The following is a 144,179-nucleotide window of genomic DNA, read 5'->3' on the forward strand; positions in this document are numbered from 1 at the left end:
TTGGCAGGGAACCGGAGGGAGGGGGGGTGGCAGAGGGAAGTATCTCAACTGCATGTTTGAATGCACAGCCAGCAAAAAGCTATTCCCAAGACCTCACCCCTTTTCCCAACTACACGGAAACACGGCAATGGAGAGGAGGAGAGACCTATTTGGCCATCTAATGTGTTTTTCCTCCCCAGGGGGCTTTAACTAAGGGCCTGAGAAGCCACTGCTGTTTACACTGAGCTTGCAGCCTCCAGCTCTTTATTTTGCTCTGTTTTAAATAACAAAAATGTTGGGTTCCAAGAGTTCCTTTGGGAGATTTCTTCTTTTAAAGGCAGAGTCCAGGAGACTGTGCTGCCAGAATACTTTTTTTCCAAGCATCAAGTCCCCTGTCCTTCCCTGCGGGGCTGTGGTGCGGCCAGGCTTTGCTTATATCTCTCCAGTGTGTTTTGGGCACTGGAGATGCTGCCAGCGGAGCAAAGATGGGTTATTACAACATTTGTTCCTTGCAAAGAAACACCTCTCCCTCCTTTTCCATCTCCCAAGTGATGACACATTGGATGGTGACAGCGTCCAGCCAGGAAAAACCAGCGATAGCAGCACTGGAAAGAATAAGGAAAAAAAAAAAACCCACAGCAAAACACCCCAAATTTCTGTCAAATCGCATGGAAATTCAGGCACCATCTTGCAGAAGTCACTCCTGAATTACAAAGGAGAGGTTACCAAGGCCATGTGGGTAACCAGCATGTGGAGGGTTGGTTATAAATGGCATGTCCTACCTTGGAAGGGACCTTGGTGTGAGGATGGATCCTGCGTCCAACGGAACAAGCCCCTTCTTGTGAGAGCCTGAGCCCTGGGAGCAGGGCTGGCATCTCAGGTGGCTTTGGCACATGACACCACGATTGCCACCTTCTGTAGCCAAACAGCTTTGGTTATGGCACATTATCTCAGTGTGACATCCCAAGTGGCACAGGGAAGAACAGCTCTCAGGCTCTGAGGAGGGCAGGCAGGATCTGAGTCCCCATTCCTTGTCCCTGGGAAAGGTTGCAGGACCAGGTAGGGCCACCCTGCGGTGACGACTCACGGTGCCCTTATGTGTCTTCTGCCATCGACCCACCACCCAGGGACGCATGGCTGGGGAGTCACTCAGCTGGAATAATTTTGTAGCATCGTGCCAGCAGAGCGACTGCGGGGAAAACTCCCAGTGTGGGTAAGCCCAGAGTTAACTTTCCAGGCAAAGTTGTAGGAAATGGGAAGTGCTACAAGAGAGGGCACAAAGGCTGCTGAAATTCTGCTCTCCTGCATCCCAGAAGATCAAACAGACAGGGACTGTCCTGCGATGCAGAGCAGTTTGGTGTGGGGGTGGGGGGTGGGAGATGCTTGTTTGCAGGATAGCTGCTCCAGCAGGGCAAGGCATGCTACACGGTCATGTCCCAGCTAATACAAGAAAGATATGGGCTCATTTCCAAGCGCTCTGGCTTTGGGCCAGTCGCTTAACTCTCAGCATCTCAGTTCCTTTAGCTGAAAAAGAGGTGAGCTGTTCTTCTTGGCCTCTCTGGCATCTCCTGGACTGTTAAGACTTTGGGAGGTGAGGATGGGGTGTACTCCTACAGCCCTACCACAGCAAGGGTCACTAGGAGGGTGCAACCGACACTGGTTTTCAGGAACCCAGTCCCATGCTCGCAGGTGCAAGCCTGTTTTCTGCAAGGTCAGGTTCAGGAAGCATCATGTGAATGATTCACATTCTGTTTTTTGGAGGAACCGTTCCCTTCTGCTGGCCAAGTGCTGGAAGCTACTCACTGCTAAAGACAGGATGCTGGGAGCACTGGGTTGACTTTGACAAAAGCCCTGTGCTCTCAACTCACCCTCTGCAAGGAAATCTGGCATCAGCAGTGAAGGTCACTGCACTGAGATGCTCTGGGAGTCAGCAAAAGGAGGCCTCAATGCAATGCCTTAAAAGAATTCAGGAAGGGACATGTCCCTCCAAGCTATTTTGCGGCCAGCACCTCCCTTTCTTAACTTACAGAGATTCTGAAAGTCTCAAGTTGAGAACAGCTAAAATGCCACGTTCACCTAAACCAGAGGGAGATCTCTTTGAAACGCCCTCGGGCATTTCCTAAACTGCCCAGGCACAACAACCCACATTCAGGATGCAAAGGGCACCGGCAGGCATCTGAGCAGGACTGCCCGGCTTCTGGAAAACGATTCCTGGGGCAGAAGAGGTATCAAGCACACAAAGTCCCCAGGAACCAGGTCAGCATCTTGCTGCTCCATGTGTTCTTCAGGACACCCATCCGCTCCTCCCAGGAGCTGGGATGTTTTAGCGCTCGCAGAGGTGATTCACAAAGCCAACTGCAAACTAGAAAACCTTATGTCAGGAAGAAATCACAAGGCATCCTAACCAGAAACATATTTGGGGAATGAGTCAGTGAAGGGGGAAGCAAGAAGAAAGTTGCACCCTTTTACTTGATGAAAAAAGCATATGGCAACAGCCAATATTGTGAACAACATTCCCCACTCCAGCAACAGAGCCAAAAAGAAAATTCATGACTCAACCATTGCATTTCATCCAAATCTGAAGAAAAAACCTCGTTCAGGAGGAATATCTTCAAGGAGAGTCAGCAAGAACTGATTTAGCTGGTTAATTAACTAAATTGTTTGGAGAGTGTAAAATTATTTTGCAGAAGCTTTTAGGCTCATTTGAAAGCCCTGATTTAAACACAGCTTAGACTGGAGAAGCAAGTGCACTCTGCAGACATAGATAATGCACAAAATATATTCATCTGTGCTCGCAGACACACACAGTTCCTCCTGATACCACTGAACACACTCGGGAGGACCTTAATGCTTACCCAGAAACAGCTTGCATCCAGAGCTCCTGCTTCCCCCAGCGGGCTGTGAATATGTCACCATAAATCATAAATCCAAGGAGGCCAGGAATGCCATCGCGATTATGAAATAGAACTAAGAAATTGGCAAAACATTTACTGCAAAATCCATACAACTCTGATTTTCTTTGGTAGCTGGAATAAAAGAGTAGGATGCACTGCAGAATGCAGGACTGACATGGGCTGCAGATATTTCAGGCACTGTCACTTGCTAAGGCTACTCAGAATCCAAATTTGCTGCGGAGAGAGGCAGTCTGAAGCAGCGAGTCCTAGAGATTTTTTTCCCAAGACTTTGTGGTTGCAGATGTCAAAGCTGTAACCCTCGGTCAGCCCTGTGACTTGGGAAAGAAAATTAATAATCCCTAGAAAGCTGCTTGGCAATAATGGGTGGGAACCTATTGCCTGCAGGAGGTCGGGCAAGACACATAGGTCCCTCCTCACTTAAGCCACCCATCAGATGCGAAGGCTCGTGCTGCCCTGGCATGGAACTGCAGCCCAGCTGCTCTGTAGAGGCTGCCCACGAAAAATGGGCTGGAGAGTATGCACCAGATGATCCCCAGGACCAGGACAGGCTCAGAAAATTGTTTCAGTTCCCTGGAGACACATGTGTACGCCATGGGCTCGGCTCCTGGGAGGTGCCACCCCAGCAGGCAGGACACAGGGTGCCTTGCAGGACTGTCCACAGGCTGAGCGTGGTCACTGGGGCTGTTCAACACCACCAGGACAAGCCTTGCGATAGCAGTGCTTTGGGTGAGCAGCAGCACCTAAGCTCATGTGTGCTCATGGTGAGTATACGGGGATCATTCATCAGAATAAGAGGATGCTGAGGGCAGGCACAGGACAGAGCTCCTGGTGGGAGGAAGGATCCGTAGTTCTCGTCCCACTCACTGCCATCCGCCTTGCGCCCACGTCTCCTGGTGGGAGCATCAAGCTACAACATGTGTTGAACATGTGCTGGCTGATATGCATCAGGCTGTTTGTTCCACAGGCTGCCAAGCTTTGCCTTGATTTCATCAGTACTTCTCCTGCCTGGTTTTTTCTTCCCCCTCCTTCCCGCCCCCCCCAGATGCAGATGTGGTCTCTCCAACATGAAGGAGATCGCAGGTTTCTTTCGTGACAGCAGGGCATGCATCGCTGGAAGGAATGTTTCTATCCTCTTCCCTTTTCTGCAACCACCACAAAGCAGCCTCACCTCCCTCCCTTTCCCCTGCTGGTTTTTAATACTCTAGCTTTACAGGAAAAATAAAAAAAACCCCTACACTCAATTGCATGCAAGGGGCAGTCTGGTAAGCATAAAGGAGAAACGCTGAGGAGTGTGCCAAGAGACACAACTGTCCCATCTTAGCATCGTGCTTTGTAAACACAGAATATTCAGCTGTCATTTCAGTGGAAGCCTCTCCTGCAAAGCACACAAAGCTGAACACCAGTGCCACGGCCCAGCTGTTTAAAGATTCCCTTTCCAACTATCTTACCGTACACAAAGCGCGGAGATTAATGGAGGGCCCTTCACAGTCCAGTAGCTGTAAAACTGATGGGGGAAATATTGGTGAGACGTAGCGGTGGCATCGGGGGGTGCACGTGGGTAAGCCACCAGCTGGGGGATAAATGGTGTTTGTTTTGGAAGTGGTCTGTCCTCCTTTGCAAATAAGTCTAACCATTTCCTTACTGAAAGTGCACCTAGCAATGCTGAAAGTACATGAAGTTATTTTTAAAGTATTGGTGACTTCAAAGGAATTATGAATGTGAAAATTTCTGACAATTCCTGCGGTATTAAACATGATGGAAAGTTACCAGAGTGGGACACTGATGTTTTTAGACTGAAAAAATGCATGCTCCTCATTTGGCCCTTCAGCTCAACAGCATGGGAGCGGGGTGAACAGGTGGGAAGATAAAACATCTCTGCACATTCTGCAGGGCTCTTCTCATTTTGCAGAGCTTTTTGCCATTTTGCATTTTCACGCTGACTTACAAGGAGAAGCACCTACCCGGCAGCTGGCGGCGCAGCCTGCCTCTGCCCAGCGGGACTCGCAGTGCCAAACCCCGTGGAGGGGGAAGCCCGCTCCCCCCTCACCCGCTGCCTTGCCCAGCACCGGTCAGCCTGGCACCCAGGTTTCCCAAGCACCACCGCCCTGAGACCATAGCCACTTATACCAGCTCAGCTCATCTGCCTTTTGCTCTTTTCTTTTTCTTTTTTCTGCTCATCAACCATTCACCATTGCCTTTTCCACTGTTGAGGATCATGGAAATTGTCTTCATGCCCAGCCTGCTGGGTCCTTATCCTACAAAACCTGAATATTTGAAGCCCAAAACCCCCAGTGCATGTTAGTGACTCAGTTCTGAAAACACAAGCTGTGAAAATATGCCATGTGGTCCATCAACCTCTCTCTGGTAGCAGCACAAACTCATTTTCAGTTTTGGGTAGGTGTGAGAGACAGCAGTAGGTGGAAAGATACCACAATTTCAAAACCAGCAGAGCTGCTCTCCTTTCCCCCTTCCTGTGGCTTCGGCTTCCAACTGTTCTGGGCTTTGCAGGCAGAGGAATATGAACAGAAAACCAGAATTCAACCCTCTGCTTGCTGAGAGGCTGTTGGGCATCATCTGGAGCACAGGGCAGCACATGGAGGCCAACACGGATCACAGCATGATCTCTCTGCTTGAGAGATCCAAGGGTTCAGTGCTGGCCATCTCAGTGCCAAAGCCTTTTATTCCCCCACCTAATCCATGCTGCTCACTTAATCCATGTTATAGATATTCACCTAAGAAAAGGCAGGAAGAGCAACAAGCACTAAAGGCACTCAGAACATGATCCAGCACCATCGAAGTCAAGGGAAGACCTCTGTTTCACCCAGGGTGGGATTTGGCTGTCAGGGAAGTAGCATAGGCAGGACCACGCAGGTAGCTGGAGGTGGTTCGCCACGTTACCAGGGGTATCATACCAGCGAGAAAAAAATCTGGATTCATAAGGCACTGGGTAATGTTAATTTCTAATTGAAACAGCTGTGAGTTCAAAACCCCGGCTTAAAGGAGTCTTCTTATAAACTGAACAAAGTAGTGAAACCCAAAAGCCTGAAATACTTCAGCACAAACATGCTTGAAAATCCTGTTTTAAAAAGGAAATCAAGGATCTCCTGTATCGAGGGGTATGATGAAATGGTGAGACCCTTTAACTAGCTGCTCTTTAAGTACAAAGTATGGGACCACTCCGAGATAGGATGCTGGCATTCAAGAAGATACTGAAAGAGCCATAAAACCAGCAAGAACAACAAATTGGATGGGGGGTCCTTGGAGCTTGAGCATCTGGTCAGGGCTGAGGTCTGTAGAGGAGTTTGCGCTTCCCCTCTCCCATGTCCATGCTTACAGTCAACGAGGCACCAGGGAATGGGCAGAGTAGCTGGAAGAAATGGTATTTTATTTAAGAAACAAAGAGAGAATTTAATCCATGGCAGCTGCCCACAGAATCGTCAAATGAAAACCCTCTCTTTGGATAAAGCATTGAGGATTTCAAAACCACAAGAAATCGCTCCTGGGACATCTCATGTTTGCGGGGAACTCACTGACTTTTCACTCTCAAAGGGACAGGGTTGGCCAAGGTCTGCTAGTCCAGGGCTGCTGCAACTGCAGCTGGGGAGACCGGGCATTTTCAGGGAAAAGGCTGATGTTGGAATTTGCTTTCCAACGGGACCAGAGAGCACTGACCTCCAGGGTGTCCTGAAACTTTGATAGGCAGGCGTTTCCCTCCACGGATTAGGGCTTCTCCTCTTATTCCTTGGATGTCAACACACCGTGAGCTGTGCGTGCAGTTTTAAGTGCTTCTGCGACGACATGCAGAGAAACACAAAACATTGTGTTTCTATAGCAAAGCCTGGCTCAAACAGGCCTCCAGGGATGCAGGAGAAACCCAAAGAGCAAGGAACCGGCCTTGGGAGATGCCAGCTCGCCAACATGCCAAAATTCATTGACAATGACAGAAAATGCTTTGTCAGTCCCAGAGTTAAGCTGACTGATGGCAGCAACCACAGAAGACACCAACGCAGTGAGACAGAACGTGCAAACCCATCCTGAAAGCTAAACACATCCAGCTGGGCTTTGCTAACACTAAGCTTTGCTGAGAAGTCTTGGGGATCACAATGGTAATAGGTGTCTCCTGGGTCTCAAAGTTTCCCTTAAAGTCTCGAGGATGCACAGGCACGAAGCAAGCTTCAGTTCCAGTGAACAGAAAACAAAGCAGGAATGAAAACCTAACACCTCAGAAGGGGCTTGAGTACAAGGGGCAAGAGATAAGCTGCACTAAGAAGTACCTACGGAAGAGGGAGGGAAAAACTAAACAAAGAAAAAGTTTTTTTTTTGGTGGAAAATCATTACTATATGCAGATCAAACATGGAATGCAAGAAAAAGGTTAGGCTGAAGTCCATCCAATAAACCAGAAAATGGGATTGTCACATGGGTGACATTTAAAAAAAAAAAAAAAAGAAAAAGAAAAAGGATTTTAAAGCTTTTCACAAGATAGGCAAAGACAATAGGCACAGACTCTGGGGAAGCAATGAAAAGGGGTCACTACAATTGCAGATGGAGCGCAGCCAGGATGATAATGCTTGGAAAACTGAAAATAACAGTACATGTGGCAGTCTGTTACTGGGTCTTGGTGCATAAAAGCTTACTGATGGTCACTGAAGACGTACAGCAGAGACTGGGGAGATGACCTTGTAGAACACCATAGGTCAATCGCCTGCAGTCCGAATTCCATAGCAAAATGATGTGTGGAGGCAGAAACCTAATCTCCAAGCTAGTAACAGAAAAACGGGGAACAATGAATTTCAAATAAACTTGCTGGGCAGAGGGCACACAAATATACATTAACTATCTAACTGCAAACAGTTGACACAGTGATTCATGAACTCACCTTGAAAAAAAAATCAATCCCTACCAGTTTAGCTACAGGCAGAGGCAGCTCGACTGACAAGCGGCACGGGAAACAAGCACCAGGACCGCAGAAAACCATAAAGGAAGATGTGGCAACCAGGCGTAATGCATGTACGAGAACGTGAAACACGTTCCAGTTCAGCCTAACAATACTAATTAGGAAAGGAGATAAGATAATTGAAGTTGGCCAGCTAGACTACCACGGTGAAATAAAGCAAAGGGCCTCTGACTCCAGAAACACTGGCAATAAAAGCAGAGAGAGCGCATGTACAGGAGAAAGGGAGGCTGCATTAGAACCGTGACATTATAATTAGGAGCAAAGGGATGGAATTTGGGGGGGAGGAGAAATAAAAAAAATAATGAAGCTGATTATCTGCAAAAATGGCCTCATAGCAAAAAAACTGTGTCAAATTTTGACTAAAGTACTCAAGGACAAGTTTCAGAAAACAGCTCACAGCTCAGTATCAGTCAGAAGACTGACAGCAGCGCAGTGCATTTCCCTTATCTTGGTTTCTGAAGAAAAAACACCAGTCAACACAGCTTACAAAACTAAACATCATTCTTGAAGAAGAAAACAAGTCAGTAATTGGAAGCCAGGACATTCCAGCTCTATTTTATGCCACAGACCATCTGACCAGAAAGTTTTAAGCATGAAATTTCAACTCTAGCATGCAGAGACGTGACCCTACTTGAATCTGTGTTATCCTGCAGAATAAAAATGCAGCAACTCTTTTTCTAACTTGAAAAATTAACTTTCAAATAGTATTTCATCTTTTTGGGAGGATAAGAGCTCTTCTTTTGAGGATTAAAAAGATGAAAGTCTGCCCACAGCATGCTTACCATCTCTGTGTACACTTCAGAATAAATCTCCACTTATTCTTTTGAGGTGTTTTATGTTTGCAATTAAGCTTGGAGATTAGTAGATGCTCCATGAAGTTACAAATTAGAACATCATCATAAACAAACACGTCTGTTAACTCAGGGGAAAATGCAATGCAATGAACAGACATCAGTCCTTATTATCCCTTCTCCTACCAGCAATACGGTTGACGTCTCAGCTCTACCCTCTCCTCGATTTACCAAGGGGCATGTACAGAAAAGTAGGATCTCACCCCTTATAAGGAGAGCAGTCAGCAAGTACCAGCACGTTCTGATGCAAGGGGAACAGCTATTCCATCAATCTGCAACATGTTCTGGACAACAGAAGTTTACACAGACCACAAGAATTATAGGAATTAACTCCATTTTGTTTACAGTAAAAAGAGATCTAGTGGAGATCCAGTAGTGTAAGGGGGTAACGCAGCAGGGACAGGTCCAACTCAATGGACTGATATGCAAACCATGCACATTTGGAAATGTTTTGCACGTTCTAAATATAAAAGGAGATTCTCCTTTTATGTTTGAGTTCTTCTAATTAGGAAGAGCTGATTAAACAACTTATCTGAGAAGGCACTAATGTAAACAAAAGCCTGTTTTCTGGAGCAGAGGTGTCAAGCTTCCTTCTCTTAGAGGGTTATTTTAATTTTTTATGCTTGTTCATCAACTAAGGTAAACATGTCAGGCAGGCGAGTTCCAATTCACCGAAGCCAGATGGATTTTTTCAGATCCACACTAAAGCAATGTCCTTTACACATCTCAACATCTGTGCTGGGTACGGGCTCACTGCATTTACAGGAGGGCTGCTTCTGTCATCTTCTTCCCTTCCCATTCCCCTCCACTCCTCCCTTACCTTTTTCTTTGCCTCCCCCCCCCCCCCTTCATTATTATTCCTAAATCCATAACCCATAACCCCAACATACAAACATACAGGCCTAGCTCCCAATTCCTTCCCCACTGCACCACGGACCAGGGAAATGAGCAACAGCCCAAGCAATATTATTCCAGAGAGGAGCCACTCTCTTCCCCCAGAATTTCAGAAAACGACACCTGGGTGGTTTCCACATCTCAGAGCCACGGGCTGAGGCTCTCTGCTGGTGTGGGCTGATGTTGCCACATCTGTTTACACCGAGAACACCGCTATTCACCAACACCGCAGCCCGGTATCTTTTTTTTTTTTTTTTTAAACAAAAGTTTAGATTCTACAGCTTCTGCATACGTCACACATATCATAAATACCTCAGCCAGAGGCAGCTCAGAGGCCATATATCTGACGCTGCTACTCCAGAGCCTTCCACATTGTTTTAAAATCTCAGCAATGACCTTTTAGTGTTTCATTTGGAGATTATTTCCTTTCATCACAACACTTCTCCCTTGACTTCTCCTGAAATACTTTCAGATACAAACCTATTCTAAGCTGTCAGGCCTCATCAAGTTTACTTTACACTGCTCTCTCTCCTCTTGATAAGATCCCTGCGCATAAATATACATATACACATGTTTTCATACAAACATGCACGCACACATTATACATTTAATAATGGTATGCAAAAGACAGCTGGATTCTCTGCAAACCAAGTCTAACGTGAGGTCAAAACTTTCATGTGCCTGAGAAACACTTGGGACCTAGAAAGCAAAGGCAGTTACTTATCTTTGAGAAGAATGTGACTGATGTCATTTGTGTGAAACCACAAATATTTATTTTTAATGAAAAAATACTTAAAGTGTGCCACAGTGTCATATATTCATTTGAATAGTAGTACAAAGATATGTATTTCTGAGAAAAAGTCTTAACACTGTAGAAAATAAATGTGGTTCTTAAATTATGTCAAAAGAAACCAGTAAAAAAACTAATGTTTTAAACACTGGAATAAAACGAAACAATTAAGAGATAACAATAAATTATAATTACAGTATTTCAAATATTTGCTTCATGCTTTTTTCAGCATTAGTTTCTAAATGTGTCACATACAATACGCCCTCAGAAGCCAACAGTCAGAATGGTCTTTCAATGGTACTGCGGATAATAGGATGTGGAGCTGAATAAACTCCTAGAAAAATGACACCACCGTTTGTTATTTACTGATACATAAATCATCAGAACATGGCAGTTTTAGGTTTGTACCTAACATATATTTTTGTTAATGAAAATTTAGTTGTTTTTTTTTTTAATCAACTAACCTTTTATACTTCAATGAACTAAACAGCAATTGTGGTCATTAACAAGTATGTCACCCAAGCACACTGCACAATCGTGCTTACGGGATGCTACACGTTGTATTGGCTTTTTATACAGTCAAAGTTAACATGAATTTGGAATAATTTCAAGTCTAATTAAGCACTGCAAAATGTTTAAAACCGTAAATGTTTTTAAATACAAACCATTTTTGCTTTTTAGAAATAGGAAAAAATCCAAACATGCATTTAAACCTGAAACCTCCATGCCACATATACTGTAGATGAACAGTAAAACATCAGTTTTGTGCCATTTATTTTAAAATTTCTTTTCCCGTCCCCAGTCAAAATTCAAATAGCATCTAAATTTGATTTGTCTGTATTTTATTGGTCGTCTTTGTACATGAAGGTTAGAAGGAAAAGAGCAATATCCAGAGATGACCAATAAGCAGTGTGCGATGTGACTGCAGACCAGTATCTGCTCTCCACGAGACCTTCCCTGAGCTCGAAATCGATCCTGTGCTCCAGTTCCACTAGAAATTGAACAAGAAACAAAAACGGTGTTAGAACTGTCTGTCAGCAAAAGGGAAACACTAGTACGTTTTTCCATCAACTTTGGGTTCTAATTCCACTTGTATACAAAATGCACATAATATCTCCATCTTTAACAGTGCACTCATCTAAATCAACTGTCATTTTTAATAATAACATACAAACATTTTGATGCACGTGCATTTAGCACAAACCTGACCTAAGAATGGTTCTTAGTTCAGGAAAAAAACCCCAAACAACTAAACCTAAAGCTTGGAAAAAGCCATTATTTTTTAAAGCAGCTGTTTTCTTTAGAGTAACTACATAAATACATTTATTTATACTCCTAATGATGACTACACAGAAGTATCCAGCAAATGCTGAGGCCTCATTAGGAAACACTGATGTTCAGAAGGTGGATACTCAGAACCTTCTGAAATAAAAGGACTGCTCGCATTTTCAGTGGCTATACAAGGGGACTACACCCAGTATTACAAGGGCTTTCGTCCCTACACAGCACTAGCCCTTTTAATTTCCAGATTATTCCAAATATATTTCAGCAGTTATCCTTTCATTTCAATGGCTGCTTTGATTAATACCACATTCAAAGCAATTTTCACTGCATGTTTAACTGGGCCAATGGCTAACCTACTGTTACGGCACTTTAGCGGTTAGAAAATCTCTACAAGGAGCAATAGAATGAAAAGGACAAAACTAAAAGCCTGCTTAGCTCCAAAAGCCAAAACCCCATATTGAGTAAAAAATGCAGTCATTTATCAAAGCCAATTGCAAGGAATTTTAATTCTTGGCCCAAAGAGCACATAAAGGGAGCATCGCACCAGCGCTGCTGCAGCAGTCGTGACACAGCGGCGCGCAGGGAGTGACATGCCCTTCTCTTTTCACTGCAGCATCACACCGCTTTGGGAATGCAGCGAGGAGAGGGAGTCAGAGACTTCAGATACCAGGAGACAACTGCAGCCATTTCCACTAAGACGCCTATATTAAAAAAAAACAGTCACTCCGCAGGAAGGACGCCCTGAATGACTCTGTCTCCCTCTGACAAGAGGCCGTTACAGGAGCCTGGGAGGCAGCCAAACCCCACCACAAGCCGAGCGGCCGCCCTCTCAGAAGCAAATACTTTGGCCACGGATTGCATCATTCAGTTTGCAGCCTCGCTGGCCTCTGCTCCACGTTCTCCTTCTATGGATCAGGGATGGGCTTTCAGGAAAGAGGGACACAGGAACTGTGCAGAAGGCCCTTGACATGCCAGCCCCTCTCAAAAGGACCTCATCGGCAGCTCCACAACATTCACTGTCATGCCACTCTCATTCTCCTCCAGTTTAAAACAGAGTCTCTGTCCTCAAATACTGACTCAGACAGGTTATCTGTTGAAATTAGCAGTGATGAATGGACAGCAGTCTATCATGTGAATGCTATCACAAGATACTTGTGACTCCTTAGATTGCAAAAAACCCTGCCTTGCAACAGTGCCGATGAGATGTTTAGAAAGAAAGTAAAGTATGAATTTCTGTAAAGGAAGTACCTACGCTTTCTCAAAAAAACAGCTGCTAAAATTGCACTTTCTGTTCTGGGTGGTTCAGATCAGGACAAGGCAGCTCCTGTTTCCAGTTATATGTGCCTTTAAATCCAGATTGCTTCAGAACTGCCAGTGTACAGGGAAATTTAAATAAAACCTTTTATGATAAATGGTGAGTGGGATTCTTTGCAGCAATTATATTGCTTTTCCTAGTGGGAGTCTAGAAACTACTGATATGCAAATTTCATTAGCCAAAACTCATACATGAATATATATATGGTGTACAAGTATGTACAAACACATATACAGATAAACCTTCCTTAAGAGGAAAAAAAAAAGATTAAAGGGAGAACTAAGAGTCGGTCCTTGGACGGTCTTAAGAGATTCAAAAAACAGGAACAGATTCAATATTTATCATTTTAGAGCAAAAGAACAGAACTAAATAGCGGCATATGTTGGTATGGTATTTCCAGCCTCCTACAACATACAGATGCAGCCCACTAAAGGTCCCGTTTCCACGGGTTTGTAAGGTGGACTCATCACTAACCTATGGGTTCGAGAAAGCCCGAGCTGCTGTGCGGGAAAGGTGGCGCCCCAACAGTTGTGGTCTTCTTGTCGTCCCCCTCGGTTCCTTCTTTTCCTGGCTCGAGTGTCTGTGTGGTGGCTGTACCAGATCGACCAAGTCTTGAGAAAAGCATCCCGCCGAGGCCCTTCCCGATACTTGCTGCTCCTGCATTCAGTACAGAAGAAAAAAAACCACAAAACCCAAGCACAAGGGCAGCTAAATTAAACTGCAAATTAAAGTCACTATAGCACCCATAAATTAGAGTTGAGTGACAAACGGAAGAAAAGACTATTCATGTTTTTCAAGGGTAGGAACAGCTTATCTGACTTAAGTGTACGCTGTTTATCTTCAGATTAATCTAGTGTACAAGCAAAAACTGTGATTTGGAAACTAGTTAGGAGAAAAAAAATACAGAACGCTTCTGCAGCAAGAAAACTGGTACTTTTAAGGATATGTTGTAATTCTTCTTTCATAAAAGAATCTAAGACTAAGACAAAACCATTTTATAACAACATTAGTATCTCCTGCACATACGAATCCCATCAGAAGATGCAAGACATTCCTCTCATTAAGGGTCCTTATATTGACATCACCCGTACAGACATTTAGAAATGCTGTATCGTCCTTTAAAAGGACTCTTTTGGTTGCTCAGGAGGAGGGCAAAAGTTAAGAACAGATGTGATGTTTTCTCCTGACTTTGCTGCCACCTTATGGACGAGACATTAAAGTTACCATAGTAACAGCAAAAAGCAACCCTGCTTTGAAATACCACATGCTTCTACTTAAGGACTAAACTGGTTTTATATACTTTACTTGTTTGATTGGGAAGATTCCTGGCACTAGCCTTCTTCCAAATCCCACATAGAGAGCTAAAGAAAAGCCTTGAGTCAACAAAAACTGCAAGCGCATGCTCAAATATAAGCTCTAGTGAAAGTGAATTTAAGCTCACTTAAACCAGGGCTTATTTTGAATCAGAAAGCCAGAAGAGGACAGACTTCGTATTAAAACAGCCTGAATTTCCTATTGTAAAATCATGAGTTAAATGTAACTAATCACTTAATTTTTCTATTTGCCAATACCAGAAAATGTAGTCACAAAACAAGCTTTAATTTTTTTCCCCCCCATGAAGCAGAGTGGAAACTATTAAACCACCAGGATGTTACTTCAGTAAGGCAGACAACAACAAGGCAGCAACAGCATCAACTCCCTGACTGCATCCCCTCCCCACAAGCCTGGACTCCAGTGTACGTAAACTGTCTTTTCTTCAAAGTAAAGGTCAGTTGGGATCAATACAAGCCATGCAACTATACAGCACAACCTGAAACAGCCAGGAATAGCTTGTTTATGGTTACACCTCCAACACCACACCATGGAGCAGTGAAGCTCTACAAGAAGATCCTATATAAAAGAAAGGACATAAAGAACAATTACCTAATATACTTGCTTTGCCTAGGCTTGTTATAGACTCCCCGTAGTGGGGTCGAGCCATGACTGGTGAAGCACTTGGGCTTGGTACAGTTGAAACACTTTCGCCATCAGTAACTGAGGTAGGTTCTTTTGTTGGGTTGAGAAAACATGGCTTCATATGCTCATAAGGTAGAGGGTTTGCAGTGTTGTACCAGTGGATCTGGACAGGTGAAATGTTGCTGTAGTGTTTCAGAATCAAAGGTTCTAACCTATAGGCCTGCAAGAGAAAAAAAATAAATCCTGTGTTGAGACCAAAAAATTATATTGCCTTCGCATAGAGAGTCCTCTCCAACCTCAAATCCAAAATATCTGTAATGAGTGAACCCTAAAAAGTGACAGAATGGTGGTGTTATGATCTTGTTCACTTTTATTTTCACAGCCTGGAAGATCTATTAACTGCCCGGTTGCGTGTGCATTCACTTTTGCACAGTTCTCGGGAGCACTTCTACTACACGTTGTTATGAACACACAAGTTACTGTTAACAGATGTTTATTATGCATTGACAGAGCAAGTTTTATATACAGTTAAGCCGATTCAACACAACAGAGGGAGGAACTGGCTATGTAAACATTGTTTAATTACTCTTCTTTGATCCCTGTGCAAATAGCAAACTGGTGTATTTATTAAAAAAAATCATTTTCTATTAATTATTTATTTTTGTTTTCTTTGATGTAGAAAAGTATCTGCACTTCTTTATCTTAAAACTAAGTAAAGTTACTATTTGTGGGGTGGGACCACAGATGGTAGTCTGAGCAATCGTCCTAGACACTGCAGGAAAATTCTGGTTTTGGAGTAGCTGGACCTGAACAAGATCTCGAGATGAGTAGAACCAGTGTGTTTGGACTGAAGTCTGAATAATGCTTGGATTCAGGCAGAGTTTAAACACAAAAGTATCCCCAAATTACTGTTCTACATAGGCATGAAATTCCAAATCAAGCTTGCCATCAAAGAAGTTGCCAATGTGAGGCAGATCAAAGTCCCAACACCCTGCCTCTGATCACAGTGAACACTGGCTGCCTATGGAAGCGTGCAAGGACAGGGTGAAGCCGTACCAACATTGCCCTCCAAAGCATTACCCCCCACCCTCTAACAACCTGTGGCCCAGGACCCGTTAAGAAAAAAACATTGCTTTTCTACAGTATCCTGTAAACTGCTTCTAAAGCCTTTTTTAACAGCAGTAGGATCTTTGGACAGATGACGTTTAATGGAATTCACTAAGTTAAACACAAGCTGGAGCTTGACTGAGAAGGACTTTTTCTTATGTCTTTGCAAAAAATGAAAAAGCAGAGTCATCTCAAATCTTATGCTTACTAATATGAAAAGAGAATCAAAGTATATGGTATTTAAGGCAATTATTTATGGGAACTATTATTCTACAGTTACAAACCCCAAGACATTTTATGATAATCATTAACAAATAGTCCTGTGCTGGAACATACTTGTGTTGATTCACACACTTTGAAGATCACACATTATCACACAGCTGATGCTTAAAAACAGTCAAGGTAAAAGCTTGCAACTGCAATTAAAACTCACCACTGGATCTGTTGGATGAAAAATATTCAGTAAGCGGTTACAAATTGTTCTGGGCAGAATATGGTCTTGACTACCACTGTTTCCTGGACGGATGCCACGCAATGCCAAAAACACTGCTAATGGAGATCCCATACAGAAGAAATTCTCAACCTAAGGAGAGATTTCATCCACATTAATAAGGATGGAAATAATGCTTTCTAACATGGCTGGATTTAACTTCTTTCAACTGATTTCCCACTTTCAACTGACAGCCTTGTACAGTATTAGTATGTCAAAAAGCGGAAGACCACTATAACAGACGTACTGTAATATGAAGGTTAAGTTTCCCCTTTCCCTTTGCTGTGACATGAGAGTTGCATGTTGCGGTGCTACGTAGTTGTAGAACTGAAAACCAAGTAAGAAATCTGAAGTGAACGAGGTCTACCAAAACTGGAAAGGCTGGAGCAAGAAGAATTTGGAAGATACTAATGAAATGTGATGAGTTTCGCAAGACTGAAGTCTGATTTCTCATGAAACTTCCCAAAGCTTACCACACCTCCTTAATCTTACCCTCAACAAACAGTCCATGATTTGTTTTGCTATACACACCCATCAAGAAAGCAGAAATGCAAGCTATACTTGGTATTTAAAGTCTTATCTGATCTTAAATGTCTTTTCCAGCCTCAGCGATTCTAGGATTCTATTAGAGACATGATTTAGTGGTGGGCTTGGCAGTGCTGGGTTAATGGTTGGACTCGACGAACCTAAAGGTCTTTTCCAACCTAAATGATCCTATGAGTCTATGACTAAAGACAACCTAGAGAATGCTTACAGCAGTCACACACACATACAAGCCGGTGTTACATACAACCTCTTAAAAACACCTAGTGTTAAAATGAACAGAATGGTGCTTGTCAGAGGTGCCACCACTCACACGCTAGGAACCACTACCCAGGAACAGCACACTGAGAGACTCTGCAGGCTGGCTTACATTACCCAAAGCTACTGCGACTTTGGTCTAAAAGGACTGCCTCCAACAGTGACAGGCGACTGAGTACACCTGAACTGCGACCGCTAACCCATCCAACAAAGGTTACAGAACATGTATCGGTGGTAACAACTTTTGGTCACTGTCAACCTGCGGACAGGATTCAACACTGACCTAGAGGTGAATGGCTTCATATCACAGCATCACAGTATGGTCAGGGCTGGAAGGGACCTCTGGAGCTCACCCAGCCCACCCCCTGCTCAAGCAGGGTCTCCTAGAGCGGGCTGCACAGCCCAGGCGGGTTTGGATGTCTCCAGAGAAGGAGACCCCACCGCCTCTCTGGGCGGCCCGGCCCAGCGCTCCGGCACCCTCACGGTAAAGACGTTTTTCCTCACATTCAGGTGGAACTCCCCGTGTTGCAGCGTGTGCCCGTTGCCCCTTGTCCTGGCGCTGGGCACCACTGGAAAGAGCCTGGCCCCGTCCTCTTGGCGCTCGCCCCTAAGATATTTGTAGGCATTGATGAGATCCCCTCTCAGTCTTCTCTCCAGGCTCAACAGCCCCAGCTCTCGCCTGTCCTCACCAGGGAGATGCTCCCGTCCCCTCATCATCTTTGTAGCCTCCGCTGGCCCCTCTCCAGCAGTTCTCTGTCTCTCTAGAATTGGTTTTCCATTACCCATCCTCAGACATTATCTCCTAGAAACATCAAACGTAAAACTCTGTAGTCAAAAATATTTTCATGTCAGAATTAATTTTTAACCTATGAAAAACTAACTTTACCATTATCAGACCTTCACTGCAACTTTCCCCATAGCAGTGCCCACTTTACAGGGCACTACAACTGAGCAACTCCTAGGCTGCTGCTACTTAACCAGCAAGAGAAATTGCTGCATTCTTGCTAAGTGCGTGTGGAGGATACTTGGGATTCCCATGTGCCTTCCCTATATGTCAGCACATGGAGCGCGGGTGTAGAAATAATGGTCCGTTTCATCTATCAGATTCCAGCACTGCACAAAACATTCCTCCTCCTCTGACTTGGCACTGGTACCCCCACCTCTTCCTTCCAAAAGAATGCATAAGCCCCAATTTTGTGGAAAAAAAATAATCTAGGTCTTCAGCAAAAGCTATTCAATGTCTTATGCTGCAAAGCACTGCTCTGTCATGTAGACTGTCACTCTAGCGCAAAGCTGCTTTGTTATCATCAAGCTCTGCACAGAGCCTTACATTTTTGCAGGCTGGACAAAAAGCTTTCTCTTCTTCAAATACAATAGAAACAGATATGCACAATGCAATCCTTTACACTGAGTAAGTGACCTCTAACCCAGTCCACCTGATACTCCTGTACCGAGCATGTGAAATACAATTACAGTTTTTCTGCTTCAGAAAGAAACCAGAAAGCGACTGCCAGCTTACGCTTGCTACCAGATGCTTAAAAGATGTTTTCATGAATTCATCTTAGGCAAGCACAGACTAAAAAGGCAGGCAAAAATCTCAAAAGGCAAACCGTTTCTGTGGTTACATGGTGCATGACTTTTGCTCCAGCATTTCTACTGAGGAACACTAGATTGAGTGTCCACAGACAGATGCTTTATTTTTGGAGGACACTGTAAGCGTTTGAAGAGCTGGAAGACCATGTTGAAAGGCTTGAAAATACATAGTAAGGAACAAAGTACTGACTGGTGGGTACCTTAACAGGTAGCACCAGACCAATACCAAAGCAGTGAACACTAAGAACTCAAAATTTTAAGTCTTCCAAATTCAAGTCCTTTACATTGCAGCCATTATACTCTCTGCGCTGTTGCAAAGTGTCAGAAGACTGCCGTCTGACGAAACCTACTGGGAATAGAGGACTAAAATCCTTCTAGAAAACATTTATTAATTTTGGTGGTTTTCCTTGAAGCAGGAGTGGGACACTTCACATATACACCTGCAAACATTTAACAACAAAGACGACATGTTTCAGAACATGACCTTTCAGGATAGCATTATTTTTCCTAGTTATGATTCAGAAATAGAAGACTTATGAATTTACTTGTATTTTAAGCAGAAAGAGTCATCCATTCAACTTAAGACTGCAGTATTTTCAGAATTTTAAAAAAATAAATAAAGCTGAATGAGACAACAGAAGTGAGACAGCACAGCTCTTCTGTGCGTAGGTTGTGTGTGGGACAAACGAACAAGGTTTAGTGGTGATGTTGAAATAGAAGACACAGAAGGTGATTACAATTTACATTTCCGTGCTGCCTTTCAGCCTGGAAGATCCCAAATATTCTCTCAGAGCAAGGAAATACAGACCTCTGCAGCAGCCACTACCTGCCCCAGCACTCGGGAATGCTCTGCAGCCTGAGCAGACAAAGGGAACAGAGACTTACACCAGTATTACACGGGGACTTTAACTGGACAGTTGTGTGTTGAACTACTACGGCACATTTCTGCATTCAGTTTAAAGGCTTCCTCCTCTCAGGTAAGGCTGCATGTCAGCATCCCATTAAGCTCTCATAATTCTTGTACATGTGGTAAATCACTAGTGTCTTACAAATAATTTGTGATAGTTGTTATCAACATTGACATCACTGTCAGCTGATGCTACATAGAAACCACAAGGTTGTTTCTGTAACCCTGGGTGAATGAGAAGGGCTAAGAAATCCTGAAGCACTTTGGGCCAGCACCTTGCCAAGTCCAGATTTAAATGAATCTCCATCTCAGTACTAGGGAGCAACTGAAGTATGTCCTGCTCTCCTCCTCCCTACTGGGATTGAAAGGCATCCTACAACACTCTTATTTTCATGCACCACAGAGTCCTAAAGAGGCAGGTATCATGCCATTCCCCATGTTCTCATGTCGTTCAGCCCCTTTATCCTTTAACTCCGATCCCTCTTACACAACTGGTAGGAAGAAGGCTGTGCTTGTAAGCTTTACAATTACAATGGGGTGTAGGCTTTGCTTTTAACCCATGCAGCTCCTATTGATTCAGCAGTTTATTCAATCATGCTGTCTGAGGAGCAGTAGAGGACGAGAGACAAAAGGTACCTCAGTCCTCAAGTTCCCATTCTGGTGGCTTGTCCAATATATTATCAAACTACAAGACACACCGTATCTTCAGGTTTGGATATTTTTTTTCCTCCCAGAAGGGTCAGTCTATCACACAGATCACTTCCTCCAATATTAAATACCAGCCAAGTTTGCTGCTGTATTTATTCTTCCACTTGTCTTGCCAAAAGCTGCCTTTGTGCTCGCTCAACATCAAGCCAGCTTAACTCTGCTTAATGTAGGACTACTGACTCTGTCTCATCCTGGGAAGCTGAATTTGTTTCAGTCCATAAAAGAGGCAACACATCGACAGTGGGTAGCCTTTTTCATTACAGCTGTACATGCCCAGTTTGTTGTGTAATACAGCCTAAGGAGATCAGTGACCAAAAACTCCAGTCTCCTGCACCGCACAGACCAAAGAAATTTGTGGATCAAGCATTTATGGTAAATAAAAACTCAGGATCAAACCAGAGCTCTGGTCTGCCACGAAGAGCCAAGGTACCCCTAGTTGGTACCTATAAAAGCAGTTCTCCTTCAACAAGCTAGTCACAGTAAGCTGGACTGGCTTGCTGATGAGCAATCGTCCTTCAGCAATCCTCTTGAAATCCTCCCTTGGCAGAAGCACTTTGCCATCATGTTCATGGAAAGACTCTCTCTTCCTGGAGCTCTGCCTCAGGCATGGTACTCAAGCAATGGGAGTCCCTAGTGTGAAGTTTCACAGAAACAAAACATCTTCCTTTCAGTAAGGGTAAGGAAAAGGATGTACTGCAATGGGAAATCACCTAGCAGTAATTTACATACAGTCCTCTCCTCTTCCCTTTCTTTCCCCCTTCTTTCCTGCTCCCTCTAAAAAGCAACTGTTAAAAAAAATCTTCAGTTTAAACACAAATGAGTGAAGAATAATCTTTCACAGAGCTGGAGGAGTATCAGTCTGACTCCAACTTCCTTGATGGCAGAGATAATAGCGTGATACAGGCTTTTAAGCTGTGATGAAAGGAGAAGGCGGTGACAAATTGAATTATAGTTAGTTTCCTCTTTTTTACGGCTCAAGATTGACCTTGGCTTCTGGGAGTCCTTCTGAACTCAGAAGGAAAGAAAAATGGCAACTTAAGAAACAATAATCTATTTTGTTCTCATCTATCATGTCACATTTATATGGTTTAATAATTCAGGATACAGTTGAGCAACTAGAAAGTGTTGCACATCCCATCAAGAAGCTAGAAAATGCCTTTTCCCAACGATAAGAAATTCTAGCAATTTATACAGAAATTCTAGCAATTTGTACAGCTGATTAGCAAGTGATCTGTTTCATGAGACTAAAAGTAACTTGTGCTAACTGTCAAATCAGAGTAATTTGGAAGGAAAATCCCCTGCTGGAGAAAATTCAATCAGATTTGCTCAGAGATGAGACATGTTAGAAGTAGTCCCCAAGGAAAATGGATTAATCAACAATGTAGAAGTGAAATTGTTTAAAGTAAGTGTAAATGTAATTTGCCAAACTGCTTTTATCTTCCCACAGTTGTACGTGTTCGTGTATATTAACAACCTATACAGGTTTATATATTTACATATAAACATATATTTGTAATAAATAGTAACATATGAATCCAGTAACACGTTTACACACACGTACACACACTTGAAGCAATACATTAACACTATTCTACCAATATCATGTCTAGGGACACGGAAAAAACCCCTGAGCACAATAACTCATATTATGGGTGGATTTTTAAAGCAAGTAGAAACATTCAGTAAAAACCTCTCCAACATACATACCTTAAATCTTAAGACAGGTGGTTTTGATTTGGTGGATGCCTTTAACTCACGTAACCTCTCTTCTATCTCTCTCTTCCTAGAAAACAGAGATCTTTCTGAGATTCAATAAAAAATGTAGCCTTAACCTCTCCGACTCAAACGGCCATTCCTGTGGGGTCCAACAGTTTTGTCTGCTGGAAAGAGAAACTGATGGCATCAGTATTTCTTGGAGGCAGTCCACTGGATTTAGAAACAATGTGCGTGAAATCCCGTTTCTCTGACCACATAAGGAATCAGTCAAGACATGCCAGTTTCCTTGTCCCCCCCCCCCCAGCATCTGCCCACCCTCCTGACTCAGGAGTGACTCACCTCCTGTTTCCTTGGTGTTTCTGCAGCCAAATCACCTGTTTTGTGGGCTTTTTAAAAAAAAACAAGCTACAAGAATCTCCACGGCCCAAGCATTATTAAGTTTTTCTATATTGTGTTGGACTGGAGGACAGTGTCCCACCCTTTCAACTATCATTAAAAAAGGTTGTTCACCTGTTCTTCTAGTCAGCCTGAATTAAAGAAGCAGCTGCAATATAAAGCACTCGTATGGATTGGTAAAACTGCCCTCATTCCCAGCAGCAGGACATTATGCCCTCTTCAGAGCAGGAAACCACCACCTCCTCAAGTTCCACAGAAGTATTATGTAAACAGGTATGTTAAGCTTAACCTCTGCCATCCTGATTAGAAAGAAGCAAGCCTGAACCTGAAACTTCCCAAAGACTGTTTCTTCCAAAATGTTTGTTTGCTTTAATGAATGTGATTCAGTCTTAAAAAAGGAGGCGTGCAGAAATCTTGACCCTTGTGAACTGCTATGGAAGGTTTCCAATATACAACCTCACATGCTGTGTGTATGTTATTTTACAATGTAGAGTATTTATACATGCTACAACACACCCCACTCAGGCATAAGCATTTCCAGAAATCCACTGTGTGTTTACCAACCTTACAACACTAGAAATCCAGAAGTTACAAGATGTCAGCAGTACATTTCATATCATCTCAGACTGAATTACACTGAGATGGCTCACAAAATGGAGAGCCACTCTTTCTATACAGAAGTGCCAGTGTCAAATGGTATTTGGATTACTATGGATACAACCCGAAGCAACTTCAGACGATGCCTAAAGAGCTGGAGCATGAGTGTGAAAACAGCAATTTTTCCCTGATCATATGCTAGTGATATGCCTGAAAGGTCATCTTACCACTGGACAACTTCATTACATTTCTTACTTGCCTTCTTTCAGGAAGACTGCACTTTATCCAGACATGCCACTGACAGAGATGTCCTGTACCAATCCCTAATCACACACATGCTGATTTCAAGCACAGCAGATCTGATACTACATTAATGCTTCCCAAATACCCCCCAATAAGATACATTTCAAGAAGGAACCAAAAAAAACTGGTATCATGATTTATCCTCACCTCCCACTAGAAAGATTAAGCTACTGTTTTTAGATTATCTACAGGTGTCTCACAGCACCTCAAAACCCAGGTTAGGACAGGAAAATCACCTTAACACTGTGGAGCCATCACGATGATCTGCAAGGTCCCCTAATAAGAATCCCTACCAAGACTTACAGGTTGCTGAAACCGAGATCCTGTTTGTCACAGCAGGCAGTGCTGCCTTGCACTCCAAACAGCACAAGTGTTTCTAGATGGCAGGAGGAAGAAGCTAGTAAATGCTCCTCAGCACAGTAGCAATCCCATAAGCCAAATCACAGCAACTGCAACATCTGTGTCCAGCTGGCGGAACACAATTTCCAAGCTGAGCCTAGGAGAAAACCTCTTAGTCTCCTCTAGAAACTTAGGAATTTCACTGCTCAGGTTCTGCTCGGTATTACAGCTCACTGCCCACCTGCAAGCTCTGTTGTGTTTCCCCTCAAGTATCTGGAGGGCTAATGGTCTGCCCTTCTCCTTTCTTCCTGGCTATCACCTGCCTCCAGTGCATCTGGTCAGTGAGCAGGAGCTAGTTGCTTGGTTCTGGTACAGCCCTTAGGATGTGGATTCAGAGCTCCTATTAGCAGTACCAGCTCCCTGTGCCTGCTCAGTCCTGTATTTAGCATATATCACTGCTGTTCAGCACCAGCAGCAGAACATCAGCCACAGAAAGAGAACAGCTATGGTAGGTTCTTGGAAACACTCAAAGGGCATCATCTAGGGATGCAGTTTTCTCCTTTTATAATCAGAAGTGGATGCATTACCGTTGTTTAGTTATGCGAAGTTCTTCAAGTAAATGTTGCTCCTCATAGCTCATCCAACGGTCTTCAAGCTCCTCCTCTTCTTTCGGCAGCAGCTGTTCATAAAGGCTGACCGGATTCCAGCCAGTCATGATGTCGTAGGTGATGACACAGCCGAGCGAGTGGGATACAATTGAGACTTTCCCTCCTTTTTCCTCAAACTCTGGATTCCGGGAGCAGAAGAGCGTGTATAGCCGGTTCAGCTCCTGCTGCAGCCCTTTCACCAGCTATTTCAAGAGGGTAAGGAAAGAAAGTTTAATAGCAACATCTCATTACTCCTGTTCATGTATGTTCACATACTACACTGACCAGCTTCTCAAGCATGCATCTAAGGACGAGCATGATGATCATCCTTCAGTTAGGATGGTTCACTTAGGCTGGGAAGATAAGTGCTTGGTTGAGTGTCACTGACTCAGTGGTTCATCTCTCCCCTCCAGACCCAGCAGCAACCATCACACAGCACACATGGTGACCCTAGAACTGCCACACTACAGCCCAAGGCATTGCATTGAAATCAACCCTCAAAGAAACGACAGCTGTGCTGAAGGTACTTAATAGCATCCTCTGAGGGGAGCAATTGCAAGGTACTTGGTTTTCACCAGCATTCAGTTAGCACAACAGTGACTATTAATAGAGCTGTATTTCCCTTCTCGCTTGTTTCTCCCCCAGTTCCTCTGCCCTTTCACAGCACTGAATGATTTTCCTGTGTCAGAGGTTCAGCTTGTTTTTTTTAACCTAAGGAGGCTGGAGGCAGCCTGAGCCACACATGATCTGGAATCAACTCACACCTCTGCCAGGAGCTTGGCACATCACCCTAGACAAGTCATACTCTCTCTTCTCCATTTATCAAAATGGGCAACAGCGTTCCTACCTCATTGCAGGGGACTGGGAAGATAAATCCACTAAAATGGATATGCTCAGATACTGCAGTGATGGCCTAAATGAGTTCTGGGAAAATATCCTCAAATTGCTTTTGGATCTTTGCGAAGCATATTTGAACTCATCAAGTCTTTCATTATTCTGCCTGCTGAGTGGCTCCAAGGAGATGCCGCTTTCTGTCCTACTTCCCCTCCTACCGTACCACACCTATTGTAATTTCTTCCAATGGAATCAGAACAAAATGATGCTGTTAAAGAATAACAAAACCTCACCTCAGGCAAAAGGAAGATATGGTAGGAGAAAAAGCACAAATGAGACAGGCAGAGCCATTTGAACATTTGATATAAACAATGCTAAGAAAAACAGTTTTCTGGTTACAGGTTTCTAGGAGGCTTTTGGGGAAAAGCAGTAATGTAACGTGGATCTCAAATATCAATCCTATAGTACTACTGCAATAAATACATATTGGTCCTATGTTAACTGAGTCTTCGAGAAGCTTATCTCCTTCAACTCCTACACATGCATAATAATGTTCAGATTCACAGCATTTTTTAGGGGGAAACATTGAAAGATGTGAGATTTAGGAACTAGACAATACAAAAAAGGCAGCTTTGCTTGGGAAACTCAGCATGGTAACTGAGCAATGTTTCCAGACTATGGCATAGAGGAGGACAAACAAGAAACTGTAAATCACTCCCTTGTTAGCAACAGGAAATTAAAGCTATAGAACATGTAATTTGAACATGATTTTTCAAGAGCCTGAGTCATTACTCAATATAAATATGAATGGCACTACAACTGCCAGTGTTTGATACACATTTTACTGAGCAAGTATCCACACATCAAACCCCATGCCTGAAGTGCTATGAAATTATTAACAAAGCCTTGCAACAGCTTGAAGAAATAAGTATGATAATACCCATTTTCAAGTATTTTTGACTGTGACACTGCCTATTGTGTTTGGCTCTATACAGACTTTGGCACTGCTTTCCCACACGAACAAACAAGCAGAGGTTTTAGCAAGACTTAGAGCTGAAAACAGAAATCAGGACTAGCTTTGGCTGGCTGGCATTTTCTCCATTTAAAAAGGTTTTCATTTAAACCCTGAACAAAATAGCATAGATCTGTTGAAATCAAAGTGTTTTGGGATTCCTGCCAGGAGCTCAGTGAAATGAGGGAACACTGGTATCCAGCAGTGTGCATGGCTGGCTGCCGTGGTACCCTCCAAAGGAGCCAATATACACCGTCCTGCCGTCGGGGACCTCAGCAGGGAGCCAGGGACCCCCACCCATACAGTAGACAGTCTGGATGGAGCACTGGTTTCAGAGTCAGTGGTGTTAAAAATACCAAGCAAACTAATGCTGGACTTATCACGGCTTCCAGCATCCCTGTCAGTACATCAGGGAGATGAGCAACGCCATCTTGTTTTAATAAAATCCTAAACAAGCTGTGTTAATATATCTCAGCATCCCCAGATTTCTTCTCTGGTGGGAAAAGCAAGATGCACAACAACTCATGTACTTCCCTTGGTTTCTTGCTGCATAAAAGCTATTGCTGGCAATGGCCTGCCCAACTTGCCCAACAGCCCTGTACCCTACTCTCTTTGTCGCCTATTCCTACACAGCTTATTTCCCTGGAAAAGCAGGTATTTTCCAGGAAGAATGATATTATGTCCATCTCCCCCCCAGCCTGTGGCATTTCATTACAAAGGTCTTGTTCTCTTGCTATCTGGGGACGTAAGACAGAATATTCTTGGTGAGCCCTGGTTGGACACTGAGTCCAACCCTGTTTTTAACTGTCCTGCTCCTTAAAAACACACTGTTACTGAGACCTTAGGCAAAAACGTGGACAGCAACGAAGAAACTGGGCGTGGATTTCCACACAGATGCAGATTTGGAAGTTTTCAGGCCAGAGTCTAAGCATTTAATTCAACTAAATCATCTGACTGAGATTGTTTCTAAACTCCAAATCACTGGTTACCTAACTTAATTGTAGAGTAGAAGGTCTGCTGTAGTAAAGCCTCCAGATTTTCAGGCACTATGAACAGTCTGGTTTGCTGCTATAACAAACCCAGAAGCCCTCCACCTGCCATAAGCGCTTATGGATATCTGTATCTTGCCAACAGTTCTGTATCAGTACTAAGATTAGAAACTCAACCTTTTGGTATATAGTAAGGAAAAAAAAAGAAAAAAGCATATTCATTTTAAGTCCTAGCTAAAAAATTAATTCGTTAAGCAGTATAGGAAGTTAAGGTAGTATTTAACCCTGATTTACTTTCTTAAGTCTTAAAAAACATACAATATTCTAACTTGTAAAAGTAAAGCTTGGTTTGGAAAGGGCTTTAGTCCAGCAACATGAAGTGCTTTCATATTGCTTTTGTAGTTACAGCTTGATATATATCCTAACACTCCATATAAAAATACCTTCTGTAAACATCAATTGGCTTTATATTTGTTAAAATCAGTGACTTTTTTCATTGAAACTAAACATGAAAAATACAACTACCTATCAAATTTTCTTGCCTAGATGGCATCACAGTAACATTTTAAAAGCAGCTTTTTTTTTAATCCACAGCTTGTCTTTCTGTTCCCTCTAAAGGGTCCATGACAGTCTGTTTAATTAAAAAAGAAAATCCAACAAAATAACTCGCTTCTCAGCCTCCCAAAACCACAACACCCGAACGGCTGCTCCACATCTATATCTCTGTGTCAGGCTGCAAGTAAAGGGTGCCTCATCCTGAGCTTGCTGACAGCTCCTCCTGCTCTCCTCCATCTACATCAAATGATTTCCTGACTAAGGGAGCCCCTTTTCCACTGGTTTTCCCAGTGCTTCTGCCAGCCCCAAGCCTCACTGACTGCCAGTCCATGGGATCTATTACGTGCTTAGGAAGCACCTGCTGTTTCTGCCTGAAAACAGGAAAGCAGAAATCATCCAGGAAAAAAAAAAAGGGGGGGGGGGGGGGGGGCGCGGAGAAAAAAAAAAGGGGGGAAGGAAAAAAAAAGTGGAATGCAACATGGCCTCCCCCCTCTCTCTCTTTCCATCTCCCCTCTTGCCTCCTCCCTCCCAGTTTCCCAGTTCCCACCTTATTTTGGGGACCAGCGGCACTGAATGTTCAAAGATCTGCTCCTCCAGCCCCCACAGCAGTGATGCTCTCCAACAGCTCCCTCAGCAGGGCTTTCACTAGGCTTTCCCCACAAAAAGGCTAGAATTTGAGTTTCTGTCCAACCCATATTACTATCTCCTAAGGCTTCTCCCACAGACTAAATAAGCTCAAATATCTCACAGAAGAATAAATGCAGCAGCAACGTGAGTTCATTTTTTCCCCCCTGTGCAGCTGCTCCCACAAACGCCGCTCAGTGCTCTGACTGCTAATCTGCTAGCTGCTCTGCTCTGCTTCCTTACCCTCAGCTCTTCCAGAAGGACCAGTGAAAGGCAGCATGCTTCTATGTCTGTTACCAACGGATCAAACCACCGTAACAAAGGGAACACTTCCTATTTCTTTAAAAAATAGCCGTATCAAATCCCTTCCTCCCAGCTGACCTTTCCACCACAGTGTTAGTTTAGCGTCAGCCTGAAGACACTGCAATATTTCAGAGAAAGGTACAGAAAATCTTTCAGTGTCCCTATTTTCTTCCTTAGAAAAGTCCTCTCTCCCTGTTCTGATTTTTAGGGAAAAATTTCCTAAGCACCTTCTGCAGACCACTTGTTTCAGTAGAAAAGTTTAGTGCAGGGTTAAAATGCTACAAGACTTGTAGCTGTACCACTGCAAATACTTATAGATACCCAGAGAAAATTAAATACAAATAAAGCAGGACTTTGCAATGCCAGAAGCCTTTAATGCAATCCGATTTCCAAGACTGATTCTATGGCGGGTCATAATCGGGCACATAAGGCACCCTGCAATTCTCAGGCTGGGGAGAAAGCCCTTACACACTATTCAATTTTTAGACCTGCTCAAAAGTGGCAGAAGCACAGACACAGCCTTTGATACAGTCTGCTAGAGCAGCATCCAAGAAACTGATGTGTTCCCTACATGTTCTAGTCTGGTCCCAAAGGGCAAAGGAGAGACTTGATCTCCAGCAGTCAAAGATCTCAGCAAAACAAGAGTGAATGGAGAAAAAATGCCACCAGACAACTCAACAGATGTGGTATGATGCTGTTCCTCTCTGAAGCTCTTCTGGGAATGTGTTTCATTTTTGCTTCATGAAAAGGAGATTGATTACTAGTTGCCTGAAGCTCCCTTTATCAGCTGAAGTTTTGCCAATAAATCTTACATGCAGGAAACTCAAGCCTGCAGGATCAAATTACTCTGAATTCATCAGCTTATACTCTGACAAACTGAGGTTAAATACTCTATGCCCTCCACAAAACCAAATTAAAGGCAGAGCAAGGAATGGCCTTTCTGCACATCCACGGAGAGCCAGCGTGACAGCCATGCAATTCAAGGAGAAGCCAAAAACCTGACTGTTGCTGACTAAGGCACAGCTTGCCGGACTTGATCAGGCCAAAAATCCCCTCTGCTTTCCAGCTACATGCCTGCTTGGCAGATGGCTTCCAAGAAGTCAAAAAAATAACAGCCCGTTCCACCCATTCAGGAATGCTGGCGACAAGGGCATGTGTTTTATAAAGACAAGATGGGAGTCTAAGTCATATGAGACACGCCACTGTCATCTCAGGCAGAAGAAGGAGCTGTGGCAAGCCTGGTAAGGGCAGAAGGATCATGTCTCTAACCACCTCTTGGGTACTGGTAAGCCTGAACTGCTGGATCATGATGGGGAGCAAGTAACCATGTAAGCAGTGAAACATCCAGAGCTGCTGTCTGCCTCAGCCAAAGCCCTTTTACGCAGAAAATTAACAGCATCCTGTGCTGAGCTGGAAAAAAACAAACCTCTAAATCCCCAGCACCAGCATCCAAAACAGCTGTTCATTCCTCCTCTGATGCAAAAGCAGCTTTGTGAGACACCAATGTAAATAAGCACGCCTGTTCTATGCAGAGCAGAAGGAAGACGGCTGCGTGCATGGTAGACAAACGCCTTCTGGACCCACACCAAGGACAGCCAGGCAGGAACAACTTCATCTCCTACCCATTCTAATGGGCAGATCACTGTGGTTTCAGTGTATGCCAAAAGTACCAGGGTAGAAAATGACATTTCCCCCTCAATAACCAGGAAATGAGGTTTTTTCCCAAGAAAACCAGGAGTACAAAACCCCTGCTGGCACCCTGAGCACAGAAGCAACGAAGAACTCATGCTGCTCTTGCTCAAATCCTCAATGATCTGCCTACTGCCAAAACTTGGATACAGCACACAGTCAGAGTCAGTCCCAATCTCTTTGGTCGGTCAAAGCCAAAAAAAACACTTACTCTCCCATTGGGCTATGCTAACTGTCCTCTTCTGAGATTGCTCTCAGCTCTGACCACCCCCTTGCTGTAACCTTCAGAGGTTCTTTCTCTCTGCAATCTCCACAGGACCCTCACCCACTGGACAATCTTCTCACATGAACAGCTTGAAACCCAAGGGGAAAAAAAAACCCCAACAGCTACATATGAAAAGGGAGTGCAGGAAACCTGACCTCTGCACCCCCTCCAGCTTGAATAGCATGACTGTTTTTGTAGGCTTCGTGGGAAAGGAATTTTAAGGAGATCTGAGGAACAGGGAGTTTTGCAAGCAGCTCCCTCCAAATGTCAAGAGAACTTCAGGAGAAAGTGCACACTTGTTTGAAATTCCGCAAGCAGGCAATAAGAAGATAAATGAGCCAACTGGAGGCAGAAGGTCCTTAGAAGCCAATAAAAGAGCTGCAGCTCAAGGACGGATTGTGAAGGACCACAAAAGCAAAGATAAGGAGTGTTTGCTTCAGGTGAACCAGGAGAACATGCCAGTATGCAACGCAGAGATGGCGAGACTGTTGACCCTCCAGAATACAACAGCTGTCATGCTCCCTGACAGCATCACTGATGGATGCCAGAAGAGTGTCACAACAACAGATGAGAGACCAGAATGAGACTTAGCTGTGTGAACAGACAGCAACGGCTGCGTGTCTCAGTGATGTTACAGAAAAAGGATCGGTGGACCTGCCCAGACCTGAGTCTCTTCTCTCAGTACCCCTCTTGCTGTTGGAAAGTTGAATCTAACCCGTTTCTAACCAAGTTACTCTGTTCAAGACTAAGTTTAGGTTCAGGCAGACCCAGTAACCTATCACTTTATAAAATTGAGAATACATTCAAGGACAATCAAATGAATTAAGCAAGCCATGAAAGTGCTGCCAAGCAGCTCCTTGACTATTAGATTCAACAGAATAAGCAAAACCAGTGTTGAAATAGCCTCAGTTAAAAATTTCCTGCTACACATCTCTCTTGTTTTCAAACACACATAAAACAATTGCCTTTTATTGCTGAAAGCAGCGTGTGAGAGGACATTTCCATTGCAAAAGCTCGTATCAGAGGGGTGAAAGCTCCAGTAAACGTTTATACTTAACCCCAATTTCAAGAGTATAGTTGTCAATTCTCCTTTTCAATATGTGTATAAATAGCAAACCATCAAGCCGTTTTAAGGTGGGCAGTGAAGTCTGCCCAAGGGAGCAATGCTAGGCTGGCTGCATTACGCTGCATTCCCCCCGGCCTCCCAAAGCCTGTAAGGTACCTCCAGCACCAAGCCCACAGCGCTCGTGTCCCAGACCTCAGCTTCTTCATTTCCTCTCCTCAGCTGGTGAGAAACGTTCAATGCCCACCACGTTCCCCTGCTCTTCAGCTGTGGCAGAAGTAATCCACAAACATTTCCTACTAATCTTCTGAGGCTACTGCAATATTTGCACTAAATCTTTAGCGATCTTGGGATGACAGATGTAAATAATATTTATATCCTGTACTAAAGGCATTTTCTGCCAAGACATAGATCAATAATTTACAGAATTACAATTAGCCTGCAAGTAAGTACAGTGAGGATCATTAAAATAAGCACTTAACAATATAATGAAGGTGAGAACACTAAATTTACTATGCATCAATTAGTCTCTTTAATCTCTGTTACAGCCATTTATTATTTAAGAAATATGAAGCTACAGTGACACAGATGTGAAATGAAGTCACCCACTGAAGACACTAAACTCCAAGATTACGTCACCATAGACGGCACTAGCAAGGTCAGAATTAAAATGTGAAACAACTGTTCATTTAGGAATAGGCATGTGTGCATCAAAATATCAATTTACTGCTTTTCCTTATTATCTGTGCAGTGTTAAAAAGGGATTATCTTTTACTCATCATGGACCACTATATAGATAAGGACGTGTGTAGCACAATTCGCTTGCAGCCACCCACAAACGCCACAGCCGAATCTGTTGGCTGCAGACACCCTCCAAAGTGAACTCTGAGACCAGACTGAGATGTTCATACGGCTGTACTGAATTATTAATACCTGTCTGGAATCACATTACATGTCAGAAGTCAGAGACACCTTTTGGGTATTCTCTTACCACACCATAGAAGAAACAATACTTGAAATCAGAGAGGGGGTCACATCCACCATGCTCCTGTAACGCTTAGCAGCGCAATCCAGCTGCACCTGAAACAGCTCCCTGCTATCTAATGTAAAAGCTGATACCGCAAGGTTTCTTCCCTCTGAAAGAAGATAGTGGCTACCCACTTGCAAATCCCTCAATGAGTTGTTAAAGAGTGGTTAAAAGCTTTAAAGTAGCCGTTCCGTTACTTCTAGATGTGGGGGGAAATCCTTGGAAGTAGAAAGAATTTCACATCAAAGCACTGCTGAGTGCTGTCAGGTGAACGGCGACTTTACCCTTCCCGAGGCTGAACTCACTGCACTGCTCAATTTATTTCACAGAGGCACAGCAAAGTTTAATGTGATCCTTTTCAGATACTTTCAGAATGTAATAGAAAGCATTAGAAGTGCCTACAGTATACAAAAGAATCATGTTGGTGTGACGAAGTGCGAGCAGGAACACTACATCTGAGCAACGCGTGACCATGTGGATACTTGAAGACAAGGCTCATTTCTGAGCTGGAATGAGCACTCAAAGTGCCCTAAAATGGCTCCACATTGAACCTGGTAAAAACCCCCGACCTCTTCCAGAAGAACGTTCAACTTGATACTATTGTGTTTGAACTCTGTAAAGTTAGGTCACAGAAAATAAAATGGGATGAGTAACAAAAAAAACCCCCAACCCCAAACCAAAACAAGTCTCCTTTCTGCACGTAAAGGCAAAATAAAAGGTAAAAAAATACACAAAAACTATTTAATGACCATGAGCTTTACAGAACTCCTAACCAAACAAGTAAAGTCAAAGTAGTCACATCCCTGACAACTCAAAGGCAGAACACAAACTCTGTAGCTGAATGAACACAAGAAAACCTGCATCCCAAACCTTTTGACTGCAACACTGAAGATGCATTTCAGAAACCTGTTCTTCAAGGTTTTAATGTTTCATTTGTAACAGCACTTTTTTTTTTTGACAAATACCTGCAATTCAAATTGTACACCTTTGCTTTGAGAAAGTTGTAAGATTATGAATGCAGTCTGAATATGGCAAGGCATGATCGACTTGTGCATATTGTTGCAAACACTCCAAGAAAATTCACTTGATTAGGTGAAAAAAACAACTTACGTCTTCTGTAATCAGATCTAAGCACAGCCACAGCACACTCATTTTATTTGTCAATTCTCAAACCTGAGAGATGGTGATATACCTGAAAAACTACAGTTCTCCTGAGCAATGAATTAAATTTTTCATGCATTGTTGGCCAGCATACCTGAACTTTACTCACTAATCCATTTCCCATAAAATGCCCACAGACATGCCAAGCCCCTAATGCAGTTTTTTTTTTTAAAAAAAATAATCTATTTTAAAGTTGCCAGAGAAGTTTTCATCACTTGCCACAACAGTTCATGCTGGTCTCAGCTCCACAACAGACAGAGAAATCTGACACACAGCAGCGCACCCAGGAGCCTTGAACAATGAACTCTGCGTCACTGAGCAACAGGAGAGCTACTGCTTTTGGTACACCTATTGCCAGTGTTGGAAGCTTAAAAGGCTCGTAGCAATCTCACCACCACTGCTGCTACCACGACAAGAGGTATTATTAGGTAGCTTAGGTTTAAAAATTATGTTGCCAGTTTAAAGGACTTAAACACACCTAATTTTAATGAAAAGGAGCATCAAATCCCCACGTAAGCTTTGGAAGTGTCTCTAGCTTTCCACCCCACCGCAGTGCACCAAGGCTGCAAAAAGATTACCATTACTTCATACATAAAGTAGTCAACACAGAAAAAACCCTACAATTCCTATAGAAACTAATCCTAAAACATCCCCACAGGGGTTTTCCCATAAGCGTGATACACAACGGATGCTGCTGGGGTGATGTATTATACATATATTGTGGGCTTTTTATCATTTATTCAAGGCTTTTCCTCTCGGGTTAATGGGGTCACCTATAGCTACAGAGCCTAAAGCAATACACGTGTGCCTACACAGAAATGGCAAGGTAAAATGGGAGCGTCCAGTACAGGAACAGTCCCCTAACAAACATGTCCACGGATTTTGCAAGAGGTAAGAAGAAACTCAGCTCTATGGACTCCCACTGCTCTGAATATGCAGATGCATGAAAATGCTGTAAAAAACATTCCCATTTCTAAGCTGCTGATACAGATCCATTTTGGACATTTCTGCTCTGAACAAATTACATCGATTGTACTTTTCCTGTTTTGCTACTCCTCTCACTCCTACATCTCTGTGTTTTGATTGCTACGGATGTCCATTACATACTTGCAAAGTGTTAGTTTCTTTATAGCAGGGTCTCCCAGAAGGAAACTTTGCTTACATTCCTAAGCCCAGTTGTTTCAGCCTCTATGTCCCTTGCTCTAGTAACACTTACATAAAATCACACTTACTTCATCTCTGTAAAGAGGACTTGTATAATACATGATATCCATTGCGCTGCTGTTCAGCATATCCCTTAAACCTCGTACTTTATCTGGAGTAATGGAGTCCACTGTGTCTGAGGGGGGTGGCGGGGGGAGGTGGGGGGGTGGGTGGAGAAAAAAGAAAAAAGGCTTGAGTTACACGTCTGAGAATGATAAAATCCCAACAAGGCACGTGCAGAGAACACGGCATGGAACTTCTGGGGACAATTTTGCAGACTGCAGCTACTGGAACAGCAAAAGAACTAAGTAATGTACCTCCATCAAGGGTAAGTTTTGATCTCCATTCAACCGGAAGAAATTCGACATGCGTTGCAAGATTGGAAAAATACTTTTCTTCTATTTTTCTTGCAGTATCTCGCATGCTATAACAAAGAAAAAAAAAAAAAGAACATGTTCCTGTAAAGACTACTGTTGGTGGTCTTATCAAATAAAGCTAATGCATCCAGCAACAACACATTTATTGCATTACTACTATTCAAGTATGCAATACCTGCTTACTAACATAGGTAATTACCTCAACCTCCTGTTTCTGTTATAAAGTACTTAAACTGTCATATAATGGAAAATTCTGTGTATTACATGCTCTAAACAGTTTAAAAACCTTTAAATATATTGCACTATGGGCTTAACATAAACCACTTAAATTCAGTTGAAAGGTATCTGTTAAGTCTGGGGGGTTTGGGGTAGGATGTCACTGAAAATTAAGAATTTTACCACTGCCTTGAAATCCTGAATCCACTGAAATCAACCATTTGGACTATGTAAGGAAGACAATTCAGTGCTTTTAAACAGAAATAAAATATAAAAAATATTGCTTGAAAGGTCAGAATTTTATTTTAATTTCACATAGCAACTGAGAAGGCTTGAGAGCTCTGAAGTGAGAAACAGGATCACTTACTGGTGTTTCAACTTGGAGAGGCTAACAGTCCTTTTAAAAGACTTCGTATTTTTAAAGCATATCTGAACATGAACATTGATGCACCTCTCTCAAGGGATGTGAAAAAAACCCAAAAGTACCTCAACCCCAAAGTACATCTGACCTTCTCTGTTGCTGGAGGGCAAGGGGAATAACAGTATGTTAACACTCTTTTAAAAATGCTATTTTACTTGTGTTGTATAAAAGACCCATCCGTAAAAAATGAAACCCAGCATGAAATGATACAAGATAGTATAATACCCATTCATTCTATCAAAATCAGCAACCACACTGAGAAAGCATTATATTTTCCTTTTGTTCCTTTACATTAATCTTGGCTCCCAATAGTATTAGCATTTTTAAAGATGAGCACGACAAACTAGCTCCAGCCAAGGGTCAGCACTGCTGGGTTTCCAGCAGCTGGTTCCCAGTTGCAAGCATCAGAGGGTTTTTTATTTCTGAGGCAAACCCCAGAGTTCCAACTTTTTTTTTTTCTTCTATTTTCAAAGCAAATCCCTTTTAATGATTGCTACAACCAAAGGCATGATGACATTAATCCCCCATCTGCACTTCTACCAGTCCATATACGGTTTTGTAAGTTTAACCCCCTAGCTGAGCCACTTTCCTTGAATATATTAATGCTCCTCTGTTCTTCAATAGAAATGAGACAGTTTAGCCTAAATCACTGCTAGCACCTGAGACAGTAATCACTTAAGCTGCTCCATTTGATGAGCAGTGTCTGCACCAACACAGCATTAGCACTACACAGACAACTCTGCCAAACTCCTGTCTTAGTTTCAGCCCCCTTTAAAACAAAGCCAGCAGCACACAGCAGGCAGCTGCAAGATGAAGCCAGGAGCTGCCCAAAGCTCCTCCGTGATGTTTGCTCTCTTGTTCTCCTGCACAAAATTTGCTCTTAATCTCTCTGTGTAGCTGTTGCCCCATTCAGCCGCAGCTCACTAGCGGGATTTAGGCTGTGCAGAAGAGCTGGAAGCCAGTGTCTGGTGGAACAAACACAGAGATGAATTTCAGGCACCACCAGCAGCTCCTGAGGGCTGCAGAGGTATGTCATGGTGGCTTTGGGCAAAATACCTTCCATCTTTTTACTTCAGCCTTACCGGCTGCACAGCAAGAGAAAAACACACTTCTGTGAAGAAGGGGTACAAAAGCCAACACCTTGCAAAAACATTATGTTTTTTTCTCCAGGGAAATGAAAAGCCCATTTTGCTACTCAAAAAGCAGATCAAGGATGTACCAAATTTCAGAAGCAGGCGGTCAAAACACTTCTCTATAACTGACACCTGCTTTCTGGGGAAGAGGAAGCCTCCTTTACACCCTTTCTTCCAAAGCAGTTACCGATGGCCTGACCAAACAGCCAAGAAATGCAACAAATCAGCACCTCTGCTTTTAAAGCCTGGTTTGATTGCACTCCTAATCTCCTAGTCTCTAGTCCAACAAGATGTCAAAGGTTTAAGTAAAGCAGAAATCAGCAAGAGGATCTGTTGAAATCAGGGTTGATGTACGGCCTGATCTGACCCAGCTTTGCAAAGCACAGAACAACCCTCCCCATCACGACCCTGCACAAACATGCCTCTAGGGACACTTATCTGAGAGCCCAACTTCAACCACATGGAATTTCTAGATTCTCAAGAAGATAAAAATTCAGTAAAGACACCAACATTCCTGGAGTCCCTAAGTAATCAAAACAAAAGAGGAACGCACCTGTCTGAACAAATCAGAGGGTTACTAGTACAAGGAAATGCAGGGACCTAAAATGTAAATGAATATTCTTTGGAAATGCTAACAATTCCTTGGTATTGCCAAATGAGCTTAACCTTCTCTGCATGAAGGACGGTGGCCAACTAAGATGATTCAGAAACAAGTTTAGCAGGAGACCAACCAAGCAGCAATCTAAAGCTGCTAAGCTTAAAAGCATAGAAACGCTAGATGAATAAAGCACAAAATTCTACAAGGCAACAACTACTTTAAGTGAAGGAACCGGTAAATAACCTGGTTCTAACAGTTCAGGGAAAACTACCCAAACTATTTACACATCAGTAGCAGCTGTAAACATTATGAAGAGAGCTACTGACATCCTCATCTTCAAACATGACAGCTACAGGGCTTCTTCCTGTTCAGAAGGGTCCAGATCTTACTAAAGCTACTTACAGGCAAACTGACACAGAGGACTTTTTTTTAACTGTAAGTCTCCTTTCTGAAGCTAGATATCTGAGTTGGGAAAAAACAGCGTAGTCTAGCAATTCTGCCAAAGCTTTTGGCAAAAGCTTCCAGTCTCCCCTCCTCAAAGCTGTGCCAGCTTTGTGTCCTTATCCAAATTTTGTGAAATGCAAAACCTGATTTTACTCCGATCTAGAGGGTTCCCCCTGACGTCAGCTGAGGTTGTCCAGACATGGCCCCGCCTCTGGCAGAATAGTCCGAAGCTTCTGCTAGAATGATTATGGATAAACATTCAAAAGCACTCAGTTACATTAGAAAACCAAAACCCAACTCTGCATGCACCTTCCTTACGCCTTGCAAAATACATTCTGGTAGAAGCGCACAAAAGGTCTGTTTCAATGAATTTTAATTACCACCTCACTGATGTAAAATCAAATATGCTGCAGTTGCATTTCTTGGTGTTTCGGGTGTGCCCCTCCACTACGACTCACTGCACTGCGCACTGACCTTATGAAGCTGGTTAATAACTGCTGACTGAAGTTTTGCAGATTACAAACCATGTAGTTACCAAAACATTTAATTTTTATGCCTTCCACTAAACTTTTGGAGGCAATCCAGTTCAGTGTTACTAGCCAAATACTGTCAGAGGTGCAATTTTTTCCTCTTTCATTATTTTACAGCAGCAATGTCACACCACTTTCCTGATCACAAGAATCATGGAGGCACTGAAAACACACCAGCAGAACAACTCCCAGTGCAACACATCTCATTTACAGCGAATGGCACCATACAACATCTCCTACTGATTCTGAGCAACACTTTGACACTATAAATTCTAAATACAATTGTGGTATAATTGCCAAGCAATGTGGCTACGCTCACATGCTAAACCTCAGCATATATACCTGCTATACACACACTTACCTGTTCTGCTATAAAGGTGCTTTCTTCTTTTCCTTCTTCTGGCTTTTTAAAAATAAGTATTATGAGCTATTTTATTAGATAGCAAGTCTCTCTACTCACTTGCTAAAATAAGACCAACTGAAGTAATAAATTCCCATCTAAACAGGCAGAGAATTCTTCTCCTTTCCAATACAAACGAATGGTGAAATACTGACCCCAGAGCAACAATTACTTCAATCTATATATTGAAAGACATGGTAACAACTACAACTCATGATTTTCCTAAGGGGAAAAAAAAAAAATCATCTAGGTGCAGATGCAGCACATCTCTTAGAAAGCATTTTGACATATTGCTATTTTCCATGCAAGAAGTAATGGCCTGAAAATAGGTACTTTGAGACTCACCATAAATAAAATGTGCTTGGCTGCCTTTCTCTGATTAAACCAATAAATAATAAACCTGTATTTTCACAGGTATACATCCTTGCTTAAGCACGTATATTCCACAAATACGTTAACATATTTAGGATTATTGCTGTAGTTTTTTTAATCTTAGGCTACTAATTTTACTCTTTTGTAGTAGTCACAAACACTACATTAAAAACTGGTGAGCTGCAAACCAAGTTAGCTTCAGCTAGTTCACAAATTTTATAAAATGTCCTTGAGAGCTAGTAACAGAGCAAAATGCCTGAAGGCTTGAAGATGTTACTCATTTTATTCCCAAGTCATCTTTGCAGACTCTCTTCTGCCAGATGATCCATAGCCAAGAAAAAGGGAATGGTCTTTAATTTGAAAACCATTACACTAGCCAACTTCTTACTCTGAACTCTTGATTTAAGAGCCAGGGCAATGGGATGTCCCCACAAAAAACCCCTACACTCTTGTTTACTGCCTGCAAAGCTGTGTGGATCCATTCCTGGATTTTGGTCACACAACTGGTCAATTATGCTCTAAAGCATTCCTCAACTGCTTTCACCACCCTGAGTGCCCTCAAACGGAGGGCAGCACTCACTGACTCTTTGAGGAAACAATACCATGAGATATTGAGGAAACTCAGGGCTGGCTAGAGCTAAATTTGGTAAGTTGAAGTGAGAGTAGCAGGCACGAGTGATAAAAACTGAGATCTGTTCAAGCCAGAGGAAATGAAAAGGAGGCTGTTTTCAACAGCTTAGCTGCACCGCAGAAACAGCAACTCAGGTCTTGCTCAAGGAGGATTTCAAAGAGCAACTGCAAGACACAAGTATCTTCTGCCACTGTTCTTCAGGGATTTATCTGCTCTCAGACCAGACACATTAAGACTGCTGCTCTGTAACATATGCAGACTCAATTTTACTTCAGAAGAAAGATGGACATTCTAGGATGCAAAGTAAGCATGATCATGATTCACACTCCATCCTTCTGGAGAATAATGGGATGCTGCATGATCAAAGGAACTCAAGCTTCTGGTTAGTTGGTTACAGGATCCCCGAGACAAGCCTGTGGAGATCCAAGTGCTTCAAGTGTGAGTGCCTCCCTCTCCAATACTGCTTCCCAAATGGCAGGCAAGCTTGCCCTTCACAGTGAGATGTTGCCTTTGGCATAAAGCAGATCAGGCATTCCCCATTCCCGTTGACATCCCCCTGCCTCCTTGCCACTCACTCCTATCTTCCAGACAGGGTTCCAGTTTTTCAGACCAGCTGTAGTGATCCAGTTTACAATGGGACCATACAGATAGTCCTGCTGGTGCGGGCAAGGAAAGGGCAGAAATGAGGGCTGGGGGGAGGATGGGCGTGAGAACAGATCCAGAGATACATCTAAGTGCTAAACAAGCTGTTACAGCTCCTGTCCAATATGCAGTCATGTGTTAGATAACTATAAACGTACGCAAAACAAGCTCTTATGAAAGTATTTAATGTCCTAACTATCACCTTTTACCTCTTGGGCTGAACTTCTCATTAAGCTTGCAAGACAAACTCAAGTTGAAACCTGGAACACAATTTTTACCATTTGGATACTTAATTTCAGAAATATTACCAGCACTGAAGAATGAAAAACAAGCATGTAGTATGTATTTAATGCAATGCAAGCGTTTACATGGAAAATAAGCAAAACTACCACATATCTGAAAAACTAAAAACTATAGGAAAAATTTTACAGGAAATCTTGATTTAGGATTGCAGCAGCACATATTTAATACACTGAAAGGTCTCCGAGAGGCTCTGCACTCTGTAAGGGCTTGCATACATACCACTGGAAATTTACCAAAACGGCTATTCTGAAGTAGTTGTTATAATGATAATCCGCAATTAAAATGCTTTCTAATGGGACTGGCAATAAAACTGTAATTGGTGATTACGGAACACCAAGATGCTGCTGCTTGTGCAGACAGCAATTTTTTGACTATGAGCAGCAGCACAGACAAATACAATTTTCGAATCAAAACAGAAGATTCAGACAGAGGCAGACAGATACCACCTTTAGGGCAACAGCAGCCAAGAAGCATCACAACATTACAGCTATTATGAAAATACACAGAACAGTTACTTCATTCAATTTTCAAGCACAGGAGCTGATGAAATTTAGGTGGTCAGCCTAAAGGTCTGACCTTTACCCAAGTTAGGTAAAACAATAGGATTTTTTTGTAGAGCATGTTGGAAACATGGACAGTAACATTCCTAAATTCTATTTCATATGTATAAGGACACCCCTCCCCACCCCCAATCTAGATGCACAAATTCAACAAAATCAGAGGTTAGGCTCCAGTGAAAAAATGTTCCAAATAACAATAGAAAAGTGTGCACAGTAAAACAAAAGGATATCCCCAAATGATATTTTTTTAGGTTAACATTGTGCCTTATCAGAAACCTAATAATGTCAGAATACTGCACCTGATGGCAAATAAAAAAACCCTCCAATGAAGTACAGTATGCCACAATATCTTAAGTTTCTATTACACCAAAATACTGAATATACCATCTTCTTCCTTAAATATTCATCCCTGTGCTACCGAAGTGGCTCACAGTACATTATTCTATTCACGTTAGGTCAGCTGAATCACTGTTCCAGCCTGGAGGAGGTACTGTCTCTTCCCAGATGAGTTCTGCAGTTAATATCAGCACTGACAGGAGCAGCTTGTTGTACCAGCTGCCGTGCTACATTTAGCTAATAAATGTGTTTAACTACGCCGTGAAGAAATAAAATTATGTCACATCTACCAAAGACCTGTTCATTCAAGCATCGATAAAAGCACCTTTTCCATCCACCTACTTACAGGACATCCTGTGACCACAGCATCCAACGACATTAATGATTAGATTGAACTCCATTCCTTAATGAAATTAGCTCATATAATTTTAAATTACCCTGGAAGAAGAGTTCTGTTTTCACCTCTGTAACCAACAGGATCTACCTAATGATGCTGATACATCACATGAGCTGCACCAATTTCCTCTCAAGGCAGTAACGTGAGGACAGAGCATATCGGATGAGCTCTGGTAGGGTCTCTCACTGGCCTGGGTTACAGACAGAGTATTCCATATCTGGGTTATAAGCTGTATTTCTGCACTTTTTATTTCTTTCAGGACCACTTGTTCAAATGAGGCTACATTTTTGTGCTATGAACTGAAGCGTTGCACTCACACAGGATGAAATAAATACAAGCATTATCCCAGGGCAGAATGAACCCCAAAAGAAGCAACAATAAATATATGTGGCAAAGAAAAAATGCACAAGAGGGTTTTTTTTTGTGGATGCAGAAAAGGAAGGCACTTGAACAACTGTTCTCCTCTGCAGATTCCAGAGTCCCCTCCAAATACCATACAAAAAATGCAAGGAGTTTGGCTTACCCAACCTGCCTCATCTCTGTTCTCTCCCCATCGGTGTCCCACAGTCCACAGAGAGGACTGGTGGCACTGGAGGAACATACCCTGAACACACAGATGTGCTGTGGCCTAAACCGAAGGCAACTTTCTATTTCTAAGGAACGCCTACCCCAAGGTTCCCACTCCAGCATATGTATATCACAAGTGACATCCAAGTCCTTCAAAGCTACATGCACCCCAAGACAACTCTGAGGGCCAATGGTGACTTCTACATCTGCTGGTGGTACCAGATATGAGGAGGAAAGAAAAGAGTGGTGACACAGATGGGGCAGACCTATGGCTTAAGTTACAGATTGAGCATGACTGCAACTACAGGTTTCCTATGAGGAATGTGCATTTAAAAGCAAGAAAACACTGAAGTCTTTCTCCTTAGCGTCTACTTTAGAATGGGAATGGTCAGAAAACATTTATCCTAACCCATCTTACCATCTTTAAAAAGGCAACACTTCAACATTTGACTCTCTGTGTTCCTAATGCAAAAGAATGTAAAAAAACCCAACACCCCACCCCCCCCCAATATCGTGGATGAAGGTGCTAACAGAAAGTGCTAGGATGACTTATGAGAGCTGCCATTATGCTGGTCTGGCAGACATTTCTTCTAAAATCTCCTCCTAGAACATATGGGATGTTCCTCACTGGTAAGTTTTTTAAGCTATTTAAAAAGAAAAAAAAAGAAAAAAAAGAGACACACACTTCAATCTAAAATGATGCTTTCATTTGCAGATCCTGTACAGAATACATCATGATGCCAATAGTTAGCATCTTAAAAGGCTAGCAATATTGCCTGCTATTTCTTGAGGATATGAGCAAGACTTACTGAAGCACAAAAAGCCTTGCTTCCCATTTAGATAAAAGTTTTCACGTAACAGGCTGCCAATTAAAGCAGGACTTTTTACAGAATGAACACCTATGCACTGTGTCCTCAGTCAAAGTTAATCCACCCATACAACCCCTGTATGCATGTTCAAGGGAAAATGGGGTAGGGAAAAAGAAAAACCAGAAAATTCCAAGGTTGAAGTGTGTATTTCTTGCTGCTGTTAGTGTAGTGCCAGAACAAGGGGAGGAGTAGCAGGTTGCTGCTTGGAGATGCAAATGCCACAACAATGAAATCAAGAGGTCTAACTCTACCACACCTGTGGACACTGAAGTGGAACAATGAGCTGAACACAAGAGCCTGCTGACATGATGGTACACACCAGAGCTCCAGCATGTCAGCACCAACCTGCACTGCTATTCGGGATTTAAAGGGATGTTCACAAAGCTCTTACCACGAAATCCGCAATCCCAGCTCCCCGCATACTTTCACAGGAGCCACTGGGTATGCCACTATTTCTGTCAACTTTGATGGAACGTGGAACTATTTGGGACACATATACTAAACCATCTGTGCAATACAGACCTGCAATTCACACTTTTTTAGGCTCTTCTTTTAGCTAATGAAGCATTCCTCTACACCACCTCGTCCCTCACAATACTGTCACCACAACTTTACAATTTCTTTTAATATTAAAAAAAAATATCTTTTCAGGTACAGCATTCTCAATAGCTCAGGAGTTTCTCTTCCTGTTCACCAGCACCCTAGCTGGCCTTCTGAGTTAGCTCAGGTGTCAAATCAAAAGCCATTTGCAAACCAGTCTTCACAAAAGACTCAAGGAAAAGATCCAGTAAGCTTTCACTCATGTTTTACTTTTCAACTGGCATCTATGCAGAGAACTCCATGAGCAGTCTCACAGCAATAGCTTCCAACTGCATGAAGTAACCTTGTCCTGTTAGGAAAGCCAACATTCCCACTAGCTCCCCATTTCCCCTCTCTTACCAGTATGCACTTCACTTGCCCACTATTCTCACAACCACCAGGAACAATGGAGATTCCCCTCAATTTTGACCAAATGAAAAATCTCTTCCCGCTCAGCAAAGTCATCGACCACAGGTACTAGAAATTCAGAGGCCAGTCCCCCGAAAGTCGCAAGTGCTGGTAACGAAAACAGAACATATCTTGACTCTTCTGCTTGCAGCAGCTCTCACTAAGTCCATACGTCCAATTTAACATAGAAAGCAGTGTACCCACAATATAAAGACTAATGACTTGGGAAGAGGAGGAGAAGGGAACAGGAAAAGACACAGCTTAAAGCAAAGGGTCTGCTGTCATTTATAACGGCAGCCTTATATTCAGGCCAGACTTTGTACTGCAAACATTACAAAGCACTCACATAGCTGTATTTTTGATGATCCTTCCTTGGTCCATTTTCTGCCCAATACCATGCACAACAAACACAATGTGACTAGTTTGTGGTGGCTTGTCTTCTAATGTAGCTTCTTCTACATAGCCTCTGTGTAGCCTTGTCCCACTACTTGAAGCTGTAGAAAAAACATTATCCTAGATCAGTTACATTCTGTAACGTGCAACAGCCTTATGTGTTGACAGAAGTTTGACTTTTCTCAGACCAATACATTAAAGTATTTGGAAAATAAGATTATACATAAAGAAATAGCACTTATTTTTTAATATCTGCAATTTTAAACTCCTGAGAGATTTGAGCAACTAGGTGACAGTAGTTTTATCAGTCAACATATTAGTAGGCTATTTCCGCTGTAAAGATAACTAATTTCAGAAATGTCTTGAAAAATAACTTTTTAGAAAACAGTTGTGTAATTGCCCATCCACTTTTACAACACAATACCCTTCTTCCATGTGTCTCAATCATTAAACTTCCTTATATCTCCATCTTATTCCCACAGCATGAAAGCATCACGGAGATGATCTTGCCACAAAACTGGTAAGCAGTGTCACTCTCTGACCCAATTAAGAGAGCTGGTTGAAAAGCTTTACAGTTTTTCATTTTGACAAGCAAAGCCTGTGTTTTGTTTCAAGCTGATCCAATCTCAAATATTGCCACTCATTCTCCAGTTCAGTGGCCAAACCAAAATCAATTACCCAGGGCAAATATGGGTATTCTCCCACTGCAGTGCTGATGGCTCGAGAAACCCACTGGCACAGTGTGTCTCCATCCCCCTCTAGTGACAGACCCACAGAGAGGACCACAGCCTTGCATGAGCACTAGCTCTTTGTCAGCCCAGCAACCCCTTCAGATGGGCAAGCAGGCGAAGGCAGCAATATTCCCCACCACAAAACCTGGAACAAACTGCTCGTTTTAAAGGAGGGGGAAAACACTCCAAAACCACTAAGGGCTGTAAAACACAGGGCAGGCTTTGTTTTCCAAGTGGGCTTCTATTTGATATTTCTTCCACCAAATTGTTTGGGACAGTTCTTACTATTTATTACACGCTATCCAAATCATGTTCTGGATACAGAATAATTCATTTCCTCTGGAACCGAAGCACTGAATTATACTAGATTTTGGCAAACATTAAATAAGTATCCACCCAAGAGCCCTGTGGGGCAAGAGGGCATTAATTACAGGACAGAGGTATGGAGATTAAAGCCAAACCTCTTAGCTGATCTTGTCTCTTTAGAGACTAAGGAACAAAACAGATGCGTATGTTCTTGTGTTTGTAGTTGTCCAGCAGTGATTAGGAGCACCATGACAGGGAGGACAAGTTCCAGTTTTCTAGGTTGGCAATAACCTGCCTTTTGCTTGAGAGACCATCCCCTCTTCCAACTATCTCAGCCTTGGTGGCTTTATGACTGGTTGTTTTAAGATTAAATGAGCCTGGATTCCTACTGCAAACAATTTCTGTCTAAACGCTTCATCCCTCCTCTCAGTTCATATGTCTGTTTAATGCATGGAAAAACAGGCAAGAGGTGGGGAGAGGGGAAGGTATGATCATGTACTTCAGGAATGCATCACAGTCTGCAAGTATGCAGTGGTAAAGGTTGCAAAGGGAACTGTAATTCTTATATTGTAGCTGCTGGACTCAGCCACTATAGTATTTTCATACACTTATTACATAATGGTAACTGCTACATCAAAAAAAAAAAAAAAAGTCATAGAAGTCAGTCATAGCCTATGTACATCTAGTTACAATTATGTGCAACGATCTAAGGACCCTCATATACTGTTCCGTAAAAACTGCAATGGCCGAAGTGGCCTAGTTACATTAAAACTTCAAACTTGAAATATCCCTCTAGCATTAAAGTAACAAACTTAAAATACCAGTATTTACAATATTCTTTACAAACTCTGAGAAATATTACCTTTGGAAAACCCCAACTTTTGTGTAACAGTTCTTGCAATTTTAGATGTTGTTGCATCACTGTAAAGATACACTTCATCCACACTGTGCCAGTCCACATGCTTGCGACTCAACTTTAGACTATGAAAAGCTGCAGCAAAAAGGAACAACATTTAATTTAGATGGGTAAGAGGGGAAAAAAAAAAGCCTCTTCAAACAGAGAGAGAGAGAAAGAGAGAGAGAAAGAAGGGTAATTTACATACAGGTTAAAATCTAGAGCTCCATTATACCTCAATCTGTATTACTTCTTACCTTAAGAAGTTTTTACATTTAGGATTAATCTGACCAGGACAAGCAGCAGTTGGCAGACCGCCTCTAAGGACATTTCACATCATTCTCCTCCCACTCTCATTTTGGGATGGTAGGTTTCTAAAACATTGCCTTAGCTGAAAACAAAAAAACAGGGGAGCAGGGCAATGCATCCTAAAATATTGCAGGTTGGTGTGATGACCAGGTGGCTGCCCCACGCAGTGTCATCACTAGAAAAAGAGCAATTTCACTGCTGTCTTCTCTCTCCTGTGTCTGTACAGCCAGATCCCTGGCTTTGACTGTCCTCTGCAGCAGCACAGAGGCTTTCAAGGCTCCATTACTACAAGGCTCCATTGCATTTCTTTCAGAAATATTTAAGAGCTGGAAATGCAGTTTAATGAGAAAGCCTCTGAATGGGTAATTTCTGGAACAGAACAGAATCTAGCTCTTTCAAAAACCACTAAGAGCTCTAGTGATTTTTGCGCAGTTATTGTGTTTTCCAGATTTGGAACTGATTGAACTCTGGGACCAACCTCATGACACACTGCCTGATTGTCGGGACCAAGGACAGCAGGCATGTTATAATGCAAATCAGAATCTCTCATCTAATGTTTGGAGCTTGCATGAGCAAAGCAGTACCACAGCTGTATTACTAGGAATTTGGATTTCACCTAAATTTGGAAATCTGCTGCTTAGGTCTGGTCTAAGGTGGGATATGCAACATTTGGAGAGCTGACAACAGCAAATGCCCTGTAACAAAAAGTGTTCTTAACTGTCACTGGTCTTGCTAAAAAAGTTCAAAGTCATGGAAAACACCCAGAGGGGTTGTTCTGGGTTTGGGGTTTTTCCCCTTAAAAGTGGAGTTCTAACCTGTCCTCTATTTCAAGCCACTCAACTGAATTTTTTATACTCTTCTAAAAACATTCTGAGAAAGCCTGAGCCATCATGATTTCATCTTTTAACTCTGCAACTGTACGAACCAGCCATGTTAAACTAGATGTTGTGACCTGTACTATTTTTTGCTTCTTTGCTAACGCAGAGAGACCTGATGTAGTCCAATGAAAAACTAAATGAAGTCTGTAAGAAACAAGGGGATTAGAAAAGGATTACTTCATAATAAACAACTGATTCCCAAAAAATAACTAGAACTGTATGACTGTTTTATACTGACAGACCAAGAACAGGAAAGGAAGTAAGCCTGCCTTTGAAGAGCAGACATGTCAGCTTAGAGTAATGACTGGCCAGAGCAAGAAGCAACCTACTAAGAACTCAATGAACATGTTTTCATGAGCAGCCCTGCAGGTGCAGAGATGAGTCCACATCCAGTAATCTCAATTTAGAACTGGAAAAGGAAATTTCCAGAAAAAACTTCCTCTTTCACGCTTGGAGACAACGCAAGAGAGACTGTGGTGTCCTGAGACTGGCACTGTAGTCTAGTGGCAAAGGCAAGGGACCTCCTTGCAGATGACTCTCCAATCTCCTCCATCCTCAATTCCATGACTGATGTAGACTTTCTATGCCTTCCATTGTCTAGCAGGTCTTTAAGAGCTGTTCCACCTGCATTCTGTAAAATCCCTCTCAGAGTATGTTCCTGGGGAAGCTGACAGAGGAGGGCTGGAAGTTTGATGCCTTTGGAAAGCACTGTGCTAAAGGTCCAGAGCATGCAGAGGAAGAGATGGAGAGGCCTGTGGCCGAGTCACTTATTACCACTGGCATAATAGGCAGCTGATGGAGAAGCAATCCTCGAACTTTTTCTGGAATCAAGTCCAGCCTCTCTGTTGGAAAGAATATACAGAAAGAAGCAGGTTTTCCCCACCCTGCATGAATTATTCTCACTCGGGAAGAACAAATTCCTAACTTCTACTCTTATGGTGCTCTTCAAAAACACCTAAGCTGAAGGACACATTGAAATCAATTACAAGGCATGCAAGCATTGAGGAACTGCAAATGAAACATCCAACACTACTTCTCTGCATATTTAGTAATGCCTTCAAAAGGTAAGCTGAAAAATCTGGTCTACTGTTAACACAGGCACCACATGAAACTACCAGTAGCCTTCAGTAGGACCAAACTTCCTTGTCTCTTGACAACAGAGTAACTTACCTCTCTGACATGTGTTGTCAACGTAACACACTGCATTCAAGGCCAGATACATTTTTTACAGCACCTAGCCTATACACCCTTCCTTTCTACCCAGCACCCATTAAACAAAAAAAACCCAACCAACAAACAAAATACAAAGTGTTTTTTTGTCCTTGCTTCTCAGTGTTCCTTCAACCACAAAGTATCAGGAATTTTAGGGAAGTGGCACAATCCAGAACACGCATATAGACAATTCTTTTTAGAGAATCTACCCATTTGCCAGTAAGATGATAAATTTTGCCATTTTAATTGACATGTTTACATTTTATTTTGCATGTCTTAGTAAGTTTTGTTTACCATCACCTTCACTGCTTTGCTTTTGAGTGCTTGTCCATGTGCACACTCCAGAACAAAGTCCAAACCAGCGGTAGACTCAATCACAGTGGCTGCAGGACATTTCAAAGGCACCAGCAGTCCAGTTCAGTATTTTGCACAAGTCTGGATAGCACTTCCAGGGTGTCTATCTTACCAAGCAGGGCAGACACATTCCTTTAAAAGTTAACAAGAATCACCTGGGTCAAGACAAACTAAGCTGGGTGCTCCACCTTGGCACTCTTTTTAAATCCCATGGGATGCAGTACTTAAAAAGTCTGCCTGAGGATCAATGCACCCATTCCACAGACCAGAGCACCCTCTTACTGAGGTAGGTTGAGATTTTGTTTCCCTTTTTTTAATTTATATAAACATTGGGATGTCTGTTCATCCTCAGACCCTAGATGGGATGTCCACCAGCACAACAGAAGTCCCCTAATAAGGGAAAATCTACTACCCTGAGCTCCAGGCATGCAAGAATATCCCTTCAAAAACAGGAGTGACACCCCAGCTTGTGGCTACTGTTGTGCTTCCTCTATCCTTACATAAGGATCTGTCCCAGTGACGACAATGTCTGGGGAGAGAAAAATGGCACACCCTTGCAGATTTGCACAGCAGAAACCCAGCTGAGAGAAGAGCTGCCCAGCTGAGATCAGTCACAGGGCTAAATGATCCACAAGTCACGTCTGCATGCATAGCTAGGCACAGACAGACAGTGCTTCTCTGTCATTATGCACAGAAGATACTCTTTAGGTAAAAAAAACTGCCCTGCAATAAGGTACATCTTAATGAGGGTCAACACTGTGCCGATGACTGTGAAGACATTCTTGGCTCTCAAAGAGCCCAACCAAAAGGAGCTGCTGTGGTTCACAGTCCCAGGGTGTGTTAATAGTGAGGCAGGGAACAAAAAAGTGTCTTTGGAGAGGATTTGACAGCAGTCTGAAAATTAGCATCCTAAAAAAAAAAATAATCAAAATATGCAAACTGTGCTTTCCAGGTATGGGATAACAAGGGCTGCCACTGCTGTTTTGAAACTGAGCATGAGGAAGAGAAAGTTATGTTTTCCTGAAGATGATGAGATGATAACACGATTTACATTTTCTCTGCAGAACAAATGGTAACTGTCCATATACTCTTGCATGCTGTAGAGGTGGTCAAACTGACAACTCAGGAGCTCTGCATATCAAGCGATGTCACAGTGTGTCAGGAAGTCACCAAGGCATGTCGTAGTGTGACTGAGGAAGCCAAGTTGCAGAATTCAGATTAGGCAGTGAGTATGGCACAGGGGATTGCTCTTCATGTTCATTCCTCTGCCTTCTGGGTCCTTCAGAAGCACACTTTCTACATTTGCAGATTCTTTCCAGGGCACCAGGCTAGAATGTTGCTGAGCTTCACCAAGATAACTGTGCCTATGGCATCACCGAACATCAGGCACAGATGATGAAAGGTCTCCTGTAAAACCACGGGACAGGCATCTCCCTCTGGACTAGACTTCTTGCAGCTTTGTTTTCACATGAACTACTTCTTTGACACTGGTAACATGCCCAGCTTTCTTAGCAGGTGTCTCCATAGGTGCATCTTCCCCAGTTGCAGAAAACCCTAGGTGTTCTGCACACTGCTTAGCTTTCTAGTTTGGGACTGAAGGCCAAGCCCATGAAAATGAGACCAATTTTGGTTTCCTTTGCAGCTGGGAACTAGAAATACAACATTTTTCAGGAATACCAACCAAGACAGACACCCAGAGTACCCCACTGAAGATGGAAGACAGCCTGATGCTAGACAGCAGTGAGCAAGCCATGCAAGAACAAGGAGAGAAGCATAGGGGAAGCGAGAGGGATCAAGAAAGGCATTCTTTCACCTGAAGAAAGCAATGGTTACTATCACACAAACCTCCAGCTTCACTGAGATAGAGGAACACAGAGGGAAAATTCCCTCTAAAAAGCTTAAATATGAAAAATGAAGAAGTAAACAAAAATACAGAATACATATTCCCGAAACCTTGAAGAACCTGGTCTCAATTAGACTGCAGAAACACACCTTGAGTCAAAATAACTGGAGAGTAACTGAGGAGCAGAAAGTCTGCACTACTTTTTATGCTCGTAGCACAAAATGCATGGAGGAGCTGGGGATGTGCAGACTGCACATGCACTGCCAGTGCACACATCCTCCCAGCTCAAGTGCTTGAGGAGCTGAACACCAACCTCCAGCATCAAGTGCAGACAGACAGGCACTTGAACATGGCATTTCACAGGGCCAACAGTTTAAAATTAAATACCTTTTAAGGTAAGCACTGGTGGTTTTTCACTTGATACTTTCACCCACCTGCCCAAACCAAAGCATAGGGTGACTCTCTTCTACCAGAGTCTGACGATGCTCAAGTCAAAATCAGTCTAGAGGAAAGCGTCTCTCAAGTGCTACGGGCTGATATTGCCTCCATCTCTGCCACAAAGGCACTGTCATTCCAGTCAGGCTAAAGACCAGAGAAAGGATACATACTGTCCAAAAACCTTTTCTGCCCTCTTTTTTTTCAAGGATTTTTAAATTAGTCTCTCCTGCAATCATTAAACAGTAGTTTCTGCACAAAAGCCTGCCACATCATACAGGTAGCTGAGAACATAATGTGGCTGCTGTTGTCCTTTCTTAAACAACTCCGAAGTTATGCTATATAAACCGGATGTACAGCTGTGGATTTTAAAACCCTTTCTTATTTACTTAAAAGACAAACACAAAACCATTAAAAAGGCTATTGCTCTTAATTAAAAAGAGCTGTTTCACATTGCTGTCATTTTTATATTGCACTTCACCACCTCTTAATTCATTGATGTCACTATTTTGTTACATAAGCATCTCCTTTTAATTTTTTAATGCAAACACATTCATCACCACAACTGAACATGATTTGGAGAAAAAGAGAAAAAAACCAAAATAATTTCAAAGTTGCAACCACAAAATAGAATGCAGAAGTCCTTTCTTACTGCTCAAGGCAGTAGTTGCACTTATTTACCTTTAACAGAATTCAGTTCCATGTGCAAGAAGAGGCAGAAAAAGGTTTACTATTAAACATTTTGATTCCAGACATTTTTGTTTGGACATCCTTATAGAAAAATATAATTAAAGGAAGTCAAAAGGCAAACATTTATAATATTCCCAGAGCTACAAGAATGTATGGTATGGCAAGAAGAACTCTAAAACTACTATGTGCATTTAAATTTTAAATTGAGGGTGCAGTTTTCAGAAGTCTGGTTCCCCCGTCACTGAAGTCAGTAAAAATTTAATCACTACTGGCTTTAGCAGTGGCAGAGAAAGATCAGTGACAAATACTTTTGAGCCTTCTGCAATCATTCATGGCTCCTGGAAGATCTACTTCCACTTTCTGAAACAAAAGTGCACATCAGCTGCTGCAAAGTTCAAAGTTGTTTCTTGCAACACAGCACCCTTTATCATGTGCTCTATAGAGCTTCCCCTTTTCTATATCGTATGTCCAAAGTCTCATTTCATTCCAGTACTCATACAAAAATTGCAGTAAAAATAATTTATAACATAAAATTAACGATGCATGTGTTAACCAAAAAAAAGTGGCAAGCAAAATATTATCTAGTATAAACCCTCCACTCCTTCTCTGACATAATTTATCTTGTACTAGGTCTGCTGTGATACTAAAAAAGTTTTTAGTTTATCAAAAAAGCCAAACTACATATAAAGAGTGTAAGAAACAAATGTGTACTGTTTTCATCACAGTCACAAATAATTATAATAAGGATTACTGCATGATACTGTTAGCATCTACTTTTCTCTAAGATTCACAATGCTTCTACTTTTCTTCTAAGATTATGATGCTTTTTCCTTCCCTTTTGAAGGAAATGGCATGAATACAGCTCAAGAATTTGAAGCATGTAAATCTAACACATTTAACTGATATAAGCAAACTAGAATCTAAAGCTTCCTAAGTCAGGAGTACTACAAAAAAGAAATCTACAATTACTGTACCTTGGGAATGCTTTCGCTTAAGACATGCAGCATCTGAATTCTCCTTATGTCCTCTCCACTTGAACAAAGAAGGGAGGGAGAAGGGAAGGAGGTACTGGAGAACTAAAAGTAAAAACACTGAGCTTCAAAGTAAAATTTTTAAAAGGGATGTAATTTTTAAATTAGTATTACCATTTTTAGAAAAAAGTTGTCACATTTCCTGAAAAAGTATATTTCTCTGTATCTATGTACACTTAAAAACCTGGCTTTGTAGCCAAAGCGTTAGGTCACATTATCCAAATTCACTTTCTTTACTCTTCATACACAGTTATGACACCACAACACAGCTATAGGTGTTAGTAAAAGACAGCTGGGGCACAGCATCATCAGATTCACCGAGTGCCTTTGCATTTACGTGTACAAAAGCACAATCACTCTACTTGGTATCGTGTAGAACACAGTAACCCTTCTTACATATATAATAAACATTTGAAAACACAACTCAATTTTAAGCACAGCTCCATTATTTTCCCCAAAGAGTCTAAGAACATTATTATGTTAGACTAGACAAAATGTCCTACTGTTACCCTGTTAAGTCCTCAAGAAGCTGCCTTCACAGCGATGCAACAGCACACACGCTTTGCTGCTGAGCTTCCCCTTGATGGTAAGGCAAGCCTGTAACTTCCATTAGACTTTCAATTGTCTTATTTCACTCCTCGTGAGAATACCAAAATATTGCACAGCAATCCAAAAGATTATTTTTCAGGGTTTTAAATACTGGCGCTGTGTGATTACAGAAGAGATACTTTAAGGTAAGTGAAAGCTGCTGCTAAGTAGCAGGTAAAGTTACGTGAGCAGGAAGAAGCTGCTTTTGCCACTTTTATGTAAGAGGGGACTTGTACTGACTCTTGATGACGATGATGAACACCTTTTATGCTTCTTTGGGGGTTCCTGAGCAACACTGAAAGCGAGGTCCTACAAATCTACATCTTCTGTGTTACTGCTCTGTGGGCCCTCACTCACACAAATAGTCTTTTAATTTCAAAACGTTGTAGCCTCAAAAACCTGATAGAGCCAAGAGAGTGTGTTTAAATCCAGTGGGAAATCAAGAGGCTCCAGCCTGGCTTCTAAATCCACAAAGTAATTTAGCTGAAATTACCTGAAATAATTTAGCTTGCTGGAGAGTGGGGAGAAATGCAACTGAATGACATCTTCCCTTACAAACACGAGGAGTAGTTAATACTCCATGATCCAGTAACTTAGGCCAGTACAAATGAATGATACTCCACGCTTGTGTCAACGGCTTTGACTGGCCAGGAACACTGGTCCAGGATCATGCCACTTCACACCCTCAGCTAACAGCTCTGTCAGCAGGTGCCTTAATACAGATGCAAGTGAGGTATATTACTATTGCACATGAGTTTTCTAAGGGAGAGGAAATTTAGGCTCGTAGCTACTGTACTTGGGACTTGATGGAATAATTTAGTCTGTAAAGTATCTTACTAGCTGTGGCAATACAACACTCGAGAAGAATATACACAGGAAATTCAAGAGAAGTATAAGAAAAAATGTTTTTCACTGTGAGGATGGTAAAACACTGGAACAGACTGCCCAGAGAGGTTGTGGAGTCTCCACTGTAGGAAATATTCAAAATCCCACTGGAAATACCCTGAGCAACCCACTCTCACCGACACCGCAGCTTTGAGCGGGGAGACTGGACCAGACCGTCTCCAGAGATCCCTCCTGATCTGCATGACTCTCTGATGCTATGACTATGACTCTCCCATCCACAGGTTAATTCAGCCAGCTGGGACAAAAATCTATATAAACTTTTTATGAAGAGAGAAAACATTATGTGAAATCTAAACCAAAACAACATAATGCAACTTTTCTAGTTTCTCTGGCATCTAAGAAGACCATGCTGAAATTCTGAAAAGAAAAACTAATAAACTTCTGCCATTTCAAAATCAATGCATTAAAAAAAAATAATTCTGACTCACAAGATTTTTTCTACATTTCCTATCATCTATCACAGAATCATAGACTTGATCACATGTAGAGGAACGAAGGCAGTGGGTTGATTTGCAGTGATGATATGCAGCTGTGGCCATGCCTCAGCGGCAGTGGGCTGATTGACATGGATGATGTGCAGCTGTAGCTCATTCCTGCTAAGTGGTTAAATAGCCCTGAGGAGTGTGGGAGAGGGGACTGGATGGAGGAGGAGCAGTGTGCTCTGACCTCTGGAGGAAGGAGATACAGCACATTGGTAGAATCTGACCAACGGTAAAGCCTTGTTGCAGCCTACTAGCTTTTTTGTGCTGCAACAATCACAGAGTAATTTGTGTCAAAGGGACTGCTGGGATTCATCTGCTCCAACTCTCTACACAGGGCAGGGTCAACTTTTAAGTTGGATCCAATTTCAAGTTTGAATCAGGTTGCTCAGGCAATTTCCAGCTGAATTTTGAGCATCTATTTCTCTGTGCAAATACAATGAACTATGTCTCTTCCTATCTTACTATCACACACACTGAGCTTTCAGCTTCACTTCACCCCAGTTAAATGAATATACCTGAAAAAGATGATGGAGCAACAGATGATAGGTACTCAACTGTATTTATGATAGCAACAGCTAACTAAGTGTTCTTAAGGTAGAGATAGCAAACATTAAAGCTGTTAGAGGATATTATTTATACCAGGGACCACTTAATGATGTACCCTTTGAACCACTGCTCAGTGGTCTTGAATGGAAGAATTGGAACTAGCCCTCAGGCTAGCCTAGAGCAGTGGGAAGTATCACCTCCTGCTACCTCCCAGGAGCATGCTCAGCACTTGCTGTTCCTGCTCTGCTGTTTGGTACCATCACCACTAGACAGAAGGCAATTTTACCATGTCCCAGGCAGCTGTGGGTCTCACAAATTAAACCTCTAGCTGAAAGTTTGACTGTGACAAAAGCTGCTCCTCCATCCTTGACCGTCTCCCTGCACTTGAAGCGGTGGGCATCTGCCCGCTAACAGCTCTTCTGTGCTTGAGGAACTCACTGCAAGGCATATAAGGGCTCTGGCCACAAAGCAACAGAGAAAAGTCAACACTGAAGCAGAGACTTTGACCCTCCATCAAGAAGCTCTTGGTCGGAACATCACTGCCGTTATTATGGTTAAATACTGTTAGCAGAATATCTAGACTGAGAACCCTTAAGCATCTTCTGTGATCTGAGTTCACAGTCTTGTTTTATCTTACAATGGCACTTGATACTAATGAAATCTCTTGAGAATGCTGCTCCTTTAACAGACTACTTTTGGTAGATCCTGAACTCACTGTCTGCCTCAGTACACATAAAAAGCAGTTTCTAAATCTTACGTTATTCTGTAAGTTTTAAGCTTATCAACTGCTAAAAAGGTATTACGGTATTCCCTTCAAATTGGTTTCAACTGAAATACTGTTTTACAGAACACATGCTATAACCTAGGTTCTTCTCGGAAATATTTATAGAATTATTTTACAGTAGTAGAATGGTAGAGTGTAATCACTGGGTGAATACAATACAAGAAAGGCCAGTATTTCTGCCAAAGGCACAAGGGTATAACCCATTCGCAGTGTGATCAAATAAACACCCCTGATATTTCCACATTTAAAGGGCTGAAGTTTGATTCAAGTATTCAAAATTTTGAACCTAGGAATTTACATGAAAATGTCACTTGGCATCTTGTGTTGATACTAATTTATGTATGATAAGTTTGAAGAACAAATTGTTCTTACGAAGGACAAGCAAAGCCAATATATTAAAAAGCCTAGTGTTACCTGGATGAAAAAAACCAAGTACCAGAAAAATTAATTTGAGGGCCTCAAACCCTCTAACTACCAACACCGCAGCAGAACAACAAATCAGACCTGGAAGCCCAAATATACTGTTACAGCAGTGCAGCATCTCATTTAGGGGTTTAAGGTATCATCAGTCAGCTGTTTTTAGCGTAGACTTGAGCAGCAGATGCCAAGCTCTACTCCTCAATACACCTATAAAATGACAATGTGCTGACTAACTGCTCAGAAAAATTAATAAAATTACTTTATGTAATGACAAGCCAGAAGATGCCTTCCTGAAATCTGCCCATATGCAGATTTGCATTTGTGAAAATTTGTGATTTGCATTAATTCAAACGCAGGCTGCTGACATTCAGTTTCACAACAGTGCAGTCCAAACGCAGCCAAACCAATAATTCCTCACCCTAAGCGTGGTTTCCTCCTGTAGCTGTATCAGTTACTCTGACTTAGAAGACAGAATAGTAACGCCCTTTCCTGTATTTATCAACAATAAAGTGAACTATTTAAACTGAAAAAAACATACATGGAATTTCGCCAGGATCAAAGTAGACTCTGGTGTGATGAGGTGTGAAATAGAGCCTGGTCAAGCTATGGAGGAGATGGGTGATGCCCTTGCAATATTTGTTTGCACCAGGACTTCAGCAGCATTCCTCTGGCCTGGTTTTGGGCACCTCGGGAGGCAGACCTTCAGGCAGAGTCAGTGAAGGGAGAGGCTCATGCCCACAGCATCCCTTCCTGACACATCCTGGTCCATGGTGGTCTGGGGTGTCAGCTGTCACATGCCAACACCTCCTGTCCATGCCGCACTTCAGAGTTCACTGGTCAGTGTAGATGGAGGTGTTCAGAGATGCCAACACATTCAGAACAAAGTATCTCTCCAGAAATCTCAGAAATTTTGACTTTCTGTAAGCAGCAGATAGAGCTATGGTACCTGGGAACCATGTCTCTGAATTCCTATGGGACATAACCTTCTTGGAGACAAATCCAGGTCAACTAGATATGGAAAATCTAAAGGTTGCATTAACCTGCTTGGACAGCCCTAAGAAATAAAGTGCCCCATCCCTGTGTTGTGCCGTAACAAATAATATCCCTGAGAAAGTCATGCCACTGCTGAGACCAACAGCTCAGCCGACCACTGAAAATGATCAGGCATCAACAGGAGTCAGCAACATCAGGAACCATAAATGCAGCCCATTTTGCAAGGCATGAAATTAAATACTTTTTAAGGATGAAAACTAAAATACCATCCCTCTGCTCTAAAATGAGCAGAGGGATCTCCTGCTGAAGCAGTGGTGTCCAGGCTGCCCCATAGAAAACAGGACTTGAGAACATCATTCACCTAAAGACTGTCATGTGCTTTCTGTTATCGTCAGCATCTACAGCTTCACATGCTCCCAAATGACACTGGAAGTAGCGTGGGCATTGTATTACTTACAGGCCACAGGTTGGAGACCCCTATTCTGAAATATTTTGCGCTTTCAGAGGCAGGTTTGCTTGGATTAAGAGTTTAATAATGGGGCATTTATTCACAGACATCTTATCATCAACAAAAGCTCTGGATGAAGCTTAGTTATTTCCCTGTTAACATGCTGCAACCCAAAAGCAGAATTAATAAATCAAATCGCTGGAGTGGGAAATCTTTTCTAGATGCAAGTGTACTCTCCTAACGTGGACCTCAAAACTAGAGACATGAGGAAAGAAGACAGGCACTGCTTGCTGAGCAGTTACCCTTCACAGGTAATGCACACAGTGCTCACTATCGGTTTTTGCAAAGACGGACTCATCTGTACAGATGACTCCACACACAGACGGGAAGCAGCATCACCTGCCCTGTGGTTGAAGAGGGTGATTCCATCGCCAGCAATGCACTGGGCAGGCTGCTCAAAAGTTGAAGGGGCTGAACACCTGGAAAACTCGCTAGCAATTCCATTTCCTTCACAAAAAGATTTCAGAGGACAATAAAGAAAGAAGTATGGTTAAACTGCATGTATATTGTCAACTGAGTCTTGGATACTAAGTTCCAGCATATCATACGTTACCCCGAGATAGCAGTCAATAAAAGAAAATTATCCAGAACACGAGCAAAGCGGAAGCTGCTCCTAACTTCTCAGCCTCCTGCCACCATTTAGAGCATGGCTGGGGTCACATCAAGAGCTGACAGGTTTGTCTACTGCGTATCAACAAGATGCTTGTTGACAAGCTGGTTTTTTGCTATTCATGATGGCAACTGGCACATTCATGTAAGAAAGTAATTATTAAAGTATAAGAAAAATAGGAAAGCGACTATGACAGCAGATTGTATTAATTTTGCTGAGGAATTAGAGGAGATGGCTATTTTTTGTTCATTTACGGTGCTTTATCATAGCATTGTGAAGAGTTACTTAGCTTCCCAATGATATTTACAGATCTATTCACTTTCACTAGTCTTAACAGCTACCTGTAAACGTCAATGGGACCAAAATATGTTTCATACAGGATACAATTTCAACAATCTGTAGCATTTAAGACATCTACAAACTGAATTCAGCACTTCCCCAACTAATTGTGTTTACTTCATCAGCAATAATGCAAATTGTAAAGCAACTCCCAGTGCCATGTGCAGATGGCAATCAGGGATGCCAGCTGATCAGGGATGTAGAGGCATATTATAATGAGAAAACCACTTTTCACACTTACTGTTAGCCATAATTTTCCTGCAGCTCTATTACTACACAAAAAAAATCCCAAACCAACCCCTACTGAAAGTTACTGGTGTCTTGACACATGGTCCATTTTGAAGTGACTCCATACATAGCTTGGGGTTTTGGTTGTTTTGTGGTATGTTTTTTTTGCTTTGCCTTTTTTTTTTTTTTTTAACTTCAGTTTTAGAAAAGGCACTGGTGCCTGAATTTGGAATTCCTTTTTCTGATCTTTTATGTTTTCATAAGTATCAGGGATTATATCCTTCTCAGCACTCTCCCCAATCTCACCAACCTCAAATCTGAAAAGTTTTGCTCCACAGACCAGACTATTTCTAAAAATCCCTGACCTCTCTTCCTTACTCGCTAAGGAGAACCCAAGTATAAATGAAGCCATCTTTCCTTCCATCAGAAGTTAAGCTACCAAAGGCTGGAAGCACCCAGCAGTCATAAAGATGTGCTTTTCCTATAAAAGCATACGAGCCTACCACAAACAGCACTGCACTCACAGCAGAGCTGCAGCTGTAGTAACAAAGCTGAGCTTTGTACCAGTACACTGGAACAATAAATAACTACAAACACACGGAAATACAGGTAAAAGTGCCTTTCAAAAGGGCAGTTGTGCTGGCACAGTGCTGTGGCTCAAGAGGTCACACCATTTTATGCACCTACTTGACAAAGCTGTTAAAGCAGAAGACTGTAGAAGTACTGCAGACTTGGCCAGAGGAAAAGGTCTTTTTTAAATAGAAGAAAAAAATATTCACAGAATCCTCACTAGCTTTGAGGGGAATTAGAAACTTCACTACTCTCTGTACTGTTGAAAAAGCTCCTTAAGTCAAGAAATGATATTCTGGTTTTCCTTACAGTAATTATAGAAGTACCCTGAATACTGCCTTGCTTCCAATTTATTAACAAGCTTTTAGTTGCGTGTTCAGGCAGTTCACACAAAAGAACTCCTCCATGTTCATGGCCAAAACACAACCATTCCTACGCTGTGTAACTGCTTTGTACAATGTTGTAGTTTAACTAGTTTAAGATAAAGCTGCTTTATGAAAAATAACACAGCCAAAACCCTACAATAAAATATATTGTGAAGCCTCTGTACTTGCAGCTCTTGCTTTGTAGATTATTCACCAAGGGACAACCAACAAACAGAAGTGAAGTGCCAAAGCCAAGAATACTGATCTTTCACTGTGCTATACTTACCCTGAGCAACCAATTCAACTGTGTACATTAAATAACAGATCAGTAACTTCAGAAGGCTGTTCTTAAAAATGTGAAGTGCATGTGACAGACTCCCAGGAACACTAACTGAATGTCCTCAGCCTGGTCATTAAAATATAAGGACTTCCATAACAGAATGAATGCCCAAGATTTACTATAGCTGAAAACTACTTCAATGAATTCACAGACTGAACAAGAATGGAAGAAGAAATGTGATCTGTAAAACTGGTACTCCCTTTAGGGCAGAACTAGGAACGCTGGCCAGAGAGCTAATAACCAGTTTGCATTTGGGCACTGACTCTTCTTGTCACACCAAGAGATTTCAGTTTTGCAAGTGCGATTGCAAACACAATTAAAAGATATGAAATGTGAAGCAAAATGGGAAGAAGGACTTTATCCACGAATATAATTTTTGCAGCATTCATCAAATGCACTGCAGCAGGAAATCCTGCAACATCAAGATGCGCTGAAAAACAGGAGAGCAAACTGATGCCTGTAACAATGTTCCTCACTATGTAGGGTGCAGAACCAGTACAGATCACATTATTTCTTAAGAAAACCAGACCCCAACTGTCCAGAAAACATACTGTAAGAATAGTGATCTAAACAATCTTACCGCCCTTCCCGTCAACAGGTTTTGATACTTTCATATCAAAGTTCTCTTGCACCTGCTGGCCTTTAAAGCGGTTGAGATGCTCCTGTTCTATTAAGTTACTTTCTTCTTCTTCCAGAGGTTGCCATGTACCATCAATAAACCACTGTCCACGCATTACAGGGATCTTTTCCGTTTCTGAAATCAAACAAGAGATTTTTTATGCACAAATCACAAACTGACAGTAGATAAGAAGGAAAGGGAATTCTGTTTGGTGTTCTGATGAAAAAGTTACACACTCCCACTGCTGGGGATGCTAACAAGGTAACCACAAATACCTCGAGTAACACCACCAGCTCTTCCCATGGGGCTGAAATGCGTGGTGAAGGTAGTACTAATCTGCAAACACCTGAGCTAACACGGCCAAATCTTCAGGGTCAGGATGTGAGAGACGGACAGAAAGATGAAAATTCTGCAAAATTTGTTAAGGGTTAAGTTCTAACAACAGTCCAGCTTTATTGGGATGTACTGCTCTCTACCCAGTTACCTTGAATTTTCAAAAAATTAGGAACATTGTGAGACTCATGCTCCTCTATAAAGTTTGACTGATAACAACCACTGGTTTCAAAGTTACCGAAAGGATGCAGAATGAGGAGATACAAAACCACTCACCATTACCCTGCCTGCAGAGTCTTCTTTCCTTTGGGAACTGCACTTACAAAATCCAAGTTACAGATCAATTAGTAGAAAGGATGATTTTAAAGAAATCGTTAAGAGACATTAAAGGGCTTTTTTTATTAAAACGAGTTTTTCACCAAGGGCTGTTCTCTGTCACTGCCATTCTAGTTTCAGTTTTGGCACTTCAATCGAGGAAACTGGGTGCTGTCCACGTGACAGAAGTCTCTCTGAAAAATGTATCCTGGTGCTTAATTCTTCATCAAACTGTGCTTGATACCCACAGTAACTACTGGACTGTAGGGAGCAAGAATTCTCTTTCTTATTCCCATTCTTGCAAGCAAGCTGAGACAGTAGTATCTAGTGTAGCTCAGCTCAGAATTTCTCCTCCTCCGCCTGGAAAATCAAGGAGAAATATTACATGTGCCTGTGCTCCACAAGCCTGTAAGACCCCAACCTCTGGCCTCATGGGGCCAGCAAAGATACAGGTCTGCTGAGACCCCAGAGCAGTTGGACCATGTATAGAGAGGACCAGCCAGATGCAAACGTCTCGTGTGTGTACATACTAATGGCACAAGTTCTCCGAAGCAGGTAAGAACTCAGCCACAAAAGAAGAGGCTTAAAAAAGGAGATGGGGTAAAAAATAGGCTCTACGAGTCAAAGATCTGCTTCTACCTGGAAGGTGGAAAAAAAGCTGGTAAGGACAGCTTGGAAAAGAAACAATAGATGCAAAGAGACAGCAAATGAAAATCAGGTAAAAAACAAACAAGAAATAATAGAAAGCATGGAGATTTCAGAATTACTGAGCAAAGGAAGGGATTTATCTGATCTACCACCAGCCCAGTACAAGCGCAGCTGGGCAAGGGGACCTAGCCAAGGGCAGTGGTTTTTAGCCCGGTCACACCGCCCTGGTAGCACAGCTACTAGCTCAGGTCATGAAAGCATCTGCTTCACAGAGCACTGCACCACAACTGGGCACGTCCTGCTAAGCTTGATCGTGGTTCAAAAGTCTCTGCACTGCCCTTCGTGACAGACATGCCACTAGTGTTCACTGTGCCCGTGGGCGCTAGTATATACCAGAAGTATTTTTTATATTAACTGCTTACAGATGAGAACTCCAAGCACCTGCATAATTTACTTGGAACCTCTAAACTATTTTGAATTCGTCACCTCTCAGATCACTGCACCTACAAGCTATGAATGTAAAAGGAAAATCCCCTTGCAATAAACTCCCCACAGGGCAAGTAACATTCAAAATGTTCCAAAGCCGATTCTGAATCCTTTCTGATAACAGATTTACAGGAACACACTATTTCCACAGTGCTAGAAATGATGATAAGCTCTTAAAACTACACCTTTGTAACAGGAGGGCACACTTGGGGGTGATGGCATCCTTCAGTTGGTCCTGCAGCAATCAGCAAGGAAAGATGAATATCAGGAAAGTTCACAGCAGGGAGGGAAGCAGATGCTGGAAGCAGATGATCTGGAGCAAGGAGCACAGATGACTACTGAACTCTCACAAGTGCTCACACTGGGACACATGCTCTCCCAGTTACCAAAGCATTCTCCTGACTGGGAATCCTGCAAGCAACCCCTCTATACACACGTGGCACAATACAGACTGAATTTTCCAGAACAATGGCTCCCAGCACTGCCAGTCTCTCTCATCCCAACTTCCCATAGATCCCAGGTTCCTCCAGCAGGCATCAGGCATGCTAGTCCACCCCTCCCAAGTCCCCCAGAGCACCATTCAAACTCTTTGATCCCTCCTGCATCCTCAGCTCTGCCTATATATAACACAGACAACTCGGGTCTTGTTGGCCTAATCAAAATGCAGACAGAAGTAGTGCAAGACCCAGTTCTGCCATTCAACTTCTGTTTGCACTGCTAAAATAGCTATTCCGGAGAGAAGCCAATTGTTATGCACTGAATTTCTAACATTCTGGATGTTGATGATCCATCAGATGAATAAAGAGGTTGGAGTGTTCAAAAGGCATGGTTAATGAATGAAAACTAATCCCAAATATCGGAAGAACAAAAGGTCCGAGTGGCTTTACACTGCAGAAGTTAATAGTCACTACAAATTACATACAAAATTCAATTGTTTATGAAAATCTAAACTAACTTTGGAGTCCACACCCCATCAATGAGTATTTAGCTTTCATGGAACTAAAGTTAACCACGGCAGCATTAGTTGTCACTGTATACAGCACCTTCTCATCATGCACTTGTCTTAACTTTTTACATTTTACGCCTGTCAGGTATCTGCATTTTTCCGTAAAGCTAATACACACAGATCCAGTTAGGCTGCCCTTACAAACAAAGCACTGTCTGTAGGGAGAACCAAAATGCACATAATACATAAGCGCAGATAAAGGATCCCATTGTTGCTGAAGCAATGACACTACTATGTCAGATGTTAATCCTTGCTGGGAAAATCTGTAAGCAACTCCTTAATTCTTCACTAAGCATTCTGATGAGGCTCCATTCATTGAATACATTAAAAGATATTTTAAAAAAATATCATATGAATACTATTTTGTACTCCAAACTAAATGAATACAAGACACCTCTTTTTCAGTTCTGAAGGGCTTTAAGTTTTTCACATGGGAATTTCCACCTACAGATTTCTAAAATTCTAAGCATAAAGCACTAAAATAAACATTTTCAGGCTCTTTTTGCCTGAGGGAAACTTCCTCGTAGTGGTTCTTTACAGGAGTAGACTGTAACACTCAAGAGCAGCTCCCAAACATAAGATGGGCAGTGCCTTTTCCAGAAAGGCTCAGCCAGGAAAAACTGGCATGTTTGAAACAAGAAAAAAATTATTGTAAAATCTTTACAGGACAGTTTAGTTTGGGATAATCTAATATACCTGGCTCACGGTCTGCATAGGATGTTTCTATGGAAATACAAATCACTTTCACATCCAAAGACAGATTATTATGGAGCTTTGTTTTCAGACTAAGGTTTTAAAACCTGAGTGAGGCAATTCTGTTTTCCACAGCTCAGTGGGGACCCAGGAGTTGCTTGGGTTTTTTTTTTTTCATCCTCTCCTTTAAACTGCTGCATGCTATGTGTGCAGCCACAGCACCCTGAACTGCAAGCTTGTCTTATTTCACGTTGCCAGCTGGATGGCAGGTTTGATCACGGTGCTACTGGGAAACCTCCAGAGAAAACCACCTAGTTGAGGAAGCAAGTAAGTAACATTTCCTTCCATCAGAAGCAGTTTAGTTTTAAGAAAAGCGAACACTGTCTTTCAGAACCAAAACAATCAAATTTGTGATCACAGCTCACAAAGAACCATTTCACCTTCTCATCAGAGAGGAGGCTCGGTAAAGTGGGGAAGTACAACTTCCCATTAACATTTGTGTTTTTAAAACTGAACAACAATGGCTATAATATTAGAAGCATGTTAATGCTGGATTTCAGTCCAGGTCAAAGTCTAAGTCCAATCATAACGATGACGAGAACCTATTGGTGCTAAAAGTCACCAGCTTCAAAAGCAAGTGGCATTTCAGTTATGAAGAAAGAGAGGTATATTAATGGTAATTACACTGAATCTGCATTGGGTGGGGAAACAGTGTGACTGTAACACAAGAGGAGATTTTTCAGTATAATTTGTTGACTGTGGGAAAGAGTAAAGGCACACCTTCATGAACACAATCCCTGGGTTTAATCTTGGATATGTGCTATTGCTTAAAGGTATCTCTGTGATTCACCTACAGAACTTGATGGAAGCTATTACAGTAATCACCATTAAAAAGTGATGAACTAAAACCGCCATTTTAACACCCAATTTCACTCACTCCTGTCCATCTTCAACAAATTCATTCATATCTTGGATATTAAGACAGTTTTAGAAAGCTTAAACTACATTCTTTCAGTTATTTTTGTTTTATGGGAGAATCAAATACACTGATATCTACATCATGTTGTAATTTAGCTTTTTTTTTTTTTACCAGTATAGAATCCAGCTCTGTAATATGAAGTGCTATTTAACTTTGTCCCTACAATCCTGATCCCTAGAAAAGGATTTGCCTTGATTTCTTTACTGCCTTAAGTCTTATGCCATATAATCTGCAGTTGGCAGTGTTTCAGACTGAAAGATACCGATATATTTGACTGGTTATACACTTGCATGTTTTATTTGGACAAGAATTTCTAAATAAATTTGAATGGAACGGCAGGGATTATGAGCTGATGAAAGGCACTTCATTTTAATTAGTCGTACATATTTTACCGCTTTTAGAGGAAATTAGTTTAAGAGATCTAGACTGCAACAAAGGATTTATTTATTTTTACACAAAAAGGTCTTTTTTTCCTGAAAATCCAAAGAATAAAACACAAGTGCTGTAATTAATGGTGTGATGTGAGAACATGAACAATTTGCATTACGATAATCACCTAAATCCTATGAATAATAAAAATTAAGTTAAAATAAAAAAATATATGCAACATGTAGTATACATGCAGTAATTTATATACGTATACCTCAGCTACTCTTTTTTTGTGAAGATCTTTAAACTGTGTGATCACATCCAATATAAACTGCATGCAAAGGTTAACTAATCCATAGAACACAGTATGAAAAGTAGTGAGCAGAACTTGCCTTCATTTTCCTTCTTTTACTACTACATCAATGCTATCACTTGTTTCTTTCCACCACACTGCCTGAAACAGTGTACACCTGAATTTAAATATTGTACAGCTCAAACTGTGGCTCACATAACCCTCTTTCACCTTACTTGAATCAGAACCAAAACGCTGAAAACCTAAAATGATACAGAGATGGTAAGTAAAGGTTATTAAACAAGCAGCCAAAAGGAGGACTGCTTTGGAAAAACCAACACCGGCTAGCATGCAACCTGGAAGATAAACAAGATAGAATAAAATTATAAAAGAGCAAGATTCCAGTGAACTTCTGTTTCATTGCTTCAAAGCTGAGGTCCTGCTGAGATAGCAGGGTTAAGGTGCTTCTGGCACTACTCACTCATAATCTGAAGACACCTGTAATAATTTACCCACAAATCAGATCTAAAAAGTTAATATAATATTCAAAGGCTCAGAAATTTAAATTAAAGGTAGTGTTTTGCTGAAGCTGACAATCCCAATTTCCCAGCTCCCCAAGCCCAAAGCCAAAAGGTTGAACAAGAAATACAAGCTCATAAAATGCAGCCAACTCTAGTTGCTTTTCAGTGTAGTAACTTGCCTTCCTTAAATTTGACTTCCTTACTACTACAGTTGCAAACAATTTGCAGTGCATGAGGATTACATCTGCACAAGTTGAACGTACTAGTGAGGCCACCATATGTGACATCTCAATCTGAAAGCTATTTAAATAATAAAGAAGTGCCCACACATTTACCAAGGATTTACCAAGGAAAAAAGAGTTTGGTGGTGTGGTGTTTGTTGGTTTTTTTTTCTTTTTTTATTATTCCTCCCAAGGCCTGCTAAAAGTGCTGAAAAGTGCTGAACATCATCCTGGAGCACAGCACTCCTAGCAATTGTAATACACACAAGAACTTGGATCATTGACATGAGCCACTGAAGTAAATGTATTCCAGAATAACATGCAGGGTACTGTTGGAGACTTTGTAAGATTTTCTATCTGTTCCTATTTTAACTGGGCGAAAATCATACTTTGGGTATATTAACTACTGCTCTGCCTGTAAGACTTTTCACTAGTGCAAACACTGTTAATTATAAGGATGGGTATTACTCGACCATCAGCATGCCTCCTACCTACGCTGCAGCCATGGCCACTGCTGCCTCTACAGCCATAACGATTTGCAGATTCTACTTTTGCCAGTGCAAATGCACAGAGTGCAGTTTGCAGGACAAGAACTGTTCCTCTTACTTAAGTTCCTTGTGGTTAGGTTTGTAGAGTCTCGCAAAGGAAAAAAAAAAACCAAAAAACTCATGAGGACAGGAAGCCTTATTATGAGAACAAGTGGTTATAGAAACTCATCGTGAGACTGAAGATTCCTGTGTTTTACAGTCAGGGACTTGATCATGCATGCTGGGTGAACAAGCAGGTCTTATAATAAAATAGCCCCAAACTACAACTTCATTATTTCATGTTTGCTAGGTAACATAACTGACTTGTAGAGTTTCTTTTTTCCCCAATAACTTAATGCTCTACAGCTTTCTAGCTATTCCCTAACATATTATTTCAGAATAGAGTAGGTTTTGTGACATTCAAGTAAATGGAGCCACTCATTTAATCGCAGCCCGGGTGACCTTCCTTCATTTAACTACAAACACATGCAATCTGTTCTGCTCTTTCAAAAGGAACAACATAACCTGAAGAGGAGTTCAAGGGTGAAATCCCGGTCTCAGAAAACTAAAGAGAGCTACATGAATTTACAGATCCAGGCTTTTATTTTTTATTCAGTATCTGAGATGAAAAGAGATTTCATTCACTGAGCAGTAAAGATTATTATTTTGCTGGTCCATCAAATTGCTTTATTAAACCAATTTCAAAATTACAGGTGGAAGTTACTTTTGACTTTCACAGCCACTAAGCACATTAAGAGCAATCTGATTGGCATAGATGCGATTTTCTTCCCAGACTCTGATCTACAGAGCAGCTACACATGCGAGCCGCCGTGTTTGCTTCAACATTAGATGCAGCAAGGAACACGTGCTTTGCTCCACTGCGAGTGTGAATTGCCCCTGTTTTACCGAGACCACTTGAAGTATTCAAGCAACAACTTCTGTTTTTCTCCTGAACCACTTTTAATCAGTATGCACTATGAACTGAGCAATCCCAAACAACAACAAAAGGCTGACCTTCGGGGCTGGTTCAAATGTCAAATGCAGAAGGAACCCCTCAAAAAGAGATTAATGCCCTCAAAGTCATCTCTCATCTCAATTGCTATGTATCACCCAAAAACACAGGGTGTATCATGTTTTTCAAGAAGGGTTTTTCTGGTTTAATAGTTTAATTAACATTTCTACAAGTGCTCTTTACACAGACCTGAACCCAATGGGCCAAGTCAAAATCCTAAAGCTCGCCTTACTAGCCACATCAATGATGAGCAGGCAACGCTCATCAAAAAAACTTCGGAGTGTTCAACCATGAAACAGGGCTACAGTTTTAAGTTTAGAGCTTTATTTTTTATTGGATTCTTATCAATTAAAATAGCTTGCCAAATTTCACTGCTAGTACTCTGAGGTGAAGCACTTCCACCAGCAGTATTTGCGGCTGGAGTCAACAAGCTGTAGGAGCTAGTCCCTTATCAGCTCTTTTCTCCCCAGAAAAACTTGCATTTTTTGAAACCGCATGAGATGAAAGCTAAACTGACCCACAAAAGAGCAACTGTGCCACATGACAAACATGTGAGTACCTCCTAAAAGGTAAGCACATGCTCAAATCCCATTGGAAGTCACGAGACTTTTGCACAATCACACTCTCTGCTCAGTGTGTGTGCTCTCCTGACAGGCGCTCGTCAATCAGTCTTTGTTAGCAAGCTCTCACCAGCACCGAGCAGCAGCGATCACCTACATACACTTTGAGCCAGTAGGTTCCTATACAGGAATATCTTAAAAAAAAAAAAAAAAAAGCAAGATTTTTCCTGTGCATACCTCAGACCTACCACTAATGAACAAGATGGAGATATTCAAGGGCACAATAACCTTTGCACAAAATCCCTTCTCCTTTGCAGGGATTTTTTTTCTCCACTCTCCTAACCTTGCTTCCTTTTTCTGTCTACTCCACCCCAACTCCAGATTCCCCTATACTTTCATCCCCAGATTTCACTTATTCCTTGACATTTTTTTACCCTGTCCCCCAGAAAACCACCATGATTTTAGTTTCTTTCACCTTAAATATCACTGCCTGGGATCCCACTTGCACCTTGTATTCCCTTCACCCCAGCACTTGCTAACCATGCTATTTATAACACTTACAAACTCCTGAAGCTTCTGCTTTTCAGCTCCACACCAGGCACACTCTAGTGTGGCTTCAGCTGCTTGCAACCTGTTTGAGAACAGAACATACCACAAAAAGGTCACAAAAGCGACCTTTTCTCTGGCCAACACTCAAAACCACTACTTCTTATCTTCACTTTTTCAAGCCCTGCAGATATACCAGCAAAAGAACTGCTCATGCTTCTTATTTTAATTTCTTGCTTTTTTGCAAATTTTTTTCTTCCATCCAGTCCTTCTATTTACTAACCTATACAGTGTCAGCTCTTACAGATTGTCATGCTCCTCTTGGGGCAAAAAGGAACTGTGCCCAAGGTCTCTCTCTGCCTTCAGTACTTTTTTTTCCCTAGACGGCATCTCCCCCTGCCACATGTATGCGCAGAAATCCACCTGTCATCTATCCTCAACTTAGTTCCATCACCTCCAAATTAAATCCCATTCAATGTCTTTGATATTGCCACAGTCAAATTATTCAAGATGGAATTACATCAGAACAGAACTCCTGATCCTTCTCATCCCACAAACATTTTCTGCTTTCTCTGTTACAGTAGGTAACACCCTGTCCCCCAGAACTTGTAACCCAAGTATTCCCTGCATCTCTGCCTTACCTCCTGTTGGCCACATCTAGCAGCAACAAATGCTGGACCATATCAAAGGGCAAGCACATCTCACTTTCTAAGCTGACTCCATCTTAGCTACTCTGCTGTAGCTGACACCAGAGAGCAATTCTGTGATTCTGGTATCATTTACATAAGTAAGACAACAGATTAGTTTTGCTTAAATAATACTTGTAAGTCACAAACAAAAGCTGAGGACACAGAATAAACTTGCCCTCAAAGACACATCTGAGTGAAGCGCTGACATTTGCCACCTGTTCTCGTGCATGCATCCTAAATGCCACAAGCTCTCTCTCTACTGAAAGGAGGAAAAGTACCAGGGACCATAAATATAAACAGAACATACATAAACAACAACAACAACAACAAAAAGTGATGTGTGATTTAATACGCAGAGCACTGCAAACCTACACATTGTTTCATCTATGTGTGTGAAGCCTTCTAGTCAGGAAGGAGCTGGCCAAAACTAAGCTACCAGATATGTCTGGAAGGATAGTATGTTAAGAACAGAAGCAGAAAAGTAAAACCCAGGGCAGACTTTGAGTAGTAAAAGTAATGCCTTACCTTGCCATGTAATCTATCGGTATTTTATTTGAAAAAAAAACAACAACATACCTTGAGAGAAAAGCAAAGAAGACAGTATTCAGGAATTCAGTCTTTGATCGAAAGGTCCTTCACACAAAGGAAATTGTACCAACTGAGTTCAAAGACTGCCCAGCATACCAAAAGCAATGTTCTAAGCATGCTGTAAAGCAACTATCTTCTGCTGCTAAGTGTAGTCTAAAACAAATGCGAGCCACAAACATACTGATAAACTCCTGATTCTAAGCCCCCAATTTTCACCTTGCCTCCTGAATCTGTTTTAACTATTTCTGTTTCAGAATACAAAACAAAACCCATAAACTAAGCACACAGACTCAGAAGAAATACCAGACATTGATTAAATCAGCCAGGCAAGTCTAGTGGGGCTTCAAGATGGATTTAGGGTTCCCAGTCTGTAGTGTCAGCATTCAAATTTATCCTGCCAGCTCTAGGAAAGGTGCAAGCACCCAAGCCTCTTGCACAAAGCAGATGGCAGAGAAGCACCTTACGACTCTGAAATGTAGTTTTAGTCTTGACAGTGCAGAAAGAACCACCAGCAGCTGAGGTACAAGTGGTTTCATATCTTACCGCTAACATCTACCTCCTACATCAAAACAAGCACATGATTTTAAAAAAAATCCACTAAGAAAACAGCCTTTTGTAATCATTTGGTGCCAAGTATCAATTATAGTCCAAGAATTCTCAGTAATCTTCCTGACTAAGTTCAGAGGGCAAATGACAATGCCCTGATGTTCATGTCTCATTTCACAAAAGCTCAACCTGCAGTGGCTTTTCACAGGCTGGTAGTGACTGCCTCTTCTTCCTGTTTACAAAGCAGCTCACAGGGAGCTTACAAAAGAAAACAGACAGTCTTGGATGTCTCTTCCAGTCCAAGTTTAAAGGCAGCTGAAACAGTTTTCAATAGCTGCCCAATTCCAGCCTGAGTGTACAAATTTTAAAATTAAGACCCAGTGATCCACTCTCTATTCACAGGTATTTTTCAGACTAAGATCAGTAAAGTATCTGCTACAGCAGATCTTATATCTTTGCTCAGGGGTGGTAATAGCAAACAATTTTTTTTTAAATACTACAAGAGGTATTCTACTTAATAGACTTCTGCAACTATTAGGTACAAAACCCATACATGTTGAAAAACAAACAAAACCCCAACCCTTACCAAATCCGTGTCTGAGAGCGGAGTATTTCATCCTTCCCTAAAAGTCAATGCTCCACAGACTCCCCAAATGGCTGTAGAAACACATATTTTTTTTCTTGCTTCTCTCCACATACAACCAGATTTTACAGAAGTCCTACTTCAATTTTAAGAACCACTGCTGCAAGACAGATGCCAGCCAAGATGATAGGCATCCCCAACACACAGTCAAAATTCAAACTGGAGAACATGCTGGGATGAAGATGACTACCTGGAGAGTGAAAGTGGATTGATTTGTAAGAAAACACAGGGAAATTGACAATGTAACCATCTAAAAGCAAGGGGAAAGCAAATACCAGACAGGGCAACAGCTGCCCAGGACAAACTCACAAGCCAAGGAACACAATAGAACCACCCAGCAGCCCACAGGCTGCAGATTTAACAGACTCATCCAGGACTTTGAAAACTAAACTGTGTAATCCTATAGAAAAATGATTGTGAAGCAGCCCTCTTCAACCAGGAGGGCAGAAAAGGTCTGGATAACTTAAGAAGATTCAAACAGAGGAACCTTGTATAAAATATCCCTCATTACGTCCACTGAAGCCAAGAAGTAGCCCAACTCCAAGTTACTCACTTATCCAGGAGCCTATGCTAATAATTTTAGTCCTCTTGCGCCATCTTTGCTAGTTTTACAATATTCATTAAATAAATCCCAGAGGTCACAAGGTAAGGATAAAATTCTCAGTAATTACTCTGCTTAAATTGTAACTTAGTCTGATATTCCTGAAGTTACAAATGAACCTTGTGATGTGCTTAAGATGTCTAAAGATGCTAAGCGAAAAAATATTTCCGCACATGCCAAGCTACAATCAACATTTCCCTGTCATTAAGATGCCACAATAGCTGAAGAACTGTCAGCCCATTCAGGATTGGAGCTGTGATAGACAGCAGCCTTCTGGGAAGTACAGCACATACATGAAAAAGAACAACAAAAAAAGCAGTAACACCAAACATAAAAGCTTTTGACCTTCACTCTGAACTGAAAATGTGAATCAGCAAAACTGGATAGCAGTTTCTGTACTCTTTAACATGCATTTCAGCATATTTTAAGTCAGTTGTACTCCATTACACTTCATGCTTGTGTGATCAGAGAGCAAGATTCTCCTCCCTTACTTACTTCCTCTGCTAGTGCGAGATCTGGTTTGCTGCCACCGGCTCCCTCCCACACTACAGCAGACCAAGGTAGTAGCTACCCTTTGGATCCAAAACTACATGCACACTATCAAGTGGGAATAACTTGGTAATAACAGCTACACCAAGGCCTTCAAAAGCACAGATGTGACTGAATCCTTAGGATCTGACCTTGCTGTTTCCTCAGGTCTGGTCACAGCAGCTGGGAGCAGCTGGGAGAAAGGCAAGAAGGCCCATGTCCACAGAGAACAGAGGCAAGGAAATGTACAAGTGAAAGAGGAATTAAACCAGAAGACACTGACAAGCCTTTGAAACACCAAAAGTTTATCTTCAGTCTTGCAAAGGAGTGGACTTGCTAATAAGAAAAGACTTGAGCATTCTCCTTAATCAGCTTTCTGAGGACTAGAAAACATCCCCGTCACTAAGTCTTCTCAGTGAGTTTATTTCTCCCCTGCCTAGCACTGCTTCTGGTGCTAACCTCTGGGAATCTCTCCTTCCAAGCATCAGAAATCATCTCTGCACAGCATAGGTTGCCGTTTGAAACATCTGCTCCTCAGGCTTAATGAGACTGAGTCAGCTTCCAAAACGGACAAGGCACAGGGTCAAGAAATTAAACCTTTAAGCTGCTGACGAGTACAGCCTCTTGCTTCCATTATCAGGAGCAATCCTGCCTCACCTGACAGCTCCGCTCACTTGTTCCTCTCTCTCCCTGGGGCACAGTTACAAGAGGGATGGCAGCAGTTTCCTCATCCCTTGGATGACCTGCATCATCTCTTTCCAGTAACCACATGTTACTGAGTACCAGCCACAGGGGCTTCAGGGTGGTGACAGGGAGAACCACCTCTGCTTTTGGCTCAAGGAGCTGTGCCCAGCCTCCCCTAATTGAAAACACATGTGGACAGAGAAGTCTTGTCCCTCGAGCTCACTGTCTGTCTGCTGGGGCAGGGATCTGAAAGACAAATTGGCACACTGCAAGTGAATTGTACCATGTGGTATTGTCGTTTATGGATCTCCCTTCTGGAAAGACTGTTATAAAGAAGAGGGAAAACAACAAAAAGCCCTAGTTTTCCTATCTGAGTCAGTTCTGCTGTTCCTCTGTGACTCCCACCTGAGTCTCACAAATATGCAGAGGAGACAAGAGAAACCTACCTGCCTGCCCCTCTCCCAAGTCTGTGTGTCTACTCCCTGACTACTCTGCATCTCTCACTCTGCTCATAACACTTTCCAACTGCATTCCTTCAAGGACAAGGGAAATAAGTCCTCAGGGCCAGAGGGTAAGCAGTGGCACAGCTTGTCTGCTCTACAAGAGCAGATGCTCTCTTGTCCAGCAAGACCCTGGGAGACATGCCCTGCAAATGAAGGGGCAGAAGAGCTGAGGTGTCATGCTCTTCTTTCATTACCCCAAGGTCTTCTCTCCTCCAGCAAAGGACACATGAATGGAAGGGGAAGGGTGGCAGATGGGGTACATCACCACCTTGTTTTGAAGTTGAGGGGGTAAAACAAATTCCCTTCTTTTGGAAGCCTAAGAAAGCCCGTGCACGTATCTGAGATGCCTGTTGCATCCCCTCGACAAGAAAGGGGGAGAAGTCCTATTTCAGGCCCCTTCCCAGTGGACAGGTGATGGGAAAGGGAAGATGAACTACAGTATCATTTTCCAAGGGGAGAGGACAAGGGTAGCAGAAGGGAAACCTGGCATCTGCTCTCTCTTCCATCGTTCCTTACTAAAGAAGAGGGATCAGAAGTGAGTGTCGCAGGGAGGCAGAGGACAAATAATTGCTGTTTCTACCCTGCTCCTTCTGAAGGACAGGTATATATTGAGGAAGGGCAAAAGTGCTGAAAGCAAACAGCCACCCTCACTCACACTTTGTTTTGGAAAAGGGAAGCATAACCAAGAAGGTTCTTAGTCCCATACCCTCCCACTTTCTCCTGCACATATCAAGAAATGAGAAGACACCCAGACCAACTATTCCCGTGTCTCTGGACACCAGGGGTGAATGCCCAGATCCCCATGTCTTGCAGGTGCATGCACACAGGGCAGTGAGGGACGGAAAGATGTCCAGTTCCCTTTGCAGCTGGAAGCCACTAAAGAGGTGCCCAGTGCACCCTTTGCCATGAACCTGCATGGGGGGTGAGGGGTACCCTGTGCCTCTCATCCTCTGGGGGGGTGTGGGGGTGGTCCAGTGCCCCCTCCCTCACATGCATGCCGAAGGACAGCCAGGCTCAGGCTGCTTCCTTTATGATTGTGCACAGGAGGGAGGAGGGGATGCCCAGTGCTGCATTTCACACCACTTGGAAGGGAGATTCCCAGTCCCTCCTGGCTCAGGTGTGTGTTGGAGATGTGCACCCAGGCTCCCCTCTCCCTGGAGAGCATTTTGCCCTGTACCCCTTACCCCGAGGCGTACACGGGCAGCAAGAGGTCAGTCCCCTCGGCCAGGTTTGCATGACAGGGAGCGTTCAGACCCCCGTTCACCCACCATGGTGCACCGGGGGGCGTTAGGATGGGCTGCCCAGTGTCCCCACGGAGAGGGAAACCCGGCGCAGGGTCTCTGCACGCAGGGGATACCCAGAGTCCCTTGCCAGGAGAGCGGGAGCCATCCCAGCCTCCCCCCCCCCCGGTGGCCCCCTCCCCCGGTCTCAGTGCGAAGACACCGGGAGTCCCCGGCCAACCCCCCGGAGCAGGTGCACCGGCCACCCCCGACCAACCCCCCCCCCTCCCTCCCGGGGCAGGGGGGGCACCGGCCGGCACCGGCCACCCCCCGCCACCCCCACCCCCGGGGCAGGGGCACCGGCCATCCCCCGCCACCACCCCCCGGGGGCAAGGGCACCGGCCACCCTCCGCCACCACCCCACTCCCCGGGGCAGGTGCACCGGCCACCCTCAGCCACCCCCCCCCCCTCCCGGGGCAGGGGCACCGGCCGACTCCCCGTCAGGGCCGGCAGCACTCACGGTTCCAGTAGACGGGATAGCTCTCCGCATTGGCCACGTCCACCTCGTAGAGCCCGCTCCGCACGCACACCGGCTCCACGGCCTCGCTGTCCCGCCGCTCGGCCGGGCCGCCGGCTCTGAGGGCGCGGTAGGCCAGCTCGATCCGCAGCGAGTCGTAGCCGATGAAGGGCTTCCAGGTTTTCCGGTCCTCCTGGTAGAACCACCGCACCTCCTCGGCGCCCAGCTCCCGCACCCCCTCATAGCGGGGCCGGCCACCGCCCGGCCGCCTCGTCTCGGGCAGCGCGGCGGCCGCCAGGGAGAAGCCGCTGCCGCCGCTCTCGCTGCTCGCCAGCCCCGCTCCCTCGCCCTCGCTGCCTTCGCCGTCCGTGTCCGTGAAGTAGCGCGGCGAGGCGCAGGACTCGGCCGAGGGGAAATCGCTGCCCGCGCCCGTGGAGTAGCGCAGCGAGGTGCCGGACTTGGCTGAGTGGAATTCGCCGCCCGCGCCCGCGGAGTAGCGCAGCGAGGTGCCGGACTCGGCCGAGTGGAAATCACCGTCGTCGCCGGCCTCGTCGCTCAGGCTGGGCTCCCGCCGCAGGGCGGCCGCCGCCTCCCGCTCCCCTTCAGAGGAGGAGGAGCGCTTCGGGGGGCGGCGGGGCGGGCCGGTGCGGGGGTGCTGCACGCCACGGCTCGCCGTCTCCGTCGCTTCCTCCTCGCCGCGGGTCGCCCGCTCGTAACCGCTGGCTTCGCCGGGCAGGTCCCAGGTGCCCGGCGGCGAGCGGGGCTCCGGGTAATCCATGCCGCTGAGGCGCCCGGCCCGCGGTACCGCCTCAGCGCAACCGTCGCGCCTCCCGCCGCCCCTAACCGCCGCCGGCTCCGTCTGGGCGGGGGCGGCGCCACATCGTCACGCGCGCCGCGACGCGGCCGGGGGCGGGGCGGCAGCACGCAGCCTGCGGGCCCGCGCGGGGAAGCGCAGGGGGCGGCCGCGGGGCGCGGCGGGGCGTGAGGCGCGGGGCGGCGTGAGGCGGCCTCGGCCAGCGCCCGCGGCCCCAGTTCTGCGGGTGAGGCGCCTCACAGTGCCGAAAGGCCTGTCCGTGTCAGAGGCACCCTCGGACGCTGCCTGCAGCCCCATCCGTGTGTGAGGCACCCTCAGACACGGCCTGCAGCCTCCTGTGCCGTGTGAGGCACCCTCAGACACCACCTGTGGCCCTGTCAGTGTGGGAGACACCCTCAACATTGTGAACAGCCCCAGTTCAGCGTGAGGCATGCTCAGACACAGCCAACACCCTCCTGTGCAGTGTGAGACACCCTCAGACACCACCTGTGGCCCTGTTTGTGTGTGAGACACCCTTAGCACTGTGAACGGCCCCGGTTCTGTGCGTGAGGCGCCCGCGAACACTGCCAACAGCCACAGTTCTGAGTGTGAGACACCCGCAAACACAGTCTACAGCCCCATCTTGTGCAAGACACCCTCAAACACAGCCTGAGCTCCACTTGGGACAGACACCTCAAACTACAACCTGCATTGGTGACACCCCCTAAGCCCCAGCCTGCTGCCTCATGGATGCCTGCCAGCGCAGCCTGAGGCACCCTGACATGCAGACTGCCACCCTGAAGCACAGCTGGAGGCCCAGCATGTGTGAGACACCCTAAAGCACAACCTGCAGCCTCACAGGCAGACAAGACACCCTGCAGCCTGGTGTGTGAGTGATGGGCACCCCCAGAAAACAATCCATGGCTTGGTGTGGTTGTGGCAGGCACTCTTAAAACAACCCTCTGTGCGGGTGGCCAACACCTCAGGATGCTCACTGATGTCCCATGTGGGTGACAGATGCTTTTAAAGCACATCTTGCACCCTTGTGTATGTGCATGTGACAGAACACACGTCCTGCAGCCCTGCAGGGGACTAGTGTCTGTGTGTGAGACACCCCCCAGTGCTCATCCTGCTGACTCGTGGAGGGCACCTGACACCCCCAGTGCTCATCCGGCTGCCTTAGTGGGAGTGTTGGTGTTGGTTTGTGTGCACGTGTGCTGCTCCCTGCAGCCTGCTGGGGGGAAACTGAGGTTTGGCCTGTGAATGTGGGTGTCGGGTGCAACACACACCTGGTAACTTAAAAGGTTGAGTGGGGTACACACATACACAAAAGAGACAACCCCAGCCAACACCCTGCAGCGTGCAAGGAAGTACTGGGGTTCGGGCGGTGGGGGGAAGAGGACCCTTCATCACACCTCCAACACCTAACAGGGAGCAGCCTGTTCACCTTCATATGCACTGGGGGTTGTCACACCCTGCAACAACCAGAGTGCAACAGGAATCCCTCCTGTGTGTGTCCAACCCTACCCTCCACACCAAGGAAACCCTGCAGCCTAATGGTAGACAATCTTGCACAGGGTGACACTGTGCGTGAGATGTCCTCCCCCAGCTCAGCACCCTGACAGCTTGGTGGGGAGAAGCAGTCAGGTTTGACCTCTGCTTGTTGGTGTGACATCCCTTTTCCCTTCAGCCAGGGATTTCTCAGTTGTGTAGGGGGGGCGTGTGAGACAAGCATACCCCAGATACACACTCTGCAAACTAATGATGTCAACAACCAGAAATCACCCTTGTGCAAGAGAGACCCCACTCCTCCAAAGGCTAGCTGTGCCCTCCAAATTCAGAGGGGCTGGAGTTCACCTGTGTTTGTGTGTGTGAACGACAAACAGCCGCCTCCATCCCCACTACACATGTAATCAACAGGAGGGCGTGCTGAGATGCATAGCTGTGCGATAAAACGCTTGGCAGCCTGTAGCAGGAAGAAGGATGAGGGAGGGTGCCTGGGGTTTACACCTGTGTGAGACAGCTCTTCCCAACACACACCCTTCAGCTGAGTGAGGGGCAGTGATGGATCACCTCAGCAGTGCCAGTTTCACCCCACCATCCTTTCTCATGGGTTTAGGGCTGTTGTGTGTGTGGGAAAGAGAGACTCCCAGAAACACGCCCCGGCTTACTGGCATGGGATCACCTGTTTATGAGACACCCCCCCACCTTTTCGCAACATGCCCAGGAGGAAGGAGGCGGTGAGAGGGTGAGTGATACTCCTATCTCAGTTACACCTGGAAGGGTGAGAGAGCTGATACCTGTGCATTTGCCACATCTGTGTGTACAACATCCTTTCTGCCCGATTCATACACACATCACAGCCGGCAGGCCAGGGTGCTGGACTGCAGCCTCTGGCCATATACACCCTGCAGCCGCATGGTGGGATGTGGCTGTGTGATGTGGGATGGGCTGTACCCCCAACCCAACCTTTATACACACACACTTGCACACTTTTTCCTAAGGTAAGAACAGAGGAGGTGTGACGCCTGGATGTCACCTCTGAATGTGACCTACCCAATACACCCAACTGCCTGTGCTGGCCTGTGGTGGATGGCTGGATTTTACCAGACTAATAGAGGCAGCTAGCATATGTGTGTGTGTGCGTGCATACAGCTGGAATACAGGAAGGTGAGTGTCATAAACATTTGTGTGCCCCCACCCCTAAATGTCTGTATGTGTCATTTTCCTTGATTCACAGCAAAACCCCTCACACAGCCCTGCTCTCAGCCGTTGGGGGGGGAAATAAACACAGGGTACAGTGCATGTTTTCCCTGATTCCCCCATCTCCTACGCAGTTCTGCTTGTCTCCATCCTACAGCCTCCAGCAACAAGAGGACTTCTGTGTACTGCATGGCATTGTATGTCCAGAAATAGGTTTGTGCCCTACCTCCTACGTCCACCTTCAGCTAGGGAATTCCATTCATGTTAAAACACAGAGAGAGGACAGATTAAGTTCAGGCTGGAAGGGTGGGTGAAGCTTTTAAAATGTTCACTGCTGGGGTGTTGTTTCCCTAAATCATTAAAATCATGCTGAAAGACAGCACAGGGATCCTTGAATGCATCAGCAACACTTTTCCATCCTAAAAGCTCCCAGAACTTTGTTAGTCCCCCACTGCAGGAGCTTTGTGTGTGCTTGTTCTACCTTTTCAAATGGAGAAACAGAAGGGGGGAAAAGGAAATAAACAAGGTACAGTCAAGAAGTCAGGGGAGGAGGGTGTCCTGAGGTGTTTGACCACATCACTCTAGCTACAGGAACATGATCTGTTTGTTTAACGTATCTTTTGCATTTCTAATGAACTCCACAAGGTAATCTCCCCATGAAGCCTGTCCCAGATTTTTCTCCACACTTATTTACCTTGTAGATTGCTTTGAAGATACAGATTGTAAAATTCTCCATTTTCATTCTCATTTCCATCGAAGCCAGGGGGATTTCACCATCTTTTCTCATTCAACAAGTGTTTCACTCTTCTTCATGTCACCCTACTCAAATTCTCTCTCCTTTTGCTCCTTGTCTGAGATCAAGGAAAGATTGTCCAAATGAACAAGCGGCACTTTAAATTTTCTTTACCTTTTTTATACATTCTTTCAGATGATTTGATTTATTTCTTGATGTACACTTCTAGGTGTATATGTCTGTTCTCCATAGGCAGAGGCTACATTCTTGTGCACAGTCTCTCTGTAGACAACAGGCAGAAAGACTGGGTGCTAGTGGTTCATCATCAAGCTGATCCACAGCACGGAGAGTTGCAATGTGACTGTTCTTCATTACAGCTGTCCTGGAGACCTATGGAGACACATGGCCTGAAAACCAGTTTATTAAAGGGAGCTCTAGAACCTGGATTCCCTCCCGACAGAGTCCCAATGGCTTTCACTTTGATTTTGTGAGGAAGGTCTTTGCTGAGGTGGGCTGGTATGAATGACGTTGAGAGCCCAGACCTCTTATTTGAGCTCAAAAAAGGAGTATTTTCCCTTCTTTTACTGTTAGCAGCTGTGAGCTCACACGTGTGGAGTAGTTTGAAAGTTTCTGGCATGACACAGGACTCAAGTTCCATTACCATAGAATTACATGAAATGAAAAGTAAGACCAAATGTATAAACTTCATTTACCATAAAAGGAGGAAAGTTTTGTTACAGTGGAATAAATGTGGAACAATATAAGTGTCTATGTGGAAGTTTTAAAGCAAAGTTACCTTTATTTTGCAATGCCCTTTATATAGCATTATGAGTGTCCATGGAGACTAGAAACAGTGAATACTGTGAACCTTCTATCATGAGATCTACACAGAGAACTTTCATAGCCATATATGTATACATGTCTCCCTTCTGCAGACTTGGTACAGTTGGGAATTTCCTGGAAAAGAGGTAGGGAGGTACCATGAAGAGCTCATAAGGGCCTTCCTTTGCCCAAGAGAAAAAGAGGTACCATGAGGATAGGGAGTGTGTGTAATGGAAAGTATAATGCACTGCAAATAATCTCTGAATATCCTCCAATTTTTAGCATTACTTAAAAAAACAAAAAATGCACACAAGAAACCGACTTTGAATTCCTGCAGCAACTTCACTGAAAATGAAACCTGTAGAGGAATTATAGAGGAATGAAGGCAGGTTAATTAACATTGATAATATACAGCTGTGGGCTTGCTTCAGGGGCGGTGGGTTGGCTGAGGTGGATGATGTGCAGCTGTGGCTGGTTTCTGCTGAGTAGTTAAATAGCTCTAAGAGGTATAGGGAGAGAGCCAGAAGAAACAGGGGGAGTTAGTTAGTTATTGAAGTTAACGTGGTATGGGATGTTAAAAGCCTTCTTGTAGCCAGCTGGTTTTGATAGCACTGCAACAGAAACCCAGCAATGACTCCTGTTTATCCTGTTCATTTGTCCAAGGTTGCTGTTGGCTCCAGTGGTCACAGCATTGTGCAGGAGTTAGCTCACTCCAGATGTCCCTGAAGTACAATTTTCTGTGTTACATGTTGCTGCTTTCCAGGGTATGGGCTAACCAAAAGGCACCTCTGCATTTAAAGGTTATGTCTATGTGACCCTGCACTGTGCTGGATATTTGTTCCGAAGGGCAGGACTTTTCACTCGCCTGTCCTAAGCCTTCCTTTAACTAAGCTCACTTTACCAGGTTCTCCTAATTATCCTCATCCCATCAGTCTTTGTTTACAAGACAAGCTACTGCCATTAGTGCAATTTTAATACTCTAGTCAGTTTTGAAACTGTCTCACAGTTCACAAATTATGCAATCATCATCTATTTTCTTGCAGATCCTGAATAAAATACAATGAGTAGCACAAGTGTAAGGGCTTGCAAGAGTCCATTAGAAACAGTCTTTATTCATTGATGAATCCTTTATAACAAAGCCATTTTAGATCTTTCCATTAGCTATTTTTAAACCACTTATTATGCACTCATATTGATTTTTTGTGTTTTTGTTCTCAGATCTGGATACTGTGCAGCACCGAATCAACGCAGTTATTTCTATCAACCATACCCAAGATTTTATTGAAGATGAAATTTGTTCTTTGACAGGAGCTGCTTCACATGAAAACTGCTGACGGCTGTTTCGTTACATCCCCGCTTTCCACCTTATTAATTGGTACAAACCACTTCATTATACCTAGGTCAGGAGCAATGTTGGACTAGCCAGCCTGAAATTACGTGGGTTTACTTTAGTCTTCTCACTTCTCAAATATTGACACAACACTCTTTTTCTTTTTAGAAATGGTCTCCTAAGCTGCTTCTAAACTCTTGTGTCCCCACCTTCTGTGAGAACAGTCATCTGAAGAACCAGCTCTTAAAATGCCGACATGCAAGTCCTCTAGACCTGCTCCTTTTAAAATGTTAGTTGTGCTGCTGGACGTTTTTTTTTAAGGTGCTTGAATAGGAAGCGTTTCATCATCATCATATAATGTAGAAATGGCATTCAACCTTGTCCCAAATACAGGCAGGAAATATTTATCAAACACTTCTGCTTTTTCAGTTTCACAGCTATCCAAATACATTTGGATACACTGAGAGTTTTAGTAATTGGACTCTGCTAAAACATTGTTCATGAAATTAAGCAGGGTTCCAAAAAAATCTTAGCTTACAAAATCATATTTTCTGCACAGGGAACACTAACTCTCTGGCTCTTTCAGAAGGCATGTTGGTCAACTGGGTTAAAAATCCGCCTTGTGAGTGTTTTACCCAACTGACATGGGAGGCTTGTCTATGTTTTCCTTTTCCTTGAACACAAGATATCTTGGTACAGTTCTTATGCCAAGGTCAAAAGTGCCTTTAGAATCATAGTCATTGCGGTTGGGAAAGAATTCTAAGATCATCAAGTCCAACTGTTAAGCCAGTACCGCCAAGCCCACCACTAAACCCTGTCCCTAAGTGCCACATTTGAAGTGTACTTCCAGATCCACAGCTCCATATTCCTTTACCCCTGCTGCAAGCAGCAGAAGAATACTTCTCTAGTCTTAAAGGCAAGAACTGGGGAGCGAGGAGAGGGTCATTTCTGTGATATCAGATACTGTGTCTCCCAATGCAGCATTGTTAAATTGTACAGGTGGTTTCTACTTTTTTTTTTTTAAATTCCCTCCCAAGCAAACGAAGGAAGAAAGCAAAGTAATGATTCCCTTACAGAAACATTTACCCTTTCAGGCTTTGATCTGGCAAAGTCCTAGTGTTAAGTTTTTCATCTGTGTGTTGGTGAGATTTGTGGAAAGCCCTGTACAGGCCAGGTGCTGGCAGCACTTGCAGAGAAAAGGCTGAACTGGCGCCATGCTGCTGGTGTGGGCTCAGCCACCACATCTCCTCCTGGCTCCTTTTATCTCTGGATCTCCAGGGGTACAGATTTTGCCATTCTTGCCAGGCTGAATGAGAACGGGTTAACTTGTTCAACAAGACAAAGTGGGGTTGATGGGACTAAGGAAAGAGTTTCTGATGGTGAGTCTATTATCATGCAAACTAATATTGTCGTGGAGATGTTGGATATGAATTATTGCTTGATTGTTCTCTAAAAAAAAATATCCTGGCCCTGCACTTGTCCCCCTGGTAAAGGAGGGGGCAAAGATGTGAAAGATATAGAAGTATCAAATGGAGGGGCCACACTCAGTCTTCTAGTCAAGACCCCTTCAGCATTCTTCTGAGGAGTGTTAAAAAAAGTTAGTGACAAGGTAGGCTCAATTACTAAAATAATGTCCTCTGTGCTCATGGAGGTGGATAAAAGGCCTCTCCCATAGATGTGGTTGCAATCCAGATGCATCTCCTCTGCCAGAGATAGTCCTTCAAACCCAGGTACTTTTTAGAGCGTTGGTATAGCCCATCTCCAGGGATGTCAACAGCTGCTCTGTGTACATACTGTCCTGTAAATGATGCCATCTCATTTCCAAGAGAGTTTTGTCACATGGCTCTTGGCTCTGGAATTGGGGCAGTTCCCAGTATTAGAGGGGTTGTTATCATTGATTATTTTTTTCCTTTGCTAGAGTTGGTGAGCAGATGAATGAAAATAATGTAGAAAATTTATTTCTCCTGGTGTTTTCAACCAGTTGTAACAGGATGCAGAAAGTGCCTGAAACTCCACTTTCCCAGGGCTTTCATTTAGCTGAACCCATTGAAATATAATCTGAGAGTAAACATATTTCTTCCCATGCTTCCCTCCCCTTTCCTGATGAGGTGCTGAAAGTGTAGGCACACAGGAGGCAAATGAGTTTTGTAGATCCAAGAACGATAAAGTGGACACAGATAATTTTTAGGGGGGAAGAGGGGCAGGGAGAGGGGTGTTGTGTAACATTCCAGTGTGTTGATTGTGGACTTGACCAGATCAAGACTGAAAACAAGGGGTCTGTATTCTTACTGTGCCATGGTTGGTCTAAGACAAGAGACAAAGCACAAAGACCCTCCAGAGGAAACCGTCGCAGATCTTGGGGAAAATGGGAAGCAGGTTCCTTCCTGTGGACACTGAAGCAAAGAGTAGGAGGCCACTGTCTCTCACATGCACCTTGCAGTTGGCTGGCTGTGAGGGTATGACACACACGGAACAAGCTGGAGGTGCCACAGGGAAAAGAAAACAAACTCCTTTATCCTGCACAAACCCCCCTGTCTGGTGAGTGCTGGAAAAGCCAAGAACAAGAGGTGGTTTACAAGTTGCCAGAAACTCCTGCACATAGGGATCATAGGGGAACAAACCAAAAACTCGCTCTTGTTTTGGGAGAGGGTTGGTGTACACAGGGCCAGGGTAAGGAGGGTTTGTAGGGGTGTGGGGCTGTGCTAGAGTTCACAGCTAAGGATCTTGAGAGCAGGGTCAGATGGGGAACGAGGAAATATCAAAGCCCTCTGTACCAGAGTCACAAGACCTGGAGGCTTACGCACAAATGTTTCGTCTCATAGTAACACCCAAAAGCACTGCTGGAGTTGCAGGACCTTGGGAACAATTGGCAATAAAAGTGACTTTGAGGTCACTGTGAGTGTGATCGTGTGTGAAATCCTGGCTTTACTGGGACTGATGGGAGTGTTGCCATTGATTTCATCAGGGTTCAAAATTCACTCGCTCTCTGTGGTTCATCCTTCTCCCTCCCAAGTGTTTATTATCGCCAATTGATCACAATCCACTGGATGTATTTCTGGCTCAAACTGGAGATAACTGTTATGCATGATGGATTGTAAGAGACACAAAATATATTACCTAGTCCCTGCAGTACATGCTGTCCTAGGAAATCATAGTAGCAATGCTTGTCATTGCATCCTTGATGGAAGTACTAAGGGACATATTTGACTTCAAGTGTGAAAGCAGTAGCAGAAATACTCATGTAAAGTCAGGTACTGTCTGACTTTAAGACTAAATATAGTAATACCTTGCTAAAACAGGGTCTGACTGAGAAGACCTTTAAGCCTGCACGTATCTGTAGGGATGCAAATACTATGTCTTGGTAAGGTGACACCTGATAGTAGGTGAGTGACCTTGGATCATCTGATGACGGAACATCCTTATGACTTGTGTTTTTGTAGGTAAAATGGGATCTTTGCTGCCTGTGTACCATGTGTGAAAATGTGTGGGAGGGTTGTGGAAAGCTGCTATGGTAGCATACCATCAAAGACACCGTGCTGTCATCTGGCTGGAGCTGTCTGTCGGTCAGGTGACAGCTAGGACCAGATTCCAGCTATAAATATACCACACTTTATTCATTATGTGGAAGTGGTTTCATCAAAAGCCTTCAATTCCTATGAGCCTCAGGACACTGTGGTTTTGCTCTTTGCTGAATACTCTAGCTACTTTGTTCTGCCTCCGTTGCCAGGTTTATTCACTTCTCTAATGCACCATTAAAAGGTCTCCTCTTTTATGTCATGTCTGGCAGATGAATTGAACTGTAGTTTTGCAAGCCTGAGAGGGACTGAAGGCCAACTGTTCCTACAGCCCAGGCCAGTGGTGCAGGCAGGAGATCTCCTTTCTATTTGTGGTGGAAGTACTGTTACAGCAAGTGGTAAAGGGCCTGGCGAGGAAAGTCAGGAGAGGGGCCTCAGAGAGTGAGCTCTTTCCAGTTAAACTTATTTAGCCTTCGCATTATCCAAGATTGCTGCTGTTTTATGGGCTGAAATGAGACAGTCTGTACTCATATACTACAGGGGGATCAGAAAAAAAGAAAAAAAAGGGAAAAAAAAAAAAAAAGAACAAGCATCTGATGTGGAAAATCTTCCTGTGGTAGAAAATCTGACTCTGGTAGGAAATCTGACGGTGGTGGAAATCTTCCAAGGACACAGATTATTGAAAAGGTCACACAAAGAAATTTCCTCCCTGTTTCTTTGCAGAGGTAGGCAACCATCCAGCTGTGAAAAACACCTTTTGCTTCCCAACGATTTGCCTTCTTTTACATAGATGTACCATCCCAGAATTTCCCATTTATAAAATGCATAGTGACATATCAGAGTATTTCCAGCACCTCTTGCCTGAGCAGCGTGGATGGGGACTGTGTGTGGCTGCTCTGGGGCCTGGATTCTTCCTGCTTCTGAGCTGTGGATCTGTCCCTGGGCTGGCATAAATGCGGTAACTGAAACCTTTCAGAATATCTTCCCTTCTTCAGTAGGTTGAATCCCACCCCTTTCCAGAGTCTTCTGGCTTTCCAAAGCCTTCCTAGGGAAATACTTATTGGCTATTTCACTCACAGGTCAGTGTAGCCCTCTCACTCCAGGTGAACTATGTGAGTCAGCTTACAGTCATGTACAACTTGTTTGCAAAGCACGCTGTAGTGGGTGGATCTGAAAAATAGCGGTGTCTTCAATGATCCTTGCCCTGTTCCCCAAACAGGTACTTGCACTGGAAAACAGGTGCCTGCCCTCTCAAATTGGCTCAGTACAAGTATGGCATTTTAGGTGGGTGAGGGATGAGGAAATGTTTTGTGTCACTCTTACCGCATCTGGTCTCACACCCTGATCTGAGGGATTGTTTTCCCTACAGGACTTTATCACTTGGATATTACATGGGATTTGTATTTTGTAAGGGAGGTTCTGGTAATAGAGTCACATATCCAAAGCTGGCATCAGCACTGTAATAGGCTTGTGGGGCAGCACGAGTAATGACAGGTTTAATGATGTGGACATCCGTATTCAGTCAGTAATGTCCCGTGCCTCATTCTCTTTTTACAGTGATTTTAAGTCAGCAGTTCCTGAGGGGAGGGGGAGTAAAATCAGAGTCACATTCTGTATTCTTATCCCTCCTAGCCTGAGTGCGTGGCCGGCATTGCAGACCATGACTTGGGAAGGTAAAGAACAGTCAGCCAAAGTGGATATGCTGCAATTAGACTGCTCTGGGCAGATAAAACTCTTGAACAGAAGGTCTGTTTGTCCATCACTCTGTTCAGGTTCTTATGAAAATGGAGAGACAAACATTTCTGGGAGGGGGTTATCTGGATGAAGGTGAGTAGGCTTTATCATCATGGCTTCCACATCCATGAAGTCTTGAACCCCTAGCAAGTATCAAGGTGCCAGTACTGGACATTTCATTGCCTTGTACCTGAGATAGACCTCAGTAAAAACAGCTCAGCAAAAGTGATTGTCCTTTCTGCTGCCTCTTACTATTACCTGAACATTGCTCAAAATGAGAGGCACAATTTCCACTCTTGCTACTATTCTTGTGAGATTTTTTTCCTTCTCCATCAATTGCATATGCTTTCCCTCTTTCCTTTCCTAAAGCCTAGCAGAGCCAGCCAAGAATCCACATTTTGCAACTGTTGTAAATGTTGTAACTGTTTCTGATGCTGGAAAAGCAATATCCATGTATATATATCTATGTCCATATATATATCCAAAGATAGCAGAAATGTGTCAGGTTTCAGGTCCGCTGATAAGATGGGGAAAGTGTCTGCTCCCCCAGCAGTTAAATCACAAATGACAGTTGAAGTCAAGCAGTGATTTCTATTTTTATTCATCTTTTCTCCCTACTTTACCTTGCATTCATCATATCTTTCTGTAAAAAAGAAAGCAAGAACCTATTGCTTGTACTGTTTGGGGAAAGCCATGGATCTGGGCTTCTTTTGCCATTTGTAGGATCAAGAACAGAAGCAAGAACATCAGCCTCCCTGATGGATTACATGGCAGACTAAATGCCTACAACATGGGCTAACTCTGACAATCTCATTTTTATAGGATTTTGCGAAGTCTCACATGACCGCTTCACCTGGGTCAAAATACTAAATTGCTTTTTTTCCCCTTGTGGCTCTGATCATTAAACACCATTGGTAAGAGTCTGAGCATCTTCACCATGTGCTTTTAGGCCAAGGACTGCAAAACCCCCTGAGCCATGTTGTCCTAGCAGTGGGCTCGTGGCCACGGTTTTGGGTACAGCTACACAAGCAAACACAGGTACTGCAAACCTGCTATCCCCCCTCCTTTATCAGTCACTTCATGGCGGTCACTGATGCAAAAGGCCTTCACCAAGTAGTTTTTCCTCATTTTTGTGGTTTGCCAAAGCCTGGTTATTCAATCTAAATTAACAGCAATACCATGCTTAGGAAAAACAACCCTCTGCCTTGTGACTTTCTCTTAGGGCTGGCACTGCCTCCCTTTCTCTCTCGCATCCAGCTTTTTCTCTTTATGTGGCTTGTGGATGCTTCAGCTCATGGACATGCCAGTGAACAATACTCATCTCTGTGTGTTTGTGCTCAGCATGAACAAAACGCCTCCCCCTCCAGCTCAGCTCCCACTGGTATAGGCTGCTGCTCATGTTTTTGGTGGTACCCTCTTCTTCTGACAAGAAGCTCGCTCCTTCTGACAAGAAGCACTCCGTCAGGTCAGCTTGAAAACTCTTAACTCCGGGCAGTCTGGAGAAGCTCCTTGTTTTCATGTCCAGATGCTGGTGCTTGTTATACATCAGTCAATAGTGCTTGAGTGAAAGGTTTCTTGACCTGATGTGAATTCATTAGTGAGCTTCTTTAAGGGTTTGATTCAGTCAAAACAGCAGGAATCTTTCCAGGAGCTTCTCTGTGCTTCAGGACCAGCCCCTCTTGGTTTGTTTATCAACTGTTGGTACCTGAGGCACCTCTAGCAGCTGCCCTTTCCACCCTGAAGATGACACGGTGTCTTTTCTCCCTTCTTCACCTGATCTGGCTGCAGAAGTCAGAGCAAGCCCTTTACAGCCATCCCCCATCCAGCACCCTGAAGGCATGAAACTGGTGGTGGAAGGATTGCCCCACACCGAGCACCCAGCCTTCTCACTGCATCCACTCCTGCGAGGTGAGATGAGGGAGCCCAGGAGGAGGAAGGGCTCCCCTGGGAGCTGGCAGGCACCAGGCTGGTCCTTAAAGCCATGGGACTGCAGGGCAGGGCAATGCAAAGAGCAAATACAGCCACCATGAAAACAAACCTCTTCATGCCACAGAGCAACACAGATCGTGATGGGCGTCTCCATACAATCTACTCCTTCCTGAACCACACAGCAACCAATCAGCAACTACCTTGGTGTATATAAAAAGATGACTCTAGGCAGCAAATGTTGGGAATTTAAGCTTCCTTCTGGGTTGATTTCAGCCTGGTAGGTGAAGCACTTCTTGGTTACTTGTTCTTTAAATCTGAAATGGCTTTTGTATCATAGTGTGACCGTGATGATGGTCATTTATTTCAGATTATGCTTTCTCCCCTTTTAGCAACAACATAGCTGGCAATCCAGAGATGCCTGGCCAAGTTGGAACGTATCTAGAATGTCCAGGAGGTGACAGAGCATCACTGTGTGAGGTGTGGTGCCAGAGAGGTGCAACCATGTTTGCTCCCCAAAATGTGTGAGCTCTAAGGAGAAACTGAAAAATCAAGAAAAAGGAAGTGTTTAAACATGTTGGCAGAGAGTAAAGTGAGGCACTGAATGATTGCATGGTTTGTGGGAGGGCACACAGGGCTGTTGCGGAGTCTAGATGTGAATCCAGATCAGAAGGTATCTAGCTGCTCTCCAAGCTCTCTGGCAGAACTTGGCACAAGTAACAGCTGTTGCCTCTCTCACATCTGTCTTTATGGCCCCTCTTAAAGAAGGAGCGGGGAAAAATCACCATGATGAACACAACACTACAAGAAAGGGCTGAGGGAAAGGGCTCATGTCTCCTGCAGCCCTGCTTCTGGGTCACTTCTCGCCTCTTGGAAGGAGGAGAACATTAATGCTGGGGAGAGAGGAATGCAACATTAGTGCACAGACTTTTCAGCCAGCTCAGGGAAGGCAAAACTGTCCATGCTCTGCAAAAGGCAAGTTCAGACGTGTGAAAGTACAGCTAAGCTGGCTGCATTTCTGTGTTAGATAAATACGGATTGATAAAAACCTGCCAAGTGTTTAAATAACTGTCTTAGGAGTCTATTTTTTCTCTTTTCTGGAGTTCGCTAGTTTTTCTGCAGCAAGACCAACTCAAGCAGTTGGAATCCATCTGCAACAACTGTGCATCCAACGTTGTCCAAGAGGACGTGATGGAGGGATCAGAGATTCAAACTTTCTGTCCCCTGTGGCTCCTTACAAGCATCATTAAAAGCAGTCTTTTCACACATATCCTGCAATGAGCAGATGCTGCTTTTTTCCCCATCCCATCTCTTTATTTTCATTTCCAGATTTGCCCACCGGCAGAGAGGCCTGCTTATGGGATGACAGCCCTTCATTGCTATTGGTAAAATGCTGATTTTTTTTACATGTAGCTTCTGTGAAGCACCACCAGGAAATAATATAGTGAGTGCCTTTAGAAATCCATATAGAAATTTTTATTAAGAAGTCTAATTACAACAAATTGGCACTTACCTGAGTATCACACACAAAATCTGTGCTTTTCAGGTGTACCTTTGTTCTCTGCAAGAATCTGACTGGTTAAATGAAAGAAAAGAAATATATAAGCAATTAGAACCTTTCTTTTTGTGGGATGTTTTCTCCCCAAGACACTCAATGTCCTAAAGACATCATCTGCAGCATATAATGAGAAATGCATAGTCCTGAGGAATTGGAACTGCGCCCGAATCCTTGCTCTGCAAAGAGCTTATAGCTTATTTTCAGTGCAAAAATTGTATCATATGGAATTTTTTAAAGGTCAAATGACCATAGATAGAAATTTTCTTATTTGGCAATGTTAATCTGATTGAGGCTGATCTAATCAAAGATGTGAGGAGTCGGCTTCGGCTTTGCTTGGCAGCATGAAGCCTGCTAATCCAAGTGCCACAGATGCTGAGACATTCCTTCATATGGTATGAGCCAAGTCCTGCACGCTGCCAAGTGCTTCCTCTGAAATTCATGGGAACTGGGAGTGTGTGGCACCTGGCAAGACCAAGCTTGCTGTAAAAACCCTTTGGAAGGGACAGGGTTTGCATACCAGAACCTGGTGTAGTAAACTGACTGTGGCCCTAGTCTTGCCGTTTGCCAGCACGAGCCAACATCAGGATCATGGTGTAGGAAAGCTTGTAAACCAGGGTGGGGAGTCTGCAGCCTGAATATTTAGAGACTGGAATTTCATTCATAAAGCCCTAATCACATGGCTCATTCTCCCATGGTTTTACAATAAAATCTTGGCTAATGTGTTAGTAAAGCCTATTTTGCCCTGAGAAAGGAAGAGGATCCCCACCATTGTTGCTGAAAAACATCAGATCCATTGCACAACTCTGCTGGCAAACATGCAGAGGCACTCAGCAACTACTTAGCCAGCTTATGCCTAGACTTGGCATTGACTTTGAAAGTACAAGAGGGCTGAACTTGATTAAACCTTCACACCAAATCCAGACACAGAATGGGAAGAGGCAGATTTTTCCCTCTTCCACCTGAGTGCCAACTTTTTAAGCTCCAAAGTCAAGATGCACAAAGCCGAACACGTGCTGGTGAGATGTGCACCCACATCTTAGCAGAAGGTCCTCACAGCTCACCAGCACCTCAGCTTTGCAGAAGGGTAGCTCAGATATTGCTGGAGTTGTGGTAGCGGCCAGGAATCACCAGGACAGGATGAGATCTCGTGGCCAAGACCAATGGCAGAGCAAAAGAACTGAAGGGCAGCACTGCCTTGCCAAATCTTTTTGTTGATGTTTTGTGTTTTGAAGCTCATCCCTTTAGGTATTTTCCTGAAGCCAAATTCACTGGTGTTGTCATAGGGCATTTTTAAATCATTCCTGCAGCATAATACTGCTATAAACCTTGCTCACATCCTTTCTTACTGGTCATTCTTATCTCTGAGTTGAGCAAAGTACATGAAATATGCTTTCATTTGATCTGGAAGCAGGTTGAGCTAAGAAGGAACTGGTTGGCCACTGTGAGATGCAAAGGAGATTACAGGAACCTTGCACCAGTCCTGCACGAACAGTGAGCTGGCTGATTGGGCCTACAAGAAGCAATGATCAGAGATCACCTCAAAATGTTTGGTGTACCTGGTTTGCTTGGGATGTGACTAAGCCTCTGGCACAGAGGTGTTTATAAGCTTTGGCACAGATCCCCAGCTATCCTTCCTCCAGCACCCACCGGGGCCCTGGCATGTGCAGCTGTGCTCATACAGCGCTCAGCCCGGGATTGCCTGCTCTGGGCGCTCGTCTGAAGGGACCCTGCTCCTGCAGCTGACGGCAGATATTTTTGGGTGGTTACTCACGGAGTCAATGTGGATTCACACGATGGGCCCTATATTACTTGAATTTTTCCATTGTCTCGCCTACTGCAGCCCCCATGAGATGGACAATGAGGTTTGACCTAATGCCAAAGACAGGTAACCACAGCCTAGCTCTCTGGGGCATTAGGAGTCAATTTAAGTGACCTCTTCTCTCCTTACACATTTACAGCACTATTTCAGCCTGGAAGTCCCATTAATTTTGGTCTTTGCAGATCCCAGTTTTTCAGGGGAAAACTTTTGGATATTATTGTTATCATATGATGTGAAGGTTTGATCCAAAACCTACTCCAAATGAGAAAAGTGTATAAAAAGAAAGCAGTCTTTTCTGATATGAGGACCTTACACAACACAGCCATGAACATTTTGTAGCAATGGCTGGTCCAAGGGTCCTGCAGGGACGTGATCCTTGCTTTGCTTTTCACTCAAAATAAAAGTGCTCTTCTGAGGACTTTTTGTTGGACTGGGTTGACTGCCAGGCGGTGCAGTTCTAGAACTTAAATTTGGTGCCAGCCCTTAGGCCCTGGCATCAGAGATCAGTCTTGGCCCAGGAATTAAATGACACTTAGTCAGGTGTTGCATATCAATTGTACGTAATGAAGCAATGGTTGAAAGTGACAAATGCTTGATGGACATTGCCTGACAGCTGGAGATGCAGTGAGGCACATCAGGTATAGAGTATACCTGTGGCCAAGCTCTTCCTCATTGGCCTTACCTCTCTAAGATGGTACACAGACACTCATCGTGGGTTATTTCTCAAGTTATTAGTGTGCTGCATTTACATCAGTGTAGTCATCTAAGGCAAGCCCTTCTCTAGACATCCATAAAGTAGTATTGCAAGCAGGCTTTCTTTCCTCTGCACTGAAGAAAATTAATAGAGATAACGTGTAGATTTTGTATTCAAAAATAAATATTTTGACGGTACCCAAGCTTCTTGCTGAACTTCAGGTTTTGTCAGTGCTGGGGAAGAACCTACTGCTCAAGTTCAATTTCTCTGTAGAAAATCCAGCACATCTGGTAGCTCTCGATCAAGTTGGTAAGTTCTGTAGCACACAATGCTGCATCAAAGAAGACATAAATTAGAGTAGCCTGCTTGCTCTAGGGCTACTCAGATACCTGGCACTGGACATCAGCTTTGCTACCAGGCAGCTACAGGTCTATAGCTGACAGGCCACAGACAGCCCAGAGATGACAGTGGGAAGCAGGATACATGAACTGTTGTAGGAGTGATGGACCATCCACAGATCTTGTCTTCCCTTTGCAGCTGACTCCAGAAAGTACCAGCTAAAGGAAGTGTCTTGGTGGGCCATCAGCTATTTTTCAGATTGAAGATTTCTGGTTAACTCATGTTTGCAAAACATGGGCCAGAAAATCTCATTCTGGAGCTGCCAGAGCCTGGCTTCTAGCTTGTGGTGCAGTGCAAGTGTCTCTTACAAAGCACCATCCAGCCTTGGCCTAAAGCCTTCAGAAGCAAAGAAGTTTGGTTTTAAAGCCTGCAACATTTTTTTGTAGCTACCTTTAACTGTGATGCCATTGATGGCTGTCTCTGAAGAGGTACCAGCCACATCTCATGTCAATGCCCACATACCATTTATTTACTGAGTGTGTGCATATCAACGCACAGTGCATGAAGAATTCAGAGCTTTACAGTGGCGACCACACAGATGTCATTAAGTAAGAGCAGATTGAATTGAACAGGCCTTGTAGTCAGATGGCTGCTGGCTGTGATGACGCGCAGCAGGATAAGAGTGCAGGGTATGAGGTGGTGGTTGTACATGTCAGGTAATACTTAGACCAGAACAGCTTTGGGAATGTATGTTACTTTATGCATGGAGTATAGCCCCATGAGCATCTGTAAGTCCCACTGACACTCTGAATCACATTGAAACTGGTCTGGAAAAGAGAGCAAGGACAAAAGCTTTGTCCTGCTGAAAAAAAAAGCCAAACTCCCTTCAGCTTCACTGCAGCCAGGACATTACCCTAGGACTCTCCGTACCGCAAGCTGCTCTGTGCAGATGGACCACTGATTTTGTTCAAAGCTTTGCTGGTTTTCCTGGGGCTGCAGATGGCTCCGAGATCTGCTGCACAAAGCAGGGCTGGAGCAAGTGCTTAGAGGAAGGAGCCAACAAACTGTGACTCCAACTCGGAGGGGCTGCAGCACGCTGCAGCTCGGCTTTGCAGACCCTACAGCCTTCTGAAGCCTCCCTGCTTGGGGTGGTGGGCCAGAGGGTATTACCAGGAGTCAGGGGAAGACAGCAGTGAAGTTCAAACCTAAGTGTAATGCTGAACATTGCTTGAAATTCCCTGGAGCTTTCAAGGATGACAAGCAATGTTAAACACACCCCCTCCCTTAGAGTCCACCTTTTTCAAATGTCACTTGGTGGAAAATAAAGCATCCTCTCTAATGCGTAGTGAAAAGGTCAAAACCATTGCAATCTGGGAATAAGATGTTTCTAACCACTGCTTTCCTGGGGAAAACATTTCCCAGAAATTGTTGATGTTACTAGTCCTGGAAAAGTACTGCTTGAGCCATGAGTGGTGATAGACCAGAAGGAAAAAAATGTCTAATACAACCACGAGATGGCAGCTGGAGTCTGGGAAGTTTTTTGCAGACACAGTAGCTCCTATGGAAAACTGAGTCATTTGCCAACCTAGTTTTAAACCGCACAAGAGTCTGCATTCGGGAATACACACCTGCGCTGCTTTGGCTTTGAACATTTCACATGTGCGCTCAGGAGCGGGCGAGCTCTGGAATATCTAATTACCTCTTTCATTTCCCAGCTCCTCTGAGCTTTCCTCGATTAGTGAGTATCAAATAAATGGTTTAACCAATGTCATACCTGTTGATAGGAAAACAGCAGTGCATCTGGTGTAACACTGCTGTTATGATCTAGTCTGCTCCAACACATAATTCAACAGAGAACTGTAGCCAGACCCTCTGCCACCCCCCCACTCCCCCACCCCCACCCCCCATCCCATGCCATGACCATTTTTGTCTGCAATTTCTCCTGGAGCTGTGTCTTTCACTTGCCTCTTTAAATGGCCGATGTGTGCGTTGTTCATGGATGATTGTGTTTCATTCCAGAAGAGACCGCATTTCAGCAGCAGTTTAAGCTAAGCCCTAGGATGCCCTTCATCTCAATGCAGTTCAGTGGGGCTGGGGCTCTGCAAAGGTCTGTCATGTGGAGCTGCCCTCACCGAGGGTTGAGAGGTGGTTCACAAGCAGAGTGAAACTCCCCTCGACGCAGGCAGCATGAGGCCTGAGATTTCTCAGCCTTGTTAAGATCCTCATGGAGGCCAGAGAAATGTGAACTGGGAAGCGGAGCTTTAGGGCAGAAAGGAATGAGCATTTTCACAGGCAGATTTTAAGACCGTAGAAGAGGTACATGCGGTGGTTGAGGTAGTAATTTGGAAGTCCTGCTGTAAAGCCATTTGGTCTAGAGCCAGTGTACATGAAAAGTGTCAATGCATTTGGCTGCTTTCCCCAGAAGTGACAGCATGGTATGCTCAATCCCCACCTTTCACAGCTGCTCCCCATATGCCAACACTGCATGGGAATCCTGTCCTTTGCATAATGGAAAATATGCTAATATTTCCATATTTCTGCCTGTGGGAAATCTTCACATGATGTGCAGCTATCACTGCCCATCTTCGTTCTGTTCCAGCTCTGTATTTCCCTGTTGAGCCATTGTTTTCCCAGTCGGAGCAGTGATAATTGTGACACAGACTGCTGCAGTGCTGAACAATTTCTCAGCTGAGCCAGGTAACAACACCTGCTGCTTCAGAACCACCTTAAAAAACAAAATAAAAAGGTATTCAGTTTATGATCTGTGTTATTGTGGCACTCTGAGATGCTGGTTGACACAGCTGGAGCTAAAGGAATGTGGAATGATTTACCCATACCTCAAGCCAGGACAGACCTGCCCCCCCCCCCCCCACCTCCCCCAAGCCTGGTACCCCTACAAGCCAGCCACGTTGCCCATGATATCTCCTGCCAGAAGAAAACATACCTGCCTCTCCTCCCTGTACCATCTTGCTTTACATGCCATAAGCAGATAGTTCCTAGGAGCTGTCACACTTCTCGCAGCAGCGGGAGGGATTTCTTGGCAACTGGGAGGCGGTGGGAAGCAGTCGCAGTGGGAACGCTGGACAGAACAAGGGGGAAATTGTTATCGGCCGTGGAAAAAGGTGAAGAATCATCGCAGCGATTTCTGCGCTTCTTGAATGGTTTGGTTTGCGGAATGGAAACTACCACTGCTCTGGGTGAATTTGTTTAGTGAGCTTTCCTCTTTCTTAAGAGCGTAAGCTTATTTTATAGGACAGGGGAACACAGCCAGATATGAGCTGTTAGCTCCTTTTCCCCCTGACCTATCATGAGTTATTTACAAAGGTTTAGACCGAGTTAAAGCAAAGATGAATTTCTGAGCCTGCTGGTTAATATCTTGCAGCTGCTCTTCTGAGGCCTGATCCAAAGACCAGTAAAGTTACCAAGCACCTTCTCCCTGACATCAGGGGGCATCAGGATGGGATTTATGCATTTGGCAGAGGTTTTCTAATAATTTATGTAAACACCAGAGAGAGCAGCAGTGATTCAACTCAGGTCGAGGGTTCAAGATTAGATCTCTCTTGAGTGCCAAGTCTTGTGGGCTTGCATATTGTTTGTAATTGGGGCACTAACCTTGTGAATTATATGGCCCTCATGAGAAAGGGACAATTCCTGCCCCATTCTCCTCTCATCTTCAAAGCTGTTGTATCCTGATGGACACTTCTCTGTCCCTGGGGCTCTGTGGGCTCTCAGGAGCTAGGTAGTAGAGGTACTACGCTGACAGACTCACACTGCTCCTGTCCCACTGCTTTCTGAGCGTTATCTATAACCAGCAAGCTAACTGTCCATGGATGCAGGCAAACATCAGCTTCTCAACATGTTTCAGCTGTGCAATCTGATGCATTGAACCTGTGTGTCTTGATATGAAACTGGTTCTGCAACCAGGAGCTAGGATACCAGCTGATGTAGCATGCAGAAGAAAGAGGGGATTAAGAGAACAGGAAAGCAATCTTGTAGATCACTTACAGATGGTGAACTGCAAAGCTTGAAAGCCAGGAGGTGGTTAAGGAAGATACAGAAGCAAAAGATTCAACAGACAAGAGGTAAGGGAGATTTTGGTAATGTGAAGATGAAAGGCCACATTAAGAAATGTTAACCGACACCATCTCTTGGTCATTGTAGAGGGCAGTATCTCCCTGCAGCACCACTGCTTGCAGGCTGCACCGATGTCCCTGGGAATGCAGCTCTACTGCTTGCCAGGCAGCGCCTGCCGCGAGATGGGACACTGGAGGAGGAGTGGTCCTTTGCTCTGCTAAAACACACAGATCTTCTGAGGCTTTTGGGTCTTCCTCAGCACCCTCTGAGCACCCATCCCCTGCCGCTCAGTACAAGGCAGACACGCATGATGACTCGTGTGTGTATTCGATCATAGCAATGCACGTAGGTGGGAACTCACAGATGCAGAGGGAGCTCTGAGCACAACAAAACTGGCCCAGCTGTGCTCCCACAGTGCAGAGGCAGCGAGCAGATCAGTGGGAAGAGGCATTGGCTGTAATGTCCCAATTATACCTGCTTGTAGAGAGGATCCAGTGCAAGGCTGCTGGAGTTCTTTTGCCTTCCTGTCCTGGTAGGACTTGAGCTGAGAGTCCCTGAACCTGGGGCATAACTAGCTGTATCCTTCACAGAGACAGCAAATGAACCCTTTCCTCCCATGCAAAACTGCAACAAGTCTGCATGACTCTATGAGTTGAGCATGGATTTGGCAAATCAGTGAGTGAAAGGCTTGGAAGACCTCTTGGTCTTAAGATCCTTACCCTTGAGCATGCAAAGAGCAGCTCCTTCATGCAACGTGCTCTCAGGAAGCTGTTGGGGCAACTGCATGCTTTTGTTGAGATGTTGCTTCTGCAGCCTGGCTAAGGGAAGCACTTGCACAACTGCCAGCCCATCCCTTGGCCTGGCACACAGAAGCTGAGCTGCTATGGGTCCTGCCTAACCAGAGGTGGGCTCGCAGCCGTGCCCCAGTTGTGTGGAGGCTTCAGGATCATCAACAGAGCTGAAAACTGGGACATCCCTGAGGGTTTGTTTCCACAGTCATCCTAATGACATTTCTAAACAACAGCCTCCAGCTTTCTTTCTGGTGGATGTCTGGGTCCTTTTCCCACTGCACTCTTTCACTTTCTCAGTGCCTGTTCACAAATTCCTGTGCACAGCACAGGGCAAGAGTGTAGACTCAGGGTATGCAGTGAGCAGGGTTATGTCACCCAAAGCAAGAGGCTGCTGAAAGCAAGAGGAGCAAGTGGATCCATTCCCAGCCTCTCTGGGAAACAGCTATCAGTTGATTTCTTCTCTGAATATGTGCTCTTTGGTGCCGCTTCCTCATCTTTTTTTCAGCAGCAATACACAGAAAGACAAATCAGTGTTTTCTCAGCAGTGCCCACAGCCAGAGTGAGGTTCCCAGTGTGGAGATGGCACCAGTGTCCCGAGCCCTTTGGCCATCGGAGAGTGCGCTCCTGCCATCTCATGGACGTCTTGCGGAACAAGGAGGAATTTCTCAACAGGAAAAGGGGATTATGATGAATTTTTCTTCAAATCTATTTCAACAGTTGAGAATTTAGCTAAGTATTAAATAGATTATTTTTTTTTTTTTTGCCTTTATGCAGGCTTTTGATTATGCAGTTTTCGGAATGAACTCAATGTGGTTGTTTCCGATTTGGCCCTGTTAGCATCTGGCAGGGAGCCTCCGTCTGAATGCGAGTCTTGCTGCATCCAGATTTGATTCCTTTTCCTTGGCACAGCTTTCCCTCCTGCTGATGGAAGCTTTAAAGAAAAAAAAATACCATGACATCTGAAACACTGCCAAAAAACATCAACATGCTTTCTGGCTGCCATCTATTGTGCAATGCAAACCTCTTAAGATTTAATATTTCTAAAACTGTGGTGCACCTGCTTGCAAGAAAAACTACCTTGTCACATGATTACATGTTTTGTTAAATCACTTTTTTAATTATTTATTAGCTTCAGAATGTGGGTTTCCTCCCTTTCTCCCCTTTTTTTCCTCCTCCACCCCAAGATTTCTCCATGAAAAAATGCTTCCTCCTAGAACTGCAATCTGTCATTATACGATGCATTTCCTCTGGTTTTGACAGAATCTTGTCTTCTATCTATGGTGAGAGCTTTGATGACTGGGTGCACTTGGTTGTGTCCTGAAGGTCCTGCTGCCTGCTATACCCAAGCACCAGATAAACCCCGGCTTGGCTCAACTGGGAGATCGCCAGTGTCTGCGAGGTCACATTGGTTCAACCAGCTTTTCACTACCCGCCGCTGGACTGAAGAGGGCTCTGCTGTCTGGCCAAAGCAAGCTCTCCTGCCTGCCACAAAAGGAATTTTCTTCTGTTTGATTTTTTTTTTCAGTTGTTTTTCAAGGTGGATTTCAGCTCCACAGGTGCTTTGCTGGGGTGGGAATCTGAGATGGAGCTGGATGTCACAGGTGGGCTCAGGTGGGCCAGGAGAGCCCGGAGTGGAGAAGTCTCTTGAGAAACATGTGGGATCCATTCATTTTGCTCCCATCTGGTAGATCAAAGTATTGCTCAGTGATAACGTCTAGCAAGTCGCCTTCCAGGTGTCACAGAGATAAGGTGCTTTGCTCAGGTTACACTTCCCGGTTGCTAGAGCTTGCTGTCACTACAGCAAGCACAAACAACGTGTGCTGGCTTTGGGGATCATTCTTGAAAGACTTTTTCCTCGTTTTCAGAGGGATGGCAGCATGGTCTCACCTCCATCTCCCTTTGTCTAATTGGTTTTTGCGCCCCTTCATGCTGCTTCTGCCCTCAGAAGGTGACACAGAGGCTGGAGTTCCCCATCGATAGCCAAAAAGCCATCTTGTTTTGCTTCACCCAATATCTGGCAACCTGGGCCGCGTGAAAGTTGGGACTGGGTAGTCTGTTGAGCTACAGCACCTGGGGACCCCCATTACCTTTATGGTCCTTGTTTTTTCCATTGCATTAGCCTGTTGCACAATGGCAACGAGCAGAAATCCCCTGCGGGGCAAACACAGCCTCTTCTCTTGCATGGTTGGGCCCTTTCTGGGACGTTTAAACAGTCTGCTAAGGCCACGGTGAGAGACTGTCAGGGGAGTGCAGGAGCTCTGGGCATCTGGCTTCTGGTCACTGAGCTCTCCTGGCTTACTGAGCTCACCTGTCAGCTTCTTCCTCACACAACCCACAAACTGCTTTTGATTCTCCACAACTAGAAAGGCAAAAGCACTTGTTCAAGTTTCTTCCCCTCTCTGGCTCCCTGGCCTTTGGGAGAAGGATCACGGGGAGCTTTTGGGTTGGATGACTGTAGCTGCTCCACCTGAAGAAAAAAAAATGGTTCCTTGTTGCTCTGAGGTGCTCCAGAGAGAGGATCTCAGCACCTGAACGTGGTGACTGTGGGTTTATTTGGAAAGGTCAGAAATAGCAGTTTTTCCTGCAGTCATTGTATAGGTGAGGAGCTGAGACACAGAAGGCCAAGGAGATCTCCCCGAAGTCCTGCAAGAACCCAGCAGCAAACTTCAGTGCTCCAGTGCCTTCTGGGTAGGTGTTAGCAGCTTCCAGAGTCTGATCTCTAGCAGCAAACAGAGGCAAGAAGGAGTTCACACTGCTGCTCTGAGCCTTGTGTCTGTGTTACCAGCCCCTGCGGTATTTAATTAGAAGAGGAGAACACAGGCAACCTCTTCCTTGCTCTTGGCTGTGAGCTGTCGTAAGGGTGGGTGGCAGCTTGTGGTGACAGAGATGCACCAGGCTACAAACCACCTGGCACTTCCAGCAGCTGCTGAATAAATGGAGAACCTTGCAAAGTTTGTCAATATTTATCCTTGCTGCATATAGCAGATGAGTGTTAGCTAATTACAGGCTGTACCACCACAGACAGGCAGGCTTTGGTTGCACAGAGCCGGGCTTGCCAAGTGTCTTCATTGATGTCGCCTTCCTCAGCTGTGCTTGTAGTAAATCAGCCACTTCAGCTCACTGTTTGCCTCTGTGGAGGGGCTGGGAATTATCTCAAATCACTGCAGACTTTCTCATGCAATCCAGAACAGTGTGGCAATACAGAGACCACTGTAGGAGGATGTAACTTACCCTGTGGTGGTCTGAAAAAGACACTGAAGAAATGCAGCCTGCCCTTATTCACGAGGCCATTTAGGTTGGCCAAAGTCTCTTCCACGGGCTGAAGCTGACCATTCGTGCCCCAAGCCAGCCCCTCCTGTTCTCTCCTCTGTAAAAGTGGGAAGGCTCTGCCTAGATCCATGCTTAAAGCATGGCTGCTTGGTGTGTATAAGGGGTCTGGCAATAATGTATGCCCAGATGTGACTAAAGCACCCACTCTCCCCAGGACCAACTATGGTCCCCCCCAAACACCTCCCAGCTTCTCCCTTCCCTGCTTGTGGAGAGCAAGTTCTGCTGCTGCTGGTGGTGTTGGGACAGGTTGGTGGATGCTCTGTCTTGCCATCCCATGAGCGTAAGCCTGACTCCTCTCTGTGTGCTCGTTGGCCCTGAATCACTGCCTTCAAATGGCAGTGGAAGATCTCCCCTCCCGCCTTTTCCATCCTGCACTTGAGCAGACACAACATTTCTCTTCGTTTGCCACAGAACAGCACAGGTCCCAGTTCCCATATTGTGAAGCTCTCTGTCATAAATCAGGCTGATAGGTTTATTCTCTACGTAATGGGAAATTATGACAAATGCAGCTGTATAATCTAGTTAGTAACTCACCATAATGACTACTTCTAGGGTGATTTATGGGTTTTGTCATATGTGAGCTTTCAGAACATTAGAGATTACATTTTTCACACTTTTTGTTGGAATCTCAGTTTATTAGACTTCACTGCAGCATTAATCACTTGCAGTACAACTCCGGACTTCACAAATGTATCAGATCAGCATGGAAAAGGCAGAGAAAACAAGAACTGTTGTGAATTAATGAGCCGGGTAACACATGTCTCACAACCAGTGATGAAACAACCTGTGTTCTTCTTCAAGCAGCAACAGAAAGCCCTGAAGTCTGTGAGTTTTTCACATAAAGCAAGCAGCAGCAAAGAACAGAAACACGCAGCCAGGCTTGAAACCTGAAAGATCTGCGAGGCTGAGTCTGGCCTAATTAATGGTAAAATGATGTGTGAATCTGTCCTAAATGTTCAAATAAAGAAGATTGATTCCCAGTTATAATACAGCTTATAAGCAAAACACTAGGATTATATAGGAGAAATGCATGTGTCATGAAACAACCGATAAATTAGAGAGACAGTTCCAAGGTCTACTGTGAAGGTCTGGGAAATGTTCAGAATTGCCATCTATGGACTTTGGTGTAGGATAAACCAGGCCAAAAGGCCATCGTTACCCAAACTGCTTTGGTTTATGCTGTTGTGTGGTGTTTTTTTTTATTTTGCAAGAGGCCCATTCAGGTAACACTTTATAATACTCCAGGAAATATATTGAAAAGGTCACCATGATCCGTCAGAAGCAAGCAGAGGGGAAGGCTGGGGGTGATGCAACATGTTCTCTGAGCTGGGAGGGTGGGAGAGGGAAAGCCTGTTTTGGGGTAAATCAGCATGGTTTAGGGAGTCGGCTCACAGCCCAGCTCAAACCTTGGCTGGCAAAAGCCTTGGCATGTGCTGATGGGCAGTGGCACCCACCTGACTCTGGTTTTCGGTAAGTGGGTAAGATGATCTGCAGGTGATGAGGAGCAGCTCCATTCCCCGAGCACCTGGAGAGCTGCAGACACTGATAACTGATAACAGCACCGGCCAGGGAGGTGACCTGGGTTGGTGAACTAGTCCTGGTATCTCCTTTCTACTGCTGCTTTCTGCTAAATATAACAGCCTGTTACCAAGCTCTTCTTGCTGAGGCAGTAAATGACTGGTGAGATTCAGTGCTGCATGTCCCTGGTTTTGCTTGTGTTATTTCTGTGCTCAGCACCAGGAAGGATTGGGCTGGAATGGAGGGTTTCGGGGTCTCAAAGCTTCAGCTGAGGTAGAGAGCCAGGCAGAGCAGCTGGAGGTGTCACAAACCCCCTGCCAAAGTACAGCCCCGCTCTGTTAATGCGAGAAGGGCGTACTGAGCTGCACTGTGAATGTACACCTGGCCACGGGATGCCACCGTGCTCAGGGCAGTGTATCTTCAGAGGAGGCGTCCTGCCTTGGGCTGAGCTTCTTTGGATACTCAGGGAGCAACTCGGGCACAAACCTTTGCACCTTCTGTGAGCCAGAGCTTTCTTAAATCCTTTCTCTTTTACTACAGGAGTACCACAGACATGGGGCCACACAGTCCTTCATCCCTCCATAAGACTGCTAATCCCATCATAGGTCATGGTGACCATGGCTGTTGGGCCCATGGGTGCTGTGATGTTGGGTCTTTGCTGGGAGAAAAGAAGGTGTAAAATGAAGCTACTGTGACTGGTAGGTGTCCTGGAAGCTGGCTAGGGTCCACCTAACCACAGTGCTTGTTTGGCCAGCTGAGCTTATGACAACTTATTGGGCTGTGCATGGACATCTGTCTGTGGAAATGTGGGTATGTGAATAGAGTATGATGGGCATGAAATGTGGCTTCATAGCAGAAACAGCTGGGCTGAATGTTCTTTCAAACAGGCCCAACTATGCGTCTTTGCTGTCAGGAGCAACAGACTCTACCCTTCATTAAAAAATAACCTTTTTTTTTTTAGTTATTATTATTTTGAGGAACACAATGGACCATTCTTTTTTATTTTATTAGCATTTTTAATTCATCTTGTTTGGGTAGTGCATTCTCTATTGCATGAGAAGCATGAGACAGCAGATATTGCCAGAGTGTGGCATTTGCAATTAGATGTAAACGTTGTTGAATTTCTTTTTGTAGATGTGGGAGTCAAAGGCTCAGACCCTTCAGTGACAAGCAGCAGATGGGAGACCGGCACCGCACAGCCACAGAAGGTGATGTATACTGCGGGCAGATCTTTCCCGTTAGGTAAAAGCAACTTTTCTTGTACAACGTTCCAATTTTAAAAACATTGAAGGAGACAAGAATGTGCTCCTGTGTTTTTATCTTCAGCTTGATACAGGCTGGGAAAGGCTTTTTCCACAAATCTGATGTACCCATTCCAGGCTTCAGGCACCAGTGCTGGTCCTGAGCAGATATAACTCTGCCTCGCAGAAGGCCTCGCCAGCTCAGGTGCAATTTGGTGCTGCCTGTGCAGAAGTGTATGGTTTTGAGTTGCCAGCAGAGGGGCTGAGCAGAGGCAGCCGTGGCGGGCAGACCGGTAGCCAAGGGCATGTAGGCAGGGCTGGGGGCATCGTTTGTGTCCTGCTGGGAAAACGTGGTGGGCAAGAGGGTGAAGGCAAGTAAGGAAACAAATCCAGTTTTTGGCAGCTCTTCAGCTATCCAGAGTGATATCAATGTTGTGAGTATGAAAAAGTACAGACTTCAGTGGATGAACCCCAGCAAGTACCATTCTCTGCAGGTCTAGGATGATGTTAGTGCTGTCTCCGTGGAAACCCAGGGATGAGGCAAGCAAGAAGAGTGTCCCAGTGACTACGAAGTTGCAAGTGCTCACTCCAGTATCACCTTGAGCCCAGGGGACCAGACTGCCCCACCGAAGCTCCTTGTTGGTGCCAGCCCCTCTGCACAGTACTCAGCACAGCCAGAGGCAGGGGCTGGGCAAAGTCCTGCACCAGCTCAGCCCTCCTCTGTCCGTGCCAGCTGTACCAGGCAAAAATATGGTTAAATCCCGGTATCAGTCTATGTGATGTGGGACAGATCTTAGGCTTGATTGTCACAAGCATACGATGGCCAGTTACTTGTCCTCGGAGAGGTTGCAGGCTTTGCATCCAGAAGTAACCTATGGATTGGCATCGACACAGGAGAATGCACCAAAAAGCACCTCGCAACATCAGATCTTTAGGTCTAAGCAGTGTGGCGAGGGACAAATCCAGCTCAGACCTGCTCAGTCTGTGCCTGCTGGTCCTCAGGAGGAGAGTCAGGGCAAGGATGGGGAGCAGGAGAAGATCTCGGTGTGCTGCTGATGCAGGCAGCTGTGCATGCACCTCCCCTGCTTGCCCTTGGTGGCAGGATCCCACTGGTATTGCAGTGCTCTGGCACAGGCAGGGAAGCCAAGGCTGCTTTGGGCAGCTGCCTGATTTGCCTGTGCCTCAAGCTGGCCTGGCTGGTTGCTCTCAGCTCCGATGTAGTCCAGAGGAGAGAAAACAAGAGGCATTCTTGCCGTGTGAGGGGGAGCGCAGGGAGCAGAGCTGTCACGCAGTGCCGTACGTCATCTCCCGCTGACAGATACTGGCTGCAGCAAAGAGGCTATAAACCAAAAATAGCCCCTTCCCACACACATGAAATAAATAGATGGGAAGGCGTACGTGTGTCCAAATCTCCATGTCCTGTGCTGTGCGGTGCCCCAGCAAAGAAGCTCGGCAGCAGGAAGCGGGGTGCACCCACCTGCTCCCCAGGAGCCAGGTGGATGTGGCATGGCTGGTGCAAAGGTGCCAGCCTGGCCTGATCCTACATCTCCAATGCCATGTGTCCGAGCTTGGTGTAGGCCAGCTCTTGGTCTGCAGTAGCATGTGCAGCCCCCACCTTCCACCATCTCTGAGGCCTGTCCCCACCATCTCAGACAGCTTCTCCTCCTGGAAGGTGTTGCTAGTAAGTCCCATGTGATGCTTCACCCCTATTTTCTATGCAGCAGAGAGCAAAACCTCCCCATTAGGCTTGCTGGCATCTTGCTGTTGTTCTACTGAAAGCCAGTTTCTCCCCTGCTTCTTCCCTTCAGCTTTCTTGGGGGAAAACTTCCTTTTTATTTCCAGCTAGGGAAATCCTCAACCCCAGCCCTGAATTCCGGGGAGTAAAGCATAGCTGGTGGCCTAATGCCATTAAAATTGCTTTCTCCCCATGCCTGTGGCTCCACGTCTCCATCTGCTCCCAGTCCGGGGGTGCTGGGTTACCTCCTGGGGAGCAGCGCACAAAGAGTGGAAAACTGAAGGGGCTGTGTCGGAGCTCGAGTTGACGGATCTGCTCTGAGGTCAAGGAAGCAGCAGCTTTTGCCAGCAGAAAGAGCCCAGATGTTTTTCAATTTACCCAGGCAAGCTTGCCGAATGCAGGTTAGCGCTATCAAACTGCACGTTTGCAATGGCAAGGACCCCCTCTTTGCAAAGTCCCCAGCATAAAACACATGCTGTGAAACGGGAGGTTGGAGTGCTGAAGTGATTTAAGAGCCTTTGCTCCGACTCAAGGATTTTGAAGGGGTCTTCGTGTTTGTTGTGTTTCTGGGTTCTAATATCAATGAGAGAATTAAATCATTATATTAAAACATCAAAACACTAATGCTTTGTTTTCATTGGCATGAACCAAAATGATCTAACTCAAAAGCCATGAAATATCAGACTTTTTTTTTTTTTTCTTTTTTTTTTTTTGCCGATGAATAATAAGATCTCTGGCTGCCTGTGATAGTAAATTTAATAATGTCAGTGATTTGAAAGGTTTGAGTCCTAAACGTGAAGAAATGTGTTTTACTCCCTCCACCGTCTGCCTTTTTCTCCCCCCCACCCCTACTGTCAGGAAGTTCTGTGGTAAATAAGCCAAAATGCATAGATTTGAGCCCATCGGTCTCATATACCAGGTGAGTGCCAAACTCTACATACCCGGTGCAAACCTCCATCTCCCAGGTGGTCTGAATTTGCTTATAGCTAGGTCCTGTAAGCAGATTTAATATTTCATAAGCACTGCTCCATCTCATGCCTATATTATTGACACCACATGGAAGTCAGGAAATTGGTTCTTTCTGGGAACAGTTTGCAGAAATATGCAGCCTGTCAGCTCCTTTCTCATGGGGTGCATTAACAGAGGGGCTCGCAATTACAAGTAATGAACCTTCTCCAGATGTCTGCAGTGACTCAGCTCCAACTTTATCTTCGACGTACGAGATGGACTTGACAAGATGGATTATTTGTGGATATAATATAACAACTTTGCAAAACGTGGAATTCCCAATTATTGCAAGGCAGGCGAAGTATTCGGTAGGAGAGGGAATGCCAAAGTTTATCCACTGGATAAACAACAACAACCAAAAAGGAAATAAGCTGTGCCATTTCCCCCTCTTGAAACTACAAATGTTCCCACACTGTTTTAATTCTTCCTCTTTACGATGCCGTTTATGTTACACACATTAAAGTTAAGTCATGTCTTTAATAAGATGGAAACTGGAAGTGAGATTTTGAAGGAAAAGGAGCTCGGCGTCCTAAATTTACTCTGTACTTGGAGAGCACAGAAAAACAACAGAAAGGATGGGATACACCAAAGAAAGCAATTTTAATTGTCATCTTCCACGGAAAATTGAATCCAGTCATTCCCCACTGCTGTGAGTGCCAACGTACTGTGCTATATATGGCTGGGTGCTTATTTTAGCAGGTCAGCTGTACAGAAAAAGTGTAACCAAAGTGAAATTTCTTGGGTAAAGTTCTGGCTGCAAATGTTGCATAGGGTTTCTTGGGTTATAAATTTTAAAATGGGTATTTCAAGGCCTGCATCAAATAATTGGGACAAATCTGGTTTACTTTCGGTTTGATTAAGAGCGATAATTTCATGCTAATGCCCTTTGAAGGCATACTTGTCAGGCGTGAATAAAGAGATGCTGAATTATCTTTCTTTTAAATCACAGGTCTCCTGGTACCCAAGTTGTAAGACTGGGGTCTCCTTGGGGAAGTATTTGTATATCTTCTTGGTCTGAGCTGCAGGTTTGTTTGATGTGGATCTTCAAGATAAAATTACTGCACTCCAGATGTTACAGTTTAAATGTTTGTACATAGGGATTTCCTTGGTTGTTGAAGAGAGGAGACTCAAAACAGACTCGATCATTCATGCATCTATTTCTAGCACATGTTTTGCTATGTTTGAGGAGGCGAATGTCAAGAGGAGCTTTTATAAACAGGCCTTTCTTTCTCAGAGCACAGTTTGTTTACTGGGTAACGTGCAGAGCAGGCTTCTTCAGCGCTAACAGCAAACTGTTGATTTAAACTATCACGCCTCTCCCACCAGCTCCAAAAATCTTCGTTTCTGGTCAGGATGAAAAAATAAAGGAGGGAATTCTACTCCCTACCTGTTGCCTGCCAAGGGTGAGATGTGCTCTGCCTGCATCCCTGCTGGCTGCCATTGCAGCTTCTGCAGTGGCTTTATCCAGGCATAGCAAAGCTGAGCCCTGGGGGTGCTGGACCCTGCCCAGCCCTGGGTTGTGTTGATTGGAGAAACCCCGCTCCCATCCCTGCTGAAATCAGGCTCTTTGCTCCCCTTGCGGTCTCCCTGTGCTCCCCCTGTGCCTTGCCACCTTGTCAGCCCTGTGCCGTGTGCTGCGTGTCACCAGGGTGGTGCGGGGACCTGGGTGGGAGCATGCGCAGCTGCGTGTGCGTTTGCAGGCTGCGTCCTCTGCGTTGCATCAGTCTTAGTGCTGCCAGCAGAGCACAGTCGGGACATCAAATTTAGAACCATAAAACACCATGCCATCAGCCAGCTGATAGGAGGGAAGGACAGATGCGAAGAGTTTCTCTACAAGAAGTGCTTACTCAGTATCATACCTGCAGGAGACAAGTGCTGTTGGCACTTGTTGGGGAAACCGATACCTGTTTGGGGAGGAGCAGAGACCTCCCCCATGCAGTTCTGTGCCAGGGAGGAGGCAACGGGGCCATGTGATTCTTTATGGGTGTCCTCAGCATTTTGGGACAAAAACACATCTCAAAGCAGCAGCAAGCATGTGTGGAGACACAAATGACTTCAAAGGGAACAAAGGCACATCAGCGTGGTTGATAATTATCAAAAGGAAAAGCCAGCCCTTTGTAAAGAAGAACAAAAAAAAAGCCCACTGCAGGATGGGGTCTATCCTGACGCCAGTTTTGGTGACATCGCATGCAGCAGTGGGGGAGCAGGGCTGGGTCCCCTCTCCTGGATGTCTGTGGAAGGCAACACAGAGGGTTGTGCCGCTTACTTGGGGACCGAGGGAGCTGAGGGCTAGCTCAGCAGTTGTTACTCTCATCTAGTCATCTGGGGTGGCCTTGATGTCCCAAGTGATGGCTTTGTCAGCATAGAGAAGCAAAGAAGTTGTTTAATTCTTCTCTTCCATGTATTTACAAACCCTGCTTTTGACAATAATTCAGAAATTTTGGGAAGAATAGGCAACCCTATTAATGGGACAGAGAAAAGGCAGCGACGGGGGAATGAGGAACAAGGTGGCAGAAAGGAGACCTGCCTTGAAGTCAGTCCCAATTGTCTGTGCCCCATAGTAAGGGGGGAAAGGGTCTGTAAAGCCCCTTTTGAGGTGCAAGCACAAAGCAATCGCACTTCTCCCCATCTTCTGAGGAAAGAGGGGAAGGCATCCAGGTGTGAGCACTACATGGAGCTGCAAAACACATCCCCGCAGCAACACGCTCCCTTCTCCCTCCTTTTCCATGCATGCAGCCGAGCTGATCCGAGCCAGCACCAGCAGACACAGGCGAGGTGAGCCTGCAGCGTGCAGCCACCTGCACCTGGCACATGCCGTGATTTCCAGCCAGAGCATCTGGAGCTCAGGCTGCCTCTTTCCGGGCACCTCATCCCTCTCCATCTATGGTGGTGGTCTCGGATGAGCTTGTGGCTCTGTGGCGCAGCATCTGCCTGCGAGCAGGACCCATGCTGCTGGCCCCAGGGTGCGAGCGGGCGGCCTTGTCGGATGTTTCCCAAGCGGCTCAAGGCGTTTGTAGTGAGAAAGGAATGTTCTTCCTGTCCCGCCCCATCCCCTTTCAAAGCCCTGCATTTCCCAGCCAGCCATATGACTCCCTTCCCAATATATTCTTCCCTTCAGCTGTACTTTACTTTTTTAGGGGTTTTGCTAGCCCATAGTGATATAGGCAGCCTTTATGCGGTGCTCAGGAGAAACATTTCCCTGCAAAACCCCACAGAGGAGAGCTCGCCTCCTGCCACCTTGCCCAGGCAAGGGGTTGACCTGCAAAGCTCATGCGGACACCTCCATGACCTTCTCTGATACAGCCCTTGGTTTGTCCCCATTCAGGCAGGTCCAGGTGGGCATCTGAAACTTGGGCTTCCATACTGCCATCTCCCACTGGAGTGGCAAGAAATCTGGTCTTTTAAATGGCGCCGCAAACTAGACCCAGCAGTCTTCATCCTGAGGAGGGAGGAAAGTGGAGACTTTTTGGTTGTGTTGTCACTGCTGCAAAAGTTTGCACCCTCCTTCATTGCAGCCAGAAGACACACATTACCCAATCAAGGAGGCAACGTGGGGGGAAAGGAGAGCAGCTGTGTGCTAGTGACTGTCCTCTGCAAGGTGGCCTGGTGCGCATCATGACAACCATGCTCCTGTCCTAGCAAGCCAGTACCTGGAGAGCTGGTCTGGCCGTTACTCTGAGCTCCTGGAGTTTGGTCCAAGGTTTGTTGCTGTACTATGGGTGTCAAATTCTGGCTGGCCAGAGGGTGTCTTGATAAACTGAAGGCCTGAGGGGAGTAATAGGGCAACAAAGAAGAAGTAAGCACAAGGAGGGCCATAGCCCAGAGATGTGAGCTTTCTGAAGCTGGGTGAGGAAAGCTTATTCATGCTTAGACTTACCTGTGGATGACAACAAGGTGCATTTTTGTTCGGTCTAATTCTGCCTTTTGCTTTCAGCTTGTGATGGTTTTTAAAGCAAAAATATGCAAGAAACTGAGCTGCACTTTTGCTATTCTGCACAGGCTTCCCCCATATCCTCTATAGGACATCACCCTGCAGTTACCAGTAGTGGAGTTTTGAGCCCAGAAATGTTTGGTGTGTGTGGTTGCCAAAAAAGACAGTCACAGCCTAGACTCCAAAAACTGGGAAGGTTTCTTTTATGGTGGTTATGGTGACCTTACATATGTGAGAGAGGCGGTTTGAACCCTTTCACAATATCTGCTCTAACGTGGCTGCAGTTCCCCAAAAAGCAAGATCTTCCCTAAGAGACTCCCACAGGGTGAAATAACGCTCACACTGCAGCCAAGGACGGCGTTGTATTTAAACAGGAGGGTAAGGAGCAAAGTCACTCAGCCATCCTGGGCACATGAAAAGCAGCTTTGCTGCAAACCTCCTTGACTGATTTTTCAGCAGCTGCATATGGCCATGCAGTTGCTGAGCTTGGTTTTCTGACCACCCCCCCCACCCAGAGCACTCATCTCACTCAAATGATCCTCTCGAGGCAATTTGCACGAGGGCTGCGAGCCCTTTGCTCACTGGCAGGAAGACTGAGTGATCAAGTCATCTGGGGGATGTTCAGGGTGAGCATGGAGAGTAAAGCCCTTGGGCACACACACAAAAGTAGTACCTGCCAGCGAAAACCTTGCAGTTTTTTGGGGAAGAGCTGTCTCAGGAATGCCTCATTGCCACAGCCTGAGAACACTGCTCCCACATCAGACCTAGCACACATCAGAGCAACGCAGGTGAGTATTTTGAAGAGAATGGACTTTGCACGATTCTTGACACCTCCCAAAGCACATATAAAGAGCTGCCCCAGGTATACAGCCCTTCTGGCTCCATCCATAGCAACTGCTCAGTCACTCCAGGTATTGCCACGCCTTACCTGGGCCAAGAATGGCTGTCTGCAGCTTGTAGGTCCCAAAGAGGACAGTTCTAGACTCCATAGCTGGGTTTTGCCCACTGAGTGGGTTATTTGGTTCATTCCTGAGGTGAAAACTGGCATACATGCAAAATGGGCAGCCAGGAGGCAAAACTGGTTTTGGGGTAAAATCAGCCAGGGAATGATGGGGTGAAAAAAATGGGGAAAATAGAGGGGAAAGCAGCCTGACAGTATAAATGTAATTCTTGGGGTTACAACCAGCGTGCACAAACAGGTACAACTTTTTCTGGGATAAAAGAAGCTGTGCCACTTCAAATAGGGTACAAAAATTGCCTGCGGTTCTGCGGGCGCTGGGCAACAATCCCTTTAAGCCATTGGCATGGGAGACCAACACCACAGTGCAGCACGGAGGATGGTCCCAGGTGACAGTGTGGCTTGTGTTTCTGTCCTTGGCCAGCCAGCGGGTCCCTTTGTTCCCCCGGCGTGTGGCACTGGAGGAGCAGACCTCAGCATGGCCGTGCAGCCGGAGCAGCAGGACTCCCACCGTCCCATCCCAGAACACTTTGTCCTTGGATGCTGCTTGCGGTGCGGCTGCGAGGACAAAGACCTACGAGCCAACATAAATCATCGTTTGAAGTCTGCAATGACAACATGGAGAAACATTAATGGGATCGTTTAATAAAATCCACATTGTTTCCATCGGGAAGCTGTATAAACAGCGCTATCAGGGGCTGCCTAAGCCAGCCCTTGAAGGCCGTGAGTGCGTGCTGTTCAGCTCATGCTCGTTGCATGCGGAGGGAGGCAGAGAGCTGGATCGAACGATTGATTAATCAAACGGTAGTTTGGCTCTGGGGCAGTGCACATGGGAGCTGGGATGCTGCACTAACACACCCTTCCCTTCAGTGGCAAGCTGGCCACCTCCTTTCTGAGCCCAGCTGTAGGTGAGGGATGCACAGAAGAATGCGTGACGCCTCTTGCTTGTGTTTACCCTCTCATCCAGCCAGCACCCATGGGTCCCCCCTGCCGCTGGTCCTGGCTGAGAGATCCCCCCTCACTGCTCTTTCTGGGAAAATCAGCTCAGTTAATCAATGCCAGCTTCATCTCTTCCTACTCGCTGTCATTTAGGGACTGCGAACCCCCTGTCCCAACATGTCATGCTTGGAGTAAGGCTGGGTGTGGATATATTCATGCATTTTGGCCTCAAGCCAGCACCTAAATCCATTTCAGCTTAATTACTGTGATCGTGAGATGTGTAATGATCCAGGGTGCTCAAGGACTTCTCAAAGCCTACCTATGGCAGACGTCACCCAGGACAATGGACTCACTTCTCTGCCAAAATTCCCTTCAGGACCATTTTCTCAGCACAAGATGCACAAGCTGGCACAGGGTTTTCGCTGGAGGTTTTACTGATGCTGATGGGCCAACTGCTGCCTTAGCAGAGAGTGTTTTCCCACAGAGGAACAGGAGAGTGTAAGCTGGAGGAGGCATGGGCTGTCTTGTCTGTATTTTGCAGAGGGATGAAGCATTTTCCTCCACTGGCTCATGGCATTTGAGGAGTGCTTTGATTTTCCTGGTGTTTTTAGGAACTGCAGATTTGAACTTGATTGCTCCAAGCAAAGCCTAAAGATGGGCAGAGCTGCCAACTCACAGAATGTTATTGCAAGCTCTGTGGTATTTCTTAAGTCCCAGCTCTTGGAGTCATGTGACTAAGTGAGAATTTCAGTATTTGTTTAAAAAATTTCCTCAAATCAGGTGTGAAACCCGAGATCACCTTCAAGACTCAGAAAATATAATGAATAGAAAATGGGCCATTAAAAAATATTGGGGTTTAAAAGACTGTCACAGTTTCAGGGAGCCAGAGTTGATTTTAAATATGGTAGATTATGCTGAGAAAGTGTAATTTTAGTAGCAAGGTAACATCTGTAGGGAGAGGGCAATATGGGCGATGGTGGAGCAAGAACAATAAAAGCTTATCCCTAGGAAGACAGACCCTTCTGGGTCTTTCCTGCCCTGAGCTTGTCTTCTACCACTTGACATGGGTCCCTCTCACCTGCAGCAGCAGAATAGCCCTGGAAAGACAATATGGGCCACCCCTGAACCCATGGCACTGCACCAAGCCTGGGTGCCCTCTGCAGCACACTTCTCCTCTGCTCCTGGAGATGGATCAGCATCCATGAAGGTCTGGCTGCATCTCATCAGACTTTAGATTCCCAGATGATCCAGTCCTCTCAGGCTCCCTATGGAGCTGATGGGCAGAAATAGGTGCTCCCAGGGCCCCATCCACCCATCTGCTGCTGCAAAAGAGGAAAAGGGCACCTTCAGTTTGCCCATTTGTCTCTGATAGTTATAGAGGGAGCTTGTGAGAACCACCACAGATGTAGGTCAGACATACCTGCGCCAGGTCAGAGGGATGGGAAAGGTGGCCATCCTGGCTTGACAGAGGTGACAGCGTGGTCCCCCCTGGCTGGCAGGACACAGCTTACAGGTGACAGGGTACCCTGTAAGGCAGGTGACTACAGAGCTATGTCAAAAGTGTGTCTAGCAGAAGATAAAAAGACAGCCAGGTCATTACATATCTGCAAGAGGTACAAGTCTGAAAAGTGGGACAGAGCTCGGCCCTGTATCCATCTAAGAAGAATCCTCAGACATTATCAGCCCAAATTTCCAGACCCCCATAGCTACGCCTGCTGCCACAAAACCTGGGGAGTCCACAGCCCCATCAGTGTCATCCCTCCGCTTCTTTTGAGGACATCTTCCCTCCTTTTTCCTACTTTCCCATCTTAAAGCAGTAGCTGAGGGAGCTGGAGGCAGTCCTGCTGTTACCATCACTCCTGGAATTTCCTTGGCAAGGCTGGTTTTTCTCTCCTTTCTGCTCCCTGCTGTCTGCATCTTTTCAGCCCCTTTCCCACCTCTGGGGGTCTTGGTGGACTCCATTACCCAAAACCTCACCTGGCCTTTCAGCAAATCTAACATTTCTGCCTGTGAGTCCTCAGGTGAAACCCTGTGGCCATTGCACCTTTCAGCGAGACCAAGAAGCTCAATTTATGTAGCTTCAAAGTGTTCCTGCCTTCTGTAACTAGTTTATCTTTCGTTGATGACCACCATCCATGCTGGATTACAGATCTAGCATGTATAGCTAGTTCTATAATGTATAAAGCAACCCACCAGTTCCTGCTGGGCTTCCTGACTTTTGTTAGCATTTGGCTTTGGGCTCCATGCCGGTGCAGTCTGCAATCAGTTTCATGGCTTTGCTGGAGTCTGTCACGGGTATGGACACCTCAGAGTAGATCCCTCCTCTGCTCTCTGGTCTTATCTAGTTTCCTGGCCATCTCCAAGAAAATTGCTCTGCATTAATCTTTTTTTCATCAGTTGCTTTTTATTTGTGCAGCAGCAACTTCCTGGGTTTTCCTCTAAAGCTGTGCATTGCAGTCCCAGATGTCTTTGATCAGCCAAGGCAAAACACTTAGGTGTTTTTATTTTCTTCTGAACTTTGCTTTTCTTTTGAATACAGAGTGCATCCCTGCTTGCTTAAGAGGTTCTCTTGTGAGAGTACGGCTCTCCTTCCTATCTTATGGACAATGTTTTGTCTGTTAATCTCTACTGGGGTGAAACCTCAGTCTGGCAGAGTCAGGTGATTTCTGCATTTGGATCCAGTGGGACCAGGATTTCCAGCCCTATACTCCTTGGACTCTAGTAGAAAAAAATGGATCATAACATCACATAGCAGTGTGTTCATGAAAAAAAAACAAACCCAAAACCCAAGCGATCCACAAGCTCTCCTGCACTGTCATAGCAGCGTTTTTCCTAGGTCCATCATTAAGCCCAGATACAGCCTTGGGGGACTGGACCAATGCCAGCAGCAAGCTGAAGGCTGCTTCTGCCCCTGCTACGCCTCCACGGTGCACTGGGAACAACACATGGCAGAATAAGATGATCTTTCTGAGAATTTTCTGGTTAGTTTGTTAACTGTTTGGCAGCCTTCACCCACCCCAAATGACACCGTAACTTTAAAGAGCATGAAGGAAAACAGAAGAGAGAAAGAAAAATCTTTGCTGAATCTAATTAGTTGAATCTAATCAAGGGCTACAAACATAACCATGCTTGAATTATAACTGCGTCATTATTTCTTGACTGTAGGGCAGAGTTAAAGAAAGAATATCCTGAATGAACACACCCTGGACTGGTTTGGATTTCTTTCCCGTTTCAATTTAATTCTGATTTCTCTGACCCTAGCTCCTGGGGCTTGGGATGAGTCCAACATCTCTGTAATGGTGTTACTCCACCTGCAGCCTCCACTTCAGCCTGGATGTCTGTTTGACACTGCATATTTTTGAAATTGCAGTGTTATCTGAAGGCCCCCTCCAGGACAGCACCCCACTGTGCAAGAACATGCACCACCCCCTACCAACAAGGTGGCTTCAGCCCAAAAGGCATGCGGCTGCATTTGAGGGGGCAGCCCCCTGTGCCAGCTGCCCTCTGTGTGCTCTCTTTGCTTCATCCTCCTGCCAACACAGTGACTTGGATCCTACTGCACAACGGGCATCCCCATCTGTCACTTAATGCCACTTTATGACTATGCTCTGGATAAAAGGGGCAGCAGAAGGGTGAGTAAAGCTGTAACTAAGGTCTTAGGATTGCTTCAGGTCTGTGTCTAGGTTTTAAGATTGGGACAAATGCATGCAGAGAATATACTGAGTGTGATCTGTGTGTATAATCTCTGGATATATAGAAAAACCTTTTTCATGGTGAGGATAGTCAAGCATTGGAGCAGGTGACCCAAAAAGGCTGTGCAGTCTCCATCCCTGGAAGTTTTTGAGGCTGACTGAATAAAGCTCTGAGCAACCTGAGCTGAACTCAGATGTTGTTGGATCAGGGCTTCTTCCAGCCTGAGTTACCCTCTGATCCTATAACACTTGTTTTTATTGGATCATTTTCTAGACCATGTGGTCACCCACAGGTGATGCACCCTTCAGTTCAGTGCCTAGATGCGGTGCAGTCTGGCACAGCAGTGCATGAAACTTATTTTGTCCCCTGGTCCCAGCCCAGCCATGCTCTGGGAGCTTTCCTGGGCATCTGGCCCTGGAGATCAGGGTGCCAGCCCACCAGTGCCCACCCCATCACCTCCTCTTTCTCTGTTCTTCTACTGTTTGCTGCCGTCTAAGGCAAGAACAAGCCTGCAAGGAAGAACAAGTCAGGATCCAAGACATCTTCCCATCCCAAGGCAGTAGGTAGCTCTTAAGATTTGTTGGTGTGACATGGAACACTTAGGCTGGATGAACATGACCTCAAAAGTCAAGTCAGCATAGCATCTGTAGCATCTCTCTGGGATTAGGGTACAGCTGCATCAGGGAAGGCAGCAAGCTCTGCGAGAGAAGCAACAACTAGCTTGTTGTCCCTTCTTGGGACAAAACCATGCAGGGTCTGAAATAAAGTGAGGGCATGAGTGTGAATTCATGACAATATGTTTAAAGAGCTATAAGCCGTCTTCCTTTCCTCAGTGGGAACATGGCCCTGGGGCACTCAAACCTCAAGGGATTGCTTCTACATTGCTCAAATTGCCAAAACTCAGCATGAGCAGTAAAAAAAAGCTGTAAAGCAAAGCCAAATAACCTTCAGTCAGAGGACCCTGCTGATAAGAAGAGACCCTGTCTGGTTCTCTGACGCTTTTCGGGAGGGCATAGCGTATCACAGGCTGAAGAGGAGTCAACAGCGCTCTGCCTTTTGTGAGCAAAACAGACATCAGACTTGCAGCTCTGTGCAGAAGACATGCAAAGTTATCCATCTGCTCCTCACAGCCCCAGGAAGACCTCGGCTGGATATTGAATCCAGCTTTTGGCACTACACTTGAGAAAAGATGTGGACTTCTTGGAGAGGGTCCAGAGGAGAACAAAGAGGAATGGAGCTCTAGAAAACATGACCTGCAAGGGGACACTGAAAATATTGGGGTTGTTTAGTCTAGAGAGGAGAAAGCTGAGGGAAAACATGATAACAGCCTTAGAGCATTTAGAATTTCCCCACTGGATATGAAATAGAAAGCAGTCCTCCATGTCTGCTGGGGCTAGCACATAAAGTAATTAGGCTCAGGGCAAGGGTGACTGAGGTCAGATTTTAGGAAACATTTTCCAAGGGCGAGAACTGGGATTCCTTGTGTGGGAGGTGGTGGAAACTCCATCACCAGAGGCTTTCAAGATTAGCTATTTGTCTGTAGAGACTAGGTGGACAAGAAGACCCGCAGGGATCAGAAGACCACTTGAGGGCTCTTTGGCTGCCTGCGTCCTGTGTGAATTCACAAGCTGAGCTACTCTAGCTTTGTCCATGTGGACTTTTAAAAGTGCTGGGGAGTCATCCTGTCTGCTGGAAATCATGTCCACTGCTTCTTCCGCTTTTCACACAAGCGCTACCCCAGCAGCTCTGAAGAAGGAGCAAGGACAAGAGCTTCCCAAAGCACTGGTCCCTGGGCTGCCTGCAGTCGGTGTCTCCGCACGGGAATGCCGAGGCATGCAGAGAAGCTGGACGTTGCTGCTGCAGAGCTGGGTGTTGGAGGAAAACAGTCATGTTGGGGGCGGGAGGTACTGTGGGTGGTTTCATTGTAGTTGTTTTTGTAATTTATGGCTGGTGAGCCTGGAGTCTGGGAGGAGTGTTCCTTTTTATGCTCTTTTGTATAAATCCAAATAAATAAATTCAGGGAGAATCTCTTAGGCAACCAGGGCCCGGCCAGCATATAGCTGTTAAGATTAGTATCTGCCTCTTGAACTGCGCCAGAAGACCAGAGAGGGAGCTGGCAGGGATCTCAAAGCACTTTGTAGAGTGTGTTGGAAAGTCTGGCGAGTTACATGGTGCTCTAGTGGGAGCTGAGTCGTTGGGCAAAACCTATCCCAGCAGAGGGTGAAATACGGGGTGTTCCAGCCCAAAGTGTTTACCTTGAGCAAAAGCTATGAGCATTTCTAAAAGGAGGGGACATCCCAGCTCTGGAAACCATGCTGCTTTGCTCAGCTCTGAAAATATCACCAGTATGTGGGGTGGGGGGCTGTCACCCCCCTCTGTCTGCTCAGATGTGCTAGGAAGGGGAGTGAGGAATGAGCCAGGCAGCCCCAAGACCATGACATCCCCACCATGGTTTTAGCAGTCGGAGGAGGACACCAAGGGAGCGGTGCGTTAGTTTGTTAGCAAAATAGCCAGAAGGCCAACCTCTTTCGGAGGGGAACAGGGTGCCGCCAGTAAAATGTCACCGCCCAGTTGAAGCAGAGGCAGAATAATGGATAGGGGTGAGCCCCGAGGAAATTTTGGATCCTGAACACTCTGAAATGCTGTGTTCAATAATTTTATGACACGGGTGTTCAGGGGAGTTTCTCCCGGAAACATTTGTTTTATAAATGGCTCATTTTCTAATTACATTCTGCAGGGCTGAGCAGCAACAAGAAAACGGAAAGGAAAAAAAGAAAAAAAAAAGGGAGGGCCATGAGACTTGCCAAAACTGACTTGACACACACTTGCCGCAGCTTCCACTTTGACGCGAATCAGAAATCTCCACCGAATGCAAGTGATAGCCCTTGCGGGAGATCTCCCATACGGCGAACCCCGCACCTGTGGGACCAGGCACAGTGGGGTGGCCGAGATGACTTTAACAGGGAGTAGCCAGGGTAGGAGGTCCTCTGCTGTGGGCGGTCGTGGCTGTTCTCTGCAGGCTTCCCACCGAGCCCCGTTTCCCTCCCACGCAAGCCATCTCTGTGGTCTGCTTGCTCTTGATTGAAGAGTGCGTTTGCAAATGAATCCCATCATGGGGCGGTGAAGGAAGAGTTAACCACTTCCTTCCAAAAAAATAAAGAGAAAGGCCACCGTTTCCTGACACTGGGCAAGATGAGCTGAGCAGCAGGGGCTTGTGGGGTGACCCTCGCCTATCCCCTTCAAAGAGGGGCAGGGAGAGGTTAGAGCATTGCTGGCTGGAGTGAGGGCCCCAGCCATCTCCTTTCGGCATGTGCCCTTATTTACAGGACTTCTCTGGCAAGGCCAGGCATCCTGCGAAGCTGGGCAGGAGTGACTTTAAAGCATTGCCCATAACAGGGGAAAGAGAGGTATTAAAGGATGCAGCCCGTCTTCATGCTGGAAGGGAATCTGGTGGCCACATGTATCTACATCCTCCGACTTGATGATGATGATGAAAGATGTCATGCTAGGAAACTCTGGAGATCAGAGACACGCGGACCACATACCGGCATTTCAACACGAGAACACAGCTTCCAGCGTCTGCCGAACCTCGGAATTTGCACCTTGTAACACTAGAAATGGACATCTGTAGACGAAAGAAAAACCCTTGTGTACACATGAGTTTTATGAAGCAAGGAGCGGGGGAGGCTCTTTCATCCCTCCAACACTGCAAGGGCAGCCCTGCTGCCAACTTTTCCCTTTTGGATGTGAAATGCAAGTTTACCAGCACTCGTGTGTGTGTGTGTGCATGTCTACGTGCATGGGTGCACGCGTGTGTTATTCTGGGATTAAAATCTTTTCCAGGCTCAACAAGAAAGGGTGGCACATGGCAGCTATTGTCCCCGCTCAGCCAGGGTGAAGCTGGGGGAGGTCACAGATGTCCTGACCATATTTAGTTCTCAGAACAGGACTAATTTAGTTTAGCTTACATTTTTTTCTTATTTTCTCCCCCCATTCTGCTCCCCCCCCCCCTTTTTTTTTTTTTCTTTAAGGAAGAAATTTCTGGCTGGCTGGCAGGAATGCAAGTCACAAGTTTCAGGACCAGTGAAGTTGGTTCTTATCCTGGAGAAAAACTCAGGAAAAGGCTATTTTTCAGGGGAAGGGCAAGATCCTGGTGCCCTCTGGAGCCAGGATCCTGGCAGTCTAGCCCACCTGTCACCTTTGATAATCAGGGAGCTGTTTCATACAAAATCAGGAATTTTGGCTGGAACCTTTTTGAGCAGCATGGCTATCTCCTCCTGACTCTCTCCCCTGCAGCCATTAATGTGGGGGGGGGACAACATTCCCCCGAGCAATTTCTTCCACCAGCTGTTTGCAAGTCTGCCCCCTTAATGAAAATAAGAGGGAGGAAAAAAAGCCCCAACCCAGTGACCCTCCTTCTTCTTGCCAGATGAGCTGTTCCTCAAAAACACCTGTCTGCTAAATTAGAGTGGGAATTGTAAACGCCAAGCACAGCATATTTTCCTTCGCCACTAATATATTGAAGTTGCATATGGTGCCCTAGGGGGAAGGCGATTGTTTCAAGTCAGATTTTCAAATCGTGAGCAAATCCTAGGGAGAGAGATTCGCTGATTTACAGTGGATCTTGAGAACATATCACCATCCCATGCCTCAGGTAAGGAAAACACAGAGCAGCAGCCTGGGGTTATTTACCAGGACCAGCACCATCTTTTTGGCCAGGTCAATGCAGAGGAGGATGGTATTGTACGCACAGGGGCTGGAAGCAGAACCCAGGTCATTTCCAACTAGAACGCAGACGTGAATTTTAACCATTATAAATTAAAAACCAGGAGGGGTCCCCTCTGCATTCAGATGTTCAAGTTAAAGCTGGGGAAACGCTTTAGCCACACACAGATTGCCAGCTCTGGTGCAAAGGAAAGAGAAGTAGGAGAGAGAAGCTCAGGGGCACACGGGGTGGTTTTATGTCCCCTTTTTCATGTCCCCATAAGCCATGAGTCTGGTTAACCCCACCACCCCAGCAGTGGGAATTCCCACGCAGGAGCTGTACACTAACTCTTAGCAGATATATGCATAAAGCCAAAGTGCCCAAGGCTTTCAGATCATTTCTGAATAAATGTTAATGCAAATAAAAAGCATTTAGGTAAGTGTTTTGTCGTTTGGTCCCTTCATAGCTGGAATAAATGATTGTTTTAGATTTATGCGCTACGTGTTGTTTTTCTTGGCAGTTTGCGGAGTGCCGTGGTCTCCAAAGGCTTGCAATTTTAGGGATACTTTCTGATATTTAAAGAGAATGTTTTGGCGGAAGTCCACAAACTGCCTATAGTCACAGATATTAAAACTTCTTTCCAGTGACTGCCACTAATCATGCAACACTTTCGTACTTAACATCTTGCCCTTCAGTTGACCCGGGGACTAACGGATCCCCATTCCTGTGTGCTGAGGTGGCGGCTTCCCCCAAAAACGGTGTGTGGGTAAGTCCAGCAAGGCTGGGGCAGCCTGAAAAGCTGCTGCCTCTAACAGGTACTGGTTGCAGGCATTCAACTGGAAAATAATAATAATAATAAAATATATATATATAGCTATAGGTGGTTCAGTGAAAAAAAGGAGGAAAAAAAATGCTGGTTCTTCCTGGCACTGTGCAAATGTTGACACAGAGCAGATGCACAAGCTAGTAAAAAGCCATGATGAGAAAAAGAGGTTTTTTTCTGAGCAGGGGTCATCGGTGGGGTTCAGCTAGTAGCAGAAGGGAACATATGAAAGGCAACATGGAAATAATAACAATGAAGGTAGAAGGTAATTGAAGGAAGGACAGGTGTTTTTCAGTGTTATTACCAAAAATGGTCCAATAGATTATTTTTTAAATTTTAGTTTCTTAAAAAAAGGACTTAGACTTTGTATGTTGAGCTCAGGCACTTACAACCCAGTTGCACCCACCAAAGAGAAGGAGAAAACATGGATGCTGCTCCCACCTGTCCCCTGCTCCAGGGAAGTGGGGCCACGCCATGCTGCTTCATATGCTTATTACCAATCCTGTTAATTTTATTTCTGATTATTTATGTTTTTTCATGAGCAGCCATTAAATGTTCATTTGTTAAAGGCTTAACACATTCCATTACACCACAAAATTTATATTTGTAACAAAACGATGTCTCAGAGTGATTCAGAATTAAATTAATGTGACACGGACTATTTATCAATATGGCAGCTTGGCTGCTTAGGAACAAGGGATGATTTAGTGGCGTGTATGTGTGCAAACCTATGGGCTCTGCCCTGGTATTTCTCTTGTACTGCAGAGGAACTGATAAAATAATCCTCCAAAGTACCTCAACATATGGTTTAGATCATCAAAGAGAAAAATACTTGTAAAAGCACAAAGAAGGAAACCAATAAACATGTACATCTTACCAGTTAACTCCCTCTGTAGGAAATGTAAACCATGAAGGATGGTGGGTATTGAGTCAAATTCTGTCATTTGTGTATTTTTTTAATTACAGTAACATGCTGGCTTAAATTACAGCGTGTCCATTCAAACAATGGCAGTGCAGGAAGGAGGCAGAAGCTGGTGCAGATCAGCAGTGCTATGCTGGTTCACACTAGCAAAAGACACAGCCTGTTTTGGTTGCTGCCTCTCTGAACCTGCGTGGGTTTGTCGCTATTCCAGGCCTCACTGGGTTGTTTTTACTAAAAGAAGAAATTTGTGATATACTGCTAAGTGTTGCAGCCTTTTTTATTTTTAAGTAAGCATGGCTTCCTTGTATATAAGATTCAATATTTCTTTTTAGAGAGGTGCAAGGCTAAAATCTATCAACACTTACCACAAATGTTATCAGTTTCATATTTTTTAAGGAAATCTTCATTGAAAACATGCATATATTTAGGATTTGCTCTACCATATAGCAGAGTTTAGGCGTATTGAGATTGTTTTTTTAAAAAACACATTCACTTTGGCTACACGACACTTAGCAACCTATTTTCAAACATGCAATTAAGTAAAAGTTAAAGCCTCCTTGCATTTGCTTGCATATACCAGCACTAAAATAAAGCAGAAACTGTCTGAAGTGAAGCACGTCCTGATATCCGAGGCACTACTATTAGCACACCTGAGTTAATATTTCCTGATTTTCCAAAATAAATGATTGTCAAACATTTACCAAATTTGAGGTGTCAGATAATGATCACAACAGATGAGTTCAGGAAAGGATGACTCTTTCATTTGGTGGAGTTGTCTTTATTTTCCCATGTATTTTTAGCCACGTGGAAATTAATCTCACTTTTTGAATTTCCAGCCATGTATTGGAAGATCTGCTCCAACACTATGTGCTTCAAATACTTTCAAGATCTACTCTTTGGAAAGAATATCTAGCGTTCTTTACAGGCAAATCATCCATTTCCCAACAAATTTCTCTGGATTCTTTTCTGTTTTGTCATATCAAACTGTGGTTATAGCAGTGCAGGGGTTATTTATAGCTTCCTTGAACATCCTCCATTTCCTAGAAGACATTGTCTGTCACCTGCAGTAACTTCAGGGAAATTTATGAAGGGCATCGATAGCTCCATTTGTGATGATGTCACTCTTTAAAGGGAATGACTCCTCCACTTATTGTCAATATTTCAAATTGAAAGTACCAAACTTAACCTTAAATGGATTCCACTTGGATTTCTTTCCCATCGATCACATAGACAAGCTTCATCATTTTGTTATCCCACAGTCTCAGTCTTCAAAAATAATGCAATCAGCTTCCCTCCAGGTCTGTTTTGCACGGCTCACCCTGAATTCAGCCAAGAAACCCCTCCTGCATGCCCCCCAAAGCCCAGCACTGATCCAGGATGGGAGCCCGGTCTTCGCATATACCCCCACAACACATCTCGTCTGCTCGTTTTGCAACAGGTTTCGTTGCACCTGGTACCTAAACACACTGGTTTTAGATCACCGTCATCTTTGGTTTTTAATATGAAGCCTGCCGGTCTCTGAAGGAGATGGGAAATTCTTGGGCAATGCAAGGAAATATAGCTGAAAAAGCTTTTTAGCAGGGATTTACACATTTGCCATCAAACAGAAAACCACACAGCTGTCCTAGGGAAGCTTGTTTTTAACCCAGAATAACATTTATCAAAAGATCCCAGGCTGAGACATAAAGCTTTCAGAGTTTAGAAGCCCAGTTTGTACGTTCAATGATTTCACACCAAAATGAGGAAAATACATTAGCAGCTGGAAATCCTCCTGACCTGGGAGTTTCACCTACAATTAGAGAAAACTGACAACTGTGTTAACCATCTGCTATTCCTTTTCTGAAGATGATCAAACACTTGAGAAAAATGCTCCTTTGTAAAGTGTTGTTGGGGGAACAAGTGCATGACGTGGGTCCATATTTATCTAGGAAAGCAAATAAACCACTTGTCTTGCAAAGGGAATTAAATGGAAACTCCCGAGGACACAGATCATGTGTGAAGTCAGCCGCAAGACCTGTTTTGGGATATTCATGGCCTCAGCGTGTTTCTGTTGTGTTTTTCTTCACTGCACACCTGATGTAACTAACGTGATTCAAACGCTCAGCAGCTGCTTGCTCTCCAGCCAGGCCACCACGTCTATATGTGCACCTTGAAGTTTTTAAATCCTCAGTCCCTATTCACGTTTTAACTTTTGCTTTGTGCAATAATCTTGTGACAACTTCTTTTTGTAGCCCATCTTTCTGAAAATAAATGCACTCTCTCTGGTGCCATTCAGTGACTGCCAGCACTCAACATGCACTCGATCAGCTGAAGACCATGGCACTTAAGAAAACTGATGGACACTTACTGGAAGAAAAAGGGTAACATATATTTTTGCACTCAAACACCAGATTTTTCATAAAGTCTTTTTTTTTTTTTTTTTTTTTTTTATTGAAGGTATTTATTTATTCTTTGGAGGCTGGCTCCCCCAGGACCATGCCCAGTGCTTTACTCTCTTCTCCCAGCTGCCCTCTCCTGCCTGATGCTCCAGACAACCCCAGTGCCAAACAATGCCCTTGGGCAGCCTTTGCATTTTCAATCTGCTTTGGAGGAAGCCCATGTGGTGGTGTCTGAGGTCATTCTGGCTCATTCTTTCCATGAGATGAGGGCTTTTGGCTAGGGTTTCTATTCTTTCAACTCCCTTTTTCTGCTGAGGAGCTGAGCACCTTCCCTGAGGTCAAGGATGAAGGGGTGGTTCCTCTGTCCTCAGGTTTGGAAAGGCGTTGCTTTCCTGCAAACATGAGCTTTTAATGATTTGCCTGGAAATCCTGCAGGTATCACATACTTGCATACCCAGCCACAAGCCAGGAGGTCTTGCCATGCAGGCTGGGAATTTGCAGCTACACTGTAGGCAGCAAGGGCGAGGGATCATCTCCCCAGCCGTCCGTAAATGCTTGAGCAGTGGGTATCTCTCGGACTGCCAGCTGCTCAAACTCAGGCTGCCTTCATGGAGCATCGCATCTCCACAAAGAATGGCCCTACAACCCAAGCATGTCCCACCTTGGCTGTGTGGGTAAACACGAGAGCAGCTGAGGTGTAGCGGGGTGCTGAAGTGGGGGATGCCATGGGCAGGTGGCCAAGGGGTGCTCCATGGTACCCCAGCTGCATCCACACCACGTGGAGGTGAGTCTGGGCCTGTGTCTGGCCAAGCCAGAGGAGTGCAGATGAAACCTCTTTCCAATACATAATAAAAGGAGAGTGAAGCCAGCTGGAATATCCTGTACATTAAGTGTGATGACTAACTATAGCAGATGTTGGTGCATTTGTTAAAGTTTCCACCAGAGAAGGAGGGACTGGAATATGAGCATTTGAAAATCAAAGGTAGCCCATGAGTTAGGGAGGAGAAACGGGAGATGAAAGGGAATGGAGCGGTGGCAAGGGAAGGCAGCTGCTGGATTGGCAAGAGAAATGATGGGGGAAATTGTGGTCTGGGGTAAGGGGCCAGGGGAAGTTTGCAAGGTCCAGGGAGTGGGTGTGCGCAGGGCTCCTTCATCGGGAGGGAAGGGCTGTGAAGCCTTCTGCAGCAAAAGGATAAATGGCTCCATTCCCAAGGGTGAAAGGGATGGAAAAGCTCACGCATGACTTTGGGCAGACATGGAAACCAGTGTTCAGGAGCTGTGCATGCATCTCCCACCCGTGCCACCACCAGAGGAAATTCTGAGCTCCCTTATCACAGCTCAGCCCCAGCCGTGCTTCACTGGAACACTAGAAACCAAGAACCCCTCTGGCAAAACATCTCTTTTTTATTAGGAAGGCCTAATAAAAAAATATTAGGCCTTCCTCCTTAACAGGTATATTCATGTTGGTGTAGTTACACTATACACGAGCATGAGCCCCGTACTCACATCTTATGTACAAAAGAAAGGATAAATGCATTTAATTAATGTTATCGATATATAAAGGTACTTTCTTATCAGTACTGTTTTCTGAGGAGTGTCTATCCAGGAAGCTGAGCCAATTTCTCAGAAATATGATGTGACCTTTCCTGACTGACCTCACTTTCTAACACACACACAAAAAAAAAAAAAGAAAAAAAAGAAAAAATGAGTGGATCGTAGAGTTGCTCAAAAGAAGTAAAATATATTTTAAAAAAGTGCTAAACCCCAATTTTTGTGGCTTAAAAGAAACCTACATTGTGCTGTTTTATCTGGTTTTTTTTTTTCTCCGACACCATCAAGATTAGATTGCAATATTTTGTTAGCAGAAAAAATTATATATTAGAGAAAACATAGCTTCCAGTGAGCAAAAGTAGCCCTACAAATAAAATCACAGTTTTACTGAGAGGTTAGCACGCTCTTTATTTCTTCAAATTTTGTAAGAAATTTGGTATGTTTTTAAAAATGCAAGCTAAAGAGCATAACCGTCACTTGGCTTTTACCTTCTTTTTCACTGGTCAAATATTTTGCAAGCATAGGTCTGTGAGCAAATATTTCAGCAAAATTCAAAGAGAAATCTTATCCCCTGAGAAAAAGCTAATGCGAATGGAATATGAAGCACCCAAAAATAATTTATTAATATGGCTGCACACCTATTCAAACTGATTTTTCTCCCTTTAATGTTAAAATAATTATAACATGATGTATGAAGCAATTTCCCGCAATATTTAGTAATTGCCTGCTGCGGGTCTGATTTAACAGTTTCTCAGATTTATTCAGCCAAGCATTCCTCTCTGCACAGGGCAACACAACTCAAAGTTTAAATTCATTATACACAAAATTATAAATGGTAACGACTAGAGAATACATGTAACTGATCTAAGTGTTCCTGGAAAAAATACCTTCTAGTTATTCCACACAAAATAGTAATTTGTCTGTGTTACATGACAGTGCTGGTGCTTATATGTGAGTAGTTTCAGCAATACCCAAACCCCAAAATGTCTCAATTTAAATTTTATTTTATTTTTTTTTTATTTTTAGAAAGTAGACAGTACCAGCAGTTTAAGTTAGTGATTTAGGTTTCTTTCCTTGTCACTGTTATCAAAGTTAAAAGGCAAGGCAAATGGTCAACCCTGGTTAAGACAACTTCTTCTTTTCACCCAGTGGGCTACACTAATAACATAATTTTCACTTTGGGTATAATGCAATATTGCCTTAACCTTTCCTTAGCAAATGAGACAAACATCAGGGGAAAAAAAAAAGGGGGGGGGGGGGGGGGCACCAAGATTCAGCCTGGAAAAATGGAAGTTCTGGAAGAAAGATTAAAATAAATGAAATATCACTGGCTTGGCTAGCAGCAACTGGGGTAGAATGAAGCAAATATTGGAATGACATAAATTCTGAGGAATTACAGTTATAAGGAAGGGCTGAAAGTGAAGAAGGTAAAATTTTGGCTGTCTAGCCACAAAAGTTTCCTGGTGCAGATATCCATTAGCGAAGTGGTCTTATGAGGAAATGGTGAAGGATATATAATGTATGACATTTATAACTACACAAAACAAAAACTACATAGTCCTTCCTTTGCAGACAAGTGCCCCAAAAATCCACCTTCACATCCCATGCAGTCCCATGCACCGTGTGAGCAGCCATGTCCCACATGAGCCACAACCCCCTGGAGCAGTGACATTTTTTCTCAAACCGCATCCCAGCCAAACCTGGGCTGTGAATGATACTGAACTCTGACTGGATTGAGCTAGAGCTTCAGTCACACCAGCCCTGAAGCAAAATATTCAACTCCCTGCTACCAAGTCCTGCTTTGACAAGAGGTAAAAACATGCTGATAATGAAGCAAGGGTGATTCCACCTTTCTTGATGGACCTGCATCAATGATCTGTTGGGGTTATCTTGGGTTTGGGCCATGCTGAAAAATCCTGAAAGTCTTGGGATGTTTTAATAGCTTGGTCTTTCACAACAGCAAACATGACTTCAGGCCTGCCTCTACATCTTTGTGCTTAACCACCTGCTTCCTCTCTTTTGATAAGTTTTAGGTTTTGCTTGGTTTGGAGTTTTGTTAGACCCCACCACTACCAGATCTGAGCATGCTCACTGGTTCCGTATCTCTCATATGACTTTCCTTTCTCCACTTCCTTGTGGGGTGAGTAGGTCCGTTCACTGGTGTGACACCATTTGCTCTGTGAAGGTGAAGATGGGACCTCTCCCCTGCAGCAGAATGTTAGAAGTTTCCTTAGTTCAGACTCATCCTTGTTTTTCCCAGTGTTCAAGACCAGGAGAAGGATTATCCGATGTGATCAATAGAACTGTGATGTCCTCCTGACTGAACACTGTAGGTGGTGTAACAGTGAGATCAGCTGGAAGAGGTTTCTGCAAAGATAAGTCCAGCTCTCAGTCCTGTACCCCAGGTGCTGGTGGTCTTTTCCCACAGGCCTGCTCCCATGTGAGACTATCTGAATGCCGGGACAGTTTCATCACCCCAGCCATTGTGCAAGATCAATGACCAAGACTGAAACAATGACACTTCATTGGTCAGCTGCAGCTTCGTTTACTTCCAGCTTTGTCAATGAGTTTTCCATGACAGATAGAGAAACTATGTCACTCTGATAACCAAAACAGATAGCACGCATATCTCCATTAACCCCGCAGTACAGCGAGCTGGCCTTCATGAGTTGTTGTTGTTCGTGGCTAAAGTCAGGTTTCAGCTTCCAAAATCATCCTTGGACACAAAGCAGAGGAGAAATCAGCCCTCTGTGACACTGCCAATTCAGTGTGCAGCAAGAAAAGCTTCACATATCTACCATGCATGTCTCCTGAAAGCAAGGAGAGAAAATGAGGCCCGTCTATTGTCTTGCAGTTGTTCAGGATATTTTTTTTCCATCCAGAAAAGAATTACATTTTGTATGTTGACTCCTCTGTATCCCAAGGGGCAGCAGTGGGAGAAATGTTCTCATTCCTTGAATACTATTATACTGAGGTTCCCTCCATAGCATGTACTTATAAGCTGGTGGGACATCTCTCCATGACGCTGGCAATGACACCTCATTCAATAATGGATGGGAAAGGAACTGTGCTACTCATCTCTACAGGAGTACTGTTAAATAAGAGTTAAATACAGACCCAGGCTTATTGGCATCTGGAGGAAACTCTGATGATAGCTTTCAGACATCAGATGCATTTCACATTGTCTCTGTGTGATGGAGTCCTCAAACAACATTTCTCAAAACTGATGGGGATAGCTAAGTGGTGTTACTTGGTTAAATCCAGTTTCCACACTCAGAAAAGTTCCTCATGAACTGACTATTAAAATCCAGTAAGTGTTCATGTAGAGAAAAACTGTATTAAGCTAGGAGATGTCTCAAGTAAAATGCCAGTGGAAGTTCTCCTGCTCTCCTTAGCCAGCTGTGCAGGCTGGAACTGGTGAGTTTGTCTTGCCTCTTGTTGCTGCTCTAACGTGTCCTTTGGGTTCTCTTGCCATCACTTTAGCAGTGGCCACCAGTACTGGGGATGGCAGTATAAAACATAAACCCCCAGCTGGGCTGCTAGCCACCTCTCCCAAAAGCCAGTCTACTGGAAACCCCACCTGTGGTCACTGAGCCCCATTCCCTCCAGGATGGAGAGTCCTGGGAAGAAAACCATATGCCCCTGTGGACACCGCCCACAAGAGATTTAATCTGGGGCCATGGTGTTCTCATAAACATGAAAAACAGATAATCCTAAAATTGATGGCTTTCTGATAATTTGAGTTGGCCTCTCTGAGCCCTGTGGCCACCAGCCTAAAAGTAAATATTGGGATAGGAGTTAATGCCTGTCCCAGTCAGAAGCCTCTGCTGTCAGGGTTGCCAGGTGACCTGTTTAATGGGTAATCATTTTATTTCTTAAAGCTTTCCTTCAGCATGACAAAGAATTGCAAAGAACTAATGCCAGTGTTTGTCATAAACATGTCAAAGCAAATTATTATCATCTCTGTTACCACTGTTGTTAGGGTTAGTATTATGGCATGATCCCAAAGGCTGTCCTGCTCATCTGGGGAGTCCAGGGCAGAATGGGTCCTACTAGTACAATCCTCCAAATCCACCTTCTTAACACCAGGTCTCACACATATCTGTGAATTAGCCTGTGGCTGGTGCCACTATTGCTCTCCACCGTAGGGAGAGGGCAGTGTCCTGTGCAGTGCCATTGCTGGCGTGCAGAGGAACAGGGCATTTAGTCGTTAGCATGGTTAGAGTGACAAGCCCTTCCCTGGTTTCATTAAGTGTCCAAATTGCTGACATTCCTGACAAATGCTAAGTGGGGACCTTTTCAAGAGTGCACTTGGGTCAAGATGTGCAGGCTTAATGAGTTAATGCAATTTGGTCCTTGGCAAGGACATTACTTTTCAGCGGGGAGGTCTCTGATAATGAGGAATGCTTCGGGCTGTTCCTTCAGCAACGTGGGGGTAGATCCAAGTGTGCGGGGCAAGCACAGGAAGAGTGCGAGAGAAATGAAATGCAATCTCCTACGGCCATAGTGTCCCACCTTCCCAATAGGAAATGTCTGGGCATGGGGGAAAAAACCCCAAGGACCCTTTGGTGGCAAACAGCAGGATCTATCTGGTCTATACGCAGTGGATGGAGGGAGTTTGCTGAAGAATGAAAGGATTAGAAACAAGTTTATAGGCAGTTCTTAGATGGACTTCTGCAGGTGGAGCTAAAAAGCAGAGTCATGGCTTGGACCTCTGTGTTACAGCAGGGTGGCTCTGGGGCTTGGTGATGCCACATAGATGGCACACAGGCCAGGTGTGCTCCTGAAGATTTTCATCACTGTTTCAACAGCCAGAGCATCTGCTTTTTTTTGCTGGCTTGACAATATAAATACCTCCTAAAAGCAGAGCACTGTTTCCCCCCCCTGCTTACCTCTCTCTTCATAGGAAGAGATTCAGCAAGGGCTGGAGAGGCAGAGGGGAGCAGCTCCCAGCTGACTGTCAGGGCTGCAAAAGGTGGCAGCAACTCAGCTGTTGGTGGCAGAGAGGTCATGCTGTAGCATGAATAGAAAAGAAGGAAGAACATACTGTTTCCCTTCGTCATAGTTGTTTTTCTTCAGGAAATACAGGAGAATAGCTCTCATGTCTCCTCAGCTAACTGCCATGTCAAGTGAGAGATGGGGTAAGGGTGAGAGGGTTTGGGTTTTTTTCCACCATCCTCTGGACTGGGACCTGGAAGGATAGAGCTTAACAGGAGAGTTTTAAAAGGCTCTAAACCCCAGGATTTATGCTGCAATAGCAATAAAACCCACTGGGGTATACATTATAGAGGCAGCTAATACACACCTCGGGTGGCGAGATGCATTAAGGCCATTGCTGTGTGGATTAATGTCCCCATAAAACACATCCCGTTGCGCGACATTGTTGTGAGGAGAATGAAGCAATAACTCTGGGATGCGCCGGGCGAGTGCCCGCCCCAGCTCCGTGCTTGCAGATGGATCCCCAGCTCAGGGCTGGAGGCTTTCAGGGCTAATACAAAACATTTGTTATAAAGCTGCCCCTCTCCTCCCTTCCAATGCCAAACAGCCCAGCCCAGGGCCCCTTCCCTGCCGGCTCCTCCTCCTTCCATGCCTGCCTCACCACCGGCATCGCCAGCTCCCCGGACCCATCTGGGGCTGCGTGCGTGGCCAGCTAGAGGCAATCCTTCAGCAGCCGGGTATGTCTGGGGGCAAGTCCAGGCGATGGCATACAACAGGTTTGGCAGGGCTAAGGGTGTAAATAAAAGAGCCTGAGTCAGCCAGGGCTGCTGAGTGGACGCCACAGAAAGCCTTGAAAACTGGAAAGTATTATATCATTTATTAATAGGCATTTATGTTACACTCCCCACCAGAGTGTGCGTGTCCCTGATGACAGAAGTGCTTACTAGTGCTAATGAGGCAGAACGGAGAGGAAAAAATGGCCCTGTGGGTCGGGGACTGGCTGGGGAGCTGGGAGATGTGAGCTCAGCTCCTGGCTCTGCCGCCGCCTCCGCCGCCGACCTTCAGTGGGCTGCCTGAGCCTGGGCTGGTGCCTCGCGTCCCTCCCTGCCAGCTGCGGCGGCTGGGGATGCTCTGCCTTCACCTGTGGCTTTCAGGCAGGTAACGACTCCATAATTATCAAGGAGGAACGATTACCAGGGAATTGCCTGCATGCTGTTTTCTTCCCCTTTGCTTCTCCTGCAAGCATTTCCAGGACCAATGTCCTCTCCATCTCCCTCCTTGAGCTTTGCACTGTCATAGAAAGGGTTTTTCTGTAAAGATGCAAACACAAAATGCAAAATGCAAAGGGGAGATCCATGAACGGAAGTTGCCACTAAGCATACACCATCCCTTGGCCATCCAGGGCTGAAGACACCCTCTCAGCACTTCCAGCTAACACATTTCAATGGCTCACCCCAGGGAAGGGTGTACCCCAGGGTTTTGCTTTGCCTTCTGGGTATAGTTTGGCAGACAAGACACTGAGATGTGCCCTAGAAATAGCCACCACCAGTTCAGGGATACAGACCTGAACTGTGTCTAAGATGTGCCTGAAGCATGCCAGGGAGCAGTGACCCATGCACCTGGAAAGCCAGGAGAGATTTATTTTTTGGGTGGGATCACAGATGCTTAGAGGGTGTTTGTGGGTGCTAGTTTCAGGCCTAATCCCAAAGCAACTTTAGAGTCAACAGAGAGCCCATTAGCAGGCAGGGGCGAGATATGGCACGTTTGGAAAAGCAGTGGGAGATGCTCCAGGGCACACACTTTGGTCCACCCCAGCGCTCTGAAGGCTTTTTCCTCTCTCTCCCTCTGCACCGAAGCTCCTCAGTGGTGCGTGCCCTGTGTTTGGGGGTGGGACAGAGGACATGGTGTGAGGTGGTACTTTCTCTCCACGGACAAAACTTATGTGCAGCGCCCTGCGAAAGTTGCAAGCAATGCGTGAAGGCTCCTAAGGGACCACAACATGGCTGCTCTGTGTTGCCCCACCTTGGCCTGAGCACCAGAACCACACAACAAGGTGTGAAGGCTTATGCTACAACACCTAGAGATATCCAGAAGCCAGGCTGGCACAGGCATGCATGAAATTCGTGTACTACATGCTGGGCAAGGCAAATAATGAGCAGACTGCAGTGAATTTCTACATCTTTCATTTTCTCCCCTTCCTCAGAGTGGCAATGTCTGCTCAGCACATCTTGTGAGCAAAAAGCAGCTGAAGTAAAGCAAAAATAAACTGGATAGCTGAAACAGGAGAAGAGAGCACAGCTACAGCACAGCTTTGTGTAAAACCTCATTCCTTACTGGTAGTAAATAAAAATAGTTTTGTTTTGTTTTGTTTTGTTTTTTTCTCTCAGTGACTCACAGCACAGACATTGCATGGAAAGGGCACTAGAATCAACAGCCAGGGGAAAAAAAATACAGAAATGGAAAAATGATCATCACAGTGCATTTTCCCCATTCCCCTTTCATCTCTTACACCTGTGTTTGACTTCAGCCAACCTTACATAAATCCTTTAAACATCTGCCTAAGTCACTTATGAAATAAGCTGAAATGGTCTCAGCCAGGCTAACAGTTCATTCTGCTGGATATCTGTATGTTTAAACCCAAACAGGTTTGCAGAGTTTGCCAAGCCAGGCAGGCAGCGGGCTTCCCATCAAACCCTGCTCATTCAAAATGTTAAAAACTGTTTGTGCCAGAACTTCTTCTGCAGGCGCCACCTTATGAAAGACCCTATTTATAGCTGTGAACTTAAGTTTACTTGAGTGTAGTGGCTGACTCTTATAAAATCACACTCTGCAGAGGATCACTTTGCAGTCTGAATGTGCCTAGCAGGGGATAAGTGCAATGGGGTAGGAAAACAGTTGTTTGGGATAGTCTTGGAAAGATGCAATCCTGCCTAAGGGGTAAAGCATTAGTGTCAGTGGCCACATCCTCTGAATGGCAGAGGGTGGGATGGATGTGGCCCTTGCCTACGTAAGGTCAGGGCACATGGTTGTGATCATGGTTATGACTTCGTGCTAATACAAGGCAGGGTTGTAATGTTGCTCTTCCCCTTCTGTATTTTGTTGGTGATTATATCTGAGAACCTCTTTACAGCCTTCTGTATTTTGTTGGTGATTATATCTGAGAACCTCTTTACAGCCATGAGCTCTGCTGCCTGTAGAAATTCATTAAATCTGCAAAGATGATTCCCTTCCATTCCACTTCCCTGCGTTCCACTGAGTGAGTCTCCAAGGAAGACAAAAGTAACAGGGTGGTTTGGGTTTGGGTTTTGTGTCTTGACTCATCTTGGCTCCTTGAATTGAGAGAACTTCTGTTCTGGCACGGAGCTAGCTCTGCAACTGCTCTAGCCCTTGGCAGCTCCGTGCCACAATCTGAGGATGTCACAGCCTATCATGGGACTGATTTTATATAAAACCACTTTGAAATCTGCTGCTGAGCAAGGTTAGCCCTTGGCTTATGCGTGTTGCTGCTGTGCTGCTGGAGGACCACAGGCAGCTATGGCAGTGGGATGAATGCAGTGCCATGATGCATGAGCATCCTGCGTGGGGAGAGAGGCTCCTGGGCATGCCACCCACTTTGGGACCTCGGTAAGTACCAGCGTGCCTCCTAAACCTGCCTTTACATTGTATGGCCCATGTTCAGCACTGCTCCTGCTGCTTTGCACAAGCACAGGTCCCCCAAAATCTTAGACCTTCTTTCAGCTTAGCAAAGGGAATGAAGGCTAGTGGCTGCCAAGATGAGATCTCTGGCTTCTCTTCATTTACTGGTGAAATTAGAAGAAAATGTAAGATTTTTCTTTCAGGGGCAAAATACATTTTTCCCTTGACACAAGTCAGAAATAGCAATAGGAATTTGTTTAAACACATCTGATAAAAGTCTTTCTTTGGTTGTGATCAAGGTAGATCAACTTCTGCACTGGGTTTATCTTGGCTCATTAATTCAGGCTGTCTGCTTGCCTATGCATTGGTTTCTGCTTCTGCAAAAGTTACCTGCTGCTCACCAGCACATTTTGGATGTTTGTCATGTGGGTTTTGTTGACCTCTTTACTTTGTTGGGTGTATTCACAGAGATGATTCTTCAATATCTGCAGATGTTTCTCTTCCCCTGAGTCAAGATTCTTTCTTGACTCACAGTGTTAACATGTGAGTGTCTCACACACATTAACCATTTCATTACAGCTTCATAACATGCTAGGATTCTAGAAATCAGAAATCAGGAAGAATCTTAATTGTTTGCTGGCTGCCAAAAGAAAAGCTGCCAGCCAGACACTGAAGGTCAATGTATTGCTATCCAAAAGATCTTCTGCAAACAAGAGCTGCAACAAGAGCCACTGGTGGAAGGAGATACTCCTCAGCACATGTTGAAGGGGTAAGCCCTAGCTTTTCCCACCATGACTGACTGGCAGATATCCTGCTTTTCTGGGCACCATTGTGTGAGATTGCACCTCTGAGAAAACAGAACTGATAGCAATAGCTACTGTGGTTGAAATTAGTGTCTCATTGCTTTAGCCTACTTGATATTTCATGAAGTTCAAACAAAAAGTATTTTTTTGTGTGTGGAATGAGGGTGCTTCCTAGGGAACCTGCAGTGTGAGGTACATCTGTAAATAATACATATATTTCCATTTCTTTTGTAAGTGGGACATACCCCATCTTCTCTCTTGGCTGGATTGAGCACATAATAACTGCCACAATTATTGGGGGTGATATACGCACTCTTTTTGTGTTGGACTTCTGAAGTGTTGTTCCTTTCATGTCCCCAGGCAGTCATACAGTATCTGTTCTTGTTTCAAACTTTACTAGCCTTTGGCATACTCTGCGGTAATATGGTTATCACCTCCTGAAGGTCTGAGTATTCTTATGTGTCTTTTTCAGGACTAGGTTTTCCTAAACTTTGCATGTGAAATACCCCAGAAGAAGGTGGGTTAGAGATCAGTCTGCAGGCAGTGGGTTTGATTATTGATAAGGTCAACCTGAGCTCCTGAGCTTGGGCTTTGCTAATATACCGAATAAATCTTTTGTACTCCCTTCTTAAGTCAACAGCATCTGTTCTCTGTCTCCTTGTACGGTAGATGATTTAGCATTGCATGCTTTCTCTTGAGGGTGAAGGCTTCACTCAGGTCTTCTGTGCCTCCAGACAAGTGGGAGGGCTGGGGTGCACTATCAATGGAGTCCTCTCCCAGACTTTTACTGGCAGGACGTTCCACTTGGTATGTAAAACACACCTTCCCTGGGTGGGCAGAGATACTAGGAATCTGACCATTATAAAACACAGAAAAGTCTCAGTGTCCTTATTCCTTGCACACAGAGGAAAACAAAAGCACTGTAGCCCAAAGGTACCCAAAATCACTTGAACTGAGGTTCCTACATTACCTGAATTAAGCTCTGCCTCTGAAAAATGCAAGCAAGAGTGCTTTCTCCAGGGGCGATTCAGATCCTCGCTTCTGGCAGGTTCTAGCAGCTCTGCTTTGGTGAACGTGGCTGCTCCAGGGAACTCAGCTATTGCTCAAGATCCCAGTTCAGTGCCCACATGGAGGGAACCAAGTCTCCATGACTATGGCCAGGGTCTATGGGCATGTAAAGAAATAGAAATCAACCACAGTTTTATATTTTTTTTCTATGACAGTCAGAGAAGCCAGTAACTACTTTTCAGTACTGTGTGTCTGAATGCCTACACTCACTGTGACAGTCACCTGTGATGCAGTGTTACTTATTAGGGTTCACAGAAGGATCAAAAATTTATCTAAGTCAAATATTAACTGATCATACATACTACATAGATGACAAGAAGGCAAGAAGCATCTATGATATCGCATTCAGGCACCTACACCACACTAAATGGGAGTTGGAATGGCAAAAATACCAGACAGACTGGTCATTCCTCAAGTGTTTTATCCTATTTTCCTTAGGAGCACTATGATTGCAAGTCACAACTAGAGGTGTGGCACTGCAGATGAAGGACTAGATCACAGTCCCATGGGGCTGCTCCTGCAGGAGCACATGGAGATGCTGGATGATCAGAAAAAGCATAGAGCTGAAAATCTGCAGCGTTGGATAAGAAATTACAGGACCAGCATAAAAAAGACTTACTTTGTTTGTTTGTTTGTTTTGAGAAATCCGTAAATAGACTAAAGGGGAGAATAAAGTTACTGTGAAACACTGGCTGTTCCAGTTTTGCTGAGCACTCCCTGGTCTCCTTGTTCTCCCAAGCAGCGTGTTCCCAGTGGGTTATCCACATTATGCTTCTAAGAAGGATGTTGCATTCCTGGGAGATGAGATCATTCCAAGACTGGTACAAGGGAAAGGGCTTTGTAGACAAAGGATGCAGAATTCAGAGATGTTTTCTTTCAAGCTCTGGAGGAACCCCTGGTAAGTTACCACATTGTTCTGGACCTTACTCTTTTTGGTAGAGCAAAGATAGCTTTTGTGTGGTTTCTCTAAGGCTGTATATTTTTGTTGCATTTTGCACAACGGAGAGTTTGATTATGGCCAGAAGCACAGTAAATAAAAGAGTGAAACAAGGAGTTCATAGGGGAAAGAAAGGGAAATTTAACAAGTATGACTTTGGGCACTTACAGTTAACACACTGGACTAAAGACTTTTGAACCAGCAACACTATCAAAAGCAGTAACAGTAGCAAAGCTCATATTTGTAATGAATTCTTCTGTTCTTGAATTAGCTGGGACTGCTGGAATGTGCCATAAAATTAGACAGGATAGAAACCTGCAGTGACACCAAGTGTAAACTATAATTTACACTGCATCGAATGCATCAGTTTAACATGTCTGTGCTGGTTGGGTGTGTGAAAAAAATTGAGCCTCTAGCCAGCAGATAATGGGCAAAACCCCTGGTGTAGAACCACTTTCACTGTCAAAACATCCCATCCCTATGAGGCGACACCATGGGTAAGGCAGCTACCAACTCTGTGCCACCTTCTCCTGGGATGCAGGAGAGGGCTGGGGGGTTGTGACAGCCACGTAAGCCTTGCAGGGAACGTGCACATCAGGACAGGGAGACAGACCCATAAGCCTCATGTGGTCCACTGGGCCCCAGACAAGACAACCCTCTGGAAAAACTCCGTGAATGACTATGCTATACATTCATCTAAAAATATGTTTCTCTTCTCAGCCCATCTATATCACAAAGTGATTTTTCAGCCCATCTGTTTAGTGATGAGGCATTGCTGCTGATACAAAGGGCCCTGCCAAAAACACGAAACGAGTGCCGTGGTGCGGACAGACCTTTTCTGTATTCCCCCAAAATTTCCTTCTGTCCTGATGCTCTCTTGATGAAATACTTGGTGGTTTCAGTCCTGCCACTCACAAAGCTGCAGACTGCATTGCAGCATCACCAGGCACCAGCCCTCACAGTGTGGTACGGCTGGGCAGGCTCTGGGGAGACCAAACCCATTCACCTCCGCGTGTTCTCAGGTGCTTGCCCACGATCTCGCCAAAGCTGGTGGGATAATGATCTCCCGCAGACATCACCCAGGTACCAGGTTGCCTTAGCTGTACAGGCAAAGGTACCAGGCACCGGGTGGCCTGCTGTACAGGCAAATGGACCATACTGCTTTCTTGTCCTTGGTGGCGTGCTGGTTTTCAGGGAGGAAAGGGAATGGAGCATCTCCTGAGGGAGGACCAGCAGATTGCCCACAGCTGCTCCCTAAATGGGTTCAGCTGACAACTCAACATGCTCTACTCAGCATAGCCTCTCCACATAGCAAAAGTTTTTCCTGTGTTGTGAGGGTACTTGTTTAGGTGCAAATAGTTAATAACAAAGTGGCAGTAGCTTACATCCACAGATCCTGGGTTTTGTAGCATGAAGAGCACTTCATTCCCTTTAAGCTGATCTTTTCCATCTGCTCTTTACTGCCTGCAAGGTATTCCCATGTGAAAAGTAGCTTGAGCCTGCTGTTTCCAAGCCTCATCCAAAAATTATGTTGAGCATGAACATTTTAGCATTAAGGGCACTAATACTTTGCACATACACAAAAATTGTCTTCTGATTATCCCCAGTTTGTATTACAGTGCATTTTGTAGTCACTTAGCCAAACATTTTACCTTATAGTCAGAAATATGACCTGCTGTTTTGGAGAGATTGGAGGCTGGTCTGAAGCCTATTAGAACAAGGGGAGCCTTTATGCTGGTTTAGCAGAATTTGGATTGGTCCTTAAAGGCATTAGAGATGATCTGAATTATTAGAAGTGATCCTAGGCTGTTGCAAGTAGGTAGAGATCCTTTTACAACTGCCAAGGTATCTGAAGAAGTTGGATCAGATTATTTCAAATCATCTGATGACAATTAGCTCAACTTAAATCACAAGGCAGTTGGAAATTCAATCTAGACTAGATGGAATATGTTTACTGACTAGAGGGAAAGCTAAATGTACTAGAAGAAAAACAAACAAGCAAACAAACAAACAAAACAGACAATCCATTAGCTGGAAAATGCAGCTAAACAAATTCTGACCAGAAACTAGGTGTGCATTTTTTCCATTTGTCTAAAGTGAAATACTTTCAGTTATGAGGAGTCTTCAAATGATACAGAATGTCTTTTCAAAGGGGATGCTTTACACCTCCATGCTGACCTTACTGGCTTCCCAACCTCTGCTTTGCAAAATCTTCTTTAACTGATCATAGTGATTCCTTCTTAGCCAAAAATGATGGACTTACAGAAGTCTGAAGACAGTGAGTCCAACTGTATAGATAGGTAAAGCTCCTATTTCTAATAGACCCAAGTTTTCCTGGTAGCGACCAAGTGCCTACAGAATGTACCTTGGCATGGCACATGAAATGAGCCAGTTACTTTGTCAGGTGAACGCATTGGTGGGTGTCACTTCAGCTACAGCTTGTAAGAGCCCTCATCCAAATATTAATATATTTCTATTAGCAAATTAGCCCAGCTAAAGAGCAGGTGGTGTGCTAGATGAGTTCATCATATCCAAATGATCCTAACTTGGTACAACTTTCTTCCAAAAAACTGGGATTACTCCATGTCTTTCCATATGCAAGTCAGTATGCACCCTGCCTGCTCCAAATTTTCTCTTTGTGTCACCAGATAGCTGTTGGAAAAGGGTGACTTGCCATGTATTCCTGCCCCTTTTATATGGAATCTGAAACCTAAGCAGCATTACAGCAAGGACATCTCTACCCTGAAGCAATAGTTTAACGGTATCAGGTTATAATTCCTTCATCTTCCCACCTTCCTCAACCCTGAAAGTTAGACCCAAATTTCCTGTGTAATTTGTGGCCCATTGATTTATACTGCCCAACCACATCTCTGTTATACCAGTTAAAACACCTCGCCTCTTGCCAAGTTAAATACTATAGCTTTCCCATGTTTGGTGGTAAACTCCTGCAATTAGCACAGAGGCATATGGCATTTGACTGCTGGTAGATCCTTTGCTTGTTGTCCCACTCTGGTGAAGCCCTACATATACTTGGAGGTGCCTCTTGCTTATTATTTTTTATCGTTCTGGCCACTGGAAATTCAATACTTTCCCACAAATCCTTCTCATCTGCATCCTCCCAAACCTTAGAGCCACCTACAGTGTTTGTGGTCTGAAATAAATACTCAGAAGTTTTCCCAGGCAACCAGTGGTTTCTTCTCTTAATTTCAGCTGCATTCCCTCAAAATGGGGGCTGAGATGACCAAGGCAGCACAAATGACAGGGAGCAGGACTGCAAGAGCAATCCAGTGGGTCAGACCATAGGTTTCACTTGTCCAATATCCAGTCTCTGGAAGTGACCAAAACCTCAACAGGCCTGGGGAAGAGTATGAGATTTATGCAACCTCCCCTAAGAACCTACTCAGCTCCCAAATGTTTGTAGGTCAGGGACTTTCTGCACTAGATGTGACTGCCTGCAGTTCCCCTTGGTGGCTTTCTGCTCCATCAACATGCCTGTGTGAATCCCCAGTACCCCCTTTGCAATCCACCTTCTGGTCTTGAGACATGAGTCTCACTCTCCACGTTGGTCATGGTTAGAGGTGAAAAAGCTCTTTACCATTGCATTCTTCCTTTACACATTGGCTGAAATGCATGCCCTTCTCCATCAATCCTCCTTTCTACAGCAAACTCCCAATTGCCTAATAAAGTTAAATTGCACCTGTTCTTCACCACCAGGCATTGACACGCGTTGGCATCCCCCCTGCATTTTGGAAGAAGCTGCCATAAATGGACTTCTTCCTTG

At 44.6% G+C, this 144,179-nt stretch overlaps 1 protein-coding gene across 2 annotated transcripts; it reads right to left on the reverse strand.

Moving 5' to 3' along the window:
* Positions 1 to 10,333: 10,333 nt before the first annotated feature.
* On the reverse strand, positions 10,334 to 78,338 carry DDHD1 (DDHD domain containing 1). Of its 2 annotated transcripts, XM_056346912.1 has the most exons (13): positions 77,457 to 78,338; positions 62,388 to 62,561; positions 54,072 to 54,173; positions 47,344 to 47,472; positions 45,398 to 45,545; positions 35,586 to 35,692; positions 35,298 to 35,404; positions 24,484 to 24,746; positions 22,253 to 22,328; positions 16,480 to 16,629; positions 14,907 to 15,159; positions 13,458 to 13,640; positions 10,334 to 11,375 (listed from the first exon to the last, which is right to left on the reverse strand). In XM_056346912.1, exons 1-13 carry the CDS (start codon positions 78,229 to 78,231, stop codon positions 11,227 to 11,229), a joined length of 2,616 nt encoding a protein of 871 aa, XP_056202887.1. In that variant the 5' UTR covers positions 78,232 to 78,338; the 3' UTR covers positions 10,334 to 11,226. The 2 variants fall into 2 exon arrangements, with proteins under 2 accessions (XP_056202887.1, XP_056202888.1); XM_056346913.1 differs by lacking the exon at positions 54,072 to 54,173 and having other exon boundaries at positions 10,335 to 11,375; positions 77,457 to 78,337.
* Positions 78,339 to 144,179: the final 65,841 nt, after the last annotated feature.

This window comes from Falco biarmicus, chromosome 7, assembly GCF_023638135.1.
Source record: "Falco biarmicus isolate bFalBia1 chromosome 7, bFalBia1.pri, whole genome shotgun sequence".
In the NCBI taxonomy this organism is placed as follows: domain Eukaryota; kingdom Metazoa; phylum Chordata; class Aves; order Falconiformes; family Falconidae; genus Falco; species Falco biarmicus.

What these genes read in the sequence shown, in the direction of transcription:
- DDHD1 (XM_056346912.1), bottom strand. Translation starts at nt 78,231, where the DNA reads ATGGATTACCCGGAGCCCCGCTCGCCGCCGGGCACCTGGGACCTGCCC. An exon ending in CTATCCCGTCTACTGGAACC is followed by an intron (nt 62,562 to 77,456) that starts GTGAGTGCTGCC and finishes GTTTGATTTCAG; the next exon opens with AAACGGAAAAGATCCCTGTA. An exon ending in ACCTGTTGACGGGAAGGGCG is followed by an intron (nt 54,174 to 62,387) that starts GTAAGATTGTTT and finishes TTTTACTTTTAG; the next exon opens with TTCTCCAGTACCTCCTTCCC.